The 132,958-nt window shown below is 42.6% G+C and overlaps 6 protein-coding genes and 5 long non-coding RNA genes across 30 annotated transcripts; 3 read left to right on the forward strand and 8 right to left on the reverse strand.

The window, feature by feature from the left end:
* Positions 1-18,867: 18,867 nt before the first annotated feature.
* mks1 (MKS transition zone complex subunit 1) lies at positions 18,868-25,648 on the reverse strand. The gene is made up of 18 exons (XM_041887036.2): positions 25,303-25,648; positions 24,992-25,113; positions 24,804-24,859; positions 24,555-24,710; positions 24,293-24,390; positions 24,002-24,130; positions 23,769-23,873; positions 23,218-23,326; positions 22,934-22,990; positions 22,692-22,734; positions 22,521-22,583; positions 22,248-22,318; positions 22,089-22,158; positions 20,040-20,147; positions 19,803-19,936; positions 19,626-19,708; positions 19,323-19,420; positions 18,868-19,203 (listed from the first exon to the last, which is right to left on the reverse strand). Exons 1-18 carry the CDS (start codon positions 25,377-25,379, stop codon positions 19,100-19,102), a joined length of 1,683 nt encoding a protein of 560 aa, XP_041742970.1. The 5' UTR covers positions 25,380-25,648; the 3' UTR covers positions 18,868-19,099.
* Positions 25,649-28,079: 2,431 nt separating this feature from the next.
* LOC121574410 lies at positions 28,080-30,669 on the forward strand. The gene is made up of 3 exons (XR_006002187.1): positions 28,080-28,124; positions 29,644-29,791; positions 30,045-30,669. It is a non-coding gene; the product is annotated as an uncharacterized LOC121574410 (long non-coding RNA).
* An 11,518-nt stretch (positions 30,670-42,187) lies between these two features.
* LOC121573918 lies at positions 42,188-44,647 on the reverse strand. 2 transcript variants are annotated; one of them, XR_006002112.2, is made up of 4 exons: positions 43,975-44,647; positions 43,067-43,188; positions 42,627-42,724; positions 42,188-42,295 (listed from the first exon to the last, which is right to left on the reverse strand). It is a non-coding gene; the product is annotated as an uncharacterized LOC121573918 (long non-coding RNA). The 2 variants fall into 2 exon arrangements; XR_006002113.1 differs by lacking the exons at positions 42,188-42,295; positions 42,627-42,724 and adding an exon at positions 42,783-42,827.
* A 3,407-nt stretch (positions 44,648-48,054) lies between these two features.
* Positions 48,055-51,344, reverse strand: LOC121573916. Of its 3 annotated transcripts, none has more exons than XM_041886323.2 (4): positions 50,155-51,344; positions 48,891-49,643; positions 48,461-48,760; positions 48,055-48,326 (listed from the first exon to the last, which is right to left on the reverse strand). In XM_041886323.2, the coding sequence occupies exons 1-4, from the start codon at positions 50,206-50,208 to the stop codon at positions 48,180-48,182; spliced, it is 1,254 nt and encodes a 417-aa protein (XP_041742257.1). In that variant the 5' UTR covers positions 50,209-51,344; the 3' UTR covers positions 48,055-48,179. The 3 variants fall into 3 exon arrangements, with proteins under 3 accessions (XP_041742257.1, XP_045078524.1, XP_045078525.1); XM_045222590.1 differs by having other exon boundaries at positions 48,235-48,326; positions 48,429-48,760; XM_045222589.1 differs by having other exon boundaries at positions 48,234-48,760.
* A 14,174-nt stretch (positions 51,345-65,518) lies between these two features.
* LOC121564841 lies at positions 65,519-83,972 on the reverse strand. 7 transcript variants are annotated; one of them, XM_045222594.1, is made up of 17 exons: positions 83,888-83,972; positions 83,577-83,698; positions 83,251-83,337; positions 83,035-83,161; positions 82,802-82,899; positions 82,265-82,459; positions 70,733-70,819; positions 67,927-67,988; positions 67,776-67,850; positions 67,600-67,638; positions 67,403-67,477; positions 67,009-67,113; positions 66,775-66,918; positions 66,521-66,604; positions 66,361-66,453; positions 66,084-66,226; positions 65,519-65,651 (listed from the first exon to the last, which is right to left on the reverse strand). In XM_045222594.1, the coding sequence occupies exons 7-17, from the start codon at positions 70,800-70,802 to the stop codon at positions 65,606-65,608; spliced, it is 936 nt and encodes a 311-aa protein (XP_045078529.1). In that variant the 5' UTR covers positions 70,803-70,819; positions 82,265-82,459; positions 82,802-82,899; positions 83,035-83,161; positions 83,251-83,337; positions 83,577-83,698; positions 83,888-83,972; the 3' UTR covers positions 65,519-65,605. The 7 variants fall into 7 exon arrangements, with proteins under 7 accessions (XP_045078529.1, XP_045078527.1, XP_045078533.1 ...); XM_045222592.1 differs by having other exon boundaries at positions 83,246-83,337; XM_045222598.1 differs by lacking the exon at positions 70,733-70,819 and having other exon boundaries at positions 83,246-83,337.
* On the forward strand, positions 69,160-72,525 carry LOC121573919. Its single transcript, XR_006002114.2, has 3 exons — positions 69,160-69,204; positions 70,712-70,859; positions 71,113-72,525. It is a non-coding gene; the product is annotated as an uncharacterized LOC121573919 (long non-coding RNA).
* Positions 83,973-85,576: 1,604 nt separating the features above from the next.
* LOC121551192 lies at positions 85,577-98,064 on the reverse strand. The gene is made up of 14 exons (XM_045222599.1): positions 98,059-98,064; positions 97,826-97,923; positions 97,289-97,483; positions 90,794-90,880; positions 87,990-88,051; positions 87,839-87,913; positions 87,663-87,701; positions 87,466-87,540; positions 87,071-87,175; positions 86,837-86,980; positions 86,583-86,666; positions 86,423-86,515; positions 86,146-86,288; positions 85,577-85,713 (listed from the first exon to the last, which is right to left on the reverse strand). Exons 4-14 carry the CDS (start codon positions 90,861-90,863, stop codon positions 85,668-85,670), a joined length of 936 nt encoding a protein of 311 aa, XP_045078534.1. The 5' UTR covers positions 90,864-90,880; positions 97,289-97,483; positions 97,826-97,923; positions 98,059-98,064; the 3' UTR covers positions 85,577-85,667.
* Positions 98,065-100,614: 2,550 nt separating this feature from the next.
* Positions 100,615-113,985, reverse strand: LOC123491567. Of its 9 annotated transcripts, none has more exons than XM_045222606.1 (17): positions 113,901-113,985; positions 113,590-113,711; positions 113,264-113,350; positions 113,040-113,166; positions 112,807-112,904; positions 112,270-112,464; positions 105,812-105,898; positions 103,026-103,087; positions 102,875-102,949; positions 102,699-102,737; positions 102,502-102,576; positions 102,107-102,211; positions 101,873-102,016; positions 101,619-101,702; positions 101,459-101,551; positions 101,182-101,324; positions 100,615-100,751 (listed from the first exon to the last, which is right to left on the reverse strand). In XM_045222606.1, the coding sequence occupies exons 7-17, from the start codon at positions 105,879-105,881 to the stop codon at positions 100,706-100,708; spliced, it is 936 nt and encodes a 311-aa protein (XP_045078541.1). In that variant the 5' UTR covers positions 105,882-105,898; positions 112,270-112,464; positions 112,807-112,904; positions 113,040-113,166; positions 113,264-113,350; positions 113,590-113,711; positions 113,901-113,985; the 3' UTR covers positions 100,615-100,705. The 9 variants fall into 9 exon arrangements, with proteins under 9 accessions (XP_045078541.1, XP_045078537.1, XP_045078539.1 ...); XM_045222602.1 differs by having other exon boundaries at positions 113,259-113,350; XM_045222604.1 differs by having other exon boundaries at positions 113,259-113,350; positions 113,473-113,711.
* Positions 104,239-107,646, forward strand: LOC121564844. The gene is made up of 3 exons (XR_006000296.2): positions 104,239-104,283; positions 105,791-105,938; positions 106,192-107,646. It is a non-coding gene; the product is annotated as an uncharacterized LOC121564844 (long non-coding RNA).
* A 1,603-nt stretch (positions 113,986-115,588) lies between the features above and the next one.
* LOC121564842 lies at positions 115,589-127,414 on the reverse strand. Its single transcript, XM_045222610.1, has 12 exons — positions 127,318-127,414; positions 120,835-120,921; positions 118,002-118,063; positions 117,851-117,925; positions 117,675-117,713; positions 117,478-117,552; positions 117,083-117,187; positions 116,849-116,992; positions 116,595-116,678; positions 116,435-116,527; positions 116,158-116,300; positions 115,589-115,725 (listed from the first exon to the last, which is right to left on the reverse strand). The coding sequence occupies exons 2-12, from the start codon at positions 120,902-120,904 to the stop codon at positions 115,680-115,682; spliced, it is 936 nt and encodes a 311-aa protein (XP_045078545.1). The 5' UTR covers positions 120,905-120,921; positions 127,318-127,414; the 3' UTR covers positions 115,589-115,679.
* Positions 127,415-127,442: 28 nt separating this feature from the next.
* On the reverse strand, positions 127,443-129,034 carry LOC123491588. Of its 3 annotated transcripts, none has more exons than XR_006661448.1 (6): positions 128,950-129,034; positions 128,639-128,760; positions 128,313-128,399; positions 128,089-128,215; positions 127,856-127,953; positions 127,443-127,513 (listed from the first exon to the last, which is right to left on the reverse strand). It is a non-coding gene; the product is annotated as an uncharacterized LOC123491588 (long non-coding RNA). The 3 variants fall into 3 exon arrangements; XR_006661446.1 differs by having other exon boundaries at positions 128,308-128,399; XR_006661447.1 differs by having other exon boundaries at positions 128,308-128,399; positions 128,522-128,760.
* Positions 129,035-132,958: the final 3,924 nt, after the last annotated feature.

A 132,958-nucleotide genomic window follows, 5' to 3' on the forward strand; every position in this document is an offset into this window, starting at 1 on the left:
TTCAGGCACTCTGTATTGTTCTGCAGTCTGTTTATAAGTTGTGTTTATCAGGACTTTATGGCTGTTTGTTATGGCTGACAATCCTGAATCATTTAAGCCAAAGCATTAGGAAAACTGAGGTGGTCAAGTGTCAGCAAAAACCTTTGAGAATTATAAAAACCAGGGTGTAATATGAGCTGAACTTGAATCAAAACTTGCCTGACAACTCAAACTGAATTCTTCCGCTGCTCTATGTTCGCTACATACTTCAGACTGAGACTGCCATCGTTGAAGTCTTTTGTGGTGACGTCAAAATGAGTGGTGTTGTACAAAACAAAGTCATCAGCGATTGGATCATCTATAACCAATCAGAGTAGCAAAGTGAATTATGAATTTTGGCTCTGGCCCAACCCACCGGTTTCTGGGACCAATCAGAACGGTTAGAATGTGTTTGCGTTCTAGAAATCTTCGGGCAGGTACTCAAATCCAGACTCATTGCGGAGAAGAAACTAACGTCCATGGGCATGGCGTAGCGTTTGGCCAGAGCAAGCAATTTTTGTAGCTAGGCAAAATCTAAACAATACAGTACATGGATCCAAATTGGAATTACTTAACTCCCTGTTTGCTCAGATTAATTGGAGCTTCATTCACAGTAAACTGGAAGTTGAGTACATAGACATTTATTCTCTGTGACAGACCTTAGCCAGCAGGGTCTGAGTACCTGGCTCCACCTATCATTTTACATTTTAACATTTGTATGCAGTTATTCCCTCTGTCAATTATGGATTGAATTCAATTACCTTAATTACCTTAATTGGCATGGCATGTAGATGCAACAATGTCAATGTTTACTGAGTTACAATGTTTACTGAGTTACAGTTCATATAAGGAAATCAGTCAATTGAAATAAATTCATTAGGCCCTAATCTATGGATTTCACATGACTGGGCAGGGGTGCAGCCATGGGTGGGCCTGGGAGGGCATAGGCTCACCCACTGGGGAGCCAGGCCCAGCCAATCAGAATGAGATTTTCCCCACAAAAGGGCTTTATTACAGACAGAAATACTCTTCAGTTTCATCAGGTGGATGGTCTCAGACGATCCCGAAGGTGAAGAAGCCCAGGATGTGGAGGTCCTGGGCTGGCGTGGTTACACGTGGTCTGCGGTTGTGAGGCCGGTTGGACGTTCTGCCAAATTCTCTAAAACGACGTTGGAGGCGGCTTATGGTAGAGAAATTAACATTAACTTCTCTGGCAACAGCTCTGGTGGAAATTCCTGCAGTCAGCATGCCAATTGCACGCTCCCGCAAAGCTTGAGACATCTGTGGCATTGTGTTGTGTTACAAAACTCCACATTTTAGAGTGGCCTTTTATTGTCCCCAGCACAAGGTGCACCTGTGTAATGTTCATGCTGTTTAATCAGCTTCTTGATATGCCACACCTGTCAGGTGGATGGATTATCTTGGCAAAGGAGAAATGCTCACTAACAGGGATGTAAACAAATTTGTGCAATAATCTTTTTGTGCGTATGGAACATTTCTGGGATCTTTCATTTCAGCTCATGGGACCAATACTTTACATGTTGCGTTTATATTTTTGTTCAGTATATACATTTACATTTATTTGACAGGGACAATGCACATCAATCAACATTTCTGTAAATGTGCCAGATTTAGCCAGTTTGCCAGTTTGTATAATTCAGAACTTGTCAACATAATTTGAAGCGAGGCATTATAAATGTATTGGCGAAGATTAATTGAATACCAAGGCACATTGATAAACTTGGGAAGCTGATAATCACTGTCTACACAACAGAAATGCCACAATAAAATGACTTCCATTGAAAGAAAAAGTCAGAAATGTTCACTAAAGATGGTGGTAATTTACTGTACTCTGACATAGGGATATTTCACATAGACATGCCCACAATGTAATGATACATTGTGGCTTTCCCTGTGGAAAGCTTTTGCTAAAATACAGATTTTGTTTTTTGTGTAGTCAATTGAATGTGGCTAGATGGAATCCTATCGCCTCCATAACCCTCTTCATCCTCCACTCATCGAATAGATAGTCTGGCAACAAGGCTAGCTATTGTACGCAACTGAATCAAATCTTTACTTTTCGTACTCTCAGATGAGTTCTTTGAAAGTTCACGGCCAAACTGCTTGTAACTTTGCAGTCAATGTAGTGCTCCCCGCTCACAGGCCTGTTGTTTTACCCTTGACCTGATGACCTCATTAAGTCAGGTATCAGTTTGTTGATGCCGTCGGTGACCATAGACCAGACTCCGTTTATACGAGATGTCCTTCAACCTGCGTGCTTGGACTCTTTCCAGCCTATGATCCAATGGCAGTAGGTCCCCTAGACCCCTAAGCATCCCCGCTCGCATTTCTACACCAAACAACCATCTCAATGTCAATACGCACACCACCTCTCCACCATCACCCTCTGCCCCCCACCCTGTATCAGTTCCACAAAACAACCTCAGCTTTCCAAATGGGAGAGAGGACAACGTTTCCACTTGAGCCCCTTCTGCTTTATTGCATTACCCATAATCCCGCTCACACGCTACTGTGGCGAGGGCTACTCAGAGTTGAGTTTCCCCAGAGTTGGCACAAAAGGCGAGCCCTCGCAGACGTCCCCTCTGTCCTACAGTGAGAGGATGGGAGCAAATGGCATATCTCTTGGCAATGGAACACAGAGCCTTGGAGGGCAGCAGTCTCGCCTCTGGCATTCTGCTCATTTAGCACCACTGCAGATGGTGGCGGCTGAGGAAGGAGGGGGACATTGGTCTAGGCTGGGAGGTGGACATCTCACATCTCTTGTCTGATTTTGGTTTCTGTGCTAATGAAGAACGGCAAGTTGGCTCAAGAAGAAAATATCGCTAGAACGGGAAGTTTGCTAAAGACTTGCACCCAGAAACTATCACATCCCCTCCTCATTGAAAGTGCCATGCAGTATAAGCTTGGAACATATGCTAATGCTAACGCGAGTTCCTCACTGTTTATGACATGTGAGCATGTGTTGGGCCCCAGCAGGCGCGGTCCTGGGGCCTTGGGGACCGTTCAAGAGTTTTGTGGTGGTAGCCCGACGCCCGGCCGCTTGCCTTGACACACACTCCTCGCCACCGACCCCAAGGAGATTACAAGCGCACCCAGCGGGCAATAAAACGGGTTGGCGCCAGAGCCGGGGCCTGCAGTTTCACGTTATCGCATCTGTCAGCAGGAAACAGAGCTGGATTAAGGGGACGGGGCCGGTGGGGTTAAGGCGGCCATGTCTTTTTTGTTTCTCTGTCATGAACCCCCCGTCAGCTGTCACTGTTAAAGCAACCATTAATCTGTAAGTAGAGGCAGAGGAGGCCCTGAGGTCTTAATATCACCGTCTTTATGAAGCCTTGATTGATATGTTAGGTTGATACGCTGAGGTGCTGTTGGCCCACAGTTGTGTGAGCCATATTGATTTTAGTGGCAACTTATAGCTTCTAAAACTTGGCCATCCCAAATTTGTTTTGTGGTCCTCGAAGTTGACAACATGGAAAGCAAGTTTTGGGTACTGGACATTCGGCATGGTTTAAAATCCTTTTAGCCTGCTACATCATCACATATCAGCAATATGACAACAGAACAGAATTGCTGTTTGTTTAAAGAGCAGTCATTCAAGCTGCACTGCCTTTCTCAGTGGATGTTATTTTGCTTCCTGCAGGGAGCTTTTTCGCTCTTCATCCGCCACAATGTGACCACCTGAAGACCAGAGCAATGGTCACACATCATGGATGACGTACGTACGTGCAAGAGCAGAGGCCTGCTTTGCGTGGGGTGTTCAGTGGTCTCTGCACACACATAAAGGGACCAGCCTCCTTTTGTGTATGTTTTGAGAAGTATGTTTTCCAGTATATAATAATATAATATGCCATTTAGCAGACACTTTTATCCAAAGCAACTTACAGTCATGCGTGCATACATTTTTGTGTATGGGTGGTCCCGGGGATCGAACCCACTACCTTGGCGTTACAAGCGCTGTGCTCTACCAGCTGAGCTACAGAGGACCACAGTAGAAGAGTGTAAGAAAAACATTTGTGATGCACTGCCGCTTTACTATCCCATTTATAACACTTATGTTTGATGCTTGATAAGAGCAACTATCATTGTTGTAACCTTCAAGATTTTCAGCAAAACACACAAACAGACCTACAAATCTACCATGGTGAGGGGGGGGTAGTAGACTCTGACGATTGCCAGTCCCATGGTGATAAAGCAATCTGGAATCAGGAGGCTGATGCTGTGTTGTCTCCAGAGTCAGGAAGCAGCTATCGCAGGAAGTGGTGGTGGTGAGATAGTGAGGCCTGATAGGCCACAACACTGTCCCAGCCAGCTGAGGGGTGCTGAGTAAGGAGCCCCAGTAGCACATGGCTCTACCTCAGCAACAGATTCCAGGCGTCCCCGGGGAATAGCCGGGAATGCTCGGACCAGCTGTTTGGGACTAGAGCGTGGGGAGCTAATGGGGTTGGAATGGGTTTAGCACATCCCAGGAGACCCCAAAACCAGTTTAACGTTTAATCAGCTGGGGGGGCTGTAGGTAGACCGTCTCTGTAGGACATTGCCTGGAGGGGGGTTGGGGGCCAGGGTGGGTGGGTGGGTGGTATTCCTGGCAGTGCCATCTCTCACAGAGCAGCCTTGTTCAGCAGACAGGCCCAGTTGTCACCAGGAAGGGAAAGCTCTGTCTGTCTCACTCAGACAGCTGCTCTGCTGGCACCGAGACCACTAGAGGGCGTAGTTATTCCGGATGTCCTATTGCCTTTAGGTGTCGACACAGTCAGCCCAGCCGTAATACACTCCTGTCTCCCATGGACCGACCCGTACATAAAACATCTTCCATTCAGGCTGCAAAGGAGTCGGTTTCCTCCTCAACTCAATTTAATGGCTCGTCTGTGGGAAGAAATTGGGAAAATATGTGTACTGTCTTAATAAAACACAATGTTCCACCACCATGCTAGGGTGGCTAATGCTACTTCCTGATGTTGAAGTGCACGTTCAGCCAGGGTTAAACAACAGACTCACGTGGTGGGCAACATCCGGAAATCCGAAAATGGTGGTGGATAATTGTTTTATGAAGAAAATACAAATATCTTCCTCCTTTTTTTTTTTTCACAGACGAGCCATTGAATCGAGTTAAGGAGGAAACCAACGCCTTTGCAGCCTGAATGGAGGATGGGGGGAATAATATCGCCATCTTGTGGCCGGTTGGGCTAATGCTCTGCCATTACCCAGCCCACAGGACAATAGCTACGTTATTGAGGATAGATGTACTTTCCATTGCCTGTGATACTGTGGTTGTCCCACCTAGCTATCTTAAGATTAATGCATTAACTGTAAGTCACTCAGGATAAGAGCGTCTGCTAAATGACTGAAATGTTAAATGTGATGTGGGCTGCCATATTGCCAATACTGTTTATATGTTACATTGTTATATTGTGAAGACGTGTCATAACGTCATATCAAGTTCACTTATACGCAGTTAATCTTGTATGACAAACTCTTATGTATGAAACTGTGAAACATTAAATCAATGTTTGTATGGTTACCTATAGCAAAAGTATGACAGTTATGCACAAATAAAGATTGAAAGGTAATTTTTTTGTCTATTTTATTTTAAAATCCCATTTTGCAGCAGGGGAAAAACAGATGTTTCAGTTTATAGACATCAGTTTCTACCTTTAGCGACATGCATCATTTTTGGCTTGCTGTCAGCATTACCTGAAGATTAGGTTTGTTATACGGCCTCATCGTTAGAATATCAAACTCCTTTCCACACAGTTGCCCACATACAGCACACACACATCACACTCACACCATGTGATTGACTGGCAACTCCTCTGTCTCTATTACATGTGATAAGTTGACCCAGGAGATGTCTGGAGTGGGCTGTTGGCATGTGGACAACATAGGTGACCTAAGAGACAAATAGCAAAGATACACACTGGGGAGGGAGGGATGACGTTTCAGGCATGGCAACCAGTTAGCGCCCTCTCAGACAGAGACATAGAGCGGGATGTGTCAGGCAGTGGGATGAGGGCATTGCCTGGCAGTGGGCCAACACTAATCTAATCCCCCCATGTTGGCAGACATACAGCCCCACTCACACCATCACACACATTAGTAGGCTTGTAGGCCTCTGGGACTCAATTGTGTGTGTGTGTGTGTGTGTGTGTGTGTGTGTGTGTGTGTGTGTGTGTGTGTGTGTGTGTGTGTGTGTGTGTGTGTGTGTGTGTGTGTGTGTGTGTGTGTGTGTGTGTGTGTGTGAGCATGTGTGTGTGTTGTCAAAAATAGGATTGTCCCTCTCAGGGTCGCATGGAGTGAGTCAGTGTTTTACAAAGCAGGGATCAAGGCTGGCCTTGGGAGCCCAGATAAGAGCAGGGGCCCTTAGGTGTCACTGTACGAGAGGAGGTAGGCACCAGCCCTAACACTAATGTAACACACATACTCAAAGGCCTGACGCCAAGCCCCCGACACCCTCTCAGCCCCCAAGCCATCTTGGCACAAAAAGCTGTCGTGATCTCTCCCAACATAGCCCCACTATCACCCCCACATCAGTAATATACAGTGGCTTGCGAAAGTATTCACCCCCCTTGGTATTTTTCCTATTTTGTTGCCTTACAACCTGGAATTAAAATAGATTTTTTGGGAGTTTGTATTATTTGATTTACACAACATGCCTACCACTTTGAAGATGCAAAATATTTTTTCTTGTGAAACAAGGAAACCTGAGCGTGCATAACTATTAACCCCCCCAAAGTCAATACTTTGTAGAGCCACCTTTTGCAGAACATACAGCTGCAAGTCTCTTGGGGTATGTCTCTATAAGCTTGGCACATCTAGCCACTGGGATTTTTGCCCATTCTTCAAGGCAAAACTGCTCCAGCTCCTTCAAGTTGGATGGGTTCTGCTGGTGTACAGCAATCTTTAAGTCATACCACAGATTCTCAATTGGATTGAGGTCTGGGATTTGACTAGGCCATTCCAAGACATTTAAATGTTTCCCCTTAAACCACTCGAGTGTTGCTTTAGCAGTATGCTTAGAGTAATTGTCCTGCTGGAAGGTGAACCTCTGTCCCAGTCTCAAATCTCTGGAAGACTGAAACAGGTTTCCCTCAAGAATTTCCCTGTATTTAGCGCCATCCATCATTCCTTCAATTCTGACCAGTTTCCCAGTCCCTGCCGATGAAAAACATCCCCACAGCATGATGCTGCCACCACCATGCTTCACTGTGGGGATGGTGTTCTCGGGGTGATGAGAGGTGTTGGGTTTGCGCCAGACATAGCGTTTTCCTTGATGGCCAAAAAGCTCAATTTTAGTATAATCTGACCAGAGTACCTTCTTCCATATGTTTGGGGAGTCTCCCACATGTCTTTTGGCGAACACCAAACTTGTTTGCTTATTTTTTTCTTTAAGCAATGGCTTTTTTCTGGCCACTCTTCCTTAAAGCCCAGCTCTGTGGAGTGTACGGCTTAAAGTGGTCCTATGGACAGATACTCCAATCTCCGCTGTGGAGCTTTGCAGCTCCTTCAGGGTTATCTTTGGTCTCTTTGTTGCCTCTCTGATTAATGCACTCCTTGCCTGGGCCGTGAGTTTTGGTGGGCGGCCCTCTCTTGGCAGGTTTGTTGTGGTGCCCCTTGCTTAGTGGTGTTGCAGACTCTGGGGCCTTTCAGAACAGGTGTATATACACTACTGTTCAAAAGTTTGGGGTCACTTAGATATGTCCTTGTTCTCGAAAGAAAAGCAATTTTTTTGTCCATTAAAATAACATCAAATTGATCAGAAATACAGTGTAGACATTGTTAATGTTGTAAATGGCTATTGTAGCTGGAAACGGCAGATTTTCTATGGAATATCTACATAGGCGTACAGAGGCCCATTATCAGCAACCATCAGTCCTGTGTTCCAATGGCACGTTGTGTTTGCTAATCCAAGTTTATCATTGTAAAAGGCTAATTGATCATTAGAAAACCCTTTCGCAATTATGTTAGCACAGCTGAAAACTGTTGTGCTGATTAAAGAAGTAATACAACTGGCCTTCTTGAGACTAGTTGAGTATCTGGAGCATCAGCAATTGTGGGTTCGATTACAGGCTCAAAATGGCAAGAAACAAATAACTTTCTTCTGAAACTCGTCAGTCTATTCTTGTTCTGAGAAATGAAGGCTATTCCATGTGAGAAATTGCCAAGAAACTGAAGATTTCGTACAACGCTGTGTACTACTCCCTTCACAGAACAGCGCAAACTGGCTCTAACCAGAATAGAAAGGGGAGTGGGAGGCCCCGGTGCACAACTGAGCAAGAGGAGAAATACATTAGAGTATCTAGTTTGAGAAACAGATGCCTCACAGGTCCCGCAAAACACCAGTCTCAATGTCAACAGTGAAGAGGCGACTCCGGGATGCTGACCTTCTAGGCAGAGTTGCAAAGAAAAAGCCATATCTCAGACTGGCCAATAAAAAGAAAAGATTAAGATGGGCAGTCTGAGATATGGCTTTTTCTTTGCAACTCTGCCTAGAAGGTCAGACTATTTTGTGTATGTCCATTACATGAAATCCAAATAAAAATAAATTTAAATTATAGGATGTAATGCAACAAAATAGTAAAAACGCCAAGGGGGATGAATACTTTTCAAGGCACTGTGGCCATACATATTTACACACTCGTCATTCCCAATAGGAAAATATTGTAACAGAACGTTATACATACTGAACACATAACACATGCAGAACCGCTCTCTCTCTATATCAGCCTGTGGCAGTCTATTAATGTGAATGTTCCACTGTTATCTAGCTATAGCGCTGGATCTCTGGGGGTGATGAGGCCCGCATGTTCCACTTATAAGCAGGGGGGATGTTTGGGATGCCGACACTTTTAACGGCTGGGGGAGAGGGGGGGACTAGAACTGTGGAGGTAGACATACAGACAGGAAGCCTGGGGTTGCTGATAGGGAGGGTGGCCAAACAGAGGACTAATGCAGTACCTGATTGTCTGTGATATAGATACCGTAGGTGCATTTTGGCATGGAGAGGTGCAATTGTAAGTTTCATATGACAAGAATGTGGTCACCATGATCAATACAAAATACTGAAGTGTTCTTTATTGAACCCAAATCAAATAATTTTTTGCATGCCATTTTTGCTAATTGAGTTGAATTTCAATAAATCTCAGGATTTGACTATAAGCAACCTTTCTCACACACTGACAGACTGAACGTTTTGTGCTTTTGAAAGTGTCTTCTTTGGATGTTTTCAAGTGGCCGTGTTCAGTTCAAGAAATGTGAACAATACCTATTCTACTGTAAAGCGATAATCAGAGTGATCCAAAATATTTTCATTATGGTGAAAATGTGTTATCCATGAAGATGACCATGGAATACTTTCTGCAGTGGAATGGGGGAGGGGCCCCCACATGGCAGCTGGGGATAGAGGAGTGTTTGTTTGTGTATGTGTGTTTCTGTGTGCGTGCGCTTGTGTGTGTGTGTCTTTGTGTGTGGGAGTGTGTGTGTGTGTGTGCATGGAAGTGGTGCCAGCTGGCTCTTTGCAGAGGGGGCTAATTAAGTGGAGGTTGTGTTCTAGCTGACCTTGACCTCTGGGTCGTTAAACACTGGGCAGGTGTCCAGGGCATAGCCGGGGTGATTACTCACACAAACACACACAAAACTCTGGTGTCTGTTTTCCCTCGGCTTACACTGCTGCTCATTGAGGTCCATATATGCAGAAAGTCACATTTGACTGAGAAGTTTCACTTTCACCAAACATTAATTGCAAACACAGGGCTTATCTTTCTAAGATCGTGACAAACTTTTTGACTATTGCTTTGGCCATTTGATTATTTAAATATAGTCAGAAATATATTTTGTAGTCATAATTACATTTTTGGGTTGCTTTTTGATATGGTTACATGTTGTTTATGATAACCCATGCAATAATGATTTTCAATCAATGGATAATTCGCTTGGATATAGATTATTTAAAAAGGCAGTCTCTGCCCATAACAAGTCTATTCACAACCTACTTTCTACAGTGTAAACTCCTCCAAACCAAGAGTGACATCTACTGGTAGGCAAGCACTGAACAGCGTATCTACGGAGAGGACATTAATCATTGGCCATCTTCATGCGTGTATTACACCTGACTGTTAAAGAGTACCACAGCTGAATTGTAGATACATTTAAACCTGATCAGTTATAGTTTGTTAAAAAAGTGAGTAAAGTTAGAATATGCTCTGGCAATTGTATTCTCATGGTTTTCCATGCTCTTGATCTGCAGTTCCACAAACGATTAAGTAAATCTACTTCTATTCATTGTCGCAGGTTAGCGTTTTCCTTCATGAATCTTGTTCTGGAGGAAGCTCTGTAGTGGTCACTAGCTGGCACAGCCACAAAGTCATCAAATCTGATTTTAAACCTAACCTGCTACCCATAACCTTCAATTAAGACCAAAAAGCACATTTCTGTTTTCATTCATTTTTACAATATAGCCAATTTTGACTTTGCAGCTGGCCCAAATAGCAGAAATCGCACAGTTCTGCCTCCAGGGCAAGATACATGACAAACATCAACTTGCTTCATTTTCTTGCCACTCATGTTGCACGGAAATGAAGAACCAAGAGAGGATTGACAGATGCGTTAGTCTTGTCACATCCTCCAAAGACAGCAGTAGTCACAGCCTGGCTGACTGGGCAGAGCTCCAGTGAGTTGCTGTAAAAATAACGTATTCCCACAATCCCGTCTGTCATTGCTGGGAAATGTCTCCTCTCACAGCTGGGGTCTCCCTGAAAACACACCACTTCGATACAAGTGACTTTTCGTAGCAGGTTAGGAGAGCATTTTCGCTAATCCTAACCCTTTTCCTAACCTTAACCTAATTATTTTAACCTGCTACGTTAATTATCCTAACCTGCTGTGTAAGTTATCTTAACCTGCTACAAAAAAGTCGTAGCTGTATCTAAGTGGCTTGTTTTTAGGGAATCTCCTCACAGCTGGGGACCAATGTTCCCTCTAAACTGAGTAGCCCCGAGACAGCTGCGCAGCTGCCCCCCGACTGCCGTGCAGAATAAAAATATCAGCCCACCGAGAGATTGAATTTCGCTCAACTTTCTAGAGCAGTCGATCTCCAAGGCATTCCTAGTCGATCGCCAAACATTTCTGTAAAAAACCCAACTTTATAAAGCCTTGTGTTCCTATTTTTTTATTCGTCTCGGGCTGTTGATGGTAGGTGCACCCGATTCAGCTGCCCTGCGCGCCAGGTAGGCGAACGGTTGCCATTTTGAACCATTTCATGTGTCTGAAGGTACAAACTCTGTCTTCCCGGCGGGCACGGAGAGCAAATCAAGTGCACTATAGGCCTACCACTGGCCAAAGGATGGCTCATATGACCTTTTCTGCAGTAAGTAGCAGGCTAAAAGAAAGCTACAGCAAAGTTGATACTATGAGATTTCAAAACATTTAAAACCATGACTAGAGAGAGACTGTCAATGAATACAGCAAAGAGCTGCTGTTTTTATGAGTGAGTTCATGTTTAAGTTCTTACTCAGCACTGTCAACACTTTGTATTCAACACTTTTATAAACCATAAAATGCAAGTACTTCCTATTTCCACTCAGCACTACAACAAGCACTGCAGCAGTAATGAATGAGTAGGAAAGTGTATCGATAGGCTTGTGTTCTTATTATTATCGGCTTGGGTCTTTTTTAATATCGAGGAATATTTCACTTTCTCTGTTCATATGAGTAACAACATGAATTTGAGCATGAGGCAGAAATAATGTGGTGTGACTCGAGTTTTCGCCATCAGCTGGAAGACGGTGTCCCTTTTTGGTCGGTGTCAGTGGAGGAAAGGGAGAGAGGAGAGATGTTGAGAGGCGGACCCTGTCTGCTGCTCTCTCCCTCCGCTGAGACTGACCATCAGATGCAGGCACCATCAGCCCAGTAAAATAAAAATAAAAAGTGAATTATTTAAATGTATGCTCACTCAGCTGTGCCTCACAAGTAATACAACAACATATCTATTACCTGTGTGATCATATAGCCTACCTAAAAAAAAATTATATATATATTTTGAAATGGCCCGAACAACAGTGCATTGGCAGGGCAATTCCAGCAAAGCCAATTTGCGGTGATAATGTATTGGGCCTATAGCTTACTGCACAAACCTCATTGCTACAGAACTGTTTTTAATTGGTTAATGTTGCATAGGCTTATGTTTTTTAAGTCATGTAGCTCAGTTGGTAGAGCATGGCGCTTGCAACGCCAGGGTTGTGGGATCCATTCCCACGGGGGGCCAGTATGAAAAATGTATGCACTCACCAACTGTAAGTCGCTCTGGATAAGAGCGTCTGCTAAATTACTAAAATGTTTTTAAAAAAAATCTGAGCGGTAGATCTCGGCTTGCATTTTGACTCAGAAAGTGATGTTGACTCAGAAGAGGTTGGTGACCACTGTTCTATCAACGTTTCCCTTTACTGTGGCAATTGTGATCGAACCAATGCAATATTAGCCACTTTCAATGCAACATACCGAAACAAAACAAACTATGCAAGAGAGTTTGTTGTAGGCAGAATGCATCGGAGTAGGATTCTATTGCGTTGACACCAGTGGAGGCTGCTGAGGGGAGGACGGCTCATAATAATGGCTGGAATGGAGTCAATGGAATGGTATCAAACACATGGAAACCACATGTTTGATACCATTCCATTGACTCCATTCCAGCCATTATTATGAGCCGTCCTGCCCTCAGCAGCCTCCACTGACTCCACTGTGTAGAGTACTGACTCAGCCCGTACTCTACACAGACCGGTGCGGCATAACCAATCAGAGCTGCAGTAGGCCTATCTGCAAATAGACCATTGCCTTACAGTATATGGAGCTGTACCCTTTACTGTGAACTGGACTGCATGAGCAGTCGTGAGTAGATGCGCTTGTTTTGAGATCAAAGCGAGAGCTGCATGTAACCACGTGTGCACATTTTGTTCATATCCTTTGCTAGTTAGTGCGTTAATAGCCCAGTCAAAAGTCTCATGGAATGTAGGCCTACATTGAACACCACACATTGGCTGCTACTGTAGGCTGAATGATAGAACAGCTATTTCCATGTTAAAATGTTATGGGATGCATTTTCTCCATTGTTTTTGATGGCAGGCCACTCTGGTAGGCCTACATTATGATCCAATAGCCACAGTAGCCTACTTGACCACTGTCTGAAACTGTAACTTAAAGCGGGTACAGCCTCAGTGTTCACAGTAAACGCACGCTGGAAGTTGCACAGAATTTTCACAACGTTCAATTTTGCGCTCCTCTATTCCTGAACCATCATTCTCTTTCAAAACATTACATTCTTGATCGGAAATGACTATTTGAATATTGAGTAGGCATGATTTATTTCTTGCTTACGACCGACAGTTTCCTCCTCTCTTCCTGGTAGGTGTTACTTTTGTGAGACTTGTGAAACAATTGCCTGCCAGCTATATAGTGTTTTGCAGAACATATAAAACATATAAACTTTCTATTGATTTCTGTGTTCAGTCAGTCACCTGACCCTCAGCCAGAGGAGCCAGGGCTGGGTCGTCTCCTCCCCGCTGGCCCCTGGGGTCAGCCGGTAATCAGAGACAAAGTTCAGCAGAGACTAATGAAGATGCCTGGCACATCTGACAGGCTGACCCCAGAGATGGAGTGTGTGTGTGTCTGTGTGCATGCATGCGTGTTGAGAGGTGGGGGGGGGCAAATCTGTCAACGAGAAGGTCTGCGTGAGAGTCCATGGACTGATAAAAGCGCCCCTGCACCTGTTGAAAAAGAGGGAGACAGGCAGGCACTGTCTGGCTTCTTTTGCTTTTGGACTACATGCCTCCAATAGGGTACGTTTTTATTTAGCACTCTCCAAGCCACAACCATTAAATCCATGGCAAATATCATGACACAAGCACTATATTGTCTCTGATGATAAATAGTTTTTATGCCACTTTTAGTACCCTGGGATATTAATTTGTCCTGGGAACTACGATCGGTTTACACCTGGCTCCCGCTGTGGCTTTCGGAGAAAAACAAAGCAACGGCCATTTACAGAATGTAGCAAACTGTTCTCAGTGTTACAACTGATGCAAGCAGATGGCAAGTGCCATGCATTTCAGAGGCAGAGTGGGCACCAGTACACCATTCAATGCTGTTAAATGATATAATATGAAAGAAAAAACATGACACAACATGACATCATGATACTGTTAATCCTAGCCTCTGATAGCACGCTTGTCTGAGAATGAAGTGTGACATTACTCTCAAGTACTTGAGCACACTATATATGCAAAAGTATGTGGACACCCCTTCAAATTAGTGGATTCGGCTATTTCAGCCACACCCGTTGCTGACAGGTGTATAAAATTGAGCACACAGCCATGCAATCTCCATAAACAAACATTGGCAGTAGAATGGCCTTACTGAAGAGCTCAGTCACTTTCAACATGGCACCGTCATAGGATGCCACCTTTCCAACAAGTCAGTTTGTCAAATTTCTGCCCTGCTAGAGCTGCCCCGGTCAACTGTAAGTGCTGTTATTGTGAAGTGGAAACGTCTAGGAGCAACAACGGCTCAGCCGTGAAGTGGTAGGCCACACAAGCTCACAGAACAGGACCGCTGAATGCTAAAGCATGTAAAAATAGTCTGTCCTCGGTTGCAACACTCACTACTGACTTCCAAACTGCCTCTGGAAGCAACATCAGGACAATAACTGTTCATCGGGAGCTTCATGAAATGTGTTTCCATGGCCGAGCAGCCGCACACAAGCCTAAAATCACCATGCGCAATGCCAAGTGTCGGCTGGAGTGGTGTAAAGCTCGCCGCCATTGGACTCTGGAGCAGTGGAAACACGTTCTCTGGAGTGATGAATCACGCTTCACCATCTGGCAGTCCGACGGACTAATCTGGGTTTGGCGGATGCCAGGAGAACGCTACCTGCCCGAATGCATAGTGCCAACTGTAAAGTTTGGTGGAGGAGGAATAATGGTTTGGGGCTGTTTTTCATGGTTCGGGCTAGGTCCCTTAGTTCCAGTGAAGAGAAATCAATGCTACAGCATATAATGACATTCTAGACGATTCTGTGCTTCCAACTTTGTGGCAACAGTTTGGGGAAGGCCGTTTCCTGTTTCAGCATGTCAATGCCCCCTGTGCACAAAGCGAGGTCCATACAGAAATGGTTTTCAAGATTGGTGTGAAAGAACTTGACTGGCCTGCACAGAGCCCTAACCTCAACCCCATCGAACACCTTTGGGATGAATTGGAACGCCGACTGCGAGGCAGGCGTAATCGCCCAACATTAGTGCCCAACCTCACTAATGCTCGTGGCTGAATGGAAGCAAGTCCCCGCAGCAATGTTCCAACATCTAGTGGAAAGCCTTCCCAGAAGAGTGGAGGCTGTTGTAGCAAAAAAGGGGGGACCAACTCCAAATGAATACCCATGATTTTGGAATGAGATGTTTGACAAGCAGGTGTCCACATACTTTTGGTAATGTAGTGTATATGGAGCCGATTCTAACAGATAATGGAAATGAATAGTTCCAATGGTAAACTGAGCTCTATTGCAAAATATATTCTCCAAAACCCAGACTTTTCATATGACTGGTCAGGAAATAAATCATTCTGCTGGAGGTAGCAGTGAACTTAGTGAGCAGTAAATCTCGTTTAGTCTGAACATACACTGAGTGAACAAAACATTAAGAACACCTGCTCTTTCCATGACAGACTGACCAGGTGAAAGCTATGCTCCCTTATTGATGTCACTTGTTAAATCCATTTCGCCTGCCTTACAGCTAGCAGTGAGGGAGATGGTGGTTGCCTTGCCTGTCATGAATAAAGTCATGTATTGTATGCCGTCTCCGTCTTGTCTTAACTTTCATTATAGTTGAGGTTCCACTCTTCGAACCCTCCAAACGGCGCGTTCGTTACATTATTCCAACTTGGAAAATTGTTTGAGGTGCAGTATAGTAGTGTCCATTTGTCAGGTTGTTTTTACTAGCTAGCTAGCTTTGTTCACTTCGGGGGATGCGAGTGCCAAATTATGTAGACTCGCCTACATGTGCCTAGGCAATACCCACACATGTTCGGGTAATATGCATACGCAAAATATGAAATCGGCTAAATGCATCGAAAGCTAGGCTGACCCTGTCCATTAACAGTGACTGCATTCAGAAAAGGCCACGCGCATCAATTATTTTGTACATTTATTTTAATTAATTTGTATCGATGGAAACAAATGCATGAATACCCTCGCGCCTTTCCTGAGGGTTTGATGGAGTTTTTAGCAAATTCTGAGCATAAAAACTACCAGAATGAGAAAAAAACATGACAAAAACATATTTTACTTTTTATATACAGTACCAGTCAAAGGTTTGGACACACCTACTTATTCAAGGGTTTTTCTTTATTTTCTACAAATTTTTTTTTACATTGTAGAATAATAGTGAAGACATCAAAACTATGAAATAACACACATGGAATCATGTAGTAACCAAAAAAGTGTTAAACAAATCAAAAATATATTTTATATTTGAGATTCTTCAAATAGCCACCCCTTGCCTTGATGACATCTTTGCACACTCTTGGCATTCTCTCAACCAGCTTCACAAGGTAGTCACCTGGAATGCATTTCAATTAACAGGTGTGCCTTGTTAAAAGTTAATTTGTGGAATTTCTATCCTTCTTAATGCGTTTGAGCCAATCATTTGTGTTGTGACAAGGTAGGGGTGGTATACAGAAGATAGCCCTATTTGGTAAAAGACCAAGTCCATATTATGGCAAGAAACAACAGTCCATCATTACTTTAAGACATGAAGGTCAGTGAATCCGGAACATTTCAAGAACTTTGAAAGATTCTTCAAGTGCAGTCGCAAAAACCATCAAGCGCTATGATGAAACTGGCTCTCATGAGGACCGCCACAGGAAAGGAAGACCCAGAGTTACCTCTGCTGCAGAGGATAAGTTCATTAGAGTTAACTGCACCTCAGATTGCAGCCCAAATAAATGCTTAACAGAGTTCAAGTAACAGACACATCTCAACATCAACTGTTAAGAGGAGACTGCGTGAATCACGCCTTCATGGTCAAATTGCTGCAAAGAAACCACTACTAAAGGCCCACTTGCTTGGGCCAAGAAACATGAGCAATGGACATTACTGGTGAAAATCTGTCCTTTGGTCTGATGAGTCCAAATTTGAGATTTTTGGTTCCAACTGCTGTGTATTTGTGAGACGCAGAGTAGGTGAACGGATGATCTCTCCATGTGTGGTTCCCACCGTGAAGCATGGAGGAGGAGGTGTGATGGTGCTTTGCTGGTGACACTGTCAGTGATTTATTAAGAATTCAAGGCACACTTAACCAGCATGGCTACCACAGCATTCTGCAGCGATACGCCATCCCATCTGGTTTGCGCTTAGTGGGACTATCATTTGTTTTTCAACAGGACAATGACCCAACACACCTCCAGGCTGTGTAAGGGCTATTTGACCAAGAAGGAGAGTGATGGAGTGCTGCATCAGATGACCTGGCCTCAACAATGCCAACAGTGTGCAAAGCTGTCATCAAGGCAAAGGGTGGCTACTTTGAAGAATCTCAAATATAAAATATATTTTGATTTGTTTAACACTTTTTTGTTACTACATGATTCCATGTGTTATTTCATAGTTTTAAAGTCTTCACTATTATTCTACAATGCAGAAAGTAGTAAAAATAAAGAAAAACCCTTGAATGAGTTGGTGTGTCCAAACTTTTGACTGGTACTGTGTGTGTGTGTGTATATATATATATATATACCTGCATTAATTGCTAGCAAGTCTCCATCAGGACAACCAACTATAGATGTTTGTAATGTATAAAGTTTAATTAGGAGAGGGAGACAGACCGTGTTCACACCATGGCCAGCGCCAGGCCACTCTGTGGCGGTGCCAGCAGGGCTGGTTACTGAGGCAGGTGCAGCAGGCGCCCAGACGGGCAGAGGGGAGCGCCAGCACTGACAGTTTCCTGGCACCCTCACTCCTCTCGGACACTTTGCTACACATGCGTTTGAGACGTGCTCACCAGTGTCTCATCTTACCCCAGAACAGGCTTGATACAACCTGGACTTTACTAGGTAGACCTGTGCTCATCTCATTTCTCCCAAAGGTGAAAATGTAATAGACCAAATGATTGCAGAGTAATGTTTCATACAAAACATGGGAAAAGAAGGTATACAAAGCCTCACAAACACTTTTTACTTTTAAGATGTGAATCTAAAATAGGCATATCTTAGTTTTATTATAAAATCAATTGTCAAACTATGATAAAACATGGAAAATAGTTAATACATCATCATCTGACACGGCGCTATAAAGTCTATCTCTTACAATACTGTATCTGAACCACATATACACTTAGCATACAAAACATTAAGAACACCTACTTTTCCATGACAGACTGACCAGGTGAATCCAGGTGAACGCTATGATCCCTTATTGATTTCACTTTTTAAATCCACTTCAAATCAGTGTAAATGGAGGGGAGACAGGTTAAAGAAGGATTTTTACACCTTGAGACAATTGAGACATGGATTGTGTATGTGTGCCATTCAGAGAGTGAATGGACAAGACAAAAAATGTAAGTGCCTTTGAACAGGGTACGGTAGTAGGTGCCAGGCGCACCAGTTTGTGTCAAGAACTGCAACGCTGCTGGGTTTTTCATGCTCAACAGTTTCCCGTGTGTATCAAGGATGGTCCACCACCCAAAGGACATCCAGCCATCTTGACAACTGTGGGGAGCATTGGAGTCAACATGGGCCAGCATCCCTGTGAAACGCTTTCAACACCTTGTAGAGTCCATGCCCCGACAAATTGAGGCTGTTCTGAGTAAAAGGAAGGGGGGGGGGGGTCCCACTCAATATTAGGAAGGTGTTCCTAATGTTTGGTATACTCAATGTATACAGGTGTACATGCATTGTAATACTTACAAAATTACAGAACATAAACATAGATGGCTGTTGAACAGGGAGATGTTATATTTAATCCTGGCATTTCCTTCGCATTTTCTTTCAGGTGAACGCTGTGCTGCCTACTGTATGTAAACCATGTATGTGTCTATGAGGTGGACTCAGAGTTTTGTTGGGCTGTAGTGTTTATGAGGTCTCGGGGAAGACTCTCTCTGGCCTCATGCATCCGTCTCCTGGCCCTCTGGAATGCCTCTGCCAATTAGAGCACAAATCCACTGTTTAACAGGCTACTGTAATATTTTTTTCGCTCAGCATCTTGACATTTTGTAATTCTTTGTCAATTATTTGTATTTGGACATGACATTCCTTACCCAGGACATTATAGACAGCCCCTTGCTGACTGAAGCCTCCCAGCTGGTCCAGAACACTCTGCATCCTCTTCTTCAGGGTGCTGGCATCAACAAACGCCCTGAACACAAGACAAGCATATATGTCAAACAAACAACAGAGAAAATATGGCCCAAATGGAAAGTCGGAACCTTTTTCATTCTGTTGCTTCACCCCATACTAAAATAAAATAATACTGTGGACCCCTCATAAATAATCTGTAAATATTCACAGTGGTATTTTCATCTGTGCAACCAACAGAAAGTCTTGACTTGAACCAGACTCACCTGGCGTGCTGGATACAATGGAGGTTGAAGGTGACGCTGCCTGTGGTCTGTGTGCGGAAGCCAAAGCGACTCAGCCTCTCTCCCTACACAGACAGGGTTAGCTAGACTTGTATGTAAATACTTATCAGTCAGTGTTTTCAGGACTTTATTCAGAGAATTGCAGTATTTTCTTTGTACCTTGAAGGTCCCTGGGACTCTGACATAACTGTAGTCCTCCAGCTCAGGGGATCCACCAATGAAGAAGCGTCTCAGTTCTGACACTGTTCCCGTCTGCAGCGGTCTCCACGTATGACACGTTACTGTATGCTTCCCTATGGGATACACACACACACACCTGTTTGAGCCAGAGTAGATCATTTACGCTACTTTCAGAAAACAATTCTGACTGTCATTATACACATATACACATCTTACCAGGGGTGGAAGGAATGACCAGGTAGCCATAGCCTTCATTTCTGTAGCGCTGCCAGAAGTCCAGGGAGAGGACTTTGAAGTACAGAACTGGCCATTGGGGAAGGGATTCTATGATAAAATAATTAGCAGGAAAAATTAAGAAATGCCATATGAAGTTACGCTATGATGAAATGCATGTTACAAATACCATTTTATGATAATTATTGTCAGGAATACAATCTAAACTAAATATTTATATTAATATTCGGAAAGTATTCAGACCCCTTCACTTTTTACACATTTTGTTACGTTACAGCCTTATTCTAAAATGGATTAAATAGTTTTTTTCCCTCATCAATCTACACACAATACCCCATAATGACAAAGCAAAAACAGGGTTTTAGAAATGTTTGTAAAAAAACAAACAAACAAACCCTGAAATATCACATTTACATAAGTATTCAGACCCTTTAATCAGTACTTTCTTGAAGCACCTTTGGCAGCGATTACAGTCTTGAGTCTTCTTGGGTATGACGCTACAAGCTTGGCACACCTGTATTTGGGGAGTTTCTCCTGTTCTTCTCTGCAGATCCTCTCAAGCTCTGTCAGGTTGGATGGGGAGCGTCATTGCACAGCTATTTTCAGGTCTCTCCAGAGATGTTAGATCGGGTTCAAGTCTGGGCTTTGGCTGGGACACTCAAGGACATTCAGAGACTTGTCCCGAAGCCACTCCTGCATTGTCTTGGCTGTGTGCTTAGGGTCATTGTTCTGTTGGAAGGTGAACCTTCGCCCCAGTCTGAGGTCCTGAGCACTCTGGAGCAGGTTTTCATCAAGGATCTCTTTGTACTTTGCTCCGTTCATCTTTCCCTCTATCCTGATTAGTCTCCCAGTCCCTTCCGCTGAAAAACATCCCCACAGCATGATGCTGCCACCACCATGTTTCACCGTAAGGATGGTATTTGCCAGGTGATGAACGGTGCCTGGTTTCCTCTAGACGTGGTGCTTGACATTCAGGTCAAAGAGTTTAATATTGGTTTCATTAGACCAGAGAATCTTGTTTCTCATGGTCTGAGAGTCCTTTAGGTGCCTTTTGGCAATCTGCAAGCGGGAAGTCATGTGTCTTTTACTTAGGAGTGGCTTCCGTCTGGCCACTCTACCATAAAGGCCTGATTGGTGTGGTTCTCTGTAGCTCAATTGGTAGAGCATGGCGCTTGTAACGCCAGGGTAGTGGGTTCGATCCCCGGGACCACCCATATGTAAAAATGTATGCACACGTAACTGTAAGTCGCTTTGGATAAAAGCGTCTGCTAAATGGCATATTATATTATTATTATATTATTGATGGAGTGCTGCAGAGATGGTTGTCCTTCTGGAAGGTTCTCCCATCTCCACAGAGGAACTCTGGAGCTCTGTCAGAGTGACCATAGGGTTCTTGGTCACCTCCCTGAGCAAGGCCCTTCTCCCCCGATTGCTCAGTTTGGCCGGGCCACCAGCTCTAGGAAGAGTCTTGGTGGTGCCATACTTCTTCCATTTAAGAATGATGGAGGCCACTGTGTTCTTTGGGACCTTCAATGCTGCAGACATTTTTTGGTACCCTTCCCCAGATCTATGCCTCGACTCAATCCTGTCTCGGAGCTCTACGGACAATTTCTTCGACCTCATGGCTTGGTTTTTGCTCTGACATGCACTGTCAACTGTGGGACCTTATATAGACAGGTGTGTGCCTTTCCAAATCATGTCCAATCAATTGAATTTACCACAGGTGGACTCCAATCAAGTTGTAGAAACATCTCAAGGATGATCAATGGAAACAGGATGCACCTGAGCTCAATTTCGAGTCTTATAGCAAAGGATCTGAATACTTATGTAAATAAGGTATCTGTTTTTTTAAATTTAAATACATTTGCTAAAATGTAAAAAAAACTGTTTTTACTTTGTCATTATGGGGTATTGTGTGTAGATCGATGAAGAAAAACGTTTTAAAATCCATTTTAGAATAAGGCTGTAACGTAACAAAATGTGGAAAGAGTGAAAGGGTCTGAATACTTTCCAAATGCACTGTAAACTCACCCTCTGTCTCATCCTTTCTCCTGAAGAATGCCTCAAAGCTGAAAGGGTAACTGAAGAAAGCCACGTCGTCCTACAGGCATAAGAAAAGCATGTTCAGATGTTTACCTATGTCTCTAATAAGAACAGCGGTTAATGTGAAGACCTGAATTATAGACCCGCCTTTCCTATGGTCTTTGTGCGACAAGTCTGAGTCACTCCAGAGAGAGACTGGAATGGCAGAGTGGACCAATCTAGGAAGAACAGGCAGGGAAGGTAGGGTTAGCTGAAAACAACTTGTTCAAAACGACCAGCTATATTATCTAAAGAAACAGGAATCTAGTTGTAAATGGAGCTTACAAAGTGAACGATGTAAAAGACATACAGTATATTGACAATATGTGTAAGAAGTGGGATATCTTTCTCTATAAAAGGTGACGGTTTATTTTGACTCACTGTTGGGCAGCTCCATGAAAAAGTGGATGTATAAGTTGTCATATTCAAAGCCTTTGGCTGAGTCTGGAGAGAGAGCAGAGAAATGGTCACTACAGGAGACCTAATGAAATGACTACTTTAAAATACAGTATATTGAAAAGTCATATTATAACTGTCTCTACCATTACTTACCTATTTCTCCATTAACCAACAGACGCAGAATTCCAGGGGGTGGCTGAAGGACACGAACATATACAGAATTAATTCATCCCATAATTTCATACATCAGCTTGGCGTGTCACCAAAACTCTGAAATGTATGGGTTTCTGATCATCATTGCTTAATTGAATTACCAAATACTGAGCTAACACCGCGGATGACCTTTGCTGATTAAAATACTTGTGTTAAGGATCTGTCACTGACTAGATATATACCATTTCAAAGTCCTGGCCAACCAAGCTGTTGAGGTAGTCTTTATGACGTACATAAAGCTGAAAGGAGAAAAAGAGAGGAGAGGTCATCATCATAAAGACTCTAACCTGACTGAAAGGCTAAAATAATATTTCATCAGTGTATGAACATGCATAAGGACAAATCTGACATTAGGCCACTTTGGGGTACAAAAACATCTGCCTAGTGTTGATTTGGGGGTGAACTATAATACAAGTATTATTACAGTGCACGAACAGTGAATAACACTACACACTCAGTCACTAACGTCTTTATACATGCGCTGTTCCCGTTCCTTCTCCTCTGGTCTGATGCCTTCTGACACGTTCTCCAGGGTTAGACGCCACACCTCCCTCTTCTCCCCCTCCGTCTCAACCCTGGGCGCAAACACACAGCATCATGACACAGTCAATGGCCTGTAGTGTATTTTTATTTTTATTTCACCTTTATTTAACCAGGTAAGCCAGTTGAGAACAAGTTCTCATTTACAACTGCGACCTGGCCAAGATAAAGCAAAGCAGTGCGATAAAAACAACAACACAGAGTTACATATGGGGTAAAACAAAACATAAAGTCAAAAATACAACAGAAAATATATATACAGTGTGTGAAAATGTAGCAAGTTATGGAGGTAAGGCAATTAATAGGCCATAGTGCAAAATAATTACAATTAGTATTAACACTGGAATGATAGATGTGCAAGAGATGATGTGCAAATAGAGATACTGGGGTGCAAATGATTATGTATTCTGCTCCCAAGTAACCCTTATTTGAGCTAGGGGTAAAACATTTTGACTTCAGCGGGTGCGGGCCACTTGCCTGTAGGGCTCTTTGCCTTTGTTGAAGTCTGGTTTGATGGTGACCACTCCATTTCCATCTGCTCTTATCGTGCACAACAAGCATTCCTTCTCCTTTTGGCCAAGTCTGAGAGATACAAGAATACAATGCCACTTTTAATTTCCTGAATTGGAATGTACTTAAATGTTATTACATACAAAGCAGTGTAATAAGTGCAAAGGCTACATAGTGTTTTTTCCCCTTGTGCTACTCACTTGCCCGGTGGTCCCAGGTCCCCCATGATGTGCATGGTCTGTACAGGTGTGTTGACCACGTGGCTGGTCTTCACAAAGTCCTCTGAGGGCTCCCAGGTAATCAGCCTGGACTTAGGGATGGTGCTGTCACTGCAGACCAACAGAATACCACAAACACATTTTGCATATAAGGGTATGGTGTAATTTTAACATACCGGTACACTGTCTTCAAAGCAGCACATCACGCTTCAATGTTGCCTCAATTACATTCACTTTAATAAAAATTCACTTTGGTGAGTAACAGGGACCTACACTGGGCGTCTGTCCTGTCGTCTGTGTCTGACATTGGCCATCCTTTCTGCCAGGAAGGTAGGGTTGGACTTGACCTGCGTCACCATACTCTGGGAATGCTGTAGTGAGTATTTCAAAAACAGCTTTAAAACACTAATGTGTCTTTGAGACAGAAATTAGGTAAATGCTACTACAATACTGGACACTCCTCGAGGAATTACATATGTCCAGGATGGATTGATTTGAATAACATTAATGAAATGGAGATTCAGTATAAACCCACCCCTTCCCAATTGGTGTAGCGGTCAAAATCGGAGTAGGTAAAAATCCTGCGGTTCCGTCTGCCCCTGGTCCGCCCCAGAGCAATGATCTCTGTGTGGTATTGCCTCTCCAGTGGAGTCTGGCATACTGACTCACTCTGGAACAAATCCACTTCATACTGCACACACACACACATGACTTACTATTCAACATCAAACTATCCTAAACAGTAAAGTCTTATTCGTTATATGGACGCTGGTAGAGGACCTACCTGACTGAACAGCTTCTCCTGCCAGCCTACCACCAACTCCTCCTCATCGTCTCCGGCTGAAAACAAAACCAAGATGTTCTGGTCCATATCTAGCCACTACGAAAATAACATCTACTCAACTAAGAAGCATCATCTTGCTGTTTCAAAACATCTAACATCATCTTGCTGTTTCAAAACAGTGTTAATACCTGATTGAGCCGGTGAGTTGAGGGTGTCCAGCTCAATGCCTTCCCTCTCCGGTTGAGCCAAAACCTGCTGCTGAAGGTGTTGGGAGAGGGCTGCTGTGGAGGTGACTCTCTGAATACGGATCCTGTAAACACCATTTTAAATATAAACAAAGTAAACAAGATTCTAGCTAACTATTCTCAGGGATCAGGTTAAGCAATATACTGTGTGTTCATCATCATCTGCTTTGAGAGCTAACGTTAGCTAACGATAGTGTCTTGCTTGTATGTCAATGCAAGGAATAAAAGCCACACAAAGGCTAACTACAATTTACTTAATTTGAAGGTTTTTGACAGCATCCCGGGAACGATAGACAGCCTCTCCCGTGTCGGTGCTCCAGCCGTCTGCCATGTTGTAACGTTAGGAACTTTTTTGATGGCTGGCTAGCTAGCTAGGTTAGCTAGCAAGCTATGCTGCAGTTGTTTTCTTGATAAATATTATTATTAGCTTGCAAGCTAACGTTAGCTTAACTAGCAACATACACTCGCGCGCTATGTATCTAGCACCAAGATGGTTAGCAGCAGGCAATTTAGTCAATTTGCTAGCAACCCAATTTTGTAGATAACGTTAGTACTTTTCACAAGCGTCTGCTCGTTGCATGGTAACAACAGTCTCTACCTGCCTGCTTGGGTTTCTGGTGAGCAATCTAACTATTTATTGGTGCACTACCGCCACCCACCGTGGGATCCAGTCAGGACAGCAGAATAAAAAACACCCACTGATATCATGTAATGTAATGTCAGAACAATAATTGTTCCCTTGCTGTAAAAAGTTTAAGAACCCTTGTTGCAATTAATTAAGAAAAAAATCTGTCTGACACAAATAATTGCAATTTCAAAAGCTTTATTGGAAATACATGTTTCAAACAGCACAAGTCAAGTACAGATGGGTGCAGCTACATCAGATAATTGCTCATTTAGTTTAAATGTGATGCAGTCCTCCAGTCACAGTTCATATGCACACTTTTGACATGCTTCAGACCAGATGCATAATCCACTTCTGTGCACAATTTTCATGAACTTGCATACATCACAGTGTTTCAAGCTTTTGTATTCTGCATCTCTCAGCTGTCTTTCATCTGAAGCCATATCCTCCAGGGTCTAAACAGGTGTAGGTTTCCGTCTCTGTGTGGGAGACCAGATATTGCAAGGAGGCCAGTAAGGGGCCCTCTTCTCTTCCCTTTGGCCAAAGGAGACCTAAGACCCCAATACCAGTGACACTGCCCTGCGGCCGGTGCTGTCCTTTGGATGAGACCGTGTAGACAGAGGTCTTATCTCTCTGTGGTTACTAAACATCTCATGGCACTTATGGCATGAGTAGGGGTGTTGACCCTGCTTCTCCTGGCTATATTTCCAAGCCTAAGCATGGGAAAGCGCTTCTACACACTATGTAAATCCAACTCATTATCATACGCCACCTGGGTAGGATGTATGTGGACCAATATCGTATTTGTTTTGTAAGAATGGTGCATGTCGCAAAATATAAGAATGAGACCAATATATGTATTTTGCTTGATTTTTTATTACTTTTTTATTTAACCAGGTAAGCCAGTTGAGAACAAGTACTCATTTACAACTGAGACCTGGCCAAGATAAAGCAAAGCAGTGCAATAAAAACAACAACACAGAGTTACATATGGGGTAAACAAAACATAAAGTCAAAAATACAACAGAAAATATATATATACAGTGTGTGCGAATGTAGTCAAATATGGAGATAAGGCAATAAATATGCCATAGTGCAAAATAGTTACAATTTCGTATTAACACTGGAATGATAGATGTGCAAAAGATGATGTGCAAATAGAGATACTGGGGTGCAAATTAGCAAAATAAATAACAATATGGGGATGAGGTAGTTGGGTGGGCTAATTTCAGAATGGCTGTGTGCAGGTGCAGTGATCGGTAAACTGCTCTGACAACTGACGCTTAAAGTTAGTGAGGGAGATAAGAGTCTCCAGCTTCAGAGATTTTTGCAGTTCGTTCCAGTCATTGGCAGCAGAGAATTGGAAGGAATGGTGGCCAAAGGAGGTGTTGGCTTTGGGGATGACCAGTGAGATATACCTACTGGAGCGCAGACTACGCGTGGGTGTTGCTATGGTGACCAATGAGCTAAGATAAGACGGGGATTTGCCTAGCAGTGATTTATAGATGACCTGGAGCCAGTGGGTTTGGCGACGAATATGTAGTGAGGGCCAGCCAACAAGAGCGTACAGGTCACAATGGTGGGTAGTATATGGGCTTTGGTGACAAAACGGATGGCATGTATATATAATAAGGCACCCTGTATATATTATACAGGTTGGGAAGGCTGTGCATCAAAAGGCCAAAGGTTACCTGCAGCAACCTGAGTGAAGAAAGCGATTGTACAGATGAAATCACATCTGAACACAGTTTATGTAGTGAATTAATGCTTGGCACGTCATAAAATGTAACCAAGCATAAACGTCACAAGCAAAAGGCTTGTTTGGATACGGTCTGTTTGTATCGTCTTCCCACTGGTTGTAGCTAACTGAATAACGAAAGTGATGTGCATATATCCTACTGACTGAGAAATGGTTGTGTGGATGGTTGGTTCGACGTTTTACATAGGCCAACAGGAAATCATTAGGAATTAACCATTCCTTGCCAATATATATATATATATATATTTTTTTTGCACTTGGAGAAACAATCATTAAGGGACCACAATGGAAGTATTTGGTTTTATTGTGTTGTCCCTGACACGTTTTATTTTATTAAACGGTTTTAATTATTTTATTTAAGTGTCAAATCAAATATATCTATCTGGCTTTCTATCTAACTCAAATGGGCTGCTGAGGACATTTTGATCATCACATTTCAGGCACAAGTCAGCAGGTGGCAGTGTCTTTAAATGCAGCACTGCCTTAGTGCACTTCATGATCTGCAGATCAGTAATTTTGTGGTTGTGAATGTGATTTATCCAAATGCGGTAGTCCAGTACATTTGTTTTGGCTTAGCAAGCTAGCTACCCCCAGTTTTAGCTAAAATGTCCCCTGTAGCTCAGTTGGTAGAGCATGGCGCTTCCAACGCCAGGGTTGAGGGTTCGTTTCCCACGGGGGGCCAGTATGAAAATGTATGTACTAACTGTAAGTCGCTCTGGATAAGAGCGTCTGCTAAATGACTAAATTGTAAGAAGTGTTGTGCAATATTGGAGGACAGGTGTCGTAACTGACATTTTTGTATTGTGCTTGATTATCCACTAGTAGTTTGACAAATATGCACTGAGCATCAAAATTATCTCCCGAATAGTTTTGAAAGATGTGTTGGCAGAATTTAGGGTGAGCTGTTGTAACTTCTCAAGGGATATGTTCTGTGTTTGATTGTGATGTTATGCCTTTCATTGACACCTGGTATGTCTGCACCCTAACACAAGGCAATGGTGTTCCGGAACTGTTAATGTATTGAAAGTACTGTTGTGTAAACAAATTTGTTGTATTATCACCTTCCACAATATAAGGGACATGTAAGCATTTCTTCCTTGAGTTCTTCCCTATGAAATCAGAGGTGGATCTCCCCTGCAGCTGCTCGTATTAAATATGTTTCTATTATATCGTCAAATAGCCTCTGCCTTAATCTTGGATCGAATTTTCCACAACAATGTGGTTCAGAGGTTCAAGAGTTCACGAGTGGCATTGTTGCTGTCATTATAGTATCCTTTGTTTTGTTTACTGTAACTACATATTTCGGTTTATCAGAGGATGCCTTCAGTCTTGGAACTACAGTTTTTGGCAATGGCCATGGTAAATTAGCAAGGAGGGGCTGAGTGAATCAAGAGTCATATGCTCGGTAGCTAGCTACTTTGAATGGGAGTGTTGTAACGTTATCTAGCTTGCTACAATTTGTAGCTAACGTTAATGACGTAAAAGATAGTGCCAGTAGGCTACAGCGGCAAGCAAGAGCACAACACATCAATGCCACTGATGTCTGTCAACCCTATAATTTCCGTTTTAATCCTGTCCTATTCCAGTACACAAACTCATCACATATTCCTTCCACTACAAGACAGTGACCCAGCTACTCCTCAGCATTGGGGTTCTGGTGCCCCTCTGTGGTGGTATTGAGAAGAGTGTGGGCACTGTTCGGGGTCCTCATGTTTCAGCTGCTCTCTATCAGCACAGGGGTGTTGTACACCATCCTGGGGCTGGTACTGTTTGGTGCATCTTCCCAGAATCAAGTGGAGGGGTTAGTTCCTGTATCCCTCTCCCTTATGGGTATGGCCACAGTGCACTCCCGTATGGTTAAGGGCTTTCTTTTTGGAGTCAGTGTACCCATGTTAGCCCTGCCCTGGCTGTTTCTGCTCATCGTAACCCTTTTGGTCCCACAAACTGTCTTCCTCTGCAACGTCATCATTGCAGGGCAGGATCTGTATCCTTACTCCAACCTCATTGTGGTTGAAAATAACTGTGATACACTCTGCAGTGTGTCACAGCTTTAAGTGTGCGTAGTAGTGTAGTTAAGTTGTAATATTTGTGTGTGTTGTATATGCTTGAAATGTTTGTTGAGTCCTCATGCTGAACATTATGGGATGTTTGGTTAGGAAAATCTTGCATCACTGCGTCACACATTCTCTTTATCTTGCTCTGGTGAAACAGACGGAAAGGGCTGGCTCTCACTTCTAGACATGTCTGATGCTAGGGCATCAGTGCTGGACAAGAAGATGCCTTTCAGGCTGCTGAGGACCATTGGTGTCCTGTATGTCCCTGCATCAACAGAGGAGAGAAGGAAGACGGTCCACCCACCGTGAGTAATGAGAAAGCACTAAACGCATTATTTATCCTACAAGACAAGAGGTCATTAAATTAACATGATTTCTGGGTGCAAGCCAGAGAACATGATGTTCTACAGTATAATGAGGTGCAGTTTTAATAGAGGATCCTCAGCTGTAATTGAATACTGTACAATAGGCACCTAGTGGTCCCCCATGATTCAATAGAGAATCACTGTTTAGTTAGATAAGCGCCCCTTAATCTCTCCACATTCTCATTGGTTGCAGAATCATCCCATCCCCAGGCTCCTACCCAGTCCACGCCCACGCTCCAGTTTCCTCCAATCTACAGGCTACCGAGACCACACCAAAGACATTTGAAGGCTGGGCCAACTCATACTATACACAGGGGAGCCCTGTTCAGCTCTCAGGTTATTATGGTCACAACCATGGATATGTCCTCAAGCATAGCTTTGGGCCAAGTCATGGACATAGTCACTAACACAGCTCCGGCCATGGACACAGTCATGGGCACACATATGCCTCTCAAACCACTAGTCACTGGGATCCAGTGGCTCAACATCTACATTCTCAACATTCCCACCTCAGTCCACTGTCTGTGTCTGTCAGTGCCCCCCAGAGTTTCACAGCAAACATGCCAGAGTCACTGCCAGGATCTGTGATGGTTCACCCAGGGGCACCTGTGTCTTCACTGACAGATTGTTGACATAGAAAACACATTGAATGACAGAGCTATCTCATATGTTATACGTTGAGATATAATATGCTTGGACATGGGGTTTGAGGCAGTACTTAAAGGTACATGGTTTCTTCACTGATGATTTTGGTTTCAAGAAACAAGCAGGCTCTGAATGTTCAAGGTCAAATCAATACAAGAAGGTTTTGATTGTCAGTTGATTGTAAGACCACTCCTTTTGGCTTGTACTTTGCGTTTTTCTACACATACTGTAGACAAATCTCTTGGCACTCTTGATATATCAGGCATTTTATATTACACTTTCACTGATTTATTCAGTTTTCCTTTACTTAACTACTTACAGCAATTAAATAGCACCCCCTCACCAGTAAATTTGATCCATTACATGCAGTTTGTTTGGCAATCAACATTGTTGTAAATTGAGGAGCAGGGAGCAGTGGGTGAGGTTATCAAGAGTGTGGGCTATAAGGGCAGATTATGATGTAATCTTTAGAAAATGAGGCAGTTGTGCACAGTAAAGAGAAGCCATAAATGACAACCAAGACTAAATATAGCAAATCAATGATTATTATTTCTTTACAAATGCATGCTTTCAAGTTATACTGTTTATATACAAATAGCTATTTTGCATATACAACTGGATTAAGTGGTAAGAGTCATGTAACAGGTCATGATGGAACACGTTATTCGATATCAGTAATGCAAGAGAAAAAGTTAAAAGGCACACAATTCTTCAATGAAAACATGAACCCTGCCATATCACTACAATAGTTTAGGTGTTTCTCTATTAAAAGAAACACCAAAAGGACAGCTGAACATCACCCTTATATCATCCACTTCATTTCATACAGTTAATGTTCAACAGAACCTCAGAAAATTGAAGTAAATATTCTGTATTAGACCTTCAACCATCAGCATAGAAAGATAAATCCTACATAAAATGCTTACTGGGTGTACAAAACATTAGGAACGCCTGCTCTTTCCATGACATAGCTTTCACCTGGATTTACCTGGTCTGTCTATGATCCCTTGTTGATGTCACTTGTTAAATCCACTTCAATTAGTGTAGATGAAGGGCAGAAGACACATTAAAGGAGGATTTTTAAGTCTTGCTACAATTGAGACATGGATTGTGTGTGTGTGCCATTCAGAAGGTAAATGGGGAAGACAAAAGATTGAAGTGCCTTTAAACGGGGTATGGTAGTAGGTTCCAGGTGCACCGGGTTGAGTGTGTCAAGAACTGCAACGCTGCTGGGTTTTTCACGCTCAACAGTTTCCCGTGTATCAAGAATGGTCCACCACCCAAAGGACATCCAGACAACTTGACAACTGTGGGAAGCATTGGAGTCAACATGGGCCAGCATCCCTGTGGAATGCTTTCGACACCTTGTAGAGTCCATGCCCCGACGAATTGAGGCTGCTCTGAAGGCAAAAGGGGGCGGGTGGAACTCAATATTAGGAGGGTGTTCCTAATGTTTTGTACACTCAGTGTATACTGTACACATCCCAGAATTAGTGATTATCAGAACACACATAAATGACAGTTAATAGACGTATTCATGTTGTACTGCAAGTGCACATACAACCAACACATTGCATTGCCTAAATGCCGTGGTAGTGTCCATCTAAATGTGACTAGTTGGCACTAAGCCTTACAGTCAGAGAGCATGAGAAAAAAACACCTGGACATTTTTACAGTTTACCACCATTGAATCTAAGACCTATTCTTTAATGAACCGATGAAGAACAAGGCTCAATGACTAAATAGTTACTGCAATTTAAATGTACAAATTTAACAGTACATGGTACAATATGAATGTGCTATAAGTATGCATACAGTGGAAGTCGGAAGTTTACATACACCTTAGCCAAATACATTTAAACTCAGTTTTTCACAATTCCTGACATTTAGTCCTAGTAAAAATTCCCTTTCTTAGGTCAGTTAGGATCACCACTTTATTTTAAGAATGTGAAATGTCAGAATAATAGTAGAAATAATGATTTATTTCAGCTTTTATTTCTTTCATCACATTCCCAGTGGTTCAGAAGTTTACATACAGTGGGGAGAACAAGTATTTGATACACTGCCGATTTTGCAGGTTTTCCTACTTACAAAACATGTAGAGGTCTGTAATTTTTATATCATAGGTACACTTCAACTGTGAGAGACGGAATCTAAAACAAAAATCCAGAAAATCACATTGTATGATTTTTAAGTAATTCATTTGCATTTTATTGCATGACATAAGTATGTGATACATCAGAAAAGCATAACTTAATATTTGGTGCAGAAACCTTTGTTTGCAATTACAGAGATCATACGTTTCCTGTAGGTCTTGACCAGGTTTGCACACACTGCAGCAGGGATTTTGGCCCACTCCTCCATACAGACCTTCTCCAGATCCTTCAGGTTTCGGGGCTGTCGCTGGGCAATACGGACTTTCAGCTCCCTCCAAAGATTTTTTATTGGGTTCAGGTCTGGAGACTGGCTAGGCCACTCCAGGACCTTGATGGTTCTTACGGAGCCACTCCTTAGTTGCCCTGGCTGTGTGTTTCGGGTCGTTGTCATGCTGGAAGACCCAGCCACGACCCATCTTCAATGCCCTTACTGAGGGAAGGAGGTTGTTGGCCAAGATCTCGCGATACATGGCCCCATCCATCCTCCCCTCAATACGGTGCAGTCGTCCTGTCCCCTTTGCAGAAAAGCATCCCCAAAGAATGATGTTTCCACCTCCATGCTTCACGGTTGGGATGGTGTTCTTGGGGTTGTACTCATCCTTCTTCTTCCTCCAAACACGGTGAGTGGAGTTTAGACCAAAAAGCTATATTTTTGTCTCATCAGACCACATGACCTTCTCCCATTCCTCCTCTGGATCATCCAGATGGTCATTGGCAAACTTCAGACGGGCCTGGACATGCGCTGGCTTGAGCAGGGGGACCTTGCGTGCGCTGCAGGATTTTAATCCATGATGGCGTAGTGTGTTACTAATGGTTTTCTTTGAGACTGTCCTGCCGTGTAGTTCTGGGCTGATCCCTCACCTTCCTCATGATCATTGACGCCCCACGAGGTGAGATCTTGCATGGAGCCCCAGACCGAGGGTGATTGACCATCATCTTGAACTTCTTCCATTTTCTAATAATTGTGCCAACAGTTGTTGCCTTCTCACCAAGCTGCTTGCCTATTGTCCTGTAGCCCATCCCAGCCTTGTGCAGGTCTACAATTTTATCCCTGATGTCCTTACACAGCTCTCTGGTCTTGGCCATTGTGTAGAGGTTGGAGTCTGTTTGATTGAGTGTGTGGACAGGTGTCTTTTATACAGGTAATTTGTTCAAACAGGTGCAGTTAATACAGGTAATGAGTGGAGAACAGGAGGGCTTCTTAAAGAAAAACTAACAGGTCTGTGAGAGCCGGAATTATTACTGGTTGGTAGGTGATCAAATACTTATGTCATGCAATAAAATGCAAATTAATTACTTAAAAATCATACAATGTGATTTTCTGGATTTTTGTTTTAGATTCCGTCTCTCACAGTTGAAGTGTACATATGATAAAAATTACAGACCTCTACATGCTTTGTAAGTAGGAAAACCTGCAAAATCGGCAGTGTATCAAATACTTGTTCTCCCCAATTAGTATTTGGTAGCATTGACTTAAATTGCTTAACTTGGGTCAAACGTTTTGGGTAGCCTTCCACAAGCTTCCCACAATAAGTTGGGTGAATTTTGGCCCATTCCCCCTGACAGAGCTGGTGTAACTGAGTCAGGTTTGTAGGCCTCCTTGCTCGCACATGCTTTTTCAGTTCTGCCCACACATTTTCTATAGGATTGAGGTCAGGGCTTTGTGATGGCCACTCCAATACCTTGACTTTGTTGTCCTTAAGCCATTTTGCCACAACTTTGGAAGTATGCTTGGGGTCATTGTCCATTTGGAAGACCCATTTGCGACCAAGCTTTAACTTCCTGACTGATGTCTTGAGATGTTGCTTCAATATATACACATCATTTTCCTTCCTCATGATGCCATCTATTTTGTGAAGTGCACCAGTCCCTCCTGCAGCAAAGCACCCAAACAGCATGATGCTGCCACCCCCGTGCTTCACGGTTGGGATGGTGTTCTTCGGCTTGCAAGCTTTCCCCTTTGTACTCCAAACATAACGATGGTCATAATGGCCAAACAGTTCCATTTTTGTTTAATCAGACCAGAGGACATTTCTCCAAAAAGTATGATCTTTGTCCCCATGTGCAGTTGCAAACCGTAGTCTGGCTTTTTTATGGTGGTTTTGGAGCAGTGGCTTCTTCCTTGCTGAGCGACCTTTCAGGTTATGTCAATATAGGACTAGTTTTACTGTGTATATAGATACTTTTGTACCCGTTTCCTCCAGCATCTTCACAGGGTCCTTTGCTGTTGTTCTGGGATTGATTTGCACTTTTCACACCAAAGTACGTTCATATCTAGGAGACAGAATGCGTCTCCTTCCTGGGCGGTATGATGGCTGCGTGGTCCCATGGTGTTTATATTTGCGTACTATTGTTTGTCCAGATGAACGTGGTACCTTCAGGCGTTTGGAAACTGCTCCCTAGGATGAACCAGACTTGTGGAGGTCTACAGTTTTTTTTCCTGAGGTCTTGGCAGATTTCTTTTGATTTTCACATGATGTCAAGCAAAGAGGCACTGAGTTTGAAGGTAGGCCTTGAAATACATCCACAGGTACACCTCCAGTTGACTCAAATGATGTCAATTAGCCTATCAGAAGCTTCTAAAGCCATGACATCATTTTCTGGAATTTTCCAAGCTGTTTAAAGGCACAGTCAACTTAGTGTATGTAAACTTCTGACCCACTGGAATTGTGATACAGTGAATTATAAGTGAAATAATCTGTCTATAAACAATTGTTGGAAAAATTACTTGTGTCATGCACAAAGTAGATGTCCTAACCGACTTGCCAAAACTATAGTTTGTTAACAAGAAATGTGTGGAGTAGTTGAAAAACGACTTTTAATGACTCCAATCTAAGTGTATGTAAACTTCTGACTTCAACTGTATTTTACTCTAATCTTGCTCTGCTCTCTGTATTTACACAACCTTCCTAGGGCATCTGAATAGGCGGCCATGTTGAATTTGTAAATACATTCACAGATGGCAAATATAGAATGCTTTTAATGCCTTAGACGTCAAATTAGTTAATATACAAGAAAAAACGCCTTGTGGGGATCTTCACAGCATGATAAAACGTCCTGACGCAATATTTCATATCATAATCACCTCTGTTTTCGCCTACATGGGACCAACACTTTACAAAATCTATCCAGCCACCAGAGGTTACACCACCTCAGGCTAGGGAATGAATAAAGCGAACAATAATAAATAAATAAACATTTCGAAACCCCTTATTACAGTGAGAGGCACATCTAATCTATTAACAATAATACAACTATACACATAAAAAAAGAAAACCGAAATAGATTTCACTCTGACTTGACCTTACGCTCAGTGACATGCGTTGAGGTCGGTGGCTATTATCAAAGACAGATTTACTCACAAATAAACCTTGATGAAGCCCAAGTTCACCGTAGAATAGGTTACAGTAGCTCCAACAACCAGAGTGACATAGGCTATTAACTGAAATTGACAAACAATTTTAACCAAATGTAAATAATAATGTAGCCAAGCTACACAAGCGATAGCCTCTGATGGCGGCATATTTCATATCATCCGACAAAATGACACACTGTTAAGCTCAGCCATAAATCGATGTAGCTTATTTACATTAGAATTCAGACCCTTTGCTATGAGACTCGAAATTGAGCTCAGGTGCATCCTGTTTCCATTGATCATCCTTCAGATTTTTCTACAACTTGATTGGAGTCCACCTGTGGTAAATTCAATTGATTGGACATGATTTCGGGGAGGTTGGAGTCATTAAAAGTCGTTTTTCAACCACTCCACAAATTTCTTGTTAACAAACTATAGTTTTGGCAAGTCGGTTAGGACATCTACTTTGTGCATGACACAAGTAATTTTTCCAACAATTGTTTATAGACAGTTTATTTAACTTATAATTCACTGTATCACAATTCCAGTGGGTCAGAAGTTTACATACACTAAGTTGACTGTGCCTTTAAACAGCTTGGATGCACGTCTGGGAGGTCGTCGGGTAAGCTTGGCGTCGGGTAAGCTTGGCTTTACACATAGCTTGGGCTTTGTCGAGTAAGGCTTAAACTATGTATTTAGATTGTAGTTAGGTGTTGTCGGTAGTTATTGTGGGTTGTTGTATGTAATTATTGTAGGTTAGTATTGTATTCGGCTGTGCCCAGCGTAGCCCAGCGTAGCACGAAGCTAGCTAGCTAACCCACCACCGGGACTAGCTGGCGAGTAGCTATTAGCAACGGTATAGTTATTTCACGCCTGAGAGTGCCTGTAATTACGCCAGCTGGCTGCCTACAATAATTACATACAATAATTGCCTACCATTCAGCTGTTTCCTAACCTCATTGTCTGAACCGTTAACGTTAGGTAGCAAGTGGCTAATGTGCTTGAAATATTAGCTAGCTTGTTGCTACCTGGATAGCTACTAGTAAACAATAGCTGGAACGACCGTGCTAACAGACGCGAACTGGCTGAGTCAATTCAGTGGCTAGCTTTGCACTTGGCTAGCTAACAGTAGCTGCTAGGGGTAAGTCATAACCTACATTTGTGTTTTGTTTTTTACATATTGATAGCCCGAGTCGTTCAAGGAATTTGGGACATGGGTGACTAGTTAACGTTAGTTTGGCTCTCTCTGTGTGTTCGTGCCGTGAAAGGAGGGGTTCTTCTTTGTCTGAAAGCAATGGCTAGCTAGTTTGCTAACTATTCTAGCTAACTAACTGGCTGAATAAGTTGACGACGGACTCGCTCAAGCTGTCGGGACTAACCCACAACGTTAGACACGGACACGAACGATCTGCTTGCGTGTTGATACACTGGTGGTTTGTTGTGGCAGAGTATTGGCGCTAAACCGTGTTGCTGGAGTCCGGCATGCTAGCTGGCTGTGGCGTCATATGACTTGATGCCCGGACGATTTTCACGGAATAATACTGCACCTAGTTAGCTAGCTGAATAAACTGAGTTAGTCTATTCCTAGAAACATTGAACCGCTGTAGTTTACAACAATTATAGTTTCTGAGGTGGAAGTTGGGAGAGTTATATTTGGGAGTTGTGCTGAGGGAGGCCCCGCTCTCTCCTTTCCCAGATGTTTAGTTCATTTCATTCCGATCTCCTCTGCATTATTGTAGCCATTTGCTGCAGCCTGTCAACTATGCCTCTGCCTATCCCTGTTCTCTCCTCTCCGCACAGGCTTCACAAAAGCCTCACACCGCGTGGCTGCTGCCTCTCTAACCTGGTGGTCCCTGCACGCACCACCCACCTGGAGTTCCAGGTCTCAGGCAGCCTCTGGAACTGCCGTTCTGCTGCCAACAAGGCAGACTTCATCCCAGCCTATGCTACCCTCCAGTCCCTTGACTTCTTGGCGCTGACGGAAACATGGATTACCACTGAAAACACTGCTACTCCTACTGCTCTCTCCTCGTCTGACCATGTGTTCTCGCATACCCCGAGAGCATCTGGTCAGCGGGGTGGTGGCACAGGAATCCTCATCTCTCCCAAGTGGACATTCTCAATTTTTCCCCTAACCCATCTGTCTATCTCCTCATTTGAATTCCATGCTGTCACAGTCACTAGCCCATTTAAGCTTAATATCCTTGTCATCTATCGCCCTCCAGGTTCCCTTGGAGAGTTCATCAATGAGCTTGACGCCTTGATAAGTTCCTTTCCTGAGGATGGCTCACCCCTCACAGTTCTGGGGGATTTCAACCTCCCTACGTCTACATTTGACTCATTTCTCTCTGCCTCCTTCTTTCCACTCCTCTCCTCTTTTGACCTCACCCTCTCACCGTCCCCCCTACTCACAAGGCAGGCAATACGCTTGACCTCATCTTTACTAGATGCTGTTCTTCTACTAATCTCACTGCAACTCCCCTCCATGTCTCCGACCACTACTTTGTATCCTTTTCTCTCTCGCTCTCCTCCAACACTACTCACTCTGCCCCTACACAGATGGTAATGCGCCGTCGCAACCTTCGCTCTCTCTCTCCCGCTACTCTCTCCTCTTCCATCCTATCATCTCTTCCCTCTGCTCAATCCTTCTCCCTCCAATCTCCTGATTCTGCCTCCTCAACCCTCCTCTCCTCCCTTTCTGCATCCTTTGACTCTCTATGTCCCCTATCCTCCCGGCCGGCTCGGTCCTCCCCTCCAGCTCCGTGGCTTGATGACTCATTGCGAGCTCACAGAACAGAGCTCCGGGCAGCTGAGCGGAAATGGAAGAAAACTAGACTCCCTGCGGACCTGGCATCTTTTCACTCCCTCCTCTCTACATTTTCTTCATCTGTTTCTGCTGCTAAGGCCACTTTCTACCACACTAAATTCCAAGCATCTGCCTCTAACCCTAGGAAGCTCTTTGCCACATTCTCCTCCCTGCTGAATCCTCCCCCCCCCCTCCTTCTCTGTGGATGACTTCGTCAACCACTTTGAAAAGAAGGTTGACGACATCCGATCCTCGTTTGTTAAGTCAAATGACACTGCTGGTCCTGCTCACACTGCCCTACCCTATGCTTTGACTTCTTTCTCCCCTCTCTCTCCAGATAAAATCTTGTGACTTGTGACTGCAGGCCGCCCAACAACCTGCCCGCTTGACCCTATCCCCTCCTCTCTTCTCCAGACCATCTCCGGTGACCTTCTCCCCTACCTCACCTCGCTGATCAACTCATCCTTGACCGCTGGCTATGTCCCTTCCGTCTTCAAGAGAGCGAGAGTTGCACCCCTTCTCAAAAAAACCAACACTCGATCCCTCTGATGTCAACAACTACAGACCAGTATCCCTTCTTTCTTTTCTCTCCAAAACTATTGAGCGTGCCGTCTTTAGCCAACTCTCTTGCTATCTCTCTCAGAATGACCTTCTTGATCCAAACCAGTCAGGTTTCAAGACTGGTCATTCAACTGAGACTGCTCTTCTCTGTGTCACGGAGGCTCTCCGCACTGCTAAAGCTAACTCTCTCTCCTCTGCTCTTGTCCTTCTAGACCTGTCTGCTGCCTTTGATACTGTGAACCATCAGATCCTCCTCTCCACCCTCTCCGAGCTGGGCATCTCCGGCGCGGCTCTCTCTTGGATTGCGTCCTACCTGACTGGTCGCTCCTACCAAGTGGCGTGGCGAGAAGCTGTCTCCGCACCACGTGCTCTCACCACTGGTGTCCCCCAGGGCTCAGTTCTAGGCCCTCTCCTATTCTCGCTATACACCAAGTCACTTGGCTCTGTCATATCCTCACATGGCCTCTCCTATCATTGCTACGCTGACGACACACAACTAATCTTCTCCTTTCCCCCTTCTGATAACCAGGTGGCGAATCGCATCTCTGCATGTCTGGCAGACATATCAGTATGGATGACGGATCACCACCTCAAGCTGAACCTTGGCAAGACGGAGCTGCTCTTCCTCCCGGGGAAGGACTGCCTGTTCCATGATCTCGCCATCACGGTTGACAACTCCGTTGTGTCCTCCTCCCAGAGTGCGAAGAGCCTTGGCGTGACCCTGGACAACACCCCTTCGTTCCCCGCTAACATCAAGGCGGTGACCCGATCCTGTAGGTTCATGCTCTACAACATTCGGAGAGTACGACCCTGCCTTACACAGGAAGCGGCACAGGTCCTAATCCAGGCACTTGTCATTTCCCGTCTGGATTACTGCAATTCGCTGTTGGCTGGGCTCCCTGCCTGTGCCATTAAACCCCTACAACACATCCAGAATGCCGCAGCCAGTCTGGTGTTCAACCTTCCCAAGTTCTCTCACGTCACCCCCCTCCTCCGCACACTCCACTGGCTTCCAGTTGAAGCTCGCATCTGTTACAAGACCATGGTGCTTGCCTATGGAGCTGTGAGGGGAACGGCACCTCCGTACCTTCAGGCTCTGATCAGTCCCTACACCCAAACGAGGGCATTGCGTTCATCCACCTCTGGCCTGCTGGCTCCCCTTCCTCTGCAGAAGCATAGTTCCCGCTCAGCCCAGTCAAAACTGTTCGCTGCTCTGGCACCCCAATGGTGGAACAAGCTCCCTCACGACGCCAGGACAGCGGAGTCACTCACCACCTTCCGGAGACATTTGAAACCCCACCTCTTTAAGGAATACCTGGGATAGGATAAAGTAATCCTTCTACCCCTCCCTTACCCCAACCCAACCCCCCTCCACCCAAAAAAAAAAAAAAAAAAAAACATTGTAAAGTGGTTATCCCACTGGATATAAGGTGATTGCACCAATTTGTAAGTCGCTCTGGATAAGAGCGTCTGCTAAATGACGTAAATGTAAATTTGGAAAGGCACACACCTGTCTATATAAGGTCACACAGTTGACTGTGCATGTCTGAAAAAAAGCCATGAGGACGAAGGAATTGTCCGTAGAGCTCCGAGACAGGATTGTTTCAAGGAACAGATCTGGGGAAGGGTACCAAAAAATGTCTGCAGCATTGAAGGTCCCCAAGGAGAAAGTGGCCTCCATCATTCTTAAATTGAAGAAGTTTGAAACCACCAAGAATCTTCCTAGAGCTGGCCACCCGGCCAAACTGAGCAATCGGGGGAGAAGGGCCTTGGTCAAGGAGGTGACCAAGAACCCGATGGTCACTGACAGATCTCCAGATTTCCTCTGTGGAGATGGGAGAACCTACCAGAAGGACAACCATCTCTGCAGCACTCCACCAATCAGGCCTTTATGGTAGAGTGGCCCGACAGAAGCCACTCCTCAGTAAAAGGCACATGACAGCCCGCTTGGAGTTTGCCAAAAGGCAGCTAAAGGACTCTCAGACCATGAGAAACAAGATTTTCTGGTCTGATGAAATCAAGATTGAACTCTTTGGCCTGAATGCCAAGCGTCACATCTGGAGGAAACCTGGCACCATCCCTACGGTGAAGCATGGTGGTGGCAGCATAATGCTGTGGGGATGTTTCTCAGCGGCAAGGACTGGGAAAATAATCAGGATCGAGGGACAAATGAACGGCGCAAAGTATAGCGAGATCCTTGATGAAAACCATCTCCAGAGCACTCAGGACCTCAGACTTCGGCGAAGGTTCACCTTCCAACAGGTCAACGACACAAAGCACACAGCCAAGACAACGCAGGAGTGGCTTCGGGCCAAGCCTCCGAATGTCCTTGAGTGGCCCAGCCAGAGCCCAGACTTGAACCTGATCGAACATCTCTGAAAAGACCTGAAAATAGCTGTGCAGCAAGGCTCCCCATCCAACCTTACAGAACTTGAGAGGATCTGCAGAGAAAAATGGGAGAAACTCCCCAAATACAGGTGTGCCAGGCTTGTAGCATCATACCCAAGAAGACTTGAGGCTGTAATCGCTGCCAAAGATGCTTCAACAAAGTACTGAGGAAAGGGTCTGAATACTTATGTACGTGTGATTTTTTATTTTTTTTATCGATTACCACAGGGTAAGCATTGCCTACCCTGACTGCATGTCACTGCCTGCATTAAATTGCTAGCAAGTATCCATCAGGACAACCAACTATAGATGTTTGTAATGTATAAAGTTTAATTAGGAGAGGGAGACAGACCGTGTTCACCATGGCCAGCGCCAGGCCACTCTGTGGCGGTGCCAGCAGGGCTGGTTACTGAGGCAGGTGCAGCAGACTGGGGAGCACCAGCACTGATGGTTTCCTGGCAACCTCACTCCTCTCGGACACTTTACTATACATGCGATTCAGACGCGCTCAGCAGTGAGTGAGCTGCACACACCTTAGGGGGAAAAGAGGAGAGATTAGAGGAAAAGAGTGAGGAGTCTCATCTTACCCCAGAACAGGCTTGATACAACCTGGACTTTACTAGGTAGACCTGTTCTCCCAAAGGTAAAAAATGTAATAGACCAAATGATAGCAGAGTAATGTTTCATACAAAACATGGGAAAATAAGGTATACAAAGCCTCACAAACACTTTTCCAATTAGAGAACAAATCCATTGTTTACCAGACTACTGTAATATTTTTTTCGCTCAGCATATTGTGTACGAGCATCTTGACATTTTGTAATTCTTTCTCAATTATTTGTATTCGGACATGACATTCCTTACCCAGGACATTATAGACAGCCCCTTGCTGACTGAAGCCTCCCAGCTGGTCCAGAACACTCTGCCTCCTCTTCTTCAGGGTGCTGGCATCAACAAATACCCTGCACACAAGACAAGCACAGTGATGTCAAACAAACAACAGAGAAAATATGGCCCTTCTGTAGTGCTGCCAGAAGTACAGAACTGGCCATTGGGGGAGGGATTCTATGATAAAATAATTAATAATAATGCATGTTACAAATACCATTTCATGATAACTATTATCAGGAATACAATATAAACTAAATATTTATGTTGAAATAAATATTAATACAATATAAACTCACCCTCTATCTCATCCTGTCTGACGATGTTCTGGCCCATATCTAGCCAATTCGAAAATAACATCTACTCAACTAAGATGCATCTAACTTCATCTTGCTGTTTCAAAACAGTGTTAATACCTGATTGAGCCGGTGAGTTGAGGGTGTCCAGCTCAATGCCTTCCCTCTCCGGTTGAGCCAAAACCTGCTGCTGAAGGTGTTGAGAGAGGGCTGCTGTAGAGGTGACTCTCTGAATACGGATACTGTAAACACCATTGTGAATATAAACAAAGTAAACAACATTCTAGCTAACTATTTGCCATGTTTCCCTGGCAAACTCATTCAGGGATCAGGTCAAACAATATAATGGGTGTTCATTGTCATCTGCTTTTAGAGCTAACTTTAGCTAACGACAGTATCTTGCTTGTATGGCAATGCAAGGAATAAAAGCCACACAAAGGCCAACTACAACTGACTTAATTGTAAGGTTTTTGACAGTATCCTGGGTCTCGGTGCTCCAGCCGTCTGCCATGTAACGTTAGGAACTTTTTTGATGGCTAGCTAGCTAGGTTAGTAGAAACGTACACACACGCGCGCTCTGTATAAAACAGCAAGATGGTTAGCAGGCAATGTAAACATAACCTGCATCGCGGCAGAACGGAAGTTGTCTGACGTCACGTGAAAAGGGCCTATCTAGCCAATTTGCTAGCTAGCCAATTTTGTAGTTAGTACTTTTCATAATCGTCTGCTCGTTGCATAGCAACAACAGTCCTTCCCCCCCTTTTTTCTTCTTCTATAAATATATATATTTTACATTTATTTTTCATTAAATTGTTTATATTGTTTAATTTTGTTTTTGTTGTTATTATTATTTTATTTCATGATTATTAACAACAAATCAATACAAAAAGTACATGGGGAACACAAGTATATATAAAGACTATACAAAGGACATTTGCGCTCGGGGGTACAATATCACATGACACAAGTGTTGTGTATTGATATTCTAGTTTTGTCCCTTTAGGGCACCTGTAACCCCCCTTGCTTACCTTCGTTGAAATGCTTGGAATGTTTTCCTGTGAAACGCATTTAAACAGTGCCCACGTTAATTTCTACTCCCGTCTCATGTCCTGTCCTTATATTAGTTGTATAAGTAATACAGTGTGCTATACAACAAAACTGGCGACGAGGAAGAAACGTTCTCACGTTTGTGCTCATCGTCTTCCGCAGAAAGTCTGAGTTAAATTCGTTTTTTTTTTTTCGCTGTAGAAATACGCAAACATAACGTGGAGCTAGCCAGTGGAGTGATGCTAGTTAGCCTTTGATGTCACGGCAACGAGAGCCTCGAGGGATAGGAAGAGTTTCGCTGCGGGAGAAAGTGAAGTCATCGTGAGTTAAAATAAATAAAAATAAACCGAAAATGTCTGCATTGATTGGAAATATAGGAACATTTGATGAATCTGTGGAACAATGGAGTTCTTACACAGAACGTTTTGAGTACTTTGTGTTGGCAAATGGAATTAAAGCAGAAGTCGTTGTGCCAACATTTTTGACTGTTATGGGAGGAAAAACATTCAATCTACTGCGCAACCCTGAAAGACCTGGTGATAAATCATATGATGAAATTGTGTCTACCTTAAAAGGACATTATTCTCCCAAACCACTGATAATATAATATAATAATATGCCATTTAGCAGACGCTTTTACCCAAAGCGACTTACAGTCGTGCGTGCATACATTTTTGTGTATGGGTGGTCCCGGGGAGCGAAGCCACTACCTTGGCGTTACAAGCGCCGTGTTCTACCAGCTGAGCTACAGAGGACCACAAACAGAGAGATTCCGGTTTCATCAGAGAAATCAAGAGGGGGAATCAACCTCACAGTTTGTGGCTGTATTGAAACAGTTATCTGAACACTGAATTTGGGCGATCAATGAGTGACACTATACGTGATAGGTTAGTGTGTTGCATGCGCAGCGAGGCAATTCAGAAACGCCTTTTGACTGAGAGTAACTTAACATTGCAGAGAGCAATAGAAGTGAGTACGTCAATGGAAATGGCAAATAAAGACGCACAACAGCTAAGTGCATCGACCAAAGTGCATAAGGTGTCTATGGAGTTAAAAAACAAGGCAGGAGGTGAGAAGCCATGCTATCGCTGTGGGAAACCAGGTCACCAAGCAGAGGAGTGTTGGTGCAAAGACTTAGACTGCAGAAGTTGTGGTAAAAAGGGTCACATCGAACGTGCATGGAAAAACAAAAAGACACAATCAAACAAAAGTACTGAACAAAGGAAAAGCGACTTCAGGAAGTACAAAAAGAAAGTGAATAAAATGGAGCACACAGAGGATGAACAAAGTGATACCCTGTCTGAAGGGGAAGAATCTTTGCATGTTATGTCAATTTCAGACAATGGTTACGGGTACTGGGTGACACCGCTACTGGATGGAAACGCAGTACGGATGCAAGTGGACACTGGAGCAGCCATGTCTTTGCTGTCTGAGGCTGTATACAAGGAGAAACTACATCACCTCACACTACAACCCACAAAGATTACGCTGAAAACACCCTGCAACGAACAGCCTCGCTGAAAGGTTTGTTCAAACGATGAAGCAAGCTTTAAAATCATCACAAGGGAACGGCTCCCTCAATAGGCGTCTAAACATCTTCCTTTTAACCTACAGAAACACTCCCCACGCTACAACCAAAGTGTCACCCGTGTCAGCCATGATGAAAAGACAGCTTCGCACGCGACTCGACCTCCTGAGACCTCCAAAGACGAGACAGGTTGTACAGACGCAACAGAGAGCACAGGTGGAGAGACGGAGCAAAGCAAAAGACAGAAGCTTCATAGCTGGAAAGAGAGTTCTTGCTCGGAACTACTGCAAAGGTCCAAAGTGGATACCAGCCACAGTGGTTGCACAAACAGGGCCTGTGTCCTACACAGTTCACACACCGGAAAACATCATCTGGAGGAGACACGTGGATCAACTGTTGCTAGGAACCAACCTCAGAGATGACTCCTGTCAAGTGACAAACCCAGATCAGCTACTGGAGACCTACCATGACTACGAGCTATCACCTGAACATCCACTGCAGCAACCTACAAATGTGGAAAGTGCTCCAGACTCACCTGAACGAGCCAGAGCTCCTACTCAGGGTACTGTTGCACCCCAGTCTGGGCATACACCATCACCACTCAGACTCAGAGATAATGTGACTGTAGACTCACCTGTACGTCGCATTTCCCTGCAAGAGAAAGACGACCCCCTGACAGGTTGACTATTTAGTTCAGACTAACCTCCGACATTGGGGCAGAATAAACCCCAGGGTTAAGTCTGGGGACTGAGGCAGTCTACCCTCTATCCCTAGTTTAGAAAAGGTTATTCTGAAAAGTTCATTTATTTACATTAAGAAAACAATAGGCAAAACAGTGAGTATTTACTTTTTCCTTATGAGTCATGAAAGGTAAAGGGGAAGTTTTGTTGTATAGCACACTGTATTACTTATACAACGAATATAAGGACAGGACATGAGACGGGAGTAGAAATTAACATGGGCATTGTTTTAATGCGTTTCACAGGAAGAACATTCCAAGCATTTCAACATAGGTAAGCAAGGGGGGGTTACAGGTGCCCTAAAGGGACAAAACTAGAATATCAATACACAACAACAAGGACATTAATGGACAACTATTTATTGGTGCACTACCGCCACCTATCGTGGGATCCAGTCCAGGACAGCATAATTAAAAAACACCCACTGATAACATGTCATGTAATGTCAGAACAATAATTGTTCCCATGCTGTAAAAAGTTTAAGAACCATTGATGTAATTAATTCACAAAAAAATCTGACGCTAAAAAATGCAATTTCAAAGCTTTATTGGAAATACATGTTTCAAACAGCCCAGGTCAAGTACAGATGGGTGTAGCTACATCAGATAAATGCTAATTTAGTTTAAATGTGATGCAGTCCTCCAGTCCCATATGCACACGTTTGACATGCTTCAGACCAGATGCATGCTCCACTTCTGTGCACAATGTTCATGAACTTGCATACATCACAGTGTTTCAAGCTTTTGCATTCTGCATCTCTCAGCTGTCTTTCATCTGAAGCCATATCCTCCAGGGTCTAAACAGGTGTAGGTTTCCGTCTCTGTGTGGGAGACCAGATATTGCAAGGAGGCCAGTAAGGGGCCCTCTTCTCTTCCCTTTGGCCAAAGGAGACCTAAGACCCCAATACCAGTGACACTGCCCTGCGGCCGGTGCTGTCCTTTGGATGAGACCGCGTAGACAGAGGTCTTATCTCTCTGTTGTTACTAAACATCTCATGGCACTTATGGCATGAGTAGGGGTGTTGACCCTGCTTCTCCTGGCTATATTTCCAAGCCTAAGCATGGGAAAGCGCTTCTACACACTATGTAAATCCAACTCATTATCATACGCCACCTGGGTAGGATGTATGGGGACCAATCTCGTATTTACATTATTACATTTGAATCATTTAGCAGACGCTCTTATCCCGAGTGACTTCCAGTTAGTGAGTGCATACATTTTTCATACTGTCCCCCGTGGAAATAGAACCCACAACCCTGCCGTTGCAAACGCCATGCTCTACCAACTGAGCTACAGGAGGCCTACATTTGTTTTGTAAGAATGGTGCATGTTGCAAAATATAAGAATGAGACCAATCTATGTATTTTGCTAATCATAGTTCCTGTCTCTGAAATTACGTTTGTGTGTGTGTTGGATGAGTACAAGAAATATGTTGTGTGTGTGGTAGTTTTCTTTGAACATCTCAGTTTGGGCAGCAGCCGCTGAAGAAACCTGTCAATCAAAAACAACAGGAGAATAAATAGTATTATAAACTGGTTGATTCAAGCCCTGAATGCTGATTGGCTGACAGCCGTGGTATGTCAGACCGAATACCACGGGTATGACAAAACATTTATTTTTACTGCTCTAATTACATTGGTAACCAGTTTATCATAGCAATAAGGGAACTCGGGGGTATGTGGAATATGGCCAATTTACCACGGCTAAGGGCTGTATCCAGGCACGACGCTCTGCGTCGTGCTTAAGAACAGCCCTTAGACGTGGTAGGTTGGCCATATACAACACCCCTCGTGCCTTATTGCTTAAGTTTGCATTAACACATCAGACAGCTGCTCTTTCTCTGCTACCTCATTCTATTTCTCTAATTCTCTAGTCTAGTATTCCCTGTTTATATTCCACTTCTCCCTCATTTATTTCCTCACCTCTTCCTCAGACTCTTCTTTTCCTCTTTCTTGTCCTCCTCCTTACTTTCTCCAACATTTTCCATCTGTTGCATCTTATTGGCCTTCTCTTGCTTCACTCGTTTTTTGGCCTTGCCCTTCTTTTTCTTATTGATCTTCCCTTCCTGAATATTTTGGACAAGGAGAAAAAGTAATGTAAGCTTATGGGTTTTCTCTTCTCTTGAGCTACTATATCTAGAGATATGCTATACTGTAGAAGGACATACGGACAAGATTCCCTTCTTGTATTTCCTCTCACCTGTGGGGCCACTCCTGCCATTTCCTGCGCCATTTCTTGGAGCAGCTTCCTGCCAGTCTCACTCAGGTTGGTGATGGGGGCCAGGCGAGGGCTGCGGCGGTATGGGAAGTTCTCTGTAGCTGGCAGAGCGATAATGACAGGGCTGAGAGGAGTCAGAGGCATTGGGACATTCTCTGGGGAGGGAGGGGCCATAGCAGAGGGAAGGGCCCGTAGGGCTTCAGCCAGGGTCCGTGGTGCTGAGGTCACAAGAGGAGAGAGGCCAGTCTTGCCAGACACAGGACCAGAGACCTTCCCTGGGCTCTGTAGGACCAGAAACAACAAGTAAAATATCAGGAAAGTGCTATGTTAAACACAATCTGTAGATATACTTTATAACTACTCTATTATATTGCAGATACATGACTACACTCAATAAGTAGGAGTAACTTACAAAGCTCTGGACATAGTTATTTTTTTCAGGCTTGAGGAGCCTGTTCTTGGCTATGCTGGTCTGCATTTCTGCCATGCTGTCTATCATTTCGGCCATCTCTCCAGTGCATTTCTTGAATGCCACTTTCAACCTCTCCAAGTCATTCAGCCAATTGTTCAGGTCTACTGCCTTAAGATCACCTTTGCTGCAGTTTCTCTTCGTCACTTGGATCAGTGCCCTCACCTCCTCGCCCATCCTCTTTTTGACCTCCCTATCCACGTCTTCATTCCTGAGTCTCTCCTTCTTCCTCCACCCCATCCACTTCGCAATCCATCCTCTACAGCATCCCTCATTCTTCTTCTGCCTCTCTTGGTTGATATCCTGACCGTCATTGACATTCTTCAGGCCTTCCTCTAGGTTGAGCACTATGGAGGTCAGGTTTTCTTCGATCCTCCTCAGGCTCTCCTTGTTGGTGTTGGTCCATGGTGTGTTCTTGTCCAGTTGCTCCCTGCAGGGCCGGACAGTGGGGACCACCTCCATCTGGCGTGACGCCTTATTCAGGGCACTCACAGAGGCAGGGAGGGGGATGTTGTGCTTGGCCACAATAATCTGTACAGACAAAGGGTCAAACCATTGAGATGTGACACACACACACACACACAAACACAAACAAATGTAAGAGACGCCTACCAGTTGATGGTCCTTCAGTGGAACTTGTGGTTCCTTTGGAGGCTCTGGAAAGTCGTCAGTAGAGGCATCATTGCCATCATCACGCTGTGTCAGAGAGCTAGGTGGTCATAGTCCATTCTCCACATTCAGTGAAAGAGTTACTCAAATACATGGTGCAGAATTTATGGGCTCTATCAATGTAATTGTCTGCATGATTTCCAATCCGCCATATATATACATTTACATACATTTACATTTTAGTCATTTAGCAGACGCTCTTATCCAGAGCGACTTACAGTTAGTGAATACATATATATATATTTTTTATACTGCCACCCCCCCCCTGGGAAACGAACCCACAACCCTGGCGTTGCAAACACCATGCTCTATCAACTGAGCTACATCCCTGCCGGCCATTCCCTCCCCTACCCTGGACGACGCTGGGCCAATTGTGCGCCGCCCATGAGTCTCCCGGTCGCGGCAGAGCCTGGATTCGAACCAGGATCTCTAGTGGGACAGTTAGCACTGCGATGCAGTGCCTTAGACCACTGCGCCACTCAGGAGACACATATATATATATATATTATTATATATATTTTTTATATGCAGAACTTACCAGGAAGTCTGACTCATCGAAGGAGTGGAGAGACAGATCGTCGTCCTCTACCATATCCCTCACTTCAAGCTTTGCCACCTTTCCATCCTCCTCATCCTTAACTTTCAGCAGTGGTGTCCTCCTTTCATGATCCTCATCATCACACTGTGTATCAGAGTCAGCTAGTCAGAGACCATCCTCCTCACAGTGATGTCACTCAACAAAGACATGGACGGTACGGTACAACTCTTACCTCAGATTCACACTCAGTGAAGGAGTCAATGGAAATGTCATCGGAGTTGGAGGACGAGATCACCTCATCATAATTTCTCTCTATCAGCCGAGTCACCCTTCCAGACTGAGGAGACAGCGAAAGGCATGTACTCATGGCAGCCATAGAATAAAGTGGCACCAACATGGTTTACAAGTAGTGAGTAATACATGGGTAACTGAAAATGCAAGTGTATTGAAATGCAATAAATGCAACTCCAATAACATTAGGGGTGGAGATAAAGACCTTCCATAGTAAAGGAATCTTTAGCATCTCGATTGAATGATTATCAATTCAACTAAACCAACCAAAATGGCCATATGAATCAAAAGATTGATATATCTGTTGGAACGGCAGAGATGTGTGACCTGGCTGAGAGGTTCTGGATTGATATTCCATCCATCCCCAGCCTCCTGTAGCTCAATTGGTAGAGCATGGCGCTTGTAATGCCAGGGTTGTGGGTTCGATTCCCACGGGGGCCAGTATGAAAAATGTATGCACTCACTAACTGTAAGTCGCTCTGGATAAGAGCGCCTGTTAAATGACTAAAATGTAAAAATGTCTGGTCCTGCCCACAGCTCACAATGATTGGCTGTTAACAGTAAAGAATGAATTAAACACTGCTTTGCTCATTTTGGCCATGGAAATAACTTTTATGATGTATCAATAAATAATATAAGTACTGTTATGTGGTTGAATTTGAATGTGACTTACAGGCCTTTTGTGGATCTGAGGGGTTTGCACTGAAGTAGTTGTATATGCTTGAAATTTTTGTTGAGTCCTCATGCTGAACATTATGGGATGTTTGGTTAGGAAAATCTTGCATCACTGCGTCACACATTCTCTTTATCTTGCTCTGGTGAAACAGACGGAAAGGGCTGGCTCTCACTTCTAGACATGTCTGATGCTAGGGCATCAGTGCTGGACAAGAAGATGCCTTTCAGGCTGCTGTGCTAAATGACTAAAATGTAAATGTAAATGAGGACCATAGGTGTCCTGTATGTCCCTGCATCAACAGAGGAGAGAAGGAAGACGGTCCACCCACCGTGAGTACTGAGAAAGCACTAAACGCATTATTTATCCTACAAGACAAGAGGTCATTAAATTAACATGATTTCTGGGTGCAAGCCAGAGAACATGATGTTCTACAGTATAATGAGGTGCAGTTTTAATAGAGGATCCTCAGCTGTAATTGAATACTAAGCGCTCTGTAATCTCTCCACATTCTCATTGGTTGCAGAATCATTCCATCCCCAGGCTCCTACCCAGTCCACGCCCACGCTCCAGTTTCCTCCAATCTACAGGCTACCGAGACCACACCAAAGACATTTGAAGGCTGGGCCAACTCATACTATACACAGGGGAGCCCTGTTCAGCTCTCAGGTTATTATGGTCACAACCATGGATATGTCCTCAAGCATAGCTTTGGGCCAAGTCATGGACATAGTCACTAACACAGCTCCGGCCATGGACACAGTCATGGGCACACATATGCCTCTCAAACCACTAGTCACTGGGATCCAGTGGCTCAACATCTACATTCTCAACATTCCCACCTCAGTCCACTGTCTGTGTCTGTCAGTGCCCCCCAGAGTTTCACAGCAAACATGCCAGAGTCAACTGCCAGGATCTGTGATGGTTCACCCAAGGGCACCTGTGTCTTCACTGACAGATTGTTGACATAGAAAACGCATTGAATGACAGAGCTCTCATATGTTATACGTTGAGATGTAATATGCTTGGACATGGGGTTTGAGGCAGTACTTAAAGGTACACAGTTTCTTCACTGATGATTTTGGTTTGAAAACGCAAGCAGGCTCTGAATGTTCAAGGTCAAATCAATACAAGAAGGTTTTGATTGTCAGTTGATTGTAAGACCACTCGTTTTGCCTTGTACTTTGCGTTTTCTACACATACTGTAGACAAATCTCTTGGCACTCTTGATATATCAGGCATTTTATATTACACTTTCACTGATTTATTCAGTTTTCCTTTACTTAACTACTTACAGCAATTAAATAGCATCCCCTCACCAGTAAATTAGATCCATTACATGTAGTTTGTTTGGCAATCAACATTATTGTAAATTGAGGAGCAGGGAGCAGTGGGTGAGGTTATCAAGAGTGTGGGCTATAAGGGCAGATTATGATGTAATCTTTAGAAAATGAGGCAGTTGTGCACAGTAAAGAGAAGCCATAAATGACAACCAAGACTAAATATAGCAAATCAATGATTATTATTTCTTTACAAATGCATGCTTTCAAGTTATACTGTTTATATACAAATAGCTATTTTGCATATACAACTGGATCAAGTGGTAAGAGTCATGTAACAGGTCATGATGGAACACGTTATTCGATATCAGTAATGCAAGAGAAAAAGTTAAAAGGCACACAATTCTTCAATGAAAACATGAACCCTGCCATATCACTACAATAGTTTAGGGGTTTCTCTATTAAAAGAAACACCAAAAGGACAGCTGAACATCACCCTTATATCATCCACTTCATTTCATACAGTTAATGTTCAACAGAACCTCAGAAAATTGAAGTAAATATTCTGTATTAGACCTTCAACCATCAGCATAGAAAGATAAAACCTACATAAAATGCTTACTGGGTGTACAAAACATTAGGAACGCCTGCTCTTTCCAGTACAACCCTCTAACCAATTGTACTATTATGTGTGTTTTTCCGCGTTATTTGTAATTTATTTTGTACATAATGTTTCTGCCATCGTCTCTTATAACCAAAAAGAGCTTCTGGATATCAGGACAGCGATTACTCACCTCGCATTGGACAAAGATTTTTTCTTCAACGAGGCGGCCGCGAATGATATCATACAGACACCCGACAAGGCCCAAATCCCCGTCATTCGCGTGAGGAAGAGACGGAGATATCGCGGACGCAGATCCGGGTGCCTTGTAAGGATCCGACGGCGAGCGAGTAAACTGCCTCTTCCATCAATCCTATTAGCCAACGTTCAAGCTTTTGAGAATAAAATGGACGATTTAAGATTACGGTTATCCTACCAACGGGACATTAAAAACTGTAATATCTTATGTTTCACGGAGTCGTGGCTGAACGACAACAATGATAACATTCAGCTAGCAGGCTTTACGCTACATCGGCAGGACAGAACGGCTGACTCTGGTAAGACAAGGGGTGGCGGTCTGTGTATATTTGTAAACAACAGCTGGTGCACAAAATCAAATACTAAGGAAGTCTCGAGGTTTTGCTCGCCTGAGGTAGAGTATCTTATGATAAGCTGTAGACCACACTATTTACCAAGAGAGTTTTCATCTATATTTTTCATAGCTGTCTATTTACCACCACAAACCAATGCTGGCATTAAGATTGCACTGAATGAGTTGTACAAGGCCATTAATCAACAGGAAAACGCTCATCCAGATGCAGCGCTCCTAGTGGCCGGGGACTTTAATGCAGGGAAACTTAAATCCGTTCTACCTAATTTCTACCAGCATGTTAAATGTGCAACCAGAGGGAAAAAAACTCTAGACCACCTTTACTCCACACACAGAGACGCATACAAAGCTCTCCCTCGCCCTCCATTTGGCAAATCTGACCATAACTCTATCCTCCTGATTCCTGCTTATAAGCAAAAACTGAAGCAGGAAGCACCAGTGATTCGGTTAATAAAAAAGTGGTCAGATGACCAGTGGCGGCTCCTGAAAAAATTCTCAGGAGGGGCAATTTTTCTGATGATTTAGGTGACCTACACACATTTTAAAAAAGATATGTCCAGCAACAACATGAAGACAGGGGCAGCATATAAGTCAATACCAGAAGCATTTATTGACTGATCTGGGGAGATGGATTCCAGTTTCTGTGACAGATTATAAATAATCTCTGATGCCTTTGTTATATTAGCTTTTGGTTGAATGTACTGTCGTAGTAAATATATAATGTTATAGCTTGGTCTGACTAAAATCTTGTGCATGACCCATTTTGTGTTGGGCGTTTGTTTTCAATCAATGCTGTTCCTATCCTATAACAATGGACAAAAGAGTCCTATCTTGTCAGCCTTGTCAGCAGGTGGCCAAGGACAACACCCACGCCATAGGTCTCTCAGTTCTTCCAACTCACGAGTTCTTGCTCTGAGGACACACACACACACACACACACACATCATCACTGATAACACACACACACACACACATCATCACTGTTAAACACACACACACACACACAAAAAATCCCCTCTCTTTAGGCTGAACATTTGAAGACAGAGAACCCGACTCAGAGCCAATGCAACAGTGGAGGGGACCTCGCCCAACTCATCAGGACCAATCAGAAGATCAGAACTACTAGATTCAACCTACATCATTTATTGTATAAAATGTCTGCACAATGTTTTGGGGCTCTCTTCAGATAGCTCCCTAAGAGTTTGACGAACGAGTCCGTGCACGCGATTCCAGATATCTTTACCTCTGAATAAACTGCCTTTATTATACCATATCCACCCTGTCCAAAGTCTCTACTTGGTCTCAGTTCTCCAGTAAACTTGTGATTATCAACAGTACACAACGGTAACAAACAATTGGGGGAACTCACGGGGCAGATAGTAAGGTCGCAGTGACACAGAAAGCAGTTCAATGTCGGGGTACAGAGTCGCTCTCTTACCAGGATCGATCTGTGACTGTCAGATCGCGGTCCGCTCTGACCAGGGTGAAGCCGGCCGGCTCCACTTCTCCGGGACTATGTCATCCAGCCAAGTCTCCCAGCTGTATTGGATTCCGCTGCCAGCAGCGTTTTCATTATTTAGTCCGTTCGTAGCGGGTATGTACACGATCAACAAGATCAGTCCAAAACCCACCACTGGAAATCCATGGTTGGCAGAATGTTTGTAAACTAAGTGTACAAATTAAAAACATAAAATAACGCCACTAAGTGTACAAATTAAAAACATAAGATAACGCCACACTGCAGGTCGCAACAGAGACGCTGCTAGCCGCTATTTTCTTAGTTACGTTCATGGTTACGTCACGTATGACGAAAGCGCGTAAGTGCAAGCCCACAGACACCCATAGAGATTGTATTGAAAGCTTTGAAATTTGAAAAAAATAGATTTTACATGACAGGCTATGAGAGACTTCTGGGCGATTTTCAACCTGACTGAAATCGCCCCAAAAACGGGCGGGGCCATTTGAAGCACGACTTTAGCCTGATTTGACATTTAGTGGCAGTCAGATCAGATTACAACACTGATAACTACTGTTGCCGTGATATAATTGATTAGAAAAAAAATCCCTTCCTTTTCCCGTTTGGCAGTGCGTCGCCCATATCGCCCTATTGAACAGGCCGTCCCTGCAGATGACGCAGATGCTAAGCTACAGGACTGTTTTGCTAGCACAGACTGGAACATGTTCCGGGATTCTTCAGACAGCATTGAGGAGTACACCACATCAGTCACTGGCTTCATCAATAAGTGCATCGATGATGTCGTCCCCACAGTGACAGTACGTACATACCCCAACCAGAAGCCATGGATTACAGGAAACATCCGCACTGAGCTAAAGGGTAGAGCTGCCGCTTTCAAGGAACGGGACTCTAACCCGGACGCTATAAGAAATCCCGCTATGACCTCCGACGAACCATCAAACAGGCAAAGAGTCAATACAGGTCTAAGATTGAATCATACTACACTGGCTCTGACGCTCGTCGGATGTGGCAGGGCTTGAAAACTATTACAGACTACAAAGGGAAGCACAGCCGCGAGCTGCCCAGTGACACAAGCCTACCAGACGAGCTAAACCACTTCTATGCTCGCTTCGAGGCAAGCAACACTGAAGCATGCATGAGAGCACCAGCTGTTCCGGATGACTATGTGATCACGCTCTCCGTAGCCGATGTGAGTAAGACTGTTAAGCAGGTCAACATTCACAAGGCCGCAGGGCCAGACGGATTACCAGGACGTGTACTCCGAGCATGTGCTGGCCAACTGGCAAGTGTCTTCACTGACATTTTCAACATGTCCCTGACTGAGTCTGTAATACCAACATGTTTCAAGCAGACCACCATAGTCCCCGTGCCCAAGAACTCTAAGATAACCTGCCTAAATGACTACTGACCCGTAGCACTAAAGTCTGTAGCCATGAAGTGCTTTGAAAGACTGGTCATGGCTCACATCAACAGCATAATCCCAGAAACCCTAGACCCACTCCAATTTGCATACCGCCCCAACAGATCCACAGATGATGCAATCTCTATCGCACTCCACACTGCCCTTTCCCACCTGGACAAGAGGAACACCTACGTGAGAATGCTATTCATTGACTACAGCTCAGCATTCAACACCATAGTGCCCTCTAAGCTCATCACTAAGCTAAGGATCCTGGGACTAAACATCTCCCTCTGCAACTGGATCCTGGACTTCCTGACGGGCCCCCCAGGCGGTAAGGGTAGGTAACAACACATCTGCCACACTGATCCTCAACACGGGGGGCCCCTCAGGGGTGCGTGCTCAGTCCCCCTCCTGTACTCTCTGTTCACCCATGACTGCATGGCCAGGCACGACTCCAACACCATCATTAAGTTTGCCGACGACACAACAGTGGTAGGCCTGATCACCGACAACGATGAGACAGCCTATAGGGAGGAGGTCAGAGATCTGGCCGTGTGGTGCCAGGACAACAACCTCTCCCTCAACGTGACCAAGACAAAGGAGATGATTGTGGACTACAGGAAAAAAAAAGAGGACTGAGCACACCCCCATTCTCATCGACGGGGCTGTAGTGGAACAGGTTGAGAGCTTCAAGTTCCTTGGTGTCCACATCACCAACGAACTATCATGGTCCAAACACACCAAGACAGTCGTGAAGAGGGCACAACAAAGCCTATTCCCCCTCAGGACACTAAAAAGATTTGGCATGGGTCCTCAGATCCTCAAAAAATTCTACAGCTGCACCATCGAGAGCATCCTGACTGGTTGCATCACCGCCTGGTATGGCAACTGCTTGGCCTCTGACCGCAAGGCACTACAGAGGGTAGTGCGTACGGCCCAGTACATCACTGGGGCAAAGCTTCCTGCCATCCAGGACCTCTATACCAGGCGGTGTCAGAGGAAGGCCCTCAAAATTGTCAAAGACTCCAGCCACCCTAGTCATAGACTGTTCTCTCTGCTACCGCACGGCAAGCGGTACCGGAGTGCCAAGTCTAGGTCCAAAAGACTTCTCAACAGCTTCTACCCCCAAGCCATAAGACTCCTGAACAGCTAATCATGGCTACCCGGACTATTTGCACTGCCCCCCCACCCCATCCTTTTTATGCTGCTGCTACTCTGTTAAGTATTTATGCATAGTCACTTTAACTCTACCCACATGTACATATTACCTCAACTACCTCAACTAGCCGGTGCCCCCGCACATTGACTCTGCAACGGTACCCCCCTGTATATATAGCCTCCCTACTGTCACTTTATTTTACTTCTGCTCTTTTTTTCTCAACACTTTTTTTTGTTGCTGTTTTATTCTTACTTTTTTTGTTTAAAATAAATGCACTGTTGGTTAAGGGCTGTAAGTAAGCATTTCACTGTAATGTCTGCACCTGTTGTATTCGGCGCATGTGACCAATACAATTTGATTTGATTTGATTTGATATACAGTGGGGGAAAAAAGTATTTAGTCAGCCACCAATTGTGCAAGTTCTCCCACTTAAAAAGATGAGAGAGGCCTGTAATTTTCATCATAGGTACACGTCAACTATGACAGACAAAATGATTTTAAAAAATCCAGAAAATCACATTGTAGGATTTTTAATGAATTTATTTGCAAATTATGGTGGAAAATAAGTATTTGGTCAATAACAAAAGTTTCTCAATACTTTGTTATATACCCTTTGTTGGCAATGACACAGGTCAAACGTTTTCTGTAAGTCTTCACAAGGTTTTCACACACTGTTGCTGGTATTTTGGCCCATTCCTCCATGCAGATCTCCTCTAGAGCAGTGATGTTTTGGGGCTGTCGCTGGGCAACACGGACTTTCAACGCCCTCCAAAGATTTTCTATGGGGTTGAGATCTGGAGACTGGCTAGGCCACTCCAGGACCTTGAAATGCTTCTTACGAAGCCACTCCTTCGTTGCCCGGGCGGTGTGTTTGTGATCATTGTCATGCTGAAAGACCCAGCCACGTTTCATCTTCAATGCCCTTGCTGATGGAAGGAGGTTTTCACTCAAAATCTCACGATACATGGCCCCATTCATTCTTTCCTTTACACGGATCAGTCGTCCTGGTCCCTTTGCAGAAAAACAGCCCCCAACAGATGTTTCCACCCCCATGCTACACAGTAGGTATGGTGTTCTTTGGATGCAACTCAGCATTCTTTGTCCTCCAAACACGACAAGTTGAGTTTTTACCAAAAAGTTATATTTTGGTTTCATCTGACCATATGACATTCTCCCAATCCTCTTCTGGATCATCCAAATGCACTCTAGCAAACTTCAGACGGGCCTGGACATGTACTGGCTTAAGCAGGGGGACACGTCTTGCACTGCAGGATTTGAGTCCCTGGCGGCGTAGTGTGTTACTGATGGTAGGTTTTGATACTTTGGTCCCAGCTCTCTGCAGGTCATTCACTAGGTCCCCCCGTGTGGTTCTGGGATTTTTGTGATCATTTTGACCCCACGGGGTGAGATCTTGCGTGGAGCCCCAGATCGAGGGAGATTATCAGTGGTCTTGTATGTCTTCCATTTCCTAATAATTGCTCCCAAAGTTGATTTATTCAAACCAAGCTGCTTACCTATTGCAGATTCAGTCTTCCCAGCCTGGTGCAGGTCTACAATTTTGTTTCTGGTGTCCTTTGACAGCTCTTTGGTCTTGGCCATAGTGGAGTTTGGAGTGTTACTGTTTGAGGTTGTGGACAGGTGTCTTTTATACTGATAACAAGTTCAAACAGGTGCCATTAATACAGGTAACGAGTGGAGGACAGAGGAGCCTCTTAAAGAAGAAGTTACAGGTCTGTGAGAGCCAGAAATCTTGCTTGTTTGTAGGTGACCAAATACTTATTTTCCACCATAATTTGCAAATAAATTCATAAAAAATCCTACAATGTGATTTTCTGGATTTTTTTCCCTCAATTTGTCTGTCATAGTTGACGTGTACCTATGATGAAAATTACAGGCCTCTCTCATCTTTTTAAGTGGGAGAACTTGCACAATTGGTGGCGGACTAAATACTTTTTTCCCCACTGTAGCTTTCACCTGGATTTACCTGGTCTGTCTATGATCCCTTGTTGATGTCACTTGTTAAATCCACTTCAATTAGTGTAGATGAAGGGCAGGAGACACATTAAAGGAGGATTTTTAAGTCTTGCTACAATTGAGACATGGATTGTGTGTGTGTGCCATTCAGAAGGTAAATGGGGAAGACAAAAGATTGAAGTGCCTTTAAACGGGGTATGGTAGTAGGTTCCAGGTGCGTGTGATACACCGGGTTGAGTGTGTCAAGAACTGCAACGCTGCTGGGTTTTTCACGCTCAACAGTTTCCCGTGTATCAAGAATGGTCCACCACCCAAAGGACATCCAGACAACTTGACAACTGTGGGAAGCAATGGAGTCAACATGGGCCAGCATCCCTGTGGAATGCTTTCGACACCTTGTAGAGTCCATGCCCCGACGAATTGAGGCTGTTCTGAAGGCAAAAGGGGGCGGGTGGAACTCAATATTAGGAAGGTGTTCCTAATGTTTTGTACACTCAGTGTATACTGTACACATCCCAGAATTAGTGATTATCAGAACACACATAAATGACAGTTAATAGACGTATTCATGTTGTACTGCAAGTGCACATACAACCAACACATATTGCATTGCCTAAATGCCGTGCAATACACCACCTCAGGCTAGGGAATGAATAAAGCGAACAATAATAAAAAATTACAGTGAGCGGCACATCTAATCTATTAACAATAATACAACTATACACATAAAAAAAGAAAACCGAAATAGATTTCACTCTGACTTAACCTTACGCTCAGTGACATGCGTTGAGGTCGGTGGCTATTATCAAAGCCAGATTTACTCACAAATAAACCTTGATGAAGCCCAAGTTCACCGTAGAATAGGTTACAGTAGCTCCAACAACCAGAGTGACATAGGCTATTAACTGAAATTGACAAACAATTTTAACCAAATGTAAATAACAATGTAGCCAAGCTACACAAGCGATAGCCTCTGATGGCGGCATATTTCATATCATCCGACAAAATGACACACTGTTAAGCTCAGCCATAAATCGATGTAGCATCCACAGTTATAACTGATAGGTGGCACTAAAAGACCAATATATGGACACATAGACTTTATTGCACATTTATTAAAAAATAAAAAAAATTGAAATACCTTATTTACATTAGTATTTAGACCCTTTGCTATGAGACTCGAAATTGAGCTCAGGTGCATCCTGTTTCCATTGATCATCCTGAAGATTTTTCTACAACTTGATTGGAGTCCACCTGTGGTAAATTCAATTGATTGGACATGATTTGGAAAGGCACACACCTGTCTATATAAGGTCCCACAGTTGACTGTGCATGTCTGAAAAAAAGCCATGAGGATGAAGGAATTGTCCGTAGAGCTCCGAGACAGGATTGTTTCGAGGCACAGATCTGGGGAAGGGTACCAAAAAATGTCTGCAGCATTGAAGGTCCACAAGGAGACAGTGGCCTCCATCATTCTTAAATGGAAGAAGTTTGAAACCACCAAGAATCGTCCTAGAGCTGGCCGCCTGGCCAAACTGAGCAATCGGGGGAGAAGGGTCAAAGAGGTGACCAAGAACCCGATGGTCACTCTGACAGAGCTCCAGATTTCCTCTGTGGAGATGGGAGAACCTACCAGAAGGACAACCATCTCTGCAGCACTCCACCAATCAGGCCTTTATGGTAGAGTGGCCCGACAGAAGCCACTCCTCAGTAAAAGGCACATGACAGCCCGCTTGGAGTTTGCCAAAAGGCAGCTAAAAGACTCTCAGACCATGAGAAACAAGATTTTCTGGTCTGATGAAATCAAGATTGAACTCTTTGGCCTGAATGCCAAGCGTCAAGTCTGGAGGAAACCTGGCACCATCCCTACGGTGAAGCATGGTGGTGGCAGCATCATGCTGTGGGGATGTTTCTCAGTGACAAGGACTGGGAAACTAATCAGGATCGAGGGACAGATGAATGGCGCGAAGTATAGAGAGATCCTTGATGAAAACATCTCCAGAGCACTCAGGACCTCAGACTTCGACGAAGGTTCACCTTCCAACAGGTCAACGACACAAAGCACACAGCCAGGACAATGCAGGAGTGGCTTCGGGACAAGCCTCTGAATGTCCTTGAGTGGCCCAGCCAGAGCCCAGACTTGAACCCGATCGAACATCTCTGAAAAGACCTGAAAACAGCTGTGCAGCAACGCTCCCCATCCCCATCCCCATCCAACCTTACAGAACTTGAGAGGATCTGCAGAGAAAAATGGGAGAAACTCCCCAAATACAGGTGTGCCAGGCTTGTAGCATCATACCCAAGAAGACTCGAGTCTGTAATCGCTGCCAAAGATGCTTCAACAAAGTACTGAGGAAAGGGTCTGAATAATATGTACGTGTGATATTTTCAGTTTTGGGGGGGCTTTTCATACTTTAAAAAAATATATATATCGATTACCACAGGGTAAGCATTGCCTACCCTGACCGCATGTCACTGCCTGCATTAAATTACTAGCAAGTATCCATCAGGACAACCAACTATAGATGTTTGTAATGTATAAAGTTTAATTAGGAGAGGGAGACAGACCGTGTTCACCATGGCCAGCGCCAGGCCACTCTGTGGCGGTGCCAGCAGGGCTGGTTACTGAGGCAGGTGCAGCAGACTCCCAGACGGGCAGAGGGGAGCGCCAGCACTGACAGTTTCCTGGCAACCTCACTCCTCTCGGACACTTTACTATACATGCGATTGAGACGCGCTCAGCAGTGAGTGAGCTGCACACACCTTAGGGGGGAAAAGAGGAGAGATGAGAGGAAAAGAGTGAGGAGTCTCATCTTACCCAAGAACAGGCTTGATACAACCTGGACTTTACTAGGTAGACCTGTGCTCATCTCATTTCTCCCAAAGGTAAAAATGTAATAGACCAAATGATAGCAGAGTAATGTTTCATACAAAACATGGGAAAAGAAGGTATACAAAGCCTCACAAACACTTTTCCAATTAGAGAACAAATCCATTGTTTACCAGACTACTGTAATATGTTTTTCGCTCAGCATATTGTGTACGAGCATCTTGACATTTTGTAATTCTTTCTCAATTATTTGTATTTGGACATGACATTCCTTACCCAGGACATTATTGACAGCCCCTTGCTGACTGAAGCCTCCCAGCTGGTCCAGAACACTCTGCCTCCTCTTCTTCAGGGTGCTGGCATCAACAAATACCCTGCACACAAGACAAGCACGGTGACGTCAAACAAACAACAGAGAAAATATGGCCCAAATGGAAAGAATCCAGATCTCTAAAAGTCAGAAACTTTTTCATTCTGCTGCTTCACCCCATACTAAAAGAACATAATACCGTGGACCCCCCTGGGACTCTGATGTAAATGTAGTCCTCAAGCTCAGGGGATCCACCAATGAAGAAGCGTCTCAGTTCTGACACTGTTCCTGTGGTCTCCACGTATGACACATTATTGTATGCTTCCCTATGGGATACAGACACACACAGTCAGAGTAGATCATCATTTACGCTACTTTCAGAAAACAATTCTGACTGTCATTATACACATATACACACCTTACCAGGGGTGGAAGGAATGACCAGGTAGCCATAGCCTTCATTTCTGTAGTGCTGCCAGAAGTACAGAACTGGCCATTGGGGGAGGGATTCTATGATAAAATAATTAATAATAATGCATGTTACAAATACCATTTTATGATAACTATTATCAGGAATACAATATAAACTAAATATTTATATTGAAATAAATATTAATACAATATACACTCACCCTCTATCTCATCCTGTCTGACGATGTTCTGGTCCATATCTAGCCACTTCGAAAATAACATCTACTCAACTAAGATGCATCTAACTTCATCTTGCTGTTTCAAAACAGTGTTAATACCTGATTGAGCCGGTGAGTTGAGGGTGTCCAGCTCAATGCCTTCCCTCTCCGGTTGAGCCAAAACCTGCTGCTGAAGGTGTTGAGAGAGGGATGCTGTAGAGGTGACTCTCTGAATACGGATCCTGTAAACACCATTGTAAATATAAACAAAGTAAACAACATTCTAGCTAACTATTTGCCATGTTTCCCTGGCAAACTCAGTCAGGGTTCAGGTCAAACAATATAATGGGTGTTCATCGTCATCTGCTTTTAGAGCTAACTTTATGGCAATACAAGGAATAAAAGCCACACAAAGGCCAACTGCAACTTACTTAATTGTAAGGTATTTCACAGTATCCCGTGTGTCAGTGCTCCAGCCGTCTGCCATGTTGTAACGTTAGGAACCTTTTTGATGGCTAGCTAGGTTAGTAGCAACGGACACACACGCGCGCTCTGTATAAAGCAGCAAGATGGTTACCAGCAGGATATTTAGCCAATTCGCTAGCTAGCCAATTTTGCAGCTAGCTAGTACTTTTCACAAGCGTCTGCTCTTTGCATAGGAACAACAGTCTTTTTTTTGTGTGTGTATTTCTAAAAATATATATATTTTAAATGTATTTTTCATTAAATTGTTTATATTGATTAATTTTGTTTTTGTTGTTATTATTATTATTTTTTATTTTTATTAACAACAAATCAATACAAAAAGTACATGGGGAACACAAATGTATATAAAGAAAATACAAAGGACATTTGCGCTAGGTGGTACAATATCACATTACACAAGGACATTAATGGACAACTATTTATTGGTGCACTACTGCCACCTATCGTTGGATCCAGTCCAGGACAGCAGAATAAAAAACACCCACTGATAATATGTAACGTTTACATTTTACATTTACATTTAAGTCATTTAGCAGACGCTCTTATCCAGAGCGACTTACAAATTGGTGCATTCAACTTAGCCAGTGTAATGTCAGAACAATAATTGTTCCCGTGCTGTAAAAGGTTTAAGAACCATTGATGTAATTAAGAAAAATATCTGTCTGACACAAATAATTGCAATTTCTAAAGTTTTATTGGAAATACATGTTTCAAACAGCACAAGTCAAGTACAGATGGGTGTAGCTACATCAGATAAATTCTAATTTAGTTTAAATGTGATGCAGTCCTCCAGTCCCAGTTCATATGCACACTTTTGACATGCTTCAGACCAGATGCATGCTCCACTTCTGTGCACAATGTTCATGAACTTGCATACATCACAGTGTTTCAAGCTTATGCATTCTGCATCTCTCAGCTGTCTTTCATCTGAAGCCATATCCTCCAGGGTCTAAACAGGTGTAGGTTTCCGTCTCTGTGTGGGAGACCAGATATTGCAAGGAGGCCAGTAAGGGGCCCTCTTCTCTTCCCTTTGGCCAAAGGAGACATAAGACCCCAATACCAGTGACACTGCCCTGCGGCCGGTGCTGTCCTTTGGATGAGACCGCGTAGACAGAGGTCTTATCTCTCTGTTGTTACTAAACATCTCATGGCACTTATGGCATGAGTAGGGGTGTTGACCCTGCTTCTCCTGGCTATATTTCCAAGCCTAAGCATGGGAAAGCGCTTCTACGCACTATGTAAATCCAACTCATTATCATACGCCACCTGGGTAGGATGTATGGGGACCAATATCGTATTTGTTTTGTAAGAATGGTGCATGTCGCAAAATATAAGAATGAGACCAATATATGTATTTTGCACATTTTTTATTAATTTTTTATTTAACCTTTATTTAACCAGGTAAGCCAGTTGAGAACAAGTTCTCATTTACAACTGCGACCTGGCCACGATAAAGCAAAGCAGTGCGATAAAAACAACAACACAGAGTTACATATGGGGTAAACAAAACATAAAGTCAAAAATACAACAGAAAATATATATACAGTGTGTGCGAATGTAGTAAATTATGGAGGTAAGGCAATAAATAGGCCATAGTGCAAAATAGTTACAATTTCGTATTAACACTGGAATGATAGATGTGCAAAAGATTATGTGCAAATAGAGATACTGGGGTGAAAATTAGCAAAATAATGTGTGTGTGTGTGGTAGTAGGAGTAATAGTTGGCCATTATTTCTTTGAACATCTTAGTTTGGGCAGCAGCCACTGAAGAAACCTGTCAATCAAAAACAACAGGAGAATAAATAGTATTATAAACTGGTTGATTCGAGCCCTGAATGCTGATTGGCTGACAGCCGTGGTATGTCAGACCGTATACCACAGGTATGACAAAACATTTATTTTTACTGCTCTAATTACATTGGTAACCAGTTTATCATAGCAATAAGGGAACTCGGGGGTATGTGGAATATGGCCAATTTACCACGGCTAAGGGCTGTATCCAGGCACGACGCTCTGCGTCGGGCTTAAGAACAGCCCTTAGACGTGGTAGGTTGGCCATATACAACACCCCCTCGTGCCTTATTGCTTAAGTTTGCATTAACACATCAGACAGCTGCTCTTTCTCTGCTACCTCATTCTATTTCTCTAATTCTCTAGTCTAGTATTCCCTGTTTATATTCCACTTCTCCCTCATTTATTTCCTCACCTCTTCCTCAGACTCTTCTTTTCCTCTTTCTTGTCCTCCTCCTTACTTTCTCCAACATTTTCTATCTGTTGCATCTTATTGGCCTTCTCTTGCTTCACTCGTTTTTTGGCCTTGCCCTTCTTTTTCTTATTGATCTTCCCTTCCTGAATATTTTGGACAAGGAGAAAAAGTAATGTAAGCTTATGGGTTTTCTCTTCTCTTGAGCTACTATATCTAGAGATATGCTATACTGTAGAAGGACATTCGGACAAGATTCCCTTCTTGTATTTCCTCTCACCTGTGGGGCCACTCCTGCCATTTCCTGCGCCATTTCTTGGAGCAGCTTCCTGCCAGTCTCACTCAGGTTGGTGATGGGGGCCAGGCGAATAATCTGTACAGACAAAGGGTCAAACCATTGAGATGTGACACACACACAAACAAATGTAAGAGACGCCTACCAGTTGATGGTCCTTCAGTGGAACTTGTGGTTCCTTTGGAGGCTCTGGAAAGTCGTCAGTAGAGGCATCATTGCCATCATCACGCTGTGTGTCAGAGAGCTAGCTGGTCATAGTCCATTCTCCACATTCAGTGAAAGAGTTACTCAAATACATGGTGCAGAACTTATGGGCTCTATCAATGTAATTGTCTGCATAATTTCCAATCCGCCATATATATATATATTATTATATATTTTTTTGTATGCAGAACTTACCAGGAAGTCTGACTCATCGAAGGAGTGGAGAGACAGATCGTCGTCCTCTACCATATCCCTCACTTCAAGCTTTGTCACCTTTCCATCCTCCTCATCCTTAACTTTCAGCAGTGGTGTCCTCCTTCCATGATCCTCATCATCACACTGTGTATCAGAGTCAGCTAGTCAGAGACCATCCTCCTCACAGTGATGTCACTCAACAAAGACATGGACGGTACGGTACAACTCTCTTACCTCAGATTCACAGTCAGTAAAGGAGTCGATGGAAAAGTCATCGGAGTTGGAGGACGAGATCACCTCATCATAATTTTTCTCTATCAGCCGAGTCACCCTTCCAGACTGAGGAGACAGCGAAAGGCATGTACTCATGGCAGCCATAGAATACACTGGCACCAACATGGTTTACAAGTAGTGAGTAATACATGGGTAACTGAAAATGCAAGTGTATTGAAATGCAATAAATGCAACTCCAATAACATTAGGGATGGAGATAAAGACCTTCCATAGTATAGGAATCTTTAAAATGTCGAATGGATGATTATCAATTCAACTAAGCCAACCAAAATGCCATATGAATCAAAATATTGATCTATCTGTTGTCTCTGTGGGAACAGCATAGATGTGTGACCTGGCTGAGAGGCTCTGGATTGATATTCCATCCATCCCCAGATGTCTGGTCCTGCCCACAGCTCACAATGATTGGCTGTTAACAGTAAAAAATGAATTAAACACTGCTTTGCTCATTTTGGCCATGGAAATAACTTGAATTATGTATCAATAAATATCAAAAGTACTGTTATGTGGCTGAATTTGAATGTGACTTACAGGCCTTTTGTGGATCTTAGTGGTCTGCACTGAAGTAGACTGTCAAGACAGCATTCAATGTGGTTAGATAGGGAGGGATATCTGCATTTGCTTTTATTGTGATAACTGCAGTTTGTACATGCAGCATGTATAACTAATGCGTATGTGTTATTGTTTTCAGGTCAGATATTACTTACAGGCTTTGGCCTTCTGCGCACCTTGCCGGTTGGCCACAACACAGAATCAGGGGTGTTCACCCTCACTGGATTCAACTGTCAACACAACACTCACTTTAAAATGTGATAATATAACAAAAACAGAACAAATAAATAAATATGTTATATTTACCACATAAGGGCGGCGCCTTAAAGCTCTTTTGATTCTCTCATCATTACGATCCATCTTGCTTTCTGAGGGAAACATTTCCATCAATTGATTGACACAAAACATAAAGCATATCCTGAAACACACACACACACACACACACACACACAAAGATGGCATCCACAATGGCACCCTATTCCCTATCTATCTATCTATCTATCTATCTATCTATCTATCTATCTATCTATCTATATATCTATTATAATAAAAAAAAATATATATATATATATATATATATATATATATATATATATATAAGGCACCCTGTATATATTATACAGGTTGGGAAGGCTGTGCATCAAAAAGCCAAAGGTTACCTGCAGCAACCTGAGTGAAGAAAGCGATTGTACAGATGAAATCACATCTGAACACATTTATGTAGTGAATTAATGCTTGGCACGTCATAAAATGTAACCAAGCATAAACGTCACAAGCAAAAGGCTTGTTTGGATACGGTCTGTTTGTATTTTTTTGGTCATTTAGCAGACGCTCTTATCCAGAGCGACTTACAGGAGGAATTAGGGTTAAGTGCCTTGCTCAAGGGTACATCGACAGATTTTTCACCTAGTCGGCTCGGGGATTGGAACCAGCGACCTTTCGGATACTGGCACAACGCTCTTACCCACTAAGCTACCTTCCCACTGGTTGTAGCTAACTGAATAACGAAAGTGATGTGCATATATCCTACTGACTGAGAAATGGTTGTGTGGATGGTTGGTTCGACGTTTTACATAGGCCAACAGGAAATCATTAGGAATTAACCATTCCTTGCCAATATATATATATATATTTTTATTTTTTTTGCACTTGGAGAAACAATCATTAAGGGACCACAATGGAAGTATTTGGTTTTATTGTGTTGTCCCTGACACGTTTTATTTTATTAAACGGTTTTAATTATTTTATTTAAGTGTCAAATCAAATATATCTATCTGGCTTTTTATCTAACTCAAATGGGCTGCTGAGGACACTTTGATCATCACATTTCAGGCACAAGTCAGCAGGTGGCAGTGTCTTTAAATGCAGCACTGCCTTAGTGCACTTCATGATCTGCAGATCAGTAATTTTGTGGTTGTGAATGTGATTTATCCAAATGCGGTAGTCCAGTACATTTGTTTTGGCTTAGCAAGCTAGCTACCCCCAGTTTTAGCTAAAATGTCCCCTGTAGCTCAGTTGGTAGAGCATGGCGCTTCCAACGCCAGGGTTGAGGGTTCGTTTCCCACGGGGGGCCAGTATGAAAATGTATGTACTAACTGTAAGTCGCTCTGGATAAGAGCGTCTGCTAAATGACTAAATTGTAAGAAGTGTTGTGCAATATTGGAGGACAGGTGTCGTAACTGACATTTTTGTATTGTGCTTGATTATCCACTAGTAGTTTGACAAATATGCACTGAGCATCAAAATTATCTCCCGAATAGTTTTGAAAGAATTTAGGGTGAGCTGTTGTAACTTCTCAAGGGATATGTTCTGTGTTGGATTGTGATGTTATGCCTTTCATTGACGCCTGGTATGTCTGCACCCTAACACAAGGCAATGGTGTTCCGGAACTGTTGATGTATTGAAAGTACTGTTGTGTAAACAAATTGGTTGTATTATCACCTCCCGCAATATAAGGGACATGTAAGCATTTCTTCCTTGAGTTCTTCCCTATGAAATCAGAGGTGGATCTCCCCTGCAGCTGCTCGTATTAAATATGTTTCTATTATATCGTCAAATAGCCTCTGCCTTAATCTTGGATCATATTTTCCACAACAATGTGGTTCAGAGGTTCAAGAGTTCACGAGTGGCATTGTTTCTGTCATTATAGTATCCTTTGTTTTGTTTACTGTAACTACATATTTCGGTTTATCAGAGGATGCCTTCAGTCTTGGAACTACAGTTTTTGGCAATGGGCATGGTAAATTAGCAAGGAGGGGCTAGGTGAATCAAGAGTCATATGCTCGGTAGCTAGCTACTTTGAATGGGAGTGTTGTAACGTTATCTAGCTTGCTACAATTTGTAGCTAACGTTAAAGACGTAAAAGATGGTGGCAGTAGGCTACAGCGGCAAGCAAGAGCACAACACATCAATGCCACTGATGTCTGTCAACCCTATAATTTCCGTTTTAATCCTGTCCTATTCCAGTACACAAACTCATCACATATTCCTTCCGCTACAAGACAGTGACCCAGCTACTCCTAAGCATTGGGGTTCTGGTGCCCCTCTGTGGTGGTATTGAGAAGAGTGTGGGCACTGTTCGTGTCCTCATGTTTCAGCTGCTCTCTATCAGCACAGGGGTGTTGTACACCATCCTGGGGCTGGTACTGTTTGGTGCATCTTCCCAGAATCAAGTGGAGGGGTTAGTTCCTGTATCCCTCTCCCTTATGGGTATGGCCACAGTGCACTCCCCGTATGGTTAAGGGCTTTCTTTTTGGAGTCAGTGTATCCATGTTAGCCCTGCCCTGACTGTTTCTGCTCATCGTAACACTTTTGGTCCCACAAACTGTCTTCCTCTGCAACGTCATCATTGCAGGGCAGGATCTGTATCCTTACTCCAATCTCATTGTGGTTGAAAATAACTGTGATACACTCTGCAGTGTGTCACAGCTTTAAGTGTGCGTAGTAGTATAGTTAAGTTGTAATATTTGTGTGTGTTGTATATGCTTGAAATGTTTGTTGAGTCCTCATGCTGAACATTATGGGATGTTTGGTTAGGAAAATCTTGCATCACTGCGTCACACATTCTCTTTATCTTGCTCTGGTGAAACAGACGGAAAGGGCTGGCTCTCACTTCTAGACATGTCTGATGCTAGGGCATCAGTGCTGGACAAGAAGATGCCTTTCAGGCTGCTGAGGACCATTGGTGTCCTGTATGTCCCTGCATCAACAGAGGAGAGAAGGAAGACGGTCCACCCACCGTGAGTACTGAGAAAGCACTAAACGCATTATTTATCCTACAAGACAAGAGGTCATTAAATTAACATGATTTTTGGGTGCAAGCCAGAGAACATGATGTTCTACAGTATAATGAGGTGCAGTTTTAATAGAGGATCCTCAGCTGTAATTGAATACTGTACAATAGACACCTAGTGGTCCCCCATGATTCAATAGAGAATCACTGTTTAGTTAGATAAGCGCCCCTTAATCTCTCCACATTCTCATTGGTTGCAGAATCATTCCATCCCCAGGCTCCTACCCAGTCCACGCCCACGCTCCAGTTTCCTCCAATCTACAGGCTACCGAGACCACACCAAAGACATTTGAAGGCTGGGCCAACTCATACTATACACAGGGGAGCCCTGTTCAGCTCTCAGGTTATTATGGTCACAACCATGGATATGTCCTCAAGCATAGCTTTGGGCCAAGTCATGGACATAGTCACTAACACAGCTCCGGCCATGGACACAGTCATGGGCACACATATGCCTCTCAAACCACTAGTCACTGGGATCCAGTGGCTCAACATCTACATTCTCAACATTCCCACCTCAGTCCACTGTCTGTGTCTGTCAGTGCCCCCCAGAGTTTCACAGCAAACATGCCAGAGTCAACTGCCAGGATCTGTGATGGTTCACCCAAGGGCACCTGTGTCTTCACTGACAGATTGTTGACATAGAAAACGCATTGAATGACAGAGCTCTCATATGTTATACGTTGAGATGTAATATGCTTGGACATGGGGTTTGAGGCAGTACTTAAAGGTACACAGTTTCTTCACTGATGATTTTGGTTTGAAAACGCAAGCAGGCTCTGAATGTTCAAGGTCAAATCAATACAAGAAGGTTTTGATTGTCAGTTGATTGTAAGACCACTCGTTTTGCCTTGTACTTTGCGTTTTCTACACATACTGTAGACAAATCTCTTGGCACTCTTGATATATCAGGCATTTTATATTACACTTTCACTGATTTATTCAGTTTTCCTTTACTTAACTACTTACAGCAATTAAATAGCATCCCCTCACCAGTAAATTAGATCCATTACATGTAGTTTGTTTGGCAATCAACATTATTGTAAATTGAGGAGCAGGGAGCATTGGGTGAGGTTATCAAGAGTGTGGGCTATAAGGGCAGATTATGATGTAATCTTTAGAAAATGAGGCAGTTGTGCACAGTAAAGAGAAGCCATAAATGACAACCAAGACTAAATATAGCAAATCAATGATTATTATTTCTTTACAAATGCATGCTTTCAAGTTATACTGTTTATATACAAATAGCTATTTTGCATATACAACTGGATCAAGTGGTAAGAGTCATGTAACAGGTCATGATGGAACACGTTATTCGATATCAGTAATGCAAGAGAAAAAGTTAAAAGGCACACAATTCTTCAATGAAAACATGAACCCTGCCATATCACTACAATAGTTTAGGGGTTTCTCTATTAAAAGAAACACCAAAAGGACAGCTGAACATCACCCTTATATCATCCACTTCATTTCATACAGTTAATGTTCAACAGAACCTCAGAAAATTGAAGTAAATATTCTGTATTAGACCTTCAACCATCAGCATAGAAAGATAAAACCTTCATAAAATGCTTACTGGGTGTACAAAACATTAGGAACGCCTTCTCTTTCCAGTACAACCCTCTAACCAATTGTACTATTATGTGTGTTTTTCCGCGTTATTTGTAATTTATTTTGTACATAATGTTTCTGCCATCGTCTCTTATAACCAAAAAGAGCTTCTGGATATCAGGACAGCGATTACTCACCTCGCATTGGACGAAGATTTTTTCTTCAACGAGGCGGCCGCGAATGATATCATACAGACACCCGACAAGGCCCAAATCCCCGTCATTCGCGTGAGGAAGAGACGGAGATATCGCGGACGCAGATCCGGGTGCCTTGTAAGGATCCGACGGCGAGCGAGTAAACTGCCTCTTCCATCAATCCTATTAGCCAACGTTCAAGCTTTTGAGAATAAAATGGACGATTTAAGATTACGGTTATCCTACCAACGGGACATTAAAAACTGTAATATCTTATGTTTCACGGAGTCGTGGCTGAACGACAACAATGATAACATTCAGCTAGCAGGCTATACGCTACATCGGCAGGACAGAACGGCTGACTCTGGTAAGACAAGGGGTGGCGGTCTGTGTATATTTGTAAACAACAGCTGGTGCACAAAATCAAATACTAAGGAAGTCTCGAGGTTTTGCTCGCCTGAGGTAGAGTATCTTATGATAAGCTGTAGACCACACTATTTACCAAGAGAGTTTTCATCTATATTTTTCATAGCTGTCTATTTACCACCACAAACCAATGCTGGCATTAAGATTGCACTGAATGAGTTGTACAAGGCCATTAATCAACAGGAAAACGCTCATCCAGATGCAGCGCTCCTAGTGGCCGGGGACTTTAATGCAGGGAAACTTAAATCCGTTCTACCTAATTTCTACCAGCATGTTAAATGTGCAACCAGAGGGAAAAAAACTCTAGACCACCTTTACTCCACACACAGAGACGCATACAAAGCTCTCCCTCGCCCTCCATTTGGCAAATCTGACCATAACTCTATCCTCCTGATTCCTGCTTATAAGCAAAAACTGAAGCAGGAAGCACCAGTGATTCGGTTAATAAAAAAGTGGTCAGATGACGCAGATGCTAAGCTACAGGACTGTTTTGCTAGCACAGACTGGAACATGTTCCGGGATTCTTCAGACAGCATTGAGGAGTACACCACATCTGTCACTGGCTTCATCAATAAGTGCATCGATGATGTCGTCCCCACAGTGACAGTACGTACATACCCCAACCAGAAGCCATGGATTACAGGAAACATCCGCACTGAGCTAAAGGGTAGAGCTGCCGCTTTCAAGGAACGGGACTCTAACCCGGACGCTTATAAGAAATCCCGCTATGACCTCCGACGAACCATCAAACAGGCAAAGAGTCAATACAGGTCTAAGATTGAATCATACTACACTGGCTCTGACGCTCGTCGGATGTGGCAGGGCTTGAAAACTATTACAGACTACAAAGGGAAGCACAGCCGCGAGCTGCCCAGTGACACAAGCCTACCAGACGAGCTAAACCACTTCTATGCTCGCTTCGAGGCAAGCAACACTGAAGCATGCATGAGAGCACCAGCTGTTCCGGATGACTATGTGATCACGCTCTCCGTAGCCGATGTGAGTAAGACTTTTAAGCAGGTCAACATTCACAAGGCCGCAGGGCCAGACGGATTACCAGGACGTGTACTCCGAGCATGTGCTGACCAACTGGCAAGTGTCTTCACTGACATTTTCAACATGTCCCTGACTGAGTCTGTAATACCAACATGTTTCAAGCAGACCACCATAGTCCCCGTGCCCAAGAACTCTAAGATAACCTGCCTAAATGACTACCGACCCGTAGCACTGACGTCTGTAGCCATGAAGTGCTTTGAAAGACTGGTCATGGCTCACATCAACAGCATAATCCCAGAAACCCTAGACCCACTCCAATTTGCATACCGCCCCAACAGATCCACAGATGATGCAATCTCTATCGCACTCCACACTGCCCTTTCCCACCTGGACAAGAGGAACACCTACGTGAGAATGCTATTCATTGACTACAGCTCAGCATTCAACACCATAGTGCCCTCTAAGCTCATCACTAAGCTAAGGATCCTGGGACTAAACATCTCCCTCTGCAACTGGATCCTGGACTTCCTGACGGGCCGCCCCCAGGCGGTAAGGGTAGGTAACAACACATCTGCCACACTGATCCTCAACACGGGGGCCCCTCAGGGGTGCGTGCTCAGTCCCCTCCTGTACTCTCTGTTCACCCATGACTGCATGGCCAGGCACGACTCCAACACCATCATTAAGTTTGCCGACGACACAACAGTGGTAGGCCTGATCACCGACAACGATGAGACAGCCTATAGGGAGGAGGTCAGACATCTGGCCGTGTGGTGCCAGGACAACAACCTCTCCCTCAACGTGACCAAGACAAAGGAGATGATTGTGGACTACAGGAAAAAAAAGAGGACTGAGCACGCCCCCATTCTCATCGACGGGGCTGTAGTGGAACAGGTTGAGAGCTTCAAGTTCCTTGGTGTCCACATCACCAACGAACTATCATGGTCCAAACACACCAAGACAGTCGTGAAGAGGGCACGACAAAGCCTATTCCCCCTCAGGAGACTAAAAAGATTTGGCATGGGTCCTCAGATCCTCAAAAAATTCTACAGCTGCACCATCGAGAGCATCCTGACTGGTTGCATCACCGCCTGGTATGGCAACTGCTTGGCCTCTGACCGCAAGGCACTACAGAGGGTAGTGCGTACGGCCCAGTACATCACTGGGGCAAAGCTTCCTGCCATCCAGGACCTCTATACCAGGCGGTGTCAGAGGAAGGCCCTCAAAATTGTCAAAGACTCCAGCCACCCTAGTCATAGACTGTTCTCTCTGCTACCGCACGGCAAGCGGTACCGGAGTGCCAAGTCTAGGTCCAAAAGACTTCTCAACAGCTTCTACCCCCAAGCCATAAGACTCCTGAACAGCTAATCATGGCTACCCGGACTATTTGCACTGCCCCCCCACCCCATCCTTTTTATGCTGCTGCTACTCTGTTAAGTATTTATGCATAGTCACTTTAACTCTACCCACATGTACATATTACCTCAACTACCTCAACTAGCCGGTGCCCCCGCACATTGACTCTGCAACGGTACCCCCCTGTATATAAAGCCTCCCTACTGTCACTTTATTTTACTTCTGCTCTTTTTTTCTCAACACTTTTTTTTTTTTTTTTTTTTTTTTTCTGGGGGGGATGGATCAGCTTAATATTGCAGATAGATTGTATCTTCTATCAATGTAATTGTCTGCATCACTTCCAATCCCACATGTTTATTTTTATTTTTTATATATATATTCCCCTTTATTACTTTTCAACCCCACCATCCTTTCCCTACTTGGAGTAAATCAGTGAACAACAACGCCCAGGCCTCTACTTCCGGTCTATACTTACTATCTACACCTTATGGACAGAGTTAATTTTACAATAATTCTATATCTATATATATATAAAAATATATATATTTATTTATTTTTTTGCTCCTGAACTTCTTCTACTCTCAACCTCTCCGATCATTTTCATGATGTCCATCCGGTTTGCTTCTAAATGCCATATCCTTCTAACTGTGCTCTTTCCCAAAAGCTCCCAACATACAACCTATATACTTATTATGGACACAGTATGCTTACATTATTAGCTATCTTTGTTATTATTTGTTGTTATTTGTTATTAGTCCCATCCTTCAACTCTATTCAATACCTCCCATCTATCTCTTAACACCATCCATATAGGATTTCTATTTGCCATATATATTTCAACCGTACTGTGATGTTTTACAAAAGTTCTGAACCTTTCTATTCTCATTGCTTCTACAGATTGTGAATTAAAAATAAACATTTTTGCTAAAAGTATTATTATATTATTGATTGATTGACTATGACTTTTCAGATCACCCAGTAATGCTATCTGCAAGGTTAGTTCCAGGTAAATATTGCAATCCTTTAGCCATTCCTGGACCTGTGTCCAAAAACAAGCTACAAATGGACAGAACCAAAACAAATGATCTAATGATTCTATCTCTTCACAGCAAAATCTGCAGAGCTGGGAAGATTGTATCCCCCATATAAATAACATTCTATTGGTAGCAAGAATTTTATATAATAATTTAAATTTAAAGATTCTAATTTTTGAATCCGGTGTCGTTTTGCGTGTCAGTTCATAAACACTATGCCATGGGATCGGTACGTCAAAGATCTCTTCCCAACTATTTTGCAATCTATATGGGACTGCTGTCAATCCTTTGGTCCTTAAGTGAAACTGATATACTTTTTTATTTATCACAGTTTTCCTTAACCAATTATGTTCTTTAATGCAAGGCCGACAGACAAGTTCCTTACTTTCTCCCCCTTCAACTTTCCTCTTCCACTTTTGCGGTAAGGCTGCAATTATTTGGTTGTAATTTTGGGTAGAGCAGACATTTCCATATGTTTTTGTTAGCTGCATGTGCGACATAACTCCACCAGTCCTACCGATGATATCATTTACGAAGATTATACCTTTTTTAAACATTCTGTCAAAAAATAAAGGTTTTTTGTCAATTAGTATATTTGAATTTAACCACAATATTTGTTGCATTATTTGTTCTGTCGTTTCTGGAGGATTAAATTGAAATTGCAACCAACTTTCTATGGCTTGTTTTAGAAATAGTGACATTTGGGAGATTATTTCCTTTTCAAATAACTGAAAGTGAGAGGTTGTAATCTGAATAAAGGGAAAAAGGCCTTTCTTGAACAGTGGGTGAGACAATCTTACTAATTTGCTTGAGAACCAGTTCGGATTTAAGTATAACTTTTGGATGACTGAAGATTTTAGTGATAGGTCTAATGCTTTAATATTTAATAATTTCTGTCCTCCGAATTCATATTCATTATATAAATATGCTCTTTTAATTTTGTCTGGCTTGCCGTTCCAAATAAAATTGAATATTTTTTTCTCATATAATTTAAAAAACTGTTTGCTAGGCGTAGGCAAGACCATAAGCAAATAGGTAAACTGGGATAATACTAAAGAGTTAATCAGGGTGATTTTTCCACAAATTGACAGGTATTTTCCTTTCCATGGTAGTAAGATCTTATCTATTTTTGCTAACTTTCTATTAAAATTTATTGAAGTGAGATCATTTATTTCCTTTGGGATATGTATTCCGAGTATATCCACATCACCATCAGACCATTTTATTGGTAAACTACATGGTAATGTAAAAATTGTATTTTTTAGTGATCCAATACGTAATATAGTACATTTGTCATAATTTGGTTTTAATCCAGAGAGGTTAGAAAATGTATCTAGATCCTCTATGAGGCTGTGGAGGGATCCTAGTTGTGGATCTAAAAGAAAACATGAATCATCTGCGTACAATGACACCTTTGTTTTTAAGCCCTGTATTTCTAATCCTCTGATATTATTATTGGATCAACACTTTTTTTGTTGTTGTTGTTTTATTCTTACTTTTTTTGTTTAAAATAAATGCACTGTTGGTTAAGGGCTGTAAGTAAGCATTTCACTGTAATGTCTGCACCTGTTGTATTCGGCGCATGTGACCAATAACATTTGATTTGATTTGATTTGATTTGACATACAGTGGGGGGAAAAAGTATTTAGTCAGCCACCAATTGTGCAAGTTCTCCCACTTAAAAAGATGAGAGAGGCCTGTAATTTTCATCATAGGTACACGTCAACTATGACAGACAAAATGAGGAAAAAAAATCCAGAAAATCACATTGTAGGATTTTTTATGAATTTATTTGCAAATTATGGTGGAAAATAAGTATTTGGTCAATAACAAAATGTTCTCAATACTTTGTTATATACCCTTTGTTGGCAATGACACAGGTCAAACGTTTTCTGTAAGTCTTCACAAGGTTTTCACACACTGTTGCTGGTATTTTGGCCCATTCCTCCATGCAGATCTCCTCTAGAGCAGTGATGTTTTGGGGCTGTCGCTGGGCAACACGGACTTTCAACGCCCTCCAAAGATTTTCTATGGGGTTGAGATCTGGAGACTGGCTAGGCCACTCCAGGACCTTGAAATGCTTCTTACGAAGCCACTCCTTCGTTGCCCGGGCGGTGTGTTTGTGATCATTGTCATGCTGAAAGACCCAGCCACGTTTCATCTTCAATGCCCTTGCTGATGGAAGGAGGTTTTCACTCAAAATCTCACGATACATGGCCCCATTCATTCTTTCCTTTACACGGATCAGTCGTCCTGGTCCCTTTGCAGAAAAAACAGCCCCAAAGCATGATGTTTCCACCCCCATGCTACACAGTAGGTATGGTGTTCTTTGGATGCAACTCAGCATTCTTTGTCCTCCAAACACGACAAGTTGAGTTTTTACCAAAAAGTTATATTTTGGTTTCATCTGACCATATGACATTCTCCCAATCCTCTTCTGGATCATCCAAATGCACTCTAGCAAACTTCAGACGGGCCTGGACATGTACTGGCTTAAGCAGGGGGACACGTCTTGCACTGCAGGATTTGAGTCCCTGGCGGCGTAGTGTGTTACTGATGGTAGGTTTTGTTACTTTGGTCCCAGCTCTCTGCAGGTCATTCACTAGGTCCCCCCGTGTGGTTCTGGGATTTTTGTGATCATTTTGACCCCACGGGGTGAGATCTTGCGTGGAGCCCCAGATCGAGGGAGATTATCAGTGGTCTTGTATGTCTTCCATTTCCTAATAATTGCTCCCAAAGTTGATTTCTTCAAACCAAGCTGCTTACCTATTGCAGATTCAGTCTTCCCAGCCTGGTGCAGGTCTACAATTTTGTTTCTGGTGTCCTTTGACAGCTCTTTGGTCTTGGCCATAGTGGAGTTTGGAGTGTTACTGTTTGAGGTTGTGGACAGGTGTCTTTTATACTGATAACAAGTTCAAACAGGTGCCATTAATACAGGTAACGAGTGGAGGACAGAGGAGCCTCTTAAAGAAGAAGTTACAGGTCTGTGAGAGCCAGAAATCTTGCTTGTTTGTAGGTGACCAAATACTTATTTTCCACCATAATTTGCAAATAAATTCATAAAAAATCCTACAATGTGATTTTCTGGATTTTTTTCCCTCAATTTGTCTGTCATAGTTGACGTGTACCTATGATGAAAATTACAGGCCTCTCTCATCTTTTTAAGTGGGAGAACTTGCACAATTGGTGGCTGACTAAATACTTTTTTCCCCACTGTAGCTTTCACCTGGATTTACCTGGTCTGTCTATGATCCCTTGTTGATGTCACTTGTTAAATCCACTTCAATTAGTGTAGATGAAGGGCAGGAGACACATTAAAGGAGGATTTTTAAGTCTTGCTACAATTGAGACATGGATTGTGTGTGTGTGCCATTCAGAAGGTAAATGGGGAAGACAAAAGATTGAAGTGCCTTTAAACGGGGTATGGTAGTAGGTTCCAGGTGCGTGTGATACACCGGGTTGAGTGTGTCAAGAACTGCAACGCTGCTGGGTTTTTCACGCTCAACAGTTTCCCATGTATCAAGAATGGTCCACCACCCAAAGGACATCCAGACAACTTGACAACTGTGGGAAGCATTGGAGTCAACATGGGCCAGCATCCCTGTGGAATGCTTTCGACACCTTGTAGAGTCCATGCCCCGACGAATTGAGGCTGTTCTGAAGGCAAAAGGGGGCGGGTGGAACTCAATATTAGGAAGGTGTTCCTAATGTTTTGTACACTCAGTGTATACTGTACACATCCCAGAATTAGTGATTATCAGAACACACATAAATGACAGTTAATAGACGTATTCATGTTGTACTGCAAGTGCACATACAACCAACACATATTGCATTGCCTAAATGCCGTGCAATACACCACCTCAGGCTAGGGAATGAATAAAGCGAACAATAATAAAAAATTCCAAACCCCTTATTACAGTGAGAGGCACATCTAATCTATTAACAATAATACAACTATACACATAAAAAAAGAAAACCGAAATAGATTTCACTCTGACTTAACCTTACGCTCAGTGACATGCGTTGAGGTCGGTGGCTATTATCAAAGCCAGATTTACTCACAAATAAACCTTGATGAAGCCCAAGTTCACCGTAGAATAGGTTACAGTAGCTCCAACAACCAGAGTGACATAGGCTATTAACTGAAATTGACAAACAATTTTAACCAAATGTAAATAACAATGTAGCCAAGCTACACAAGCGATAGCCTCTGATGGCGGCATATTTCATATCACCCGACAAAATGACACACTGTTAAGCTCAGCCATAAATCGATGTAGCATCCACAGTTAGAACTGATAGGTGGCACTAAAAGACCAATATATGGACACAGACTTTATTGCACATTTATTAAAAATAAAAAAAATTGAAATACCTTATTTACATTAGTATTTAGACCCTTTGCTATGAGACTCGAAATTGAGCTCAGGTGCATCCTGTTTCCATTGATCATCCTGAAGATTTTTCTACAACTTGATTGGAGTCCACCTGTGGTAAATTCAATTGATTGGACATGATTTGGAAAGGCACACACCTGTCTATATAAGGTCCCACAGTTGACTGTGCATGTCTGAAAAAAAGCCATGAGGATGAAGGAATTGTCCGTAGAGCTCCGAGACAGGATTGTTTCGAGGCACAGATCTGGGGAAGGGTACCAAAAAAATGTCTGCAGCATTGAAGGTCCACAAGGAGACAGTGGCCTCCATCATTCTTAAATGGAAGAAGTTTGAAACCACCAAGAATCGTCCTAGAGCTGGCCGCCCGGCCAAACTGAGCAATCGGGGGGAGAAGGGTCAAAGAGGTGACCAAGAACCCGATGGTCACTCTGACAGAGCTCCAGATTTTCTCTGTGGAGATGGGAGAACCTACCAGAAGGACAACCATCTCTGCAGCACTCCACCAATCAGGCCTTTATGGTAGAGTGGCCCGACAGAAGCCACTCCTCAGTAAAAGGCACATGACAGCCCGCTTGGAGTTTGCCAAAAGGCAGCTAAAAGACTCTCAGACCATGAGAAACAAGATTTTCTGGTCTGATGAAATCAAGATTGAACTCTTTGGCCTGAATGCCAAGCGTCAAGTCTGGAGGAAACCTGGCACCATCCCTACGGTGAAGCATGGTGGTGGCAGCATCATGCTGTGGGGATGTTTCTCAGTGGCAAGGACTGGGAAACTAATCAGGATCGAGGGACAGATGAATGGCGCGAAGTATAGAGAGATCCTTGATGAAAACATCTCCAGAGCACTCAGGACCTCAGACTTCGGCGAAGGTTCACCTTCCAACAGGTCAACGACACAAAGCACACAGCCAGGACAATGCAGGAGTGGCTTCGGGACAAGCCTCTGAATGTCCTTGAGTGGCCCAGCCAGAGCCCAGACTTGAACCCGATCGAACATCTCTGAAAAGACCTGAAAACAGCTGTGCAGCAACGCTCCCCATCCCCATCCAACCTTACAGAACTTGAGAGGATCTGCAGAGAAAAATGGGAGAAACTCCCCAAATACAGGTGTGCCAGGCTTGTAGCATCATACACAAGAAGACTCGAGTCTGTAATCGCTGCCAAAGATGCTTCAACAAAGTACTGAGGAAAGGGTCTGAATAATATGTACGTGTGATAGTTTTGGGGGGGCTTTTCATACTTTAAAAAAATATATATATCGATTACCACAGGGTAAGCATTGCCTACCCTGACCGCATGTCACTGCCTGCATTAAATTACTAGCAAGTATCCATCAGGACAACCAACTATAGATGTTTGTAATGTATAAAGTTTAATTAGGAGAGGGAGACAGACCGTGTTCACCATGGCCAGCGCCAGGCCACTCTGTGGCGGTGCCAGCAGGGCTGGTTACTGAGGCAGGTGCAGCAGACTCCCAGACGGGCAGAGGGGAGCGCCAGCACTGACAGTTTCCTGGCAACCTCACTCCTCTCGGACACTTTACTATACATGCGATTGAGACGCGCTCAGCAGTGAGTGAGCTGCACACACCTTAGGGGGAAAAGAGGAGAGATGAGAGGAAAAGAGTGAGGAGTCTCATCTTACCCAAGAACAGGCTTGATACAACCTGGACTTTACTAGGTAGACCTGTGCTCATCTCATTTCTCCCAAAGGTAAAAATGTAATAGACCAAATGATAGCAGAGTAATGTTTCATACAAAACATGGGAAAAGAAGGTATACAAAGCCTCACAAACACTTTTCCAATTAGAGAACAAATCCATTGTTTACCAGACTACTGTAATATGTTTTTCGCTCAGCATATTGTGTACGAGCATCTTGACATTTTGTAATTCTTTCTCAATTATTTGTATTTGGACATGACATTCCTTACCCAGGACATTATAGACAGCCCCTTGCTGACTGAAGCCTCCCAGCTGGTCCAGAACACTCTGCCTCCTCTTCTTCAGGGTGCTGGCATCAACAAATACCCTGCACACAAGACAAGCACGGTGACGTCAAACAAACAACAGAGAAAATATGGCCCAAATGGAAAGAATCCAGATCTCTAAAAGTCAGAACCTTTTTCATTCTGCTGCTTCACCCCATACTAAAAGAACATAATACCGTGGACCCCCCTGGGACTCTGATGTAAATGTAGTCCTCAAGCTCAGGGGATCCACCAATGAAGAAGCGTCTCAGTTCTGACACTGTTCCTGTGGTCTCCACGTATGACACATTATTGTATGCTTCCCTATGGGATACAGACACACACAGTCAGAGTAGATCATCATTTACGCTACTTTCAGAAAACAATTCTGACTGTCATTATACACACCTTACCAGGGGTGGAAGGAATGACCAGGTAGCCATAGCCTTCATTTCTGTAGTGCTGCCAGAAGTACAGAACTGGCCATTGGGGGAGGGATTCTATGATAAAATAATTAATAATAATGCATGTTACAAATACCATTTTATGATAACTATTATCAGGAATACAATATAAACTAAATATTTATATTGAAATAAATATTAATACAATATACACTCACCCTCTATCTCATCCTGTCTGACGATGTTCTGGTCCATATCTAGCCACTTCGAAAATAACATCTACTCAGCTAAGATGCATCTAACTTCATCTTGCTGTTTCAAAACAGTGTTAATACCTGATTGAGCCGGTGAGTTGAGGGTGTCCAGCTCAATGCCTTCCCTCTCCGGTTGAGCCAAAACCTGCTGCTGAAGGTGTTGAGAGAGGGCTGCTGTAGAGGTGACTCTCTGAATACGGATCCTGTAAACACCATTGTAAATATAAACAAAGTAAACAACATTCTAGCTAACTATTTGCCATGTTTCCCTGGCAAACTCAGTCAGGGTTCAGGTCAAACAATATAATGGGTGTTCATCGTCATCTGCTTTTAGAGCTAACTTTATGGCAATACAAGGAATAAAAGCCACACAAAGGCCAACTGCAACTTACTTAATTGTAAGGTATTTCACAGTATCCCGGGTGTCAGTGCTCCAGCCGTCTGCCATGTTGTAACGTTAGGAACCTTTTTGATGGCTAGCTAGGTTAGTAGCAACGGACACACACGCGCGCTCTGTATAAAGCAGCAAGATGGTTACCAGCAGGATATTTAGCCAATTCGCTAGCTAGCCAATTTTGCAGCTAGCTAGTACTTTTCACACGCGTCTGCTCTTTGCATAGGAACAAGTCTTTTTTTTTTGTGTGTATTTCTAAAAATATATATTTTAAATGTATTTTTCATTAAATTGTTTATATTGATTAATTTTGTTTTTGTTGTTATTATTATTTTATTTTATTTTTATTAACAACAAATCAATACAAAAAGTACATGGGGAACACAAATGTATCTAAAGAAAATACAAAGGACATTTGCGCTAGGTGGTACAATATCACATTACACAAGGACATTAATGGACAACTATTTATTGGTGGACTACTGCCACCTATCGTTGGATCCAGTCCAGGACAGCAGAATAAAAAACACCCACTGATAATATGTAACGTTTACATTTCACATTTACATTTAAGTCATTTAGCAGACGCTCTTATCCAGAGCGACTTACAAATTGGTGCATTCAACTTAGCCAGTGTAATGTCAGAACAATAATTGTTCCCGTGCTGTAAAAGGTTTAAGAACCATTGATGTAATTAAGAAAAATATCTGTCTGACACAAATAATTGCAATTTCTAAAGTTTTATTGGAAATACATGTTTCAAACAGCACAAGTCAAGTACAGATGGGTGTAGCTACATCAGATAAATGCTAATTTAGTTTAAATCTGATGCAGTCCTCCAGTCCCAGTTCATATGCACACTTTTGACATGCTTCAGACCAGATGCATGCTCCACTTCTGTGCACAATGTTCATGAACTTGCATACATCACAGTGTTTCAAGCTTATGCATTCTGCATCTCTCAGCTGTCTTTCATCTGAAGCCATATCCTCCAGGGTCTAAACAGGTGTAGGTTTCCGTCTCTGTGTGGGAGACCAGATATTGCAAGGAGGCCAGTAAGGGGCCCTCTTCTCTTCCCTTTGGCCAAAGGAGACATAAGACCCCAATACCAGTGACACTGCCCTGCGGCCGGTGCTGTCCTTTGGATGAGACCGCGTAGACAGAGGTCTTATCTCTCTGTTGTTACTAAACATCTCATGGCACTTATGGCATGAGTAGGGGTGTTGACCCTGCTTCTCCTGGCTATATTTCCAAGCCTAAGCATGGGAAAGCGCTTCTACGCACTATGTAAATCCAACTCATTATCATACGCCACCTGGGTAGGATGTATGGGGACCAATATCGTATTTGTTTTGTAAGAATGGTGCATGTCGCAAAATATAAGAATGAGACCAATATATGTATTTTGCACATTTTTTATTAATTTTTTATTTAACCTTTATTTAACCAGGTAAGCCAGTTGAGAACAAGTTCTCATTTACAACTGCGACCTGGCCAAGATAAAGCAAAGCAGTGCGATAAAAACAACAACACAGAGTTACATATGGGGTAAACAAAACATAAAGTCAAAAATACAACAGAAAATATATATACAGTGTGTGCGAATGTAGTAAATTATGGAGGTAAGGCAATAAATAGGCCATAGTGCAAAATAGTTACAATTTCGTATTAACACTGGAATGATAGATGTGCAAAAGATGATGTGCAAATAGAGATACTGGGGTGAAAATTAGCAAAATAATGTGTGTGTGTGTGGTAGTAGGAGTAATAGTTGGCCATTATTTCTTTGAACATCTCAGTTTGGGCAGCAGCCACTGAAGAAACCTGTCAATCAAAAACAACAGGAGAATAAATAGTATTATAAACTGGTTGATTCCAGCCCTGAATGCTGATTGGCTGACAGCCGTGGTATGTCAGACCGTATACCACAGGTATGACAAAACATTTATTTTTACTGCTCTAATTACATTGGTAACCAGTTTATCATAGCAATAAGGGAACTCGGGGGTATGTGGAATATGGCCAATTTACCACGGCTAAGGGCTGTATCCAGGCACGACGCTCTGCGTCGTGCTTAAGAACAGCCCTTAGACGTGGTAGGTTGGCCATATACAACACCCCCTCGTGCCTTATTGCTTAAGTTTGCATTAACACATCAGACAGCTGCTCTTTCTCTGCTACCTCATTCTATTTCTCTAATTCTCTAGTCTAGTATTCCCTGTTTATATTCCACTTCTCCCTCATTTATTTCCTCACCTCTTCCTCAGACTCTTCTTTTCCTCTTTCTTGTCCTCCTCCTTACTTTCTCCAACATTTTCTATCTGTTGCATCTTATTGGCCTTCTCTTGCTTCACTCGTTTTTTGGCCTTGCCCTTCTTTTTCTTATTGATCTTCCCTTCCTGAATATTTTGGACAAGGAGAAAAAGTAATGTAAGCTTATGGGTTTTCTCTTCTCTTGAGCTACTATATCTAGAGATATGCTATACTGTAGAAGGACATACGGACAAGATTCCCTTCTTGTATTTCCTCTCACCTGTGGGGCCACTCCTGCCATTTCCTGCGCCATTTCTTGGAGCAGCTTCCTGCCAGTCTCACTCAGGTTGGTGATGGGGGCCAGGCGAATAATCTGTACAGACAAAGGGTCAAACCATTGAGATGTGACACACACACAAACAAATGTAAGAGACGCCTACCAGTTGATGGTCCTTCAGTGGAACTTGTGGTTCCTTTGGAGGCTCTGGAAAGTCGTCAGTAGAGGCATCATTGCCATCATCACGCTGTGTGTCAGAGAGCTAGCTGGTCATAGTCCATTCTCCACATTCAGTGAAAGAGTTACTCAAATACATGGTGCAGAACTTATGGGCTCTATCAATGTAATTGTCTGCATAATTTCCAATCCGCCATATATATATATATTATTATATATTTTTTTGTATGCAGAACTTACCAGGAAGTCTGACTCATCGAAGGAGTGGAGAGACAGATCGTCGTCCTCTACCATATCCCTCACTTCAAGCTTTGCCACCTTTCCATCCTCCTCATCCTTAACTTTCAGCAGTGGTGTCCTCCTTCCATGATCCTCATCATCACACTGTGTATCAGAGTCAGCTAGTCAGAGACCATCCTCCTCACAGTGATGTCACTCAACAAAGACATGGACGGTACGGTACAACTCTCTTACCTCAGATTCACAGTCAGTAAAGGAGTCGATGGAAATGTCATCGGAGTTGGAGGACGAGATCACCTCATCATAATTTTTCTCTATCAGCCGAGTCACCCTTCCAGACTGAGGAGACAGCGAAAGGCATGTACTCATGGCAGCCATAGAATACACTGGCACCAACATGGTTTACAAGTAGTGAGTAATACATGGGTAACTGAAAATGCAAGTGTATTGAAATGCAATAAATGCAACTCCAATAACATTAGGGATGGAGATAAAGACCTTCCATAGTATAGGAATCTTTAAAATGTCGAATGGATGATTATCAATTCAACTAAGCCAACCAAAATGGCCATATGAATCAAAATATTGATCTATCTGTTGTCTCTGTGGGAACAGCATAGATGTGTGACCTGGCTGAGAGGCTCTGGATTGATATTCCATCCATCCCCAGATGTCTGGTCCTGCCCACAGCTCACAATGATTGGCTGTTAACAGTAAAAAATGAATTAAACACTGCTTTGCTCATTTTGGCCATGGAAATAACTTGAATTATGTATCAATAAATATCAAAAGTACTGTTATGTGGTTGAATTTGAATGTGACTTACAGGCCTTTTGTGGATCTTAGTGGTCTGCACTGAAGTAGACTGTCAAGACAGCATTCAATGTGGTTAGATAGGGAGGGATATCTGCATTTGCTTTTATTGTGATAACTGCAGTTTGTACATGCAGCATGTATAACTAATGCGTATGTGTTATTGTTTTCAGGTCAGATATTACTTACAGGCTTTGGCCTTCTGCGCACCTTGCCGGTTGGCCACAACACAGAATCAGGGGTGTTCACCCTCACTGGATTCAACTGTCAACACAACACTCACTTTAAAATGTGATAATATAACAAAAACAGAACAAATAAATAAATATGTTATATTTACCACATAAGGGCGGCGCCTTAAAGCTCTTTTGATTCTCTCATCATTACGATCCATCTTGCTTTCTGAGGGAAACATTTCCATCAATTGATTGACACAAAACATAAAGCATATCCTGACACACACACACACACACACACACACAAAGATGGCATCCACAATGGCACCCTATTCCCTATCTATCTATCTATCTATCTATCTATCTATCATCTATATCTATCTATCTATATATATATATATATATATATATATATATATATATATATATATATATATATATATATATATATATAAGGCACCCTGTATATATTATACAGGTTGGGAAGGCTGTGCATCAAAGGCCAAAGGTTACCTGCAGCAACCTGAGTGAAGAAAGCGATTGTACAGATGAAATCACATCTGAACACAGTTTATGTAGTGAATTAATGCTTGGCACGTCATAAAATGTAACCAAGCATAAACGTCACAAGCAAAAGGCTTGTTTGGATACGGTCTGTTTGTATTTTTTTGGTCATTTAGCAGACGCTCTTATCCAGAGCGACTTACAGGAGCAATTAGGGTTAAGTGCCTTGCTCAAGGGTACATCGACAGATTTTTTCACCTAGTCGGCTCGGGGATTGGAACCAGCGACCTTTCGGATACTGGCACAACGCTCTTACCCACTAAGCTACCTTCCCACTGGTTGTAGCTAACTGAATAACGAAAGTGATGTGCATATATCCTACTGACTGAGAAATGGTTGTGTGGATGGTTGGTTCGACGTTTTACATAGGCCAACAGGAAATCATTAGGAATTAACCATTCCTTGCCAATATATATATATATTTTTTTTTTTTTTTTGCACTTGGAGAAACAATCATTAAGGGACCACAATGGAAGTAGTTGGTTTTATTGTGTTGTCCCTGACACGTTTTATTTTATTAAACGGTTTTAATTATTTTATTTAAGTGTCAAATCAAATATATCTATCTGGCTTTCTATCTAACTCAAATGGGCTGCTGAGGACACTTTGATCATCACATTTCAGGCACAAGTCAGCAGGTGGCAGTGTCTTTAAATGCAGCACTGCCTTAGTGCACTTCATGATCTGCAGATCAGTAATTTTGTGGTTGTGAATGTGATTTATCCAAATGCGGTAGTCCAGTACATTTGTTTTGGCTTAGCAAGCTAGCTACCCCCAGTTTTAGCTAAAATGTCCCCTGTAGCTCAGTTGGTAGAGCATGGCGCTTCCAACGCCAGGGTTGAGTGTTCGTTTCCCACGGGGGGCCAGTATGAAAATGTATGTACTAACTGTAAGTCGCTCTGGATAAGAGCGTCTGCTAAATGACTAAATTGTAAGAAGTGTTGTGCAATATTGGAGGACAGGTGTCGTAACTGACATTTTTGTATTGTGCTTGATTATCCACTAGTAGTTTGACAAATATGCACTGAGCATCAAAATTATCTCCCGAATAGTTTTGAAAGAATTTAGGGTGAGCTGTTGTAACTTCTCAAGGGATATGTTCTGTGTTGGATTGTGATGTTATGCCTTTCATTGACGCCTGGTATGTCTGCACCCTAACACAAGGCAATGGTGTTCCGGAACTGTTGATGTATTGAAAGTACTGTTGTGTAAACAAATTGGTTGTATTATCACCTCCCGCAATATAAGGGACATGTAAGCATTTCTTCCTTGAGTTCTTCCCTATGAAATCAGAGGTGGATCTCCCCTGCAGCTGCTCGTATTAAATATGTTTCTATTATATCGTCAAATAGCCTCTGCCTTAATCTTGGATCGAATTTTCCACAACAATGTGGTTCAGAGGTTCAAGAGTTCACGAGTGGCATTGTTGCTGTCATTATAGTATCCTTTGTTTTGTTTACTGTAACTACATATTTCGGTTTATCAGAGGATGCCTTCAGTCTTGGAACTACAGTTTTTGGCAATGGGCATGGTAAATTAGCAAGGAGGGGCTAGGTGAATCAAGAGTCATATGCTCGGTAGCTAGCTACTTTGAATGGGAGTGTTGTAACGTTATCTAGCTTGCTACAATTTGTAGCTAACGTTAAAGACGTAAAAGATGGTGGCAGTAGGCTACAGCGGCAAGCAAGAGCACAACACATCAATGCCACTGATGTCTGTCAACCCTATAATTTCCGTTTTAATCCTGTCCTATTCCAGTACACAAACTCATCACATATTCCTTCCGCTACAAGACAGTGACCCAGCTACTCCTAAGCATTGGGGTTCTGGTGCCCCTCTGTGGTGGTATTGAGAAGAGTGTGGGCACTGTTCGGGTCCTCATGTTTCAGCTGCTCTCTATCAGCACAGGGGTGTTGTACACCATCCTGGGGCTGGTACTGTTTGGTGCATCTTCCCAGAATCAAGTGGAGGGGTTAGTTCCTGTATCCCTCTCCCTTATGGGTATGGCCACAGTGCACTCCCCGTATGGTTAAGGGCTTTCTTTTTGGAGTCAGTGTATCCATGTTAGCCCTGCCCTGACTGTTTCTGCTCATCGTAACACTTTTGGTCCCACAAACTGTCTTCCTCTGCAACGTCATCATTGCAGGGCAGGATCTGTATCCTTACTCCAACCTCATTGTGGTTGAAAATAACTGTGATACACTCTGCAGTGTGTCACAGCTTTAAGTGTGCGTAGTAGTGTAGTTAAGTTGTAATATTTGTGTGTGTTGTATATGCTTGAAATGTTTGTTGAGTCCTCATGCTGAACATTATGGGATGTTTGGTTAGGAAAATCTTGCATCACTGCGTCACACATTCTCTTTATCTTGCTCTGGTGAAACAGACGGAAAGGGCTGGCTCTCACTTCTAGACATGTCTGATGCTAGGGCATCAGTGCTGGACAAGAAGATGCCTTTCAGGCTGCTGAGGACCATTGGTGTCCTGTATGTCCCTGCATCAACAGAGGAGAGAAGGAAGATGGTCCACCCACCGTGAGTACTGAGAAAGCACTAAACGCATTATTTATCCTACAAGACAAGAGGTCATTAAATTAACATGATTTTTGGGTGCAAGCCAGAGAACATGATGTTCTACAGTATAATGAGGTGCAGTTTTAATAGAGGATCCTCAGCTGTAATTGAATACTGTACAATAGACACCTAGTAGTCCCCCATGATTCAATAGAGAATCACTGTTTAGTTAGATAAGCGCCCCTTAATCTCTCCACATTCTCATTGGTTGCAGAATCATTCCATCCCCAGGCTCCTACCCAGTCCACGCCCACGCTCCAGTTTCCTCCAATCTACAGGCTACCGAGACCACACCAAAGACATTTGAAGGCTGGGCCAACTCATACTATACACAGGGGAGCCCTGTTCAGCTCTCAGGTTATTATGGTCACAACCATGGATATGTCCTCAAGCATAGCTTTGGGCCAAGTCATGGACATAGTCACTAACACAGCTCCGGCCATGGACACAGTCATGGGCACACATATGCCTCTCAAACCACTAGTCACTGGGATCCAGTGGCTCAACATCTACATTCTCAACATTCCCACCTCAGTCCACTGTCTGTGTCTGTCAGTGCCCCCCAGAGTTTCACAGCAAACATGCCAGAGTCACTGCCAGGATCTGTGATGGTTCACCCAGGGGCACCTGTGTCTTCACTGACCGTTTGATGACATAGAAAACACATTGAATGACAGAGCTATCTCATATGTTATACGTTGAGATATAATATGCTTGGACATGGGGTTTGAGGCAGTACTTAAAGGTACACGGTTTCTTCACTGATGATTTTGGTTTCAAGAAACAAGCAGGCTCAAAATGTTCAAGGTCAAATCAATACAAGAAGGTTTTGATTGTCAGTTGATTGTAAGACCACTCCTTTTGGCTTGTACTTTGCGTTTTTCTACACATACTGTAGACAAATCTCTTGGCACTCTTGATATATCAGGCATTTTATATTACACTTTCACTGATTTATTCAGTTTTCCTTTACTTAACTACTTACAGCAATTAAATAGCATCCCCTCACCAGTAAATTAGATCCATTACATGCAGTTTGTTTGGCAATCAACATTATTGTAAATTGAGGAGCAGGGAGCAGTGGGTGAGGTTATCAAGAGTGTGGGCTATAAGGGCAGATTATGATGTAATCTTTAGAAAATGAGGCAGTTGTGCACAGTAAAGAGAAGCCATAAATGACAACCAAGACTAAATATAGCAAATCAATGATTATTATTTCTTTACAAATGCATGCTTTCAAGTTATACTGTTTATATACAAATAGCTATTTTGCATATACAACTGGATCAAGTGGTAAGAGTCATGTAACAGGTCATGATGGAACACGTTATTCGATATCAGTAATGCAAGAGAAAAAGTTAAAAGGCACACAATTCTTCAATGAAAACATGAACCCTGCCATATCACTACAATAGTTTAGGGGTTTCTCTATTAAAAGAAACACCAAAAGGACAGCTGAACATCACCCTTATATCATCCACTTCATTTCATACAGTTAATGTTCAACAGAACCTCAGAAAATTGAAGTAAATATTCTGTATTAGACCTTCAACCATCAGCATAGAAAGATAAAACCTACATAAAATGCTTACTGGGTGTACAAAACATTAGGAACGCCTGCTCTTTCCATGACATAGCTTTCACCTGGATTTACCTGGTCTGTCTATGATCCCTTGTTGATGTCACTTGTTAAATCCACTTCAATTAGTGTAGATGAAGGGCAGGAGACACATTAAAGGAGGATTTTTAAGTCTTGCTACAATTGAGACATGGATTGTGTGTGTGTGCCATTTAGAAGGTAAATGGGGAAGACAAAAGATTGAAGTGCCTTTAAACGGGGTATGGTAGTAGGTTCCAGGTGCACCGGGTTGAGTGTGTCAAGAACTGCAACGCTGCTGTGTTTTTCACGCTCAACAGTTTCCCGTGTATCAAGAATGGTCCACCACCCAAAGGACATCCAGACAACTTGACAACTGTGGGAAGCATTGGAGTCAACATGGGCCAGCATCCCTGTGGAATGCTTTCGACACCTTGTAGAGTCCATGCCCCGACGAATTGAGGCTGTTCTGAAGGCAAAAGGGGGCGGGTGGAACTCAATATTAGGAAGGTGTTCCTAATGTTTTGTACACTCAGTACTGTACTGTACACATCCCAGAATTAGTGATTATCAGAACACACATAAATGACAGTTAATAGACGTATTCATGTTGTACTGCAAGTGCACATACAACCAACACATATTGCATTGCCTAAATGCCGTGGTAGTGTTCATCTAAATGTGACTAGTTGGCACTAAGCCTTACAGTCAGAGAGCATGAGAAAAGAACACCTGGACATTTTTACAGTTTACCACCATTGAATCTAAGACCTATTCTTTAATGAACCGATGAAGAACAAGGCTCAATGACTAAATAGTTACTGCAATTTAAATGTACAAATTTAACAGTACATGGTACAATATGAATGTGCTACAAGTATGCATACAGTGGAAGTCGGAAGTTTACATACAACTTAGCCAAATACATTTAAACTCAGTTTTTCACAATTCCTGACATTTAGTCCTAGTAAAAATTCAAATTCTTAGGTCAGTTAGGATCACCACTATATTTTAAGAATGTGAAATGTCAGAATAATAGTAGAGAGAATGATTTATTTCAGCTTTTATTTCTTTCATCACATTCCCAGTGGGTCAGAAGTTTACATACACTCAATTAGTATTTGGTAGCATTGACTTTAAATTGCTTAACTTGGGTCAAACGTTTCGGGTAGCCTTCCACAAGCCTCCCACAATAAGTTGGGTGAATGTTGGCCCATTCCTCCTGACAGAGCTGGTGTAACTGAGTCAGGTTTGTAGGCCTCCTTGCTCGCACACGCTTTTTCAGTTCTGCCCACACATTTTCTATAGGATTGAGGTCAGGGCTTTGTGATGGCCACTCCAATACCTTGACTTTGTTGTCCTTAAGCCATTTTACCACAACTTTGGAAGTATGCTTGGGGTCATTGTCCATTTGGAAGACCCATTTGCGACCAAGCTTTAACTTCCTGACTGATGTCTTGAGATGTTGCTTCAATATATCCACATCATTTTTCTTCCTCATGATGCCATCTATTTTGTGAAGTGCACCAGTCCCTCCTGCAGCAAAGCACCCCAACAGCATGATGCTGCCACCCCCGTGCTTCACGGTTGGGATGGTGTTCTTCGGCTTGCAAGCTTCCCCCTTTTTCCTCCAAACATAACGATGGTCATAATGGCCAAACAGTTCCATTTTTGTTTAATCAGACTAGAGGACATTTCTCCAAAAAGTACGATCTTTGTCCCCATGTGCAGTTGCAAACCGTAGTCTGGCTTTTTTATGGCGGTTTTGGAGCAGTGGCTTCTTCCTTGCTGAGCGACCTTTCAGGTTATGTCAATATAGGACTCGTTTTACTGTGGATATAGATACTTTTGTACCCGTTAACTCCAGCATCTTCACAAGGTCCTTTGCTGTTGTTCTGGGATTGATTTGCAAAGTACGTTCATCTCTAGGAGACAGAACGCGTCTCCTTCCTGAGCGGTATGATGGCTGCGTGGTCCCATGGTGTTTATACTTGCCTACTATTGTTTGTCCAGATGAACGTGGTACCTTCAGGCGTTTGGAAATTGCTCCCTAGGATGAACCAGACTTGTGGAGGTCTACAGTTTTTTTCTGAGGTCTTGGCAGATTTCTTTTGATTTTCCCATGATGTCAAGCAAAGAGACACTGAGTTTGAAGGTAGGCCTTGAAATACATCCACAGGTACACCTCCAGTTGACTCAAATGATGTCAATTAGCCTGTCAGAAGCTTCTAAAGCCATGATATCATTTTCTGGAATTTTCCAAGCTGTTTAAAGGCACAGTCAACTTAGTGTATGTAAACTTCTGACCCACTGGAATTGTGATACAGTGAATTATAAGTGAAATAATCTGTCTATAAACAATTGTTGGAAAAATTACTTGTGTCATGCACAAAGTAGATGTCCTAACCGACTTGCCAAAACTATAGTTTGTTGACAATAAATTTGTGGAGTGGTTGAAAAACGAGTTTTAATGACTCCAACCTAAGTGTAAACTTCCGTCTTCAACTGTATTTTACTCTAATCTTGCTCTGCTCTCTGTATTTACACAACCTTCCTAGGGCATCTGAATAGGCGGCCATGTTGAATTTGTAAATACATTCACAGACGGCAAATATATAATGCTTTCAATGCCTTAGACGTCAAATTAGTTAATATACAAGAAAAACGCCTTGTGGGGATCTTCACAGCATGATAAATGTCCTGACGCAATATTTCATATCATAATCACCTCTGTTTTCGCCTACATGGGACCAACACTTTACAAAATCTATCCAGCCACCAGAGGTTACACCACCTCAGGCTAGGGAATGAATAAAGCGAACAATAATAAAAAATTCCAAACCCCTTATTACAGTGAGAGGCACATCTAATCTATTAACAATAATACAACTATACACATAAAAAAAGAAAACCGAAATAGATTTCACTCTGACTTAACCTTACGCTCAGTGACATGCGTTGAGGTCGGTGGCTATTATCAAAGCCAGATTTACTCACAAATAAACCTTGATGAAGCCCAAGTTCACCGTAGAATAGGTTACAGTAGCTCCAACAACCAGAGTGACATAGGCTATTAACTGAAATTGACAAACAATTTTAACCAAATGTAAATAACAATGTAGCCAAGCTACACAAGCGATAGCCTCTGATGGCGGCATACTTCATATAATCCGATAAAATGACACACTGTTAAGCTCAGCCATAAATCGATGTAGCATCCACAGTTATAACTGATAGGTGGCACTAAAAGACCAATATATGGACACATAGACTTTATTGCACATTTATTAAAAATAAAAAAATGGAAATACCTTATTTACATTAGTATTCAGACCCTTTGCTATGAGACTCGAAATTGAGCTCAGGTGCATCCTGTTTCCATTGATCATCCTGAAGATTTTTCTACAACTTGATTGGAGTCCACCTGTGGTAAATTCAATTGATTGGACATGATTTGGAAAGGCACACACCTGTCTATATAAGGTCCCACAGTTGACTGTGCATGTCTGAAAAAAAAGCCATGAGGATGAAGGAATTGTCCGTAGAGCTCCGAGACAGGATTGTTTCGAGGCACAGATCTGGGGAAGGGTACCAAAAAATGTCTGCAGCATTGAAGGTCCCCAAGGAGACAGTGGCCTCCATCATTCTTAAATGGAAGAAGTTTGAAACCACCAAGAATCGTCCTAGAGCTGGCCGCTCGGCCAAACTGAGCAATCGGGGGAGAAGGGTCAAAGAGGTGACCAAGAACCCGATGGTCACTCTGACAAACTCCAGATTTTCTCTGTGGAGATGGGAGAACCTACCAGAAGGACAACCATCTCTGCAGCACTCCACCAATCAGGCCTTTATGGTAGAGTGGCCCGACAGAAGCCACTCCTCAGTAAAAGGCACATGACAGCCCGCTTGGAGTTTGCCAAAAGGCAGCTAAAAGACTCTCAGACCATGAGAAACAAGATTTTCTGGTCTGATGAAATCAAGATTGAACTCTTTGGCCTGAATGCCAAGCGTCAAGTCTGGAGGAAACCTGGCACCATCCCTACGGTGAAGCATGGTGGTGGCAGCATCATGCTGTGGGGATGTTTCTCAGTGGCAAGGACTGGGAAACTAATCAGGATCGAGGGACAGATGAATGGCGCGAAGTATAGAGAGATCCTTGATGAAAACATCTCCAGAGCACTCAGGACCTCAGACTTCGGCGAAGGTTCACCTTCCAACAGGTCAACGACACAAAGCACACAGCCAGGACAATGCAGGAGTGGCTTCGGGACAAGCCTCTGAATGTCCTTGAGTGGCCCAGCCAGAGCCCAGACTTGAACCCGATCGAACATCTCTGAAAAGACCTGAAAACAGCTGTGCAGCAACGCTCCCCATCCCCATCCAACCTTACAGAACTTGAGAGGATCTGCAGAGAAAAATGGGAGAAACTCCCCAAATACAGGTGTGCCAGGCTTGTAGCATCATACCCAAGAAGACTCGAGTCTGTAATCGCTGCCAAAGATGCTTCAACAAAGTACTGAGGAAAGGGTCTGAATAATATGTACGTGTGATATTTTCAGTTTTGGGGGGGCTTTTCATACTTTTTATTTTTATTTTTATCGATTACCACAGGGTAAGCATTGCCTACCCTGACTGCATGTCACTGCCTGCATTAAATTACTAGCAAGTATCCATCAGGACAACCAACTATAGATGTTTGTAATGTATAAAGTTTAATTAGGAGAGGGAGACAGACCGTGTTCACCATGGCCAGCGCCAGGCCACTCTGTGGCGGTGCCAGCAGGGCTGGTTACTGAGGCAGGTGCAGCAGACTCCCAGACGGGCAGAGGGGAGCGCCAGCACTGACAGTTTCCTGGCAACCTCACTCCTCTCGGACACTTTACTATCCATGCGATTGAGACGCGCTCAGCAGTGAGTGAGCTGCACACACCTTAGGGGGAAAAGAGGAGAGATTAGAGGAAAATAGTGAGGAGTCTCATCTTACCCAAGAACAGGCTTGATACAACCTGGACTTTACTAGGTAGACCTGTGCTCATCTCATTTCTCCCAAAGGTAAAAATGTAATAGACCAAATGATAGCAGAGTAATGTTTCATACAAAACATGGGAAATGAAGGTATACAAAGCCTCACAAACACTTTTCCAATTAGAGAACAAATCCATTGTTTACCAGACTACTGTAATATGTTTTTCGCTCAGCATATTGTGTACGAGCATCTTGACATTTTGTAATTCTTTCTCAATTATTTGTATTTGGACATGACACTCCTTACCCAGGACATTATAGACAGCCCCTTGCTGACTGAAGCCTCCCAGCTGGTCCAGAACACTCTGCCTCCTCTTCTTCAGGGTGCTGGCATCAACAAATACCCTGCACACAAGACAAGCACGGTGACGTCAAACAAACAACAGAGAAAATATGGCCCAAATGGAAAGAATCCAGATCTCTAAAAGTCAGAACCTTTTTCATTCTGCTGCTTCACCCCATACTAAAAGAACATAATACCGTGGACCCCCCCTGGGACTCTGATGTAAATGTAGTCCTCAAGCTCAGGGGATCCACCAATGAAGAAGCGTCTCAGTTCTGACACTGTTCCTGTGGTCTCCACGTATGACACATTATTGTATGCTTCCCTATGGGATACAGACACACACAGTCAGAGTAGATCATCATTTACGCTACTTTCAGAAAACAATTCTGACTGTCATTATACACATATACACACCTTACCAGGGGTGGAAGGAATGACCAGGTAGCCATAGCCTTCATTTCTGTAGTGCTGCCAGAAGTACAGAACTGGCCATTGGGGGAGGGATTCTATTATAAAATAATTAATAATAATGCATGTTACAAATTCCATTTTATGATAACTGTTATCAGGAATACAATATAAACTAAATATTTATATTGAAATAAATATTAATACAATATACACTCACCCTCTATCTCATCCTGTCTGACGATGTTCTGGCCCATATCTAGCCACTTCGAAAATAACATCTACTCAACTAAGATGCATCTAACTTCATCTTGCTGTTTCAAAACAGTGTTAATACCTGATTGAGCCGGTGAGTTGAGGGTGTCCAGCTCAATGCCTTCCCTCTCCGGTTGAGCCAAAACCTGCTGCTGAAGGTGTTGGGAGAGGGCTGCTGTAGAGGTGACTCTCTGAATACGGATCCTGTAAACACCATTGTAAATATAAACAAAGTAAACAACATTCTAGCTAACTATTTGCCATGTTTCCCTGGCAAACTCAGTCAGGGTTCAGGTCAAACAATATAATGGGTGTTCATCGTCATCTGCTTTTAGAGCTAACTTTATGGCAATACAAGGAATAAAAGCCACACAAAGGCCAACTGCAACTTACTTAATTGTAAGGTATTTCACAGTATCCCGGGTGTCAGTGCTCCAGCCGTCTGCCATGTTGTAACGTTAGGAACCTTTTTGATGGCTAGCTAGGTTAGTAGCAACGGACACACACGCGCGCTCTGTATAAAGCAGCAAGATGGTTACCAGCAGGATATTTAGCCAATTCGCTAGCTAGCCAATTTTGCAGCTAGCTAGTACTTTTCACAAGCGTCTGCTCTTTGCATAGGAACAACAGTCTTTTTTTTGTGTGTGTATTTCTAAAAATATATATATTTTAAATGTATTTTTCATTAAATTGTTTATATTGATTAATTTTGTTTTTGTTGTTATTATTATTTTATTTCATTTTTATTAACAACAAATCAATACAAAAAGTACATGGGGAACACAAATGTATATAAAGAAAATACAAAGGACATTTGCGCTAGGTGGTACAATATCACATTACACAAGGACATTAATGGACAACTATTTATTGGTGCACTACTGCCACCTATCGTTGGATCCAGTCCAGGACAGCAGAATAAAAAACACCCACTGATAATATGTAACGTTTACATTTTACATTTACATTTAAGTCATTTAGCAGACGCTCTTATCCAGAGCGACTTACAAATTGGTGCATTCAACTTAGCCAGTGTAATGTCAGAACAATAATTGTTCCCGTGCTGTACAAAGGTTTAAGAACCATTGATGTAATTAAGAAAAATATCTGTCTGACACAAATAATTGCAATTTCTAAAGTTTTATTGGAAATACATGTTTCAAACAGCACAAGTCAAGTACAGATGGGTGTAGCTACATCAGATAAATTCTAATTTAGTTTAAATGTGATGCAGTCCTCCAGTCCCAGTTCATATGCACACTTTTGACATGCTTCAGACCAGATGCATGCTCCACTTCTGTGCACAATGTTCATGAACTTGCATACATCACAGTGTTTCAAGCTTATGCATTCTGCATCTCTCAGCTGTCTTTCATCTGAAGCCATATCCTCCAGGGTCTAAACAGGTGTAGGTTTCCGTCTCTGTGTGGGAGACCAGATATTGCAAGGAGGCCAGTAAGGGGCCCTCTTCTCTTCCCTTTGGCCAAAGGAGACATAAGACCCCAATACCAGTGACACTGCCCTGCGGCCGGTGCTGTCCTTTGGATGAGACCGCGTAGACAGAGGTCTTATCTCTCTGTTGTTACTAAACATCTCATGGCACTTATGGCATGAGTAGGGGTGTTGACCCTGCTTCTCCTGGCTATATTTCCAAGCCTAAGCATGGGAAAGCGCTTCTACGCACTATGTAAATCCAACTCATTATCATACGCCACCTGGGTAGGATGTATGGGGACCAATATCGTATTTGTTTTGTAAGAATGGTGCATGTCGCAAAATATAAGAATGAGACCAATATATGTATTTTGCACATTTTTTATTAATTTTTTATTTAACCTTTATTTAACCAGGTAAGCCAGTTGAGAACAAGTTCTCATTTACAACTGCGACCTGGCCAAGATAAAGCAAAGCAGTGCGATAAAAACAACAACACAGAGTTACATATGGGGTAAACAAAACATAAAGTCAAAAATACAACAGAAAATATATATACAGTGTGTGCGAATGTAGTAAATTATGGAGGTAAGGCAATAAATAGGCCATAGTGCAAAATAGTTACAATTTCGTATTAACACTGGAATGATAGATGTGCAAAAGATGATGTGCAAATAGAGATACTGGGGTGAAAATTAGCAAAATAATGTGTGTGTGTGTGGTAGTAGGAGTAATAGTTGGCCATTATTTCTTTGAACATCTCAGTTTGGGCAGCAGCCACTGAAGAAACCTGTCAATCAAAAACAACAGGAGAATAAATAGTATTATAAACTGGTTGATTCCAGCCCTGAATGCTGATTGGCTGACAGCCGTGGTATGTCAGACCGTATACCACAGGTATGACAAAACATTTATTTTTACTGCTCTAATTACATTGGTAACCAGTTTATCATAGCAATAAGGGAACTCGGGGTATGTGGAATATGGCCAATTTACCACGGCTAAGGGCTGTATCCAGGCACGACGCTCTGCGTCGTGCTTAAGAACAGCCCTTAGACGTGGTAGGTTGGCCATATACAACACCCCTCGTGCCTTATTGCTTAAGTTTGCATTAACACATCAGACAGCTGCTCTTTCTCTGCTACCTCATTCTATTTCTCTAATTCTCTAGTCTAGTATTCCCTGTTTATATTCCACTTCTCCCTCATTTATTTCCTCACCTCTTCCTCAGACTCTTCTTTTCCTCTTTCTTGTCCTCCTCCTTACTTTCTCCAACATTTTCTATCTGTTGCATCTTATTGGCCTTCTCTTGCTTCACTCGTTTTTTGGCCTTGCCCTTCTTTTTCTTATTGATCTTCCCTTCCTGAATATTTTGGACAAGGAGAAAAAGTAATGTAAGCTTATGGGTTTTCTCTTCTCTTGAGCTACTATATCTAGAGATATGCTATACTGTAGAAGGACATACGGACAAGATTCCCTTCTTGTATTTCCTCTCACCTGTGGGGCCACTCCTGCCATTTCCTGCGCCATTTCTTGGAGCAGCTTCCTGCCAGTCTCACTCAGGTTGGTGATGGGGGCCAGGCGAATAATCTGTACAGACAAAGGGTCAAACCATTGAGATGTGACACACACACAAACAAATGTAAGAGACGCCTACCAGTTGATGGTCCTTCAGTGGAACTTGTGGTTCCTTTGGAGGCTCTGGAAAGTCGTCAGTAGAGGCATCATTGCCATCATCACGCTGTGTGTCAGAGAGCTAGCTGGTCATAGTCCATTCTCCACATTCAGTGAAAGAGTTACTCAAATACATGGTGCAGAACCTATGGGCTCTATCAATGTAATTGTCTGCATAATTTCCAATCCGCCATATATATATATATTATTATATATTTTTTTGTATGCAGAACTTACCAGGAAGTCTGACTCATCGAAGGAGTGGAGAGACAGATCGTCGTCCTCTACCATATCCCTCACTTCAAGCTTTGTCACCTTTCCATCCTCCTCATCCTTAACTTTCAGCAGTGGTGTCCTCCTTCCATGATCCTCATCATCACACTGTGTATCAGAGTCAGCTAGTCAGAGACCATCCTCCTCACAGTGATGTCACTCAACAAAGACATGGACGGTGCGGTACAACTCTCTTACCTCAGATTCACAGTCAGTAAAGGAGTCGATGGAAAAGTCATCGGAGTTGGAGGACGAGATCACCTCATCATAATTTTTCTCTATCAGCCGAGTCACCCTTCCAGACTGAGGAGACAGCGAAAGGCATGTACTCATGGCAGCCATAGAATACACTGGCACCAACATGGTTTACAAGTAGTGAGTAATACATGGGTAACTGAAAATGCAAGTGTATTGAAATGCAATAAATGCAACTCCAATAACATTAGGGATGGAGATAAAGACCTTCCATAGTATAGGAATCTTTAAAATGTCGAATGGATGATTATCAATTCAACTAAGCCAACCAAAATGGCCATATGAATCAAAATATTGATCTATCTGTTGTCTCTGTGGGAACAGCATAGATGTGTGACCTGGCTGAGAGGCTCTGGATTGATATTCCATCCATCCCCAGATGTCTGGTCCTGCCCACAGCTCACAATGATTGGCTGTTAACAGTAAAAAATGAATTAAACACTGCTTTGCTCATTTTGGCCATGGAAATAACTTGAATTATGTATCAATAAATATCAAAAGTACTGTTATGTGGTTGAATTTGAATGTGACTTACAGGCCTTTTGTGGATCTTAGTGGTCTGCACTGAAGTAGACTGTCAAGACAGCATTCAATGTGGTTAGATAGGGAGGGATATCTGCATTTGCTTTTATTGTGATAACTGCAGTTTGTACATGCAGCATGTATAACTAATGCGTATGTGTTATTGTTTTCAGGTCAGATATTACTTACAGGCTTTGGCCTTCTGCGCACCTTGCCGGTTGGCCACAACACAGAATCAGGGGTGTTCACCCTCACTGGATTCAACTGTCAACACAACACTCACTTTAAAATGTGATAATATAACAAAAACAGAACAAATAAATAAATATGTTATATTTACCACATAAGGGCGGCGCCTTAAAGCTCTTTTGATTCTCTCATCATTACGATCCATCTTGCTTTCTGAGGGAAACATTTCCATCAATTGATTGACACAAAACATAAAGCATATCCTGACACACACACACACACACACACACACACAAAGATGGCATCCACAATGGCACCCTATTCCCTATCTATCTATCTATCTATCTATCTATCTATCTATCTATCTATCTATCTATCTATCTATCTATCTATATAATATATATATATATATATATATATATATAAGGCACCCTGTATATATTATACAGGTTGGGAAGGCTGTGCATCAAAAGGCCAAAGGTTACCTGCAGCAACCTGAGTGAAGAAAGCGATTGTACAGATGAAATCACATCTGAACACATTTATGTAGTGAATTAATGCTTGGCACGTCATAAAATGTAACCAAGCATAAACGTCACAAGCAAAAGGCTTGTTTGGATACGGTCTGTTTGTATTTTTTTGGTCATTTAGCAGACGCTCTTATCCAGAGCGACTTACAGGAGCAATTAGGGTTAAGTGCCTTGCTCAAGGGTACATCGACAAATTTTTCACCTAGTCGGCTCGGGGATTGGAACCAGCGACCTTTCGGATACTGGCACAACGCTCTTACCCACTAAGCTACCTTCCCACTGGTTGTAGCTAACTGAATAACGAAAGTGATGTGCATATATCCTACTGACTGAGAAATGGTTGTGTGGATGGTTGGTTCGACGTTTTACATAGGCCAACAGGAAATCATTAGGAATTAACCATTCCTTGCCAATATATATATATATATTTTATTTTTTTTGCACTTGGAGAAACAATCATTAAGGGACCACAATGGAAGTAGTTGGTTTTATTGTGTTGTCCCTGACACGTTTTATTTTATTAAACGGTTTTAATTATTTTATTTAAGTGTCAAATCAAATATATCTATCTGGCTTTCTATCTAACTCAAATGGGCTGCTGAGGACACTTTGATCATCACATTTCAGGCACAAGTCAGCAGGTGGCAGTGTCTTTAAATGCAGCACTGCCTTAGTGCACTTCATGATCTGCAGATCAGTAATTTTGTGGTTGTGAATGTGATTTATCCAAATGCGGTAGTCCAGTACATTTGTTTTGGCTTAGCAAGCTAGCTACCCCCAGTTTTAGCTAAAATGTCCCCTGTAGCTCAGTTGGTAGAGCATGGCGCTTCCAACGCCAGGGTTGAGGGTTCGTTTCCCACGGGGGGCCAGTATGAAAATGTATGTACTAACTGTAAGTCGCTCTGGATAAGAGCGTCTGCTAAATGACTAAATTGTAAGAAGTGTTGTGCAATATTGGAGGACAGGTGTCGTAACTGACATTTTTGTATTGTGCTTGATTATCCACTAGTAGTTTGACAAATATGCACTGAGCATCAAAATTATCTCCCGAATAGTTTTGAAAGAATTTAGGGTGAGCTGTTGTAACTTCTCAAGGGATATGTTCTGTGTTGGATTGTGATGTTATGCCTTTCATTGACGCCTGGTATGTCTGCACCCTAACACAAGGCAATGGTGTTCCGGAACTGTTGATGTATTGAAAGTACTGTTGTGTAAACAAATTGGTTGTATTATCACCTCCCGCAATATAAGGGACATGTAAGCATTTCTTCCTTGAGTTCTTCCCTATGAAATCAGAGGTGGATCTCCCCTGCAGCTGCTCGTATTAAATATGTTTCTATTATATCGTCAAATAGCCTCTGCCTTAATCTTGGATCGAATTTTCCACAACAATGTGGTTCAGAGGTTCAAGAGTTCACGAGTGGCATTGTTTCTGTCATTATAGTATCCTTTGTTTTGTTTACTGTAACTACATATTTCGGTTTATCAGAGGATGCCTTCAGTCTTGGAACTACAGTTTTTGGCAATGGGCATGGTAAATTAGCAAGGAGGGGCTAGGTGAATCAAGAGTCATATGCTCGGTAGCTAGCTACTTTGAATGGGAGTGTTGTAACGTTATCTAGCTTGCTACAATTTGTAGCTAACGTTAAAGACGTAAAAGATGGTGGCAGTAGGCTACAGCGGCAAGCAAGAGCACAACACATCAATGCCACTGATGTCTGTCAACCCTATAATTTCCGTTTTAATCCTGTCCTATTCCAGTACACAAACTCATCACATATTCCTTCCGCTACAAGACAGTGACCCAGCTACTCCTAAGCATTGGGGTTCTGGTGCCCCTCTGTGGTGGTATTGAGAAGAGTGTGGGCACTGTTCGTGTCCTCATGTTTCAGCTGCTCTCTATCAGCACAGGGGTGTTGTACACCATCCTGGGGCTGGTACTGTTTGGTGCATCTTCCCAGAATCAAGTGGAGGGGTTAGTTCCTGTATCCCTCTCCCTTATGGGTATGGCCACAGTGCACTCCCCGTATGGTTAAGGGCTTTCTTTTTGGAGTCAGTGTATCCATGTTAGCCCTGCCCTGACTGTTTCTGCTCATCGTAACACTTTTGGTCCCACAAACTGTCTTCCTCTGCAACGTCATCATTGCAGGGCAGGATCTGTATCCTTACTCCAACCTCATTGTGGTTGAAAATAACAGTGATACACTCTGCAGTGTGTCACAGCTTTAAGTGTGCGTAGTAGTATAGTTAAGTTGTAATATTTGTGTGTGTTGTATATGCTTGAAATGTTTGTTGAGTCCTCATGCTGAACATTATGGGATGTTTGGTTAGGAAAATCTTGCATCACTGCGTCACACATTCTCTTTATCTTGCTCTGGTGAAACAGACGGAAAGGGCTGGCTCTCACTTCTAGACATGTCTGATGCTAGGGCATCAGTGCTGGACAAGAAGATGCCTTTCAGGCTGCTGAGGACCATTGGTGTCCTGTATGTCCCTGCATCAACAGAGGAGAGAAGGAAGACGGTCCACCCACCGTGAGTACTGAGAAAGCACTAAACGCATTATTTATCCTACAAGACAAGAGGTCATTAAATTAACATGATTTTTGGGTGCAAGCCAGAGAACATGATGTTCTACAGTATAATGAGGTGCAGTTTTAATAGAGGATCCTCAGCTGTAATTGAATACTGTACAATAGACACCTAGTGGTCCCCCATGATTCAATAGAGAATCACTGTTTAGTTAGATAAGCGCCCCTTAATCTCTCCACATTCTCATTGGTTGCAGAATCATTCCATCCCCAGGCTCCTACCCAGTCCATGCCCACGCTCCAGTTTCCTCCAATCTACAGGCTACCGAGACCACACCAAAGACATTTGAAGGCTGGGCCAACTCATACTATACACAGGGGAGCTCTGTTCAGCTCTCAGGTTATTATGGTCACAACCATGGATATGTCCTCAAGCATAGCTTTGGGCCAAGTCATGGACATAGTCACTAACACAGCTCCGGCCATGGACACAGTCATGGGCACACATATGCCTCTCAAACCACTAGTCACTGGGATCCAGTGGCTCAACATCTACATTCTCAACATTCCCACCTCAGTCCACTGTCTGTGTCTGTCAGTGCCCCCCAGAGTTTCACAGCAAACATGCCAGAGTCACTGCCAGGATCTGTGATGGTTCACCCAGGGGCACCTGTGTCTTCACTGACCGTTTGATGACATAGAAAACACATTGAATGACAGAGCTATCTCATATGTTATACGTTGAGATATAATATGCTTGGACATGGGGTTTGAGGCAGTACTTAAAGGTACACGGTTTCTTCACTGATGATTTTGGTTTCAAGAAACAAGCAGGCTCAAAATGTTCAAGGTCAAATCAATACAAGAAGGTTTTGATTGTCAGTTGATTGTAAGACCACTCCTTTTGGCTTGTACTTTGCGTTTTTCTACACATACTGTAGACAAATCTCTTGGCACTCTTGATATATCAGGCATTTTATATTACACTTTCACTGATTTATTCAGTTTTCCTTTACTTAACTACTTACAGCAATTAAATAGCATCCCCTCACCAGTAAATTAGATCCATTACATGCAGTTTGTTTGGCAATCAACATTATTGTAAATTGAGGAGCAGGGAGCAGTGGGTGAGGTTATCAAGAGTGTGGGCTATAAGGGCAGATTATGATGTAATCTTTAGAAAATGAGGCAGTTGTGCACAGTAAAGAGAAGCCATAAATGACAACCAATACTAAATATAGCAAATCAATGATTATTATTTCTTTACAAATGCATGCTTTCAAGTTATACTGTTTATATACAAATAGCTATTTTGCATATACAACTGGATCAAGTGGTAAGAGTCATGTAACAGGTCATGATGGAACACGTTATTCGATATCAGTAATGCAAGAGAAAAAGTTAAAAGGCACACAATTCTTCAATGAAAACATGAACCCTGCCATATCACTACAATAGTTTAGGGGTTTCTCTATTAAAAGAAACACCAAAAGGACAGCTGAACATCACCCTTATATCATCCACTTCATTTCATACAGTTAATGTTCAACAGAACCTCAGAAAATTGAAGTAAATATTCTGTATTAGACCTTCAACCATCAGCATAGAAAGATAAAACCTACATAAAATGCTTACTGGGTGTACAAAACATTAGGAACGCCTGCTCTTTCCATGACATAGCTTTCACCTGGATTTACCTGGTCTGTCTATGATCCCTTGTTGATGTCACTTGTTAAATCCACTTCAATTAGTGTAGATGAAGGGCAGGAGACACATTAAAGGAGGATTTTTAAGTCTTGCTACAATTGAGACATGGATTGTGTGTGTGTGCCATTCAGAAGGTAAATGGGGAAGACAAAAGATTGAAGTGCCTTTAAACGGGGTATGGTAGTAGGTTCCAGGTGCACCGGGTTGAGTGTGTCAAGAACTGCAACGCTGCTGTGTTTTTCACGCTCAACAGTTTCCCGTGTATCAAGAATGGTCCACCACCCAAAGGACATCCAGACAACTGTGGGAAGCATTGGAGTCAACATGGGCCAGCATCCCTGTGGAATGCTTTCGACACCTTGTAGAGTCCATGCCCCGACGAATTGAGGCTGTTCTGAAGGCAAAAGGGGGCGGGTGGAACTCAATATTAGGAAGGTGTTCCTAATGTTTTGTACACTCAGTACTGTACTGTACACATCCCAGAATTAGTGATTATCAGAACACACATAAATGACAGTTAATAGACGTATTCATGTTGTACTGCAAGTGCACATACAACCAACACATATTGCATTGCCTAAATGCCGTGGTAGTGTTCATCTAAATGTGACTAGTTGGCACTAAGCCTTACAGTCAGAGAGCATGAGAAAAGAACACCTGGACATTTTTACAGTTTACCACCATTGAATCTAAGACCTATTCTTTAATGAACCGATGAAGAACAAGGCTCAATGACTAAATAGTTACTGCAATTTAAATGTACAAATTTAACAGTACATGGTACAATATGAATGTGCTACAAGTATGCATACAGTGGAAGTCGGAAGTTTACATACACCTTAGCCAAATACATTTAAACTCAGTTTTTCACAATTCCTGACATTTAGTCCTAGTAAAAATTCAATTTCTTAGGTCAGTTAGGATCACCACTATATTTTAAGAATGTGAAATGTCAGAATAATAGTAGAGAGAATGATTTATTTCAGCTTTTATTTCTTTCATCACATTCCCAGTGGGTCAGAAGTTTACATACACTCAATTAGTATTTGGTAGCATTGACTTTAAATTGCTTAACTTGGGTCAAACGTTTCGGGTAGCCTTCCACAAGCTTCCCACAATAAGTTGGGTGAATTTTGGCCCATTCCTCCTGACAGAGCTGGTGTAACTGAGTCAGGTTTGTAGGCCTCCTTGCTCGCACACGCTTTTTCAGTTCTGCCCACACATTTTCTATAGGATTGAGGTCAGGGCTTTGTGATGGCCACTCCAATACCTTGACTTTGTTGTCCTTAAGCCATTTTACCACAACTTTGGAAGTATGCTTGGGGTCATTGTCCATTTGGAAGACCCATTTGCGACCAAGCTTTAACTTCCTGACTGATGTCTTGAGATGTTGCTTCAATATATCCACATCATTTTCCTTCCTCATGATGCCATCTATTTTGTGAAGTGCACCAGTCCCTCCTGCAGCAAAGCACCCCAACAGCATGATGCTGCCACCCCCGTGCTTCACGGTTGGGATGGTGTTCTTCGGCTTGCAAGCTTCCCCCCTTTTTCCTCCAAACATAACGATGGTCATAATGGCCAAACAGTTCCATTTTTGTTTAATCAGACTAGAGGACATTTCTCCAAAAAGTACGATCTTTGTCCCCATGTGCAGTTGCAAACCGTAGTCTGGCTTTTTTATGGCGGTTTTGGAGCAGTGGCTTCTTCCTTGCTGAGCGACCTTTCAGGTTATGTCAATATAGGACTCGTTTTACTGTGGATATAGATACTTTTGTACCCGTTAACTCCAGCATCTTCACAAGGTCCTTTGCTGTTGTTCTGGGATTGATTTGCAAAGTACGTTCATCTCTAGGAGACAGAACGCGTCTCCTTCCTGAGCGGTATGATGGCTGCGTGGTCCCATGGTGTTTATACTTGCCTACTATTGTTTGTCCAGATGAACGTGGTACCTTCAGGCGTTTGGAAATTGCTCCCTAGGATGAACCAGACTTGTGGAGGTCTACAGTTTTTTTCTGAGGTCTTGGCAGATTTCTTTTGATTTTCCCATGATGTCAAGCAAAGAGACACTGAGTTTGAAGGTAGGCCTTGAAATACATCCACAGGTACACCTCCAGTTGACTCAAATGATGTCAATTAGCCTGTCAGAAGCTTCTAAAGCCATGATATCATTTTCTGGAATTTTCCAAGCTGTTTAAAGGCACAGTCAACTTAGTGTATGTAAACTTCTGACCCACTGGAATTGTGATACAGTGAATTATAAGTGAAATAATCTGTCTATAAACAATTGTTGGAAAAATTACTTGTGTCATGCACAAAGTAGATGTCCTAACCGACTTGCCAAAACTATAGTTTGTTGACAATAAATTTGTGGAGTGGTTGAAAAACGAGTTTTAATGACTCCAACCTAAGTGTAAACTTCCGTCTTCAACTGTATTTTACTCTAATCTTGCTCTGCTCTCTGTATTTACACAACCTTCCTAGGGCATCTGAATAGGCGGCCATGTTGAATTTGTAAATACATTCACAGACGGCAAATATATAATGCTTTCAATGCCTTAGACGTCAAATTAGTTAATATACAAGAAAAAACGCCTTGTGGGGATCTTCACAGCATGATAAATGTCCTGACGCAATATTTCATATCATAATCACCTCTGTTTTCGCCTACATGGGACCAACACTTTACAAAATCTATCCAGCCACCAGAGGTTACACCACCTCAGGCTAGGGCATGAATAAAGCGAACAATAATAAAAAATTCCAAACCCCTTATTACAGTGAGAGGCACATCTAATCTATTAACAATAATACAACTATACACATAAAAAAAGAAAACCGAAATAGATTTCACTCTGACTTAACCTTACGCTCAGTGACATGCGTTGAGGTCGGTGGCTATTATCAAAGCCAGATTTACTCACAAATAAACCTTGATGAAGCCCAAGTTCACCGTAGAATAGGTTACAGTAGCTCCAACAACCAGAGTGACATAGGCTATTAACTGAAATTGACAAACAATTTTAACCAAATGTAAATAACAATGTAGCCAAGCTACACAAGCGATAGCCTCTGATGGCGGCATACTTCATATAATCCGATAAAATGACACACTGTTAACTCAGCCATAAATCGATGTAGCATCCACAGTTATAACTGATAGGTGGCACTAAAAGACCAATATATGGACACATAGACTTTATTGCACATTTATTAAAAATAAAAAAATGGAAATACCTTATTTACATTAGTATTCAGACCCTTTGCTATGAGACTCGAAATTGAGCTCAGGTGCATCCTGTTTCCATTGATCATCCTGAAGATTTTTCTACAACTTGATTGGAGTCCACCTGTGGTAAATTCAATTGATTGGACATGATTTGGAAAGGCACACACCTGTCTATATAAGGTCCCACAGTTGACTGTGCATGTCTGAAAAAAGCCATGAGGATGAAGGAATTGTCCGTAGAGCTCCGAGACAGGATTGTTTCGAGGCACAGATCTGGGGAAGGGTACCAAAAAATGTCTGCAGCATTGAAGGTCCCCAAGGAGACAGTGGCCTCCATCATTCTTAAATGGAAGAAGTTTGAAACCACCAAGAATCGTCCTAGAGCTGGCCGCTCGGCCAAACTGAGCAATCGGGGGAGAAGGGTCAAAGAGGTGACCAAGAACCCGATGGTCACTCTGACAGAGCTCCAGATTTTCTCTGTGGAGATGGGAGAACCTACCAGAAGGACAACCATCTCTGCAGCACTCCACCAATCAGGCCTTTATGGTAGAGTGGCCCGACAGAAGCCACTCCTCAGTAAAAGGCACATGACAGCCCGCTTGGAGTTTGCCAAAAGGCAGCTAAAAGATTTTCTGGTCTGATGAAATCAAGATTGAACTCTTTGGCCTGAATGCCAAGCGTCAAGTCTGGAGGAAACCTGGCACCATCCCTACGGTGAAGCATGGTGGTGGCAGCATCATGCTGTGGGGATGTTTCTCAGTGGCAAGGACTGGGAAACTAATCAGGATCGAGGGACAGATAAATGGCGCGAAGTATAGAGAGATCCTTGATGAAAACATCTCCAGAGCACTCAGGACCTCAGACTTCGGCGAAGGTTCACCTTCCAACAGGTCAACGACACAAAGCACACAGCCAGGACAATGCAGGAGTGGCTTCGGGACAAGCCTCTGAATGTCCTTGAGTGGCCCAGCCAGAGCCCAGACTTGAACCCGATCGAACATCTCTGAAAAGACCTGATAACAGCTGTGCAGCAACGCTCCCCATCCCCATCCAACCTTACAGAACTTGAGAGGATCTGCAGAGAAAAATGGGAGAAACTCCCCAAATACAGGTGTGCCAGACTTGTAGCATCATACCCAAGAAGACTCGAGGCTGTAATCGCTGCCAAAGATGCTTGAACAAAGTACTGAGGAAAGGGTCTGAATAATATGTACGTGTGATATTTTCAGTTTTGGGGGGGCTTTTCATACTTTTTATTTTTATCGATTACCACAGGGTAAGCATTGCCTACCCTGACTGCATGTCACTGCCTGCATTAAATTACTAGCAAGTATCCATCAGGACAACCAACTATAGATGTTTGTAATGTATAAAGTTTAATTAGGAGAGGGAGACAGACCGTGTTCACCATGGCCAGCGCCAGGCCACTCTGTGGCGGTGCCAGCAGGGCTGGTTACTGAGGCAGGTGCAGCAGACTCCCAGACGGGCAGAGGGGAGCGCAAGCACTGACAGTTTCCTGGCAACCTCACTCCTCTCGGACACTTTACTATACATGCGATTGAGACGCGCTCAGCAGTGAGTGAGCTGCACACACCTTAGGGGGAAAAGAGGAGAGATTAGAGGAAAAGAGTGAGGAGTCTCATCTTACCCAAGAACAGGCTTGATACAACCTGGACTTTACTAGGTAGACCTGTGCTCATCTCATTTCTCCCAAAGGTAAAAATGTAATAGACCAAATGATAGCAGAGTAATGTTTCATACAAAACATGGGAAATGAAGGTATACAAAGCCTCACAAACACTTTTCCAATTAGAGAACAAATCCATTGTTTACCAGACTACTGTAATATGTTTTTCGCTCAGCATATTGTGTACGAGCATCTTGACATTTTGTAATTCTTTCTCAATTATTTGTATTTGGACATGACACTCCTTACCCAGGACATTATAGACAGCCCCTTGCTGACTGAAGCCTCCCAGCTGGTCCAGAACACTCTGCCTCCTCTTCTTCAGGGTGCTGGCATCAACAAATACCCTGCACACAAGACAAGCACGGTGACGTCAAACAAACAACAGAGAAAATATGGCCCAAATGGAAAGAATCCAGATCTCTAAAAGTCAGAACCTTTTTCATTCTGCTGCTTCACCCCATACTAAAAGAACATAATACCGTGGACCCCCCTGGGACTCTGATGTAAATGTAGTCCTCAAGCTCAGGGGATCCACCAATGAAGAAGCGTCTCAGTTCTGACACTGTTCCTGTGGTCTCCACGTATGACACATTATTGTATGCTTCCCTATGGGATACAGACACACACAGTCAGAGTAGATCATCATTTACGCTACTTTCAGAAAACAATTCTGACTGTCATTATACACATATACACACCTTACCAGGGGTGGAAGGAATGACCAGGTAGCCATAGCCTTCATTTCTGTAGTGCTGCCAGAAGTACAGAACTGGCCATTGGGGGAGGGATTCTATTATAAAATAATTAATAATAATGCATGTTACAAATTCCATTTTATGATAACTGTTATCAGGAATACAATATAAACTAAATATTTATATTGAAATAAATATTAATACAATATACACTCACCCTCTATCTCATCCTGTCTGACGATGTTCTGGCCCATATCTAGCCACTTCGAAAATAACATCTACTCAACTAAGATGCATCTAACTTCATCTTGCTGTTTCAAAACAGTGTTAATACCTGATTGAGCCGGTGAGTTGAGGGTGTCCAGCTCAATGCCTTCCCTCTCCGGTTGAGCCAAAACCTGCTGCTGAAGGTGTTGGGAGAGGGCTGCTGTAGAGGTGACTCTCTGAATACGGATCCTGTAAACACCATTGTAAATATAAACAAAGTAAACAACATTCTAGCTAACTATTTGCCATGTTTCCCTGGCAAACTCAGTCAGGGTTCAGGTCAAACAATATAATGGGTGTTCATCGTCATCTGCTTTTAGAGCTAACTTTATGGCAATACAAGGAATAAAAGCCACACAAAGGCCAACTGCAACTTACTTAATTGTAAGGTATTTCACAGTATCCCGGGTGTCAGTGCTCCAGCCGTCTGCCATGTTGTAACGTTAGGAACCTTTTTGATGGCTAGCTAGGTTAGTAGCAACGGACACACACGCGCGCTCTGTATAAAGCAGCAAGATGGTTACCAGCAGGATATTTAGCCAATTCGCTAGCTAGCCAATTTTGCAGCTAGTTAGTACTTTTCACAAGCGTCTGCTCTTTGCATAGGAACAACAGTCTTTTTTTTGTGTGTGTATTTCTAAAAATATATATATTTTAAATGTATTTTTCATTAAATTGTTTATATTGATTAATTTTGTTTTTGTTGTTATTTTAATTTTATTTTTATTAACAACAAATCAATACAAAAAGTACATGGGGAACACAAATGTATATAAAGAAAATACAAAGGACATTTGCGCTAGGTGGTACAATATCACATTACACAAGGACATTAATGGACAACTATTTATTGGTGCACTACTGCCACCTATCGTTGGATCCAGTCCAGGACAGCAGAATAAAAAACACCCACTGATAATATGTAACGTTTACATTTTACATTTACATTTAAGTCATTTAGCAGACGCTCTTATCCAGAGCGACTTACAAATTGGTGCATTCAACTTAGCCAGTGTAATGTCAGAACAATAATTGTTCCCGTGCTGTACAAGGTTTAAGAACCATTGATGTAATTAAGAAAAATATCTGTCTGACACAAATAATTGCAATTTCTAAAGTTTTATTGGAAATACATGTTTCAAACAGCACAAGTCAAGTACAGATGGGTGTAGCTACATCAGATAAATTCTAATTTAGTTTAAATGTGATGCAGTCCTCCAGTCCCAGTTCATATGCACACTTTTGACATGCTTCAGACCAGATGCATGCTCCACTTCTGTGCACAATGTTCATGAACTTGCATACATCACAGTGTTTCAAGCTTATGCATTCTGCATCTCTCAGCTGTCTTTCATCTGAAGCCATATCCTCCAGGGTCTAAACAGGTGTAGGTTTCCGTCTCTGTGTGGGAGACCAGATATTGCAAGGAGGCCAGTAAGGGGCCCTCTTCTCTTCCCTTTGGCCAAAGGAGACATAAGACCCCAATACCAGTGACACTGCCCTGCGGCCGGTGCTGTCCTTTGGATGAGACCGCGTAGACAGAGGTCTTATCTCTCTGTTGTTACTAAACATCTCATGGCACTTATGGCATGAGTAGGGGTGTTGACCCTGCTTCTCCTGGCTATATTTCCAAGCCTAAGCATGGGAAAGCGCTTCTACGCACTATGTAAATCCAACTCATTATCATACGCCACCTGGGTAGGATGTATGGGGACCAATATCGTATTTGTTTTGTAAGAATGGTGCATGTCGCAAAATATAAGAATGAGACCAATATATGTATTTTGCACATTTTTTATTAATTTTTTATTTAACCTTTATTTAACCAGGTAAGCCAGTTGAGAACAAGTTCTCATTTACAACTGCGACCTGGCCAAGATAAAGCAAAGCAGTGCGATAAAAACAACAACACAGAGTTACATATGGGGTAAACAAAACATAAAGTCAAAAATACAACAGAAAATATATATACAGTGTGTGCGAATGTAGTAAATTATGGAGGTAAGGCAATAAATAGGCCATAGTGCAAAATAGTTACAATTTCGTATTAACACTGGAATGATAGATGTGCAAAAGATGATGTGCAAATAGAGATACTGGGGTGAAAATTAGCAAAATAATGTGTGTGTGTGTGGTAGTAGGAGTAATAGTTGGCCATTATTTCTTTGAACATCTCAGTTTGGGCAGCAGCCACTGAAGAAACCTGTCAATCAAAAACAACAGGAGAATAAATAGTATTATAAACTGGTTGATTCCAGCCCTGAATGCTGATTGGCTGACAGCCGTGGTATGTCAGACCGTATACCACAGGTATGACAAAACATTTATTTTTACTGCTCTAATTACATTGGTAACCAGTTTATCATAGCAATAAGGGAACTCGGGGGTATGTGGAATATGGCCAATTTACCACGGCTAAGGGCTGTATCCAGGCACGACGCTCTGCGTCGTGCTTAAGAACAGCCCTTAGACGTGGTATGTTGGCCATATACAACACCCCCTCGTGCCTTATTGCTTAAGTTTGCATTAACACATCAGACAGCTGCTCTTTCTCTGCTACCTCATTCTATTTCTCTAATTCTCTAGTCTAGTATTCCCTGTTTATATTCCACTTCTCCCTCATTTATTTCCTCACCTCTTCCTCAGACTCTTCTTTTCCTCTTTCTTGTCCTCCTCCTTACTTTCTCCAACATTTTCTATCTGTTGCATCTTATTGGCCTTCTCTTGCTTCACTCGTTTTTTGGCCTTGCCCTTCTTTTTCTTATTGATCTTCCCTTCCTGAATATTTTGGACAAGGAGAAAAAGTAATGTAAGCTTATGGGTTTTCTCTTCTCTTGAGCTACTATATCTAGAGATATGCTATACTGTAGAAGGACATACGGACAAGATTCCCTTCTTGTATTTCCTCTCACCTGTGGGGCCACTCCTGCCATTTCCTGCGCCATTTCTTGGAGCAGCTTCCTGCCAGTCTCACTCAGGTTGGTGATGGGGGCCAGGCGAATAATCTGTACAGACAAAGGGTCAAACCATTGAGATGTGACACACACACAAACAAATGTAAGAGACGCCTACCAGTTGATGGTCCTTCAGTGGAACTTGTGGTTCCTTTGGAGGCTCTGGAAAGTCGTCAGTAGAGGCATCATTGCCATCATCACGCTGTGTGTCAGAGAGCTAGCTGGTCATAGTCCATTCTCCACATTCAGTGAAAGAGTTACTCAAATACATGGTGCAGAACCTATGGGCTCTATCAATGTAATTGTCTGCATAATTTCCAATCCGCCATATATATATATATTATTATATATTTTTTTGTATGCAGAACTTACCAGGAAGTCTGACTCATCGAAGGAGTGGAGAGACAGATCGTCGTCCTCTACCATATCCCTCACTTCAAGCTTTGTCACCTTTCCATCCTCCTCATCCTTAACTTTCAGCAGTGGTGTCCTCCTTCCATGATCCTCATCATCACACTGTGTATCAGAGTCAGCTAGTCAGAGACCATCCTCCTCACAGTGATGTCACTCAACAAAGACATGGACGGTACGGTACAACTCTCTTACCTCAGATTCACAGTCAGTAAAGGAGTCGATGGAAAAGTCATCGGAGTTGGAGGACGAGATCACCTCATCATAATTTTTCTCTATCAGCCGAGTCACCCTTCCAGACTGAGGAGACAGCGAAAGGCATGTACTCATGGCAGCCATAGAATACACTGGCACCAACATGGTTTACAAGTAGTGAGTAATACATGGGTAACTGAAAATGCAAGTGTATTGAAATGCAATAAATGCAACTCCAATAACATTAGGGATGGAGATAAAGACCTTCCATAGTATAGGAATCTTTAAAATGTCGAATGGATGATTATCAATTCAACTAAGCCAACCAAAATGGCCATATGAATCAAAATATTGATCTATCTGTTGTCTCTGTGGGAACAGCATAGATGTGTGACCTGGCTGAGAGGCTCTGGATTGATATTCCATCCATCCCCAGATGTCTGGTCCTGCCCACAGCTCACAATGATTGGCTGTTAACAGTAAAAAATGAATTAAACACTGCTTTGCTCATTTTGGCCATGGAAATAACTTGAATTATGTATCAATAAATATCAAAAGTACTGTTATGTGGTTGAATTTGAATGTGACTTACAGGCCTTTTGTGGATCTTAGTGGTCTGCACTGAAGTAGACTGTCAAGACAGCATTCAATGTGGTTAGATAGGGAGGGATATCTGCATTTGCTTTTATTGTGATAACTGCAGTTTGTACATGCAGCATGTATAACTAATGCGTATGTGTTATTGTTTTCAGGTCAGATATTACTTACAGGCTTTGGCCTTCTGCGCACCTTGCCGGTTGGCCACAACACAGAATCAGGGGTGTTCACCCTCACTGGATTCAACTGTCAACACAACACTCACTTTAAAATGTGATAATATAACAAAAACAGAACAAATAAATAAATATGTTATATTTACCACATAAGGGCGGCGCCTTAAAGCTCTTTTGATTCTCTCATCATTACGATCCATCTTGCTTTCTGAGGGAAACATTTCCATCAATTGATTGACACAAAACATAAAGCATATCCTGACACACACACACACACACACACACACAAAGATGGCATCCACAATGGCACCCTATTCCCTATCTATCTATCTATCTATCTATCTATCTATCTATCTATCTATCTATCTATCTATCTATCTATCTATCTATCTATCTATCTATATATATATATATATATATATATATATATATATATATATATATATATATATATATATATATATATATAAGGCACCCTGTATATATTATACAGGTTGGGAAGGCTGTGCATCAAAGGCCAAAGGTTACCTGCAGCAACCTGAGTGAAGAAAGCGATTGTACAGATGAAATCACATCTGAACACATTTATGTAGTGAATTAATGCTTGGCACGTCATAAAATGTAACCAAGCATAAACGTCACAAGCAAAAGGCTTGTTTGGATACGGTCTGTTTGTATTTTTTTGGTCATTTAGCAGACGCTCTTATCCAGAGCGACTTACAGGAGCAATTAGGGTTAAGTGCCTTGCTCAAGGGTACATCGACAGATTTTTCACCTAGTCGGCTCGGGGATTGGAACCAGCGACCTTTCGGATACTGGCACAACGCTCTTACCCACTAAGCTACCTTCCCACTGGTTGTAGCTAACTGAATAACGAAAGTGATGTGCATATATCCTACTGACTGAGAAATGGTTGTGTGGATGGTTGGTTCGACGTTTTACATAGGCCAACAGGAAATCATTAGGAATTAACCATTCCTTGCCAATATATATATATATATTTTATTTTTTTTGCACTTGGAGAAACAATCATTAAGGGACCACAATGGAAGTAGTTGGTTTTATTGTGTTGTCCCTGACACGTTTTATTTTATTAAACGGTTTTAATTATTTTATTTAAGTGTCAAATCAAATATATCTATCTGGCTTTCTATCTAACTCAAATGGGCTGCTGAGGACACTTTGATCATCACATTTCAGGCACAAGTCAGCAGGTGGCAGTGTCTTTAAATGCAGCACTGCCTTAGTGCACTTCATGATCTGCAGATCAGTAATTTTGTGGTTGTGAATGTGATTTATCCAAATGCGGTAGTCCAGTACATTTGTTTTGGCTTAGCAAGCTAGCTACCCCCAGTTTTAGCTAAAATGTCCCCTGTAGCTCAGTTGGTAGAGCATGGCACTTCCAACGCCAGGGTTGAGGGTTCGTTTCCCACGGGGGGCCAGTATGAAAATGTATGTACTAACTGTAAGTCGCTCTGGATAAGAGCGTCTGCTAAATGACTAAATTGTAAGAAGTGTTGTGCAATATTGGAGGACAGGTGTCGTAACTGACATTTTTGTATTGTGCTTGATTATCCACTAGTAGTTTGACAAATATGCACTGAGCATCAAAATTATCTCCCGAATAGTTTTGAAAGAATTTAGGGTGAGCTGTTGTAACTTCTCAAGGGATATGTTCTGTGTTGGATTGTGATGTTATGCCTTTCATTGACGCCTGGTATGTCTGCACCCTAACACAAGGCAATGGTGTTCCGGAACTGTTGATGTATTGAAAGTACTGTTGTGTAAACAAATTGGTTGTATTATCACCTCCCGCAATATAAGGGACATGTAAGCATTTCTTCCTTGAGTTCTTCCCTATGAAATCAGAGGTGGATCTCCCCTGCAGCTGCTCGTATTAAATATGTTTCTATTATATCGTCAAATAGCCTCTGCCTTAATCTTGGATCGAATTTTCCACAACAATGTGGTTCAGAGGTTCAAGAGTTCACGAGTGGCATTGTTGCTGTCATTATAGTATCCTTTGTTTTGTTTACTGTAACTACATATTTCGGTTTATCAGAGGATGCCTTCAGTCTTGGAACTACAGTTTTTGGCAATGGGCATGGTAAATTAGCAAGGAGGGGCTAGGTGAATCAAGAGTCATATGCTCGGTAGCTAGCTACTTTGAATGGGAGTGTTGTAACGTTATCTAGCTTGCTACAATTTGTAGCTAACGTTAAAGACGTAAAAGATGGTGGCAGTAGGCTACAGCGGCAAGCAAGAGCACAACACATCAATGCCACTGATGTCTGTCAACCCTATAATTTCCGTTTTAATCCTGTCCTATTCCAGTACACAAACTCATCACATATTCCTTCCGCTACAAGACAGTGACCCAGCTACTCCTAAGCATTGGGGTTCTGGTGCCCCTCTGTGGTGGTATTGAGAAGAGTGTGGGCACTGTTCGTGTCCTCATGTTTCAGCTGCTCTCTATCAGCACAGGGGTGTTGTACACCATCCTGGGGCTGGTACTGTTTGGTGCATCTTCCCAGAATCAAGTGGAGGGGTTAGTTCCTGTATCCCTCTCCCTTATGGGTATGGCCACAGTGCACTCCCGTATGGTTAAGGGCTTTCTTTTTGGAGTCAGTGTATCCATGTTAGCCCTGCCCTGACTGTTTCTGCTCATCGTAACACTTTTGGTCCCACAAACTGTCTTCCTCTGCAACGTCATCATTGCAGGGCAGGATCTGTATCCTTACTCCAACCTCATTGTGGTTGAAAATAACTGTGATACACTCTGCAGTGTGTCACAGCTTTAAGTGTGCGTAGTAGTATAGTTAAGTTGTAATATTTGTGTGTGTTGTATATGCTTGAAATGTTTGTTGAGTCCTCATGCTGAACATTATGGGATGTTTGGTTAGGAAAATCTTGCATCACTGCGTCACACATTCTCTTTATCTTGCTCTGGTGAAACAGACGGAAAGGGCTGGCTCTCACTTCTAGACATGTCTGATGCTAGGGCATCAGTGCTGGACAAGAAGATGCCTTTCAGGCTGCTGAGGACCATTGGTGTCCTGTATGTCCCTGCATCAACAGAGGAGAGAAGGAAGACGGTCCACCCACCGTGAGTACTGAGAAAGCACTAAACGCATTATTTATCCTACAAGACAAGAGGTCATTAAATTAACATGATTTTTGGGTGCAAGCCAGAGAACATGATGTTCTACAGTATAATGAGGTGCAGTTTTAATAGAGGATCCTCAGCTGTAATTGAATACTGTACAATAGACACCTAGTGGTCCCCCATGATTCAATAGAGAATCACTGTTTAGTTAGATAAGCGCCCCTTAATCTCTCCACATTCTCATTGGTTGCAGAATCATTCCATCCCCAGGCTCCTACCCAGTCCATGCCCACGCTCCAGTTTCCTCCAATCTACAGGCTACCGAGACCACACCAAAGACATTTGAAGGCTGGGCCAACTCATACTATACACAGGGGAGCTCTGTTCAGCTCTCAGGTTATTATGGTCACAACCATGGATATGTCCTCAAGCATAGCTTTGGGCCAAGTCATGGACATAGTCACTAACACAGCTCCGGCCATGGACACAGTCATGGGCACACATATGCCTCTCAAACCACTAGTCACTGGGATCCAGTGGCTCAACATCTACATTCTCAACATTCCCACCTCAGTCCACTGTCTGTGTCTGTCAGTGCCCCCAGAGTTTCACAGCAAACATGCCAGAGTCACTGCCAGGATCTGTGATGGTTCACCCAGGGGCACCTGTGTCTTCACTGACCGTTTGATGACATAGAAAACACATTGAATGACAGAGCTATCTCATATGTTATACGTTGAGATATAATATGCTTGGACATGGGGTTTGAGGCAGTACTTAAAGGTACACGGTTTCTTCACTGATGATTTTGGTTTCAAGAAACAAGCAGGCTCAAAATGTTCAAGGTCAAATCAATACAAGAAGGTTTTGATTGTCAGTTGATTGTAAGACCACTCCTTTTGGCTTGTACTTTGCGTTTTTCTACACATACTGTAGACAAATCTCTTGGCACTCTTGATATATCAGGCATTTTATATTACACTTTCACTGATTTATTCAGTTTTCCTTTACTTAACTACTTACAGCAATTAAATAGCATCCCCTCACCAGTAAATTAGATCCATTACATGCAGTTTGTTTGGCAATCAACATTATTGTAAATTGAGGAGCAGGGAGCAGTGGGTGAGGTTATCAAGAGTGTGGGCTATAAGGGCAGATTATGATGTAATCTTTAGAAAATGAGGCAGTTGTGCACAGTAAAGAGAAGCCATAAATGACAACCAAGACTAAATATAGCAAATCAATGATTATTATTTCTTTACAAATGCATGCTTTCAAGTTATACTGTTTATATACAAATAGCTATTTTGCATATACAACTGGATCAAGTGGTAAGAGTCATGTAACAGGTCATGATGGAACACGTTATTCGATATCAGTAATGCAAGAGAAAAAGTTAAAAGGCACACAATTCTTCAATGAAAACATGAACCCTGCCATATCACTACAATAGTTTAGGGGTTTCTCTATTAAAAGAAACACCAAAAGGACAGCTGAACATCACCCTTATATCATCCACTTCATTTCATACAGTTAATGTTCAACAGAACCTCAGAAAATTGAAGTAAATATTCTGTATTAGACCTTCAACCATCAGCATAGAAAGATAAAACCTACATAAAATGCTTACTGGGTGTACAAAACATTAGGAACGCCTGCTCTTTCCATGACATAGCTTTCACCTGGATTTACCTGGTCTGTCTATGATCCCTTGTTGATGTCACTTGTTAAATCCACTTCAATTAGTGTAGATGAAGGGCAGGAGACACATTAAAGGAGGATTTTTAAGTCTTGCTACAATTGAGACATGGATTGTGTGTGTGTGCCATTCAGAAGGTAAATGGGGAAGACAAAAGATTGAAGTGCCTTTAAACGGGGTATGGTAGTAGGTTCCAGGTGCACCGGGTTGAGTGTGTCAAGAACTGCAACGCTGCTGTGTTTTTCACGCTCAACAGTTTCCCGTGTATCAAGAATGGTCCACCACCCAAAGGACATCCAGACAACTGTGGGAAGCATTGGAGTCAACATGGGCCAGCATCCCTGTGGAATGCTTTCGACACCTTGTAGAGTCCATGCCCCGACGAATTGAGGCTGTTCTGAAGGCAAAAGGGGGCGGGTGGAACTCAATATTAGGAAGGTGTTCCTAATGTTTTGTACACTCAGTACTGTACTGTACACATCCCAGAATTAGTGATTATCAGAACACACATAAATGACAGTTAATAGACGTATTCATGTTGTACTGCAAGTGCACATACAACCAACACATATTGCATTGCCTAAATGCCGTGGTAGTGTTCATCTAAATGTGACTAGTTGGCACTAAGCCTTACAGTCAGAGAGCATGAGAAAAGAACACCTGGACATTTTTACAGTTTACCACCATTGAATCTAAGACCTATTATTTAATGAACCGATGAAGAACAAGGCTCAATGACTAAATAGTTACTGCAATTTAAATGTACAAATTTAACAGTACATGGTACAATATGAATGTGCTACAAGTATGCATACAGTGGAAGTCGGAAGTTTACATACACCTTAGCCAAATACATTTAAACTCAGTTTTTCACAATTCCTGACATTTAGTCCTAGTAAAAATTCAATTTCTTAGGTCAGTTAGGATCACCACTATATTTTAAGAATGTGAAATGTCAGAATAATAGTAGAGAGAATGATTTATTTCAGCTTTTATTTCTTTCATCACATTCCCAGTGGGTCAGAAGTTTACATACACTCAATTAGTATTTGGTAGCATTGACTTTAAATTGCTTAACTTGGGTCAAACGTTTCGGGTAGCCTTCCACAAGCTTCCCACAATAAGTTGGGTGAATTTTGGCCCATTCCTCCTGACAGAGCTGGTGTAACTGAGTCAGGTTTGTAGGCCTCCTTGCTCGCACACGCTTTTTCAGTTCTGCCCACACATTTTCTATAGGATTGAGGTCAGGGCTTTGTGATGGCCACTCCAATACCTTGACTTTGTTGTCCTTAAGCCATTTTACCACAACTTTGGAAGTATGCTTGGGGTCATTGTCCATTTGGAAGACCCATTTGCGACCAAGCTTTAACTTCCTGACTGATGTCTTGAGATGTTGCTTCAATATATCCACATCATTTTCCTTCCTCATGATGCCATCTATTTTGTGAAGTGCACCAGTCCCTCCTGCAGCAAAGCACCCCAACAGCATGATGCTGCCACCCCCGTGCTTCACGGTTGGGATGGTGTTCTTCGGCTTGCAAGCTTCCCCCTTTTTCCTCCAAACATAACGATGGTCATAATGGCCAAACAGTTCCATTTTTGTTTAATCAGACTAGAGGACATTTCTCCAAAAAGTACGATCTTTGTCCCCATGTGCAGTTGCAAACCGTAGTCTGGCTTTTTTATGGCGGTTTTGGAGCAGTGGCTTCTTCCTTGCTGAGCGACCTTTCAGGTTATGTCAATATAGGACTTGTTTTACTGTGGATATAGATACTTTTGTACCCGTTAACTCCAGCATCTTCACAAGGTCCTTTGCTGTTGTTCTGGGATTGATTTGCAAAGTACGTTCATCTCTAGGAGACAGAACGCGTCTCCTTCCTGAGCGGTATGATGGCTGCGTGGTCCCATGGTGTTTATACTTGCCTACTATTGTTTGTCCAGATGAACGTGGTACCTTCAGGCGTTTGGAAATTGCTCCCTAGGATGAACCAGACTTGTGGAGGTCTACAGTTTTTTTCTGAGGTCTTGGCAGATTTCTTTTGATTTTCCCATGATGTCAAGCAAAGAGACACTGAGTTTGAAGGTAGGCCTTGAAATACATCCACAGGTACACCTCCAGTTGACTCAAATGATGTCAATTAGCCTGTCAGAAGCTTCTAAAGCCATGATATCATTTTCTGGAATTTTCCAAGCTGTTTAAAGGCACAGTCAACTTAGTGTATGTAAACTTCTGACCCACTGGAATTGTGATACAGTGAATTATAAGTGAAATAATCTGTCTATAAACAATTGTTGGAAAAATTACTTGTGTCATGCACAAAGTAGATGTCCTAACCGACTTGCCAAAACTATAGTTTGTTGACAATAAATTTGTGGAGTGGTTGAAAAACGAGTTTTAATGACTCCAACCTAAGTGTAAACTTCCGTCTTCAACTGTATTTTACTCTAATCTTGCTCTGCTCTCTGTATTTACACAACCTTCCTAGGGCATCTGAATAGGCGGCCATGTTGAATTTGTAAATACATTCACAGACGGCAAATATATAATGCTTTCAATGCCTTAGACGTCAAATTAGTTAATATACAAGAAAAAACGCCTTGTGGGGATCTTCACAGCATGATAAATGTCCTGACGCAATATTTCATATCATAATCACCTCTGTTTTCGCCTACATGGGACCAACACTTTACAAAATCTATCCAGCCACCAGAGGTTACACCACCTCAGGCTAGGGAATGAATAAAGCGAACAATAATAAAAAATTCCAAACCCCTTATTACAGTGAGAGGCACATCTAATCTATTAACAATAATACAACTATACACATAAAAAAGAAAACCGAAATAGATTTCACTCTGACTTAACCTTACGCTCAGTGACATGCGTTGAGGTCGGTGGCTATTATCAAAGCCAGATTTACTCACAAATAAACCTTGATGAAGCCCAAGTTCACCGTAGAATAGGTTACAGTAGCTCCAACAACCAGAGTGACATAGGCTATTAACTGAAATTGACAAACAATTTTAACCAAATGTAAATAACAATGTAGCCAAGCTACACAAGCGATAGCCTCTGATGGCGGCATACTTCATATAATCCGATAAAATGACACACTGTTAAGCTCAGCCATAAATCGATGTAGCATCCACAGTTAGAACTGATAGGTGGCACTAAAAGACCAATATATGGACACATAGACTTTATTGCACATTTATTAAAAATAAAAAAATGGAAATACCTTATTTACATTAGTATTCAGACCCTTTGCTATGAGACTCGAAATTGAGCTCAGGTGCATCCTGTTTCCATTGATCATCCTGAAGATTTTTCTACAACTTGATTGGAGTCCACCTGTGGTAAATTCAATTGATTGGACATGATTTGGAAACGCACACACCTGTCTATATAAGGTCCCACAGTTGACTGTGCATGTCTGAAAAAAAAGCCATGAGGATGAAGGAATTGTCCGTAGAGCTCCGAGACAGGATTGTTTCGAGGCACAGATCTGGGGAAGGGTACCAAAAAATGTCTGCAGCATTGAAGGTCCCCAAGGAGACAGTGGCCTCCATCATTCTTAAATGGAAGAAGTTTGAAACCACCAAGAATCGTCCTAGAGCTGGCCGCCTGGCCAAACTGAGCAATCGGGGGAGAAGGGTCAAAGAGGTGACCAAGAACCCGATGGTCACTCTGACAGAGCTCCAGATTTTCTCTGTGGAGATGGGAGAACCTACCAGAAGGACAACCATCTCTGCAGCACTCCACCAATCAGGCCTTTATGGTACAGTGGCCCGACAGAAGCCACTCCTCAGTAAAAGGCACATGACAGCCCGCTTGGAGTTTGCCAAAAGGCAGCTAAAAGACTCAGACCAGAGAAAAAGATTTTCTGGTCTGATGAAATCAAGATTGAACTCTTTGGCCTGAATGCCAAGCGTCAAGTCTGGAGGAAACCTGGCACCATCCCTACGGTGAAGCATGGTGGTGGCAGCATCATGCTGTGGGGATGTTTCTCAGTGGCAAGGACTGGGAAACTAATCAGGATCGAGGGACAGATGAATGGCGCGAAGTATAGAGAGATCCTTGATGAAAACATCTCCAGAGCACTCAGGACCTCAGACTTCGGCGAAGGTTCACCTTCCAACAGGTCAACGACACAAAGCACACAGCCAGGACAATGCAGGAGTGGCTTCGGGACAAGCCTCTGAATGTCCTTGAGTGGCCCAGCCAGAGCCCAGACTTGAACCCGATCGAACATCTCTGAAAAGACCTGAAAACAGCTGTGCAGCAACGCTCCCCATCCCCATCCAACCTTACAGAACTTGAGAGGATCTGCAGAGAAAAATGGGAGAAACTCCCCAAATACAGGTGTGCCAGGCTTGTAGCATCATACCCAAGAAGACTCGAGGCTGTAATCGCTGCCAAAGATGCTTGAACAAAGTACTGAGGAAAGGGTCTGAATAATATGTACGTGTGATATTTTCCGTTTTGGGGGGGCTTTTCATACTTTTTATTTTGATTTTTATCGATTACCACAGGGTAAGCATTGCCTACCCTGACTGCATGTCACTGCCTGCATTAAATTACTAGCAAGTATCCATCAGGACAACCAACTATAGATGTTTGTAATGTATAAAGTTTAATTAGGAGAGGGAGACAGACCGTGTTCACCATGGCCAGCGCCAGGCCACTCTGTGGCGGTGCCAGCAGGGCTGGTTACTGAGGCAGGTGCAGCAGACTCCCAGACGGGCAGAGGGGAGCGCAAGCACTGACAGTTTCCTGGCAACCCTCACTCCTCTCGGACACTTTACTATACATGCGATTGAGACGCGCTCAGCAGTGAGTGAGCTGCACACACCTTAGGGGGAAAAGAGGAGAGATTAGAGGAAAAGAGTGAGGAGTCTCATCTTACCCAAGAACAGGCTTGATACAACCTGGACTTTACTAGGTAGACCTGTGCTCATCTCATTTCTCCCAAAGGTAAAAATGTAATAGACCAAATGATAGCAGAGTAATGTTTCATACAAAACATGGGAAATGAAGGTATACAAAGCCTCACAAACACTTTTCCAATTAGAGAACAAATCCATTGTTTACCAGACTACTGTAATATGTTTTTCGCTCAGCATATTGTGTACGAGCATCTTGACATTTTGTAATTCTTTCTCAATTATTTGTATTTGGACATGACACTCCTTACCCAGGACATTATAGACAGCCCCTTGCTGACTGAAGCCTCCCAGCTGGTCCAGAACACTCTGCCTCCTCTTCTTCAGGGTGCTGGCATCAACAAATACCCTGCACACAAGACAAGCACGGTGACGTCAAACAAACAACAGAGAAAATATGGCCCAAATGGAAAGAATCCAGATATCTAAAAGTCAGAACCTTTTTCATTCTGCTGCTTCACCCCATACTAAAAGAACATAATACCGTGGACCCCCCTGGGACTCTGATGTAAATGTAGTCCTCAAGCTCAGGGGATCCACCAATGAAGAAGCGTCTCAGTTCTGACACTGTTCCTGTGGTCTCCACGTATGACACATTATTGTATGCTTCCCTATGGGATACAGACACACACAGTCAGAGTAGATCATCATTTACGCTACTTTCAGAAAACAATTCTGACTGTCATTATACACATATACACACCTTACCAGGGGTGGAAGGAATGACCAGGTAGCCATAGCCTTCATTTCTGTAGTGCTGCCAGAAGTACAGAACTGGCCATTGGGGGAGGGATTCTATTATAAAATAATTAATAATAATGCATGTTACAAATTCCATTTTATGATAACTGTTATCAGGAATACAATATAAACTAAATATTTATATTGAAATAAATATTAATACAATATACACTCACCCTCTATCTCATCCTGTCTGACGATGTTCTGGCCCATATCTAGCCACTTCGAAAATAACATCTACTCAACTAAGATGCATCTAACTTCATCTTGCTGTTTCAAAACAGTGTTAATACCTGATTGAGCCGGTGAGTTGAGGGTGTCCAGCTCAATGCCTTCCCTCTCCGGTTGAGCCAAAACCTGCTGCTGAAGGTGTTGGGAGAGGGCTGCTGTAGAGGTGACTCTCTGAATACGGATCCTGTAAACACCATTGTAAATATAAACAAAGTAAACAACATTCTAGCTAACTATTTGCCATGTTTCCCTGGCAAACTCAGTCAGGGTTCAGGTCAAACAATATAATGGGTGTTCATCGTCATCTGCTTTTAGAGCTAACTTTATGGCAATACAAGGAATAAAAGCCACACAAAGGCCAACTGCAACTTACTTAATTGTAAGGTATTTCACAGTATCCCGGGTGTCAGTGCTCCAGCCGTCTGCCATGTTGTAACGTTAGGAACCTTTTTGATGGCTAGCTAGGTTAGTAGCAACGGACACACACGCGCGCTCTGTATAAAGCAGCAAGATGGTTACCAGCAGGATATTTAGCCAATTCGCTAGCTAGCCAATTTTGCAGCTAGCTAGTACTTTTCACAAGCGTCTGCTCTTTGCATAGGAACAACAGTCTTTTTTTTGTGTGTGTATTTCTAAAAATATATATATTTTAAATGTATTTTTCATTAAATTGTTTATATTGATTAATTTTGTTTTTGTTGTTATTATTATTTTATTTCATTTTTTATTAACAACAAATCAATACAAAAAGTACATGGGGAACACAAATGTATCTAAAGAAAATACAAAGGACATTTGCGCTAGGTGGTACAATATCACATTACACAAGGACATTAATGGACAACTATTTATTGGTGCACTACTGCCACCTATCGTTGGATCCAGTCCAGGACAGCAGAATAAAAAACACCCACTGATAATATGTAACGTTTACATTTTACATTTACATTTAAGTCATTTAGCAGACGCTCTTATCCAGAGCGACTTACAAATTGGTGCATTCAACGTAATGTAATGTCAGAACAATAATTGTTCCCGTGCTGTAAAAGGTTTAAGAACCATTGATGTAATTAAGAAAAATATCTGTCTGACACAAATAATTGCAATTTCTAAAGTTTTATTGGAAATACATGTTTCAAACAGCACAAGTCAAGTACAGATGGGTGTAGCTACATCAGATAAATTCTAATTTAGTTTAAATGTGATGCAGTCCTCCAGTCCCAGTTCATATGCACACTTTTGACATGCTTCAGACCAGATGCATGCTCCACTTCTGTGCACAATGTTCATGAACTTGCATACATCACAGTGTTTCAAGCTTATGCATTCTGCATCTCTCAGCTGTCTTTCATCTGAAGCCATATCCTCCAGGGTCTAAACAGGTGTAGGTTTCCGTCTCTGTGTGGGAGACCAGATATTGCAAGGAGGCCAGTAAGGGGCCCTCTTCTCTTCCCTTTGGCCAAAGGAGACATAAGACCCCAATACCAGTGACACTGCCCTGCGGCCGGTGCTGTCCTTTGGATGAGACCGCGTAGACAGAGGTCTTATCTCTCTGTTGTTACTAAACATCTCATGGCACTTATGGCATGAGTAGGGGTGTTGACCCTGCTTCTCCTGGCTATATTTCCAAGCCTAAGCATGGGAAAGCGCTTCTACGCACTATGTAAATCCAACTCATTATCATACGCCACCTGGGTAGGATGTATGGGGACCAATATCGTATTTGTTTTGTAAGAATGGTGCATGTCGCAAAATATAAGAATGAGACCAATATATGTATTTTGCACATTTTTTATTAATTTTTTATTTAACCTTTATTTAACCAGGTAAGCCAGTTGAGAACAAGTTCTCATTTACAACTGCGACCTGGCCAAGATAAAGCAAAGCAGTGCGATAAAAACAACAACACAGAGTTACATATGGGGTAAACAAAACATAAAGTCAAAAATACAACAGAAAATATATATACAGTGTGTGCGAATGTAGTAAATTATGGAGGTAAGGCAATAAATAGGCCATAGTGCAAAATAGTTACAATTTCGTATTAACACTGGAATGATAGATGTGCAAAAGATGATGTGCAAATAGAGATACTGGGGTGAAAATTAGCAAAATAATGTGTGTGTGTGTGGTAGTAGGAGTAATAGTTGGCCATTATTTCTTTGAACATCTCAGTTTGGGCAGCAGCCACTGAAGAAACCTGTCAATCAAAAACAACAGGAGAATAAATAGTATTATAAACTGGTTGATTCCAGCCCTGAATGCTGATTGGCTGACAGCCGTGGTATGTCAGACCGTATACCACAGGTATGACAAAACATTTATTTTTACTGCTCTAATTACATTGGTAACCCAGTTTATCATAGCAATAAGGGAACTCGGGGTATGTGGAATATGGCCAATTTACCACGGCTAAGGGCTGTATCCAGGCACGACGCTCTGCGTCGTGCTTAAGAACAGCCCTTAGACGTGGTAGGTTGGCCATATACAACACCCTCGTGCCTTATTGCTTAAGTTTGCATTAACACATCAGACAGCTGCTCTTTCTCTGCTACCTCATTCTATTTCTCTAATTCTCTAGTCTAGTATTCCCTGTTTATATTCCACTTCTCCCTCATTTATTTCCTCACCTCTTCCTCAGACTCTTCTTTTCCTCTTTCTTGTCCTCCTCCTTACTTTCTCCAACATTTTCTATCTGTTGCATCTTATTGGCCTTCTCTTGCTTCACTCTTTTTGGCCTTGCCCTTCTTTTTCTTATTGATCTTCCCTTCCTGAATATTTTGGACAAGGAGAAAAAGTAATGTAAGCTTATGGGTTTTCTCTTCTCTTGAGCTACTATATCTAGAGATATGCTATACTGTAGAAGGACATACGGACAAGATTCCCTTCTTGTATTTCCTCTCACCTGTGGGGCCACTCCTGCCATTTCCTGCGCCATTTCTTGGAGCAGCTTCCTGCCAGTCTCACTCAGGTTGGTGATGGGGGGCCAGGCGAATAATCTGTACAGACAAAGGGGTCAAACCATTGAGATGTGACACACACACAAACAAATGTAAGAGACGCCTACCAGTTGATGGTCCTTCAGTGGAACTTGTGGTTCCTTTGGAGGCTCTGGAAAGTCGTCAGTAGAGGCATCATTGCCATCATCACGCTGTGTGTCAGAGAGCTAGCTGGTCATAGTCCATTCTCCACATTCAGTGAAAGAGTTACTCAAATACATGGTGCAGAACTTATGGGCTCTATCAATGTAATTGTCTGCATAATTTCCAATCCGCCATATATATATATATTATTATATATTTTTTTGTATGCAGAACTTACCAGGAAGTCTGACTCATCGAAGGAGTGGAGAGACAGATCGTCGTCCTCTACCATATCCCTCACTTCAATCTTTGTCACCTTTCCATCCTCCTCATCCTTAACTTTCAGCAGTGGTGTCCTCCTTCCATGATCCTCATCATCACACTGTGTATCAGAGTCAGCTAGTCAGAGACCATCCTCCTCACAGTGATGTCACTCAACAAAGACATGGACGGTACGGTACAACTCTCTTACCTCAGATTCACAGTCAGTAAAGGAGTCGATGGAAAAGTCATCGGAGTTGGAGGACGAGATCACCTCATCATAATTTTTCTCTATCAGCCGAGTCACCCTTCCAGACTGAGGAGACAGCGAAAGGCATGTACTCATGGCAGCCATAGAATACACTGGCACCAACATGGTTTACAAGTAGTGAGTAATACATGGGTAACTGAAAATGCAAGTGTATTGAAATGCAATAAATGCAACTCCAATAACATTAGGGATGGAGATAAAGACCTTCCATAGTATAGGAATCTTTAAAATGTCGAATGGATGATTATCAATTCAACTAAGCCAACCAAAATGGCCATATGAATCAAAATATTGATCTATCTGTTGTCTCTGTGGGAACAGCATAGATGTGTGACCTGGCTGAGAGGCTCTGGATTGATATTCCATCCATCCCCAGATGTCTGGTCCTGCCCACAGCTCACAATGATTGGCTGTTAACAGTAAAAAATGAATTAAACACTGCTTTGCTCATTTTGGCCATGGAAATAACTTGAATTATGTATCAATAAATATCAAAAGTACTGTTATGTGGTTGAATTTGAATGTGACTTACAGGCCTTTTGTGGATCTTAGTGGTCTGCACTGAAGTAGACTGTCAAGACAGCATTCAATGTGGTTAGATAGGGAGGGATATCTGCATTTGCTTTTATTGTGATAACTGCAGTTTGTACATGCAGCATGTATAACTAATGCGTATGTGTTATTGTTTTCAGGTCAGATATTACTTACAGGCTTTGGCCTTCTGCGCACCTTGCCGGTTAGCGCAACACAGAATCAGGGGTGTTCAC

This window comes from Coregonus clupeaformis, chromosome 9, assembly GCF_020615455.1.
Source record: "Coregonus clupeaformis isolate EN_2021a chromosome 9, ASM2061545v1, whole genome shotgun sequence".
NCBI classification, from domain to species: Eukaryota; Metazoa; Chordata; class Actinopteri; order Salmoniformes; family Salmonidae; genus Coregonus; species Coregonus clupeaformis.

What these genes read in the sequence shown, in the direction of transcription:
- mks1 (XM_041887036.2), bottom strand. Translation starts at nt 25,379, where the DNA reads ATGGCAGACGGCTGGAGCACCGACACGGGAGAGGCTGTCTATCGTTCC. An exon ending in CAACTCACCGGCTCAATCAG is followed by an intron (nt 24,860 to 24,991) that starts GTATTAACACTG and finishes TTTTGTTTTCAG; the next exon opens with CCGGAGACGATGAGGAGGAG. An exon ending in GCTACACCAATTGGGAAGGG is followed by an intron (nt 24,391 to 24,554) that starts GTGGGTTTATAC and finishes TACTCACTACAG; the next exon opens with CATTCCCAGAGTATGGTGAC.
- LOC121573916 (XM_045222589.1), bottom strand. Translation starts at nt 50,208, where the DNA reads ATGGTAGAGGACGACGATCTGTCTCTCCACTCCTTCGATGAGTCAGAC. An exon ending in TCGATGAGTCAGACTTCCTG is followed by an intron (nt 49,644 to 50,154) that starts GTAAGTTCTGCA and finishes TCTCTGACACAG; the next exon opens with CGTGATGATGGCAATGATGC. An exon ending in ATAACTATGTCCAGAGCTTT is followed by an intron (nt 48,761 to 48,890) that starts GTAAGTTACTCC and finishes CTGGTCCTACAG; the next exon opens with AGCCCAGGGAAGGTCTCTGG.
- LOC121564842 (XM_045222610.1), bottom strand. Translation starts at nt 120,904, where the DNA reads ATGGTCCTCAGCAGCCTGAAAGGCATCTTCTTGTCCAGCACTGATGCC. An exon ending in AGCATCAGACATGTCTAGAA is followed by an intron (nt 118,064 to 120,834) that starts GTGAGAGCCAGC and finishes TGTTTCCCTCAG; the next exon opens with AAAGCAAGATGGATCGTAAT. An exon ending in CTAAGATCCACAAAAGGCCT is followed by an intron (nt 117,553 to 117,674) that starts GTAAGTCACATT and finishes TACTGTTAACAG; the next exon opens with CCAATCATTGTGAGCTGTGG.
- LOC123491567 (XM_045222601.1), bottom strand. Translation starts at nt 103,447, where the DNA reads ATGACGTGCCAAGCATTAATTCACTACATAAATGTGTTCAGATGTGAT. An exon ending in TGCGCAGAAGGCCAAAGCCT is followed by an intron (nt 102,738 to 102,874) that starts GTAAGTAATATC and finishes CTGTCTTGACAG; the next exon opens with TCTACTTCAGTGCAGACCAC. An exon ending in CACTGAAGGACCATCAACTG is followed by an intron (nt 101,552 to 101,618) that starts GTAGGCGTCTCT and finishes TTGTCTGTACAG; the next exon opens with ATTATTCGCCTGGCCCCCAT.
- LOC121551192 (XM_045222599.1), bottom strand. Translation starts at nt 90,863, where the DNA reads ATGGTCCTCAGCAGCCTGAAAGGCATCTTCTTGTCCAGCACTGATGCC. An exon ending in AGCATCAGACATGTCTAGAA is followed by an intron (nt 88,052 to 90,793) that starts GTGAGAGCCAGC and finishes TGTTTCCCTCAG; the next exon opens with AAAGCAAGATGGATCGTAAT. An exon ending in TGCGCAGAAGGCCAAAGCCT is followed by an intron (nt 87,702 to 87,838) that starts GTAAGTAATATC and finishes CTGTCTTGACAG; the next exon opens with TCTACTTCAGTGCAGACCAC.
- LOC121564841 (XM_045222591.1), bottom strand. Translation starts at nt 68,367, where the DNA reads ATGACGTGCCAAGCATTAATTCACTACATAAATGTGTTCAGATGTGAT. An exon ending in CTAAGATCCACAAAAGGCCT is followed by an intron (nt 67,478 to 67,599) that starts GTAAGTCACATT and finishes TACTGTTAACAG; the next exon opens with CCAATCATTGTGAGCTGTGG. An exon ending in ATCCAGAGCCTCTCAGCCAG is followed by an intron (nt 67,114 to 67,402) that starts GTCACACATCTA and finishes CTGTCTCCTCAG; the next exon opens with TCTGGAAGGGTGACTCGGCT.